The 144,179-nt window shown below is 37.1% G+C and overlaps 1 long non-coding RNA gene across 1 annotated transcript; it reads right to left on the bottom strand.

The window, feature by feature from the left end:
• Nucleotides 1-45,668: 45,668 nt before the first annotated feature.
• On the bottom strand, nt 45,669-143,430 carry LOC117311597 (uncharacterized). The gene is made up of 12 exons (XR_012330835.1): nt 143,197-143,430; nt 140,982-141,153; nt 138,866-138,956; nt 138,076-138,267; nt 135,986-137,804; nt 128,466-131,494; nt 122,604-122,667; nt 85,016-85,072; nt 83,260-83,325; nt 82,313-82,420; nt 53,930-54,011; nt 45,669-47,029 (listed from the first exon to the last, which is right to left on the bottom strand). It is a non-coding gene; the product is annotated as an uncharacterized lncRNA (long non-coding RNA).
• Nucleotides 143,431-144,179: the final 749 nt, after the last annotated feature.

Below are 144,179 nucleotides of genomic sequence, written 5' to 3'. Positions count from 1 at the left end.
CCTGGCTTGTCAGGGCTGGGGGCGGGGGCACTTCTAACTGGACGTTGTTTTCCATAGCTAATCAGAGAGGTCACATGCAAAATCCTTTCTAAGTGTCAAGCCCACAGTTTCACCCTGCAGTAGGCTGGGAAAAGAAAACTCCACCTCTTAAAAATGTCATTTTCATGAGAAAGGAAAAGCTGAAATGGTGAAGTCGGGTACACAGAGCTTTCTGCATAGGCAGTGACCCTGCTGTCAGGGAATCAGCTTCAGACCAGCCAAATCAGCCACAAAGACAAGAAGAGAAAATGGAATGCGGGGAGACAAAAGTGACCAGCATCTCGGCTCCCAGAGGGACCCTCCAAATAGCACAGCCATGGCAGCAGTGTAACCTTCCTGGCCTTCACGGGGTCCTGTGAATAAAGGAAGTGACAAGCACAACTAATCTGAGGCGGCAGTTGTTGAACATTCGCCCATGCAAAAGCCACCACCAAGTGTTTCCTTTCCCAAGGATCTTAGAAACAAGCTAGGGACCAATACAGGCTCCTTGTTTATTAGGGAGCCTCTAATCACACAATGTGTGTGTATATTCTCTCTCTCTCTCTCTCTCTCTCTCTCTCTCTCTCTCACACACACACACACACACACACACACACAATTATAAAAGAGCACTGTCTAAGCTCGGACGTTTTACGTTCCTCCTGTAGATGTTATTATATAAGACACACATGAGTAAAGTTAAAATGGCAGATTTGAGAGCGTGCTCAATCTTGTTTTATGATGAGACAATACTTCCTGGGAATAAAGCTTTCAGAACATGACAGTCGGACATGGTAATTAGAAATTAATGCTAAGGCAAGTGGAGAAATATTTAGCCATGTGTGTAGTGGAAGGTTGGAGAAGAGGTCACAAGTTCTGAAAAAAAGTCCTGCTCTCTTGGAACCCTGCACCCCCATTCTGTGCTTTGCTTTGCAAATAATTCTTTGACTAGTCAGCAGCATCTCAGGGTTTTTGCTGACTTTCCAGGCAAAAGGCAAATGTCTGCAGACACAACCCTCTCCCCCTGCCACGTCCTCAGCTCCTGCTTCACACATGGGTGAACGTCCACCGGTTATGTGACTCTCAATGACTGGCCTCCACGCCCTGGTCCAAGCAGAACCGCGCTGGGGTCAGGAGGGGCTGTTTGTACCAGGGACGATGACCCTTTGACCGGTCAACCTTTCTCTCGACTGTTCTCCGACGATGGTTTGGAGCAGCAGCAATACCAGCAGCAAAAGAGAAAGAGACTTCAGATGAGAAAAGAAATAACTGGAGTTGTCAGGGAGGGAGAGAGAGGAAAGGCTGCTTTTATTTGAAGTGTTCAGACATGCTGAAGTAATGATCCTGGCAACATGTCAGTGAAAACGCTTTCGTAAGCAAATCATTTAATTACAGCCTTCTCTGAGGTAGTTGATATTGCTTGACCCCTGACCTCTTGTCTTGCTGTACCTAAAACTCAGCCTGGGATTCTTCACACTTCCTTTTCTGGTCCCAGAATCTCTCCAACTTGTACCATTTAATATAGTGTGCTCCAGGTGTGCTATGGTGAATGAATAGTTATATTACTACCTGTCAGACACAATCACACTTTATTCATCATTCTCGGCTGGCTGCGTGAAGCCCAGCTTCCAGCAGGCTCCCTCTCTATTTCCTTGTTCAAACGTCTGCGGTGCTTTTGGCCCATCTGTCAAGGCTGTCATTTAGAGGGAAAACAGTATCAGCGCTTTAAATATATGGAGTTCTCTATTGAAACAGTGCTGTGATTGAACTGTCAGCATTCTCAGTATCACAGACAGTAATTCATGACTGGTCAGGGCTCCACTGAGGTTGCTATTACTATGGTGACCCTGAAGGGTCATGCGGAGGGTTTTTGCTTTACAGTTTGGTCTATAAATAGTGCAATTAACCTTTCAAGAATTACAAAATGCTCTTGAATTCTCTTTACATGTGCTTCATGCTTGCACAGTTTAGAGCAAAGGGAAGGAAAAGAAGGGGAAAAAACCTACAAAATTGCTGAAATGGGAGCCATGTGAGTAGAAATGTGTGTGTGTGTGTGTACATATATATATATATATTGTTTTGAGAGCAAGCATTTGAAATGCATGAATGTATTTTAAGCCACCGTTTGCTGTTTTGGAGCAGGATAACATATGCTGAGATTTCTGCTGAACTGAAAAGGTTTCTGAATCTGAAATAAAATATGATGGATGTGAATGAAAGGACTTCTGTTCGTCCTTATGGAAAGGAAGTGAAGGTTTTCAGTTCTTCAAATTGTTACCTTTCCAAAACAGAGTGTTTCTCAGTGTTTCCAGCCGCAGCTTCTAGGGCACCACACCTGCATTCTCCGCTAAACCCAGAGAAAACAGTCTCAGGAGCCAAATGCCATCTCTAATCTTATAACACAATCCCTAAAGAGAGAGAATTTGGAATGCTGATTAGGCAGGCTACTGATGACTCCCTCTCATTTGAAAGCCTCAAGTCACTGAATGAGGTTTTTCTCCTTTATCCTTCAGGAAATCAAGGCACTTTCTAAAGGAAACACAGAAGGTCAGCAGCAGAGCCTAAAATACAAACCCAAACTCCAAATCTCAGCTTTTTACAAATCCTAGACTGTCGGGCCACCCCCACCCGCTTCCTCCCTGGAAACCGTAATCTAAGTGATCCCTTTTCAGTATCTTTCTATAGACAATTACATTCTAAGTGATTCAGAGTAGTCACTTGGACTCATTCCTGAATACAGGGCCAGTTTTTGCTCCTTTAGATTTCTGCATCCCAGGGATGTCTCCTAACACAAGAGTACAGAATCCTGGTGCCGCATGGCTGCCTCTCAGATGAATGTTTGATATGTTTTCTCTTTGGCCGGATCATTTAATGACTGCATTATGCCAGTTATTCCCACAGCTCATACAGCACAAAGAGATTTTTTTTTTTTACCAAGTTGTTCAATGGACAAAGCCAAAGAGCCTTTTAAATTTGTGATACCAAGCTTATACAGCTAAATATAACCATTTCTGGTGGTTTCGGTCACCATAGTTTTTCTTCCTTTGAAGGTAATTTTACCCAGTTTCTTTCTTTAGGGGAAGGAAAGATGCTATTTGTGTGTGTGTGCAGGTCAGCAGAGGAAAGCCACAGACCTAGCAAATGGTCATTTATGACACATACTTTTGTTGACCATCCTCTAAAAGGAAAATAACACATCATTTTCTTAAACATCCGTATCACCAAAGAAGTAGGATTAAGGCAATAACTTCAACTAGCTTAAAGGCTTGCAGGAGGCAGGAAGAAGAGTAAAGAGGTATAAACCTTCCCATTAGAGTTATTTTCTGGGAATGCTTCTCACACCAATCCACAGCTATACAGAAGTAAAAGCCTTTGCTTATTGCAGCCACCGAGCAACGATAATTAAGAGGTAATCCCTTCCAGTTCGGGTGCACTTTCCTTTTTGGCGACAATCATAAAAGGTACAGAGCGGAGCCAAACAGCCCCACGTTGTCACTGTTATTATCTTTTGTGACTGCTTCCTTCTCTTCCCATCCTCAGTTGGACAGCAAAAAGCCTTTGCTTATTATAGAGGCAGAATAAGTGCTAGTCTCATCCCATTAACTGTCATATTACCAGGCTCCGTGCCATCCCATTTGAGTTTCACTGAGCATTCAGAACTGCTTAATTATGTACAGTAAAGACAGTCTGCTGAGACTGTCCTTCTTCATTAATATGGGAGGGGGAGGGGAGGTGAAGGGTCACCTCCAAGGCTTGCTTGTGCCTTGCGCAAAACTAACTTGGTGTGACAAAGGCTTTTGTGAGTTAAAAAAAAAATAAATTAAAGCCCATTTGGATAGAAAGATGCTGGCATCAAGGGATGAGGCTACTTTTGATTCTGCAGGCTAACAAGATATTACCCCCTCTGTGCTGGCGTTAAACTGTATAGTGCATTCCTTATAAATTATACCACCCCGTGTTAATTACAGTGTGCTGACAGAGCTTGTCATTACCAAGCCTGCTACAGGCTTTGTGCACTTGGATTTTAATAGCTGTTTGTTCTGAGGAATGTGGCAGAGCTGCCTAAGTGGCTGAGCTGGGTCATTGCTAACATCCCTTTCTTCAGCCCCTCACACTGGTTCTATTCTTACAACCTTAATCCCTCCTCTCCTCTCCTTTTCTCCGTCTCTCTCTCTCTCTCTCTCTGTCTGTCTGTCTGTCTCGGGCTCCCTCACTGATCCCCTCCCCCCATAAAACAGATGTATAGGTTACAGTCTAGAAATGCCAATGCATTCATTCAGACACAATAAACTGAGCTTTATATTGTGCTGCACTCATTGTCAGCCCTTCAAAGCCTCTAACTGAAATACTCTTTTCTCCTTTACCCAACCTCTGTATAAAAACACGACTGCTCTGATCTAATGGGATATTTTGAGGTTCCTCCCCAGTTTCTAATTTGGCATTCTCCTCTCAGGCAGGAATCTCTATCTGCTACTTTATTCGTGCCCAGGGCAAGAGCCTGTAAAGGAAGATGCTACAAAGGTGGAAACAAAGTCAGAACCCATCCTTCTCCTCTTCCTCTTCCTCCTCACCCAATAATTTTATATCTCAGATACTTATTTTCATAATCAACAAATACAAACAAAGAAATCACTCCTTCATCTTAAAACAAAATAGTACCACCACTTGGTGAGCCCCTACTATGTACCAGGGGCGAAGGCTAGACTCTAGAAAAACAAAGATGAATAAAATATAGGCCTGGCCTGCAGGGCCTTAGTAGGGGAGTGGTTATGTAAATAATTACCAGTGGGATGTTTAATAATAGAGGTAAAAACAGATCTTCTCTCAGCATCACTTGTCTGTGGGTACAGATGTGGTCACATTAACAGTAATAATTCAAATTTCTCTGCTTTGTACACTCACCAATTTCTGGAAGTCCCCAGACAGAGCCTCACATGTGCTCATTAACAATTCTAATACCGCTTTTACTTAGCCTGTTGTGTCAGGCGTCATGGCACAAATGGTCACAGCTTCTGCCCCATTCTGTCTTTTGAGTTGCCCCTCTTAAAGGGTTACCAAGGCAGTGCTGTTTGAGCCACATCTCTTACAGAGTTTCTAGTAAACCAGTCCACCCTGCTCCCTAGGAGTCAGAAAAAAGTCCATGAAGGGTTGGGCTGAGACAGACCTGAGTGAAAAATGCCATGCTGTCCTCAGATTTGTCCCCACTACTACCACAACTAAGCCTTTCTTACTGGGCCAAGTGCCCCGTGCCACACTCCTTCCTCCTGCAGGTTGAATTTTCACACAAAGTTCCTTTGTCTTCCTATTATGAGGCTTCTGCTGGACCCACTCCCACAGGGTGTAAGAAATTCCAGACATGTCTGTATCTCCCTCACACTCAAGCATTGACAGAGGTTTGAACAAGATGTCTTGATACACTCACCACACACACACGTACACAAACATCCCAACACATACCATGTAAGCAAACTGAATTGTAAAAGAGACTGATATCACTTTCTATAAAAATCAGTTTTATGGTAAATATAATTTACCAGATACAGTAAACCAATTAACTGGTATTGACTTAAGGAGATGAAACCCATCTTCCTTCCACTTACCAAGACAAAAAGAATAAGTGCAGGTAGACACAATGTAATGAAAATGACTTATAACGTGAAATCAACTCAACTTGAAGTTTATTTTCTCAAAATAAAGTGGAATTGCATCATATACTCTACCTTCTGCAGAGACTTTGGAACTCAACCCCCATGAGTTGAGATCCCTGTATCTTTTTTAATCCTCATCATTACAGGAAAAAGAAGTATTTATTAGGAGTATAGAAGACTACTATTAAGATAAAATTCCAGAAAGCAGAAATCCCTTAAAATCATGTACCCCTTCATCCCAGGAGGGACTTGAAAGCTGTTTTTGATGCCTGCTGTGAATGCCAAGTGGAATAGTTTGAATACCCAAATATCAGCATGAAAATTTCATATTTGTCCTTACTTCAGTCAGCTCATTCTATGCACACTCACACTTCAGCATGTACAAGTGTTACTGTAAAAACATAATTGTACCTACTGTTTTTATGAGCAACTTCAAAGCTTTCCAGGGCTAAGTTTATAATTCATGATTTCTGTTTTACTTGGTGACCTTAGAACATGATCCCAACAGAAGCCACGACTCCACCATAAACATTGCCTTTTGTGTGAGTGTGTGTGTGCATATATACACTCGTCTATATATTTTAGGACACAAATTTGTGATTGTACATTGTAAAACTTCACTGAGGGACAGAAGACCGTATAATACATATTAAAGAATGCTGTGCTAAACCATAAATTACACAGTTTGACTTCTTGGCTTCTTATGGCAAACTGACACACTTGGCTCTCATCAAATCACTTCCTTACAAGACTTATTTTACATCAGCAACACGAATTCCTTCTCAATCCCTTAGTTTCCAATGTTGTTTATATGGATAACGGTAAATATATACATTTACCATATGTGTGGGTATGTATAGACACATACATGTATCAATATATATACATGAGAAATAAAGAGAGAACTCTCTCCCAGGAGATAAAGAATCTTGTAGTCCCAATTTATACTCATACTCCCCCAAAATCACTAGATTTCAGATTTTGGAACCACTCCCTAATTAATAGGTATGTAAGTGACACTTCCTTCCATTAACTTTCCCTGTATTATTACTGACCTTACCAACCTCAAACAACTAAAGCAAATTAGACTCAAATGCCTTCCCACATTAGAAATTTTTTTTAAGATTAAGATTGGTTTTCAAAGATTCATTTTTTAAATTTATCTTTCCTTGAGGTATAGTTGATTTACAATGTTGTGTTAGTTTCAGGTGTTCAGCAAAGTGATTCAGTTATATATTTAATATATAATAAATATCTATTCTTTTTCACATTCTGTTCCATTACTGGTATTGCAAGATATTGACTATAATTCCCTGTGCTATACAGTAGGTCCTTGTTGTTTGTCTATTTTATATATAGTAGTGTGTATCTGTTAATCCCAAACACCTAATTTAACCCTCATTTTTGAAACACAGATACACACACACGTGCAACTCTCTAGCTTAGCCTTTGTTTGTGGTCCCAGCAGCCCCGTGTGTCCTTTGCCATCCTCACAACCCCTAGCACCAATGACAAACACTCTTGGGCCATTTAGGAGCGCTTGTTTGTATCCTGTTGGGCACAAGGACCTCTCAGCTAGCGCAGCACTTTCTTTCCTTCCTACAGCGCTGCAAAGCTGCTCTGGGAGCCGCAGAGCCCAGATTTCACGTAACTTTTTTCTCCCAGTCTCTTCCAGCAAGTTTACCACTCAACTTCCTTACAGGCTGAGAAATGCCCGGAGGCCCCTAAGCCAGACCCACCTGCAAGGACCCCTCCCTCTTGTACTGAGCTGCTGTTTCTTTCTGTCAGGGATTCTGCAACACACCTCGAGGGGAAGTTCTGACCTCAAGGTGTCAGCATTTATCACCACCGGGGCGGCTGCAAGCAGCCTCAGACAGACAGACAATTACCTTGGCGCTCAGGCCTGGCAGTTACGGGCTCTGTTGGAAGCAAAGCTGAAGCCGGGTTTTTCCTCCTCACGAAGACTCACTGAGGGTGTTTTACTTTTCAGTGAAAACTGGAGACTGGAATGAAGTGACTCGAGGGCATGACCTCAATCACACCACAGTAATGAGGTGTTTTTGGTGTGGTGTCAACTCCACCACAAGACAGAAGCCCACTCTCCAAAGAGGGAAAGTCCCAGGGGCTAGGGGCACTTGCCGAACCACTCCTCTCACCTTTCCCATTTCCAAGGATGAGTCAGCTGGGCCTTTGCTAACTGCTGCTCAGGAATCCCTGATAAGTTTATCTGCCTCCAAATGACCAACTCCATGACTGAAACATGACAGTGATTTCAATCATTGCTTTTGCTCCTCCCCGGAGAAAACTCTATATTCAAACTAAGTGTTTTTACATAGTCAACTTGTCTGACAAGCACAGCCAAATGTCATTCCCTCGAGCTTCAAACTGCTTTAGCTCAACTGAGAGTAATGAGTTTTCACAGGTCATGAAGACAGGAACAGTCACATACAACACACACAAGTAAATAAAGTATTCAAGAAAATACATGATTTTAAAGGTTAACTTTTCTTAAACAACGTTTTACCGTTTCAGTATTTACAAAAAATTCCCACTGTTAAAAGGGTAAATAAAGAAATCCTAACATTAAAAATAAGCAATTTGCAATATATTTTTTCATTGTAAATATGTGTCCAAATCTAAACCCATAATAATTGGGGTTTGTTCTAGAGTGCGGGTGTGAAGTTGAAGAGTCTCCAACTTTTATCTTGTGACCATGATTTTGAACTGGTTAGCAGGCACTAAAGATACTTTAATGCTGCTTCCTATCACTTCTTGGTCTGCAGTGATCATGTGCATGGGCACCGGCAGCCCCATGCTATGGAATGCACTCAGCCACCCCATGATGACTGGAAGCATCACGTGATTTGTGGCAAGTGCGCTGAATGCAGGCAAGTGTGGCCACTGAGATAACAGAAGAAAAAATTAACTCCCCCTTTTTAAATTGGGATATCATTGACATATAAGAGTATATTCATTTCAGGTCTACACTACCTTTTGATTCCTTTTAATAGAATAGAGCTAAAGAGGAACAACTAAAGAACTACATATTTGCTGGGAAGGCTGTTTGTGCCTTCTTGGCAACACCTTCCAAAAAGGCAAACTAGACATAGACCATCAGGTTTTTCACCCTATAAAGACTTGAGAGGAATAGCCTGGTTTTTCTCCCACCCATTGGCACTAGACCAGGCTTTTCTATCAAGGAGGCAGAAGTGGAGGGCAGGGATGTCTAGCTAGAAAATGTTCCCCCGGTCATTCTGATATTATAACTCCTTCCCTCCTGCAGTGAGGGTCTATGAGTAGATGGACCACAAGAAAGTACAATTTGAGATTGTTGGTAACAATGAGGTATCAAAGAATCATGGAATCCAGGCTGAGAAAGAAAGGAGACAATGAAATCATAAAGGGTGATAAACTCAGAGACAAGGGGAAGGTCAAGTTTGGGGAGATCTTGATAAACATGAAGGACAAACAATGGAAAAATAGGAAGAGATTTTTACTTACCTCTGTTCATTGGGTGTATCTTTCCTACACTTTGCTTTCCTAGCTTCACAATAATAAAACAGAGGACTGTACTTTGCTGTTATGATAATTTACAAGGGGAAGAAGAGGTAAGTGAGGGTCAGATCTAATTTTTCTAAGACAGTAGTCTCACGACAGCCCTTTTTTGTTATGCAATCCTGCCAAAACCCCTTTGGAAGACAGAGTAAGATTTACACTTGCTAGGTAAAATACAAGATGCCCAGGTAAATGTGAATTTCAAATAAAAAATGAGTAATTTTTAGAATAGGTATGCCCCATGCAATATTTAAGATTTAATTATATTAAAATTACATGTTGTTTTTATGAAGCTCATATTTAACTGGACATCCTTTACTTGTATTTATTAAATCTGGGGACCTGAGGAAAATAAATCCTGAATTCAGCAACTAGCACAAACCATTAATTGGTGAGGTTTCTCTTGTAATCCCTCCGATTCTAAATGAGAAGCTGTTTCACCAAGTAATTTATATGCTTCTATGTGGTCAGTCAAGTTTATGAGTGGCTAATCAAACTCTCCTTTCTTAAAAAGAACCCAAGTGTCAATAGTCATTTCCACTTTGATCTAGGTTGGACTGTGCCCTTAATCAAAAACTCCCTTCGATTTAACTACCAGGATGACAACCAACAAGGAGTTAACATGATCTGTGGCTCTTTGGCAGTGACACTGCTGCCAGCAAGTTTCTGAAAACTTCCATCACTTTTGTCATATTGCTGGAACATACTCTGCCTGGTTTCTCCATCGCCATGACTTACAGTTTTAAAAATTTATTCCTAATCTGCATGTATAATGAAACTCATTAGAAAGAAAAAATATAATTTCCTACCAACTGGCAATGAATGGAACATAGCGTTAGTTCAAAGTGTTATTTACCAAAGTTGGGGAATTTGGGTTCATTAAGGCATACGTAGAATAAAAAACCCTCACACAGATATTATGTGGGTTGATGTGGGTTTTAGCAGGGAAGTAATTAGTAAAATCTCAACCCATGAAATATAGGTTACCCCCAGCTCAATGACTACACCAGTGGTCCTCAACCCCTGACACAAATTAGAATTACCTGCTGAGTTTTAAACAGAATGTCAACGCCTGGACCATGGATTCATTAAACCCAGATTCTCTCAGGTATTTCTAGTGTTCAGACAGAGCTGAGAACCACAGCCCTATCCAATACAGAAATGCATACTGTTTTGTTTAACGTGAACTTAGTGAGGTTAGACATCCAAAAATGATGATAGCTACTGCTCACATTATTAGAGTTTCTGTTTCTAAATTTCTGTTTATTAAGAACAGACTGATCCAACGAGGAAAACTAAACAGGAGAACGTTAAATTTTAAAGACTATTTGGTTTTTTTTCCTTCGTAAGGTAATCTGTATTATCCTTCCCTCCTATTTTAAGGTTCGTAATTTTCAAGCTTCTAAATTTGGAGCTATTCCATACCTCATCTGTCAAGACTGCTCAAGCCTTACCATTCTCTAACACCTTACTTTTCCAAAGTAAACTATAATGATATCACATAATCTTGAAGAATTACCAAATCTGTGACTATTAGCCTAGGTGAAATATCAAAGTACTGTTGTGTTATTGTTTAATTCAGGCCTTCCGCCCCCATCCCAGACAAGGAAAATTTACCTTCTCTAAGGCAGCAGTTCTCAGAGTGTGCTTACTGGACCAGCATCTGGGAACACATCCTTGGTCTCACTCCACACCTACCATACAGGAAACTCTGAGGCCTAGAAAACTGTGTTTTAATAGGCCTTTCAGGTGTTTTGATGTACACTGAAGCTGTAGGATGTCCATTCACATGTTTGTACTAGCGACTCTGTTTTCCTTTGGCAGTTTTTCACTGTGTCTTCCTAACTTGTACTAGGAATGCCTGATTCAGCGCTGGAAGCCTTGGGGTTGTGGGAGGAAAGGGTCTACCCTCCAGACTTCTTCATCCCTGAATTGAGCTTTATGAGGAAGCGGCTTCTGGGAATAACGAGATCTTTGCACAGATCCTAGGAGCAGGTGATGGAAGGAGGAGCTGGAAAGAACAGAGCACAGCTGGTCCATAGATAGAAACCTGAGCTCCATCCTTTTAAAACAAGTGCTGGCCAAGCTAAGGGGGGGTATTTTTCTGGAGACTCTGTGAGGCCATTCAATTATCATTTCCTGGAAGGCAAGAGTGACTGTGTCTAGTACTCTTTACAAACACTAAAACAAACAAACAAAACCCCACCAAGTACAAAGAACCCCACTCTGTTCTTTGCACATGCTCCTTCCCCTTTTCTGCTTGCTGGACTCCTATTAACCTAGACACCTTCAACACTCCCTCCACTGTGAAGACTTCTCTGAAAATTCCTTCCCCGCATCCACACTCAGCCTCAATAAGATGAAGCATTCCTGCTCAAACTCACACTTACCACCTTTGTGGTACTTTTTAAAATTAAAAATGCCTGCGTCTACCACTAGGTTTCAAATTTCTCAAAAGCAAAGACAGTCTAATAACAGATACTCAGCAGATGTTGGCTGGATGAATGAATTACAAATAATTAGTCAGATACTTTTGGATGATGACTATAGATATCAACGTTATCAACAATCAGATGCTACAGTGTTACCACTGCTATTATTTTTTTTTCTAGGCTTTACACAGAAATCTATCAGGCACCAAAAGAAAATATATACGATTTTGAATAAATTTAGAATTTGTAATTACTACTTCATTGCAAGATTTCTAAATTACCTACGATGTCACCTTAGTAATATTTATATTGAAAGTTAGGCTTTAAAAAATAAAATATATAATCCCACAATTGAAAAATGGCTTTTGAGAAGCAAAGACTTCCAAGTGTTAGCATGTGCTTCCGGAAAGTTAAAAATGATTCTTCAAGAAAATATCTCTCTGGCTTCCCTGGTGGCGCAGTGGTTGAGAGTCCGCCTGCCGATGCAGGGGACACGGGTTCGTGCCCCGGTCCGGGAAGATCCCACACGCCGCGGAGCGGCTGGGCCCGTGAGCCATGGCCGCTGAGCCTGTGTGTCCGGAGCCTGTGCTCCACAACGGGAGAGGCCACAGCAGTGAGAGGCTCGCGTATCGCAAAAAAAAAAAAAAAAAAAAGAAAATATCTCTCTACCATATGTTCAGTCATATAATGTGAGACTTTTAATTTTCTTCCATAACAGAGTGAAGTTTCACAAGTCTAATATGCTCGGTACTGAACTGTGACTGTCTTGAAACATACTGAAGGATATTTATACTCTTTTTCATAGAGAATGACAGGAATGACCACTCTGAAAAAATATATAGAAAATAGGTTAAAAGGGAACAAAGCGGATTTCCATTAAAGACAGGGAAGAATTGATTCAGATCTCAAACTCTAATGGAGATTATAGATTATTCCTTTGAGACATTTCTAGCGTTCAAGTTTTTCCATTTGATTTTTTAAATAGACTCTCTTCTCTGGCGAAATTCTCCACCTTGTCATATATTTTTCTGAACGTATTAATCACAGTTATGAAATGTCTGTGCTTGATAATGTGCTGGGACTTCTCTGAGTCTATTTCTATCATTTGTTTTCTAGGTCTTGTTTTTTGGTGCATGTGGCAGTTTTTTTTTAAGACAGTAACATTATATATGAAAGATACATGAAATAAAAATGAAAAGTAATAGAAGCTCTGGAAAATACTATCTTCCTCCAGACTGAGCTCACCCTAACCTCTAGTGAGTGGGTAAGATGGAGAATTTTATTTTAATATAATCATGGACTGAGCTACCCCAGGCTGCATCACAGTCTTCACAAGGTTTTGGCCTCTGGTCTGCCTTCATTTCTAGCATTTGGTTCTTCGGGGATCTCAACGGATGATCTGGAGCGTTTACTAGGGTCCCTCCTCCTTGTCAGGTCATAACCTCCAGTTTCTTTTCTCCCTTGGCACACTGAGAATGCCAAAAATTCCATTCGTCTTAGACTTGCACCTTTGCAGCTTAAAAACTTAGCAAATACCTCAGTAGAAAAACTGCTGAGTGTAGGTCTTCCTTTCCTGCCCCTCATCCTCTCCAGGCTCTTGGCCCTGCACGTCTTGGCTGCCTAGGAGCTCTCTGATTCCTGAGTAGCTCTCTGATGCCTTCAACTAGATTTTCTGTGGTATCCATTCAGCCAAGACATCAATCAAAACAAAGAAATTGGGAATTATAAAGGACTGATAACGAGCATCAATATAGAGCCCTATATAGATGAGCATCAATATAGAATTCAATGAGCATTCAATATAGAGCTATGACTAAACAATTGTGGAAATTACGATTGCAGTCAAGAGGGTAAGCTTAGCAGTATAACTATAAAATAAAGCAAAATTTGGGAACAGGGGGAGAAAAAGCATAACAAAGTTGAGAAGGTGCTTATTTTCTCAACCTTCAAAATTAAAAAATCTATTACTAAATTTGAAACATGAAGTTTGAAAAAAATGACTTGAATTTCTGAATGTACATAATCTTGTACCTTAACCCTAGCAAGATCTTGGAGAATTCTTTGTCATTTGCTATGGAAAAAAAAAATGTTTGGAGCTTCATCAATTTGTTTGCTATCATTTTAGTTTTGCATTTTTCATTTAGATTCAAATAAAATTAATTGAATAATTTCATTTTTAAATAGATAAGATTGTAGTTTCACATAATTAGTGGGATCTATTATCTTTTTGCCTGTATCTATGCATCCAACGTTCAATTTTGTGTACTCACAGAGATTCATGGAATGATGATTACCTCATGATAAAAACTAATTTCAGTGGTAGATTTTAAGGTTTTTTTCCCCCTTTCTCCTTTATACTTTTCTATACTTCCTTTTCTTCTAAAGAACATGTATTGTTTTGATATTTGCTGAAATGGAAGACTGCCTTTCCCTGTCCTGAAGTATTAGTAACTTATGAACCATAAGCTCCCCCAAGGGACTCTTACACTTCCCCTTAAGCACAGGGATTTCTGTCTCATTTATTGTTCTAGCACCAACTGCTAGCAGAGGTGTGGCTCAAATACAGAAGGTACTCACTCAATAAATAATAGTTACAGTATATAAATTTAGTTCATATTCTTTATCTAAGTTGAAACTCAAGTCCTCTGGCAAATGACTGACTATTATCTTCAATTACTGAGGAAGAATCAGGGCTCAGAAATTAAGGGATTGTAAGAGCACACAGCCCGTTCATATCAGAATAGAAACACCAACCTAAGTTTTCTACTTGTGAATTTCTCTTTACTCCAAAAGCCTGTGCTTCATTCATTTCAGGACAGCTAACTCTCTACTTACTTCTCCTTTTTCACATACTCTGAAAAACACTTTTTCCAATCCTATTTCCTCTTAGCTTTGGCTAGTACAGTTACTTATTGGTAAGGAACACGCATTTGCTTGTCTGCCCTCAGTATTCCATCTCACTGTCTCTCAGTATGTTAAAGAAAGAAAATATATCAACTCAGGAAGTGGAAATCCAACTGAAGTCATTAAACCAGCAAATGGCATTATATGAAGGCACTTGACGCTACACTTAGAGATATAAAGACACTATAAATCACAGAGCTAAAAACAGACAACTGACTCAATGTCCCAAATGTGCCTCCATCTCCAAGTTCACTTAAATGTATTTACTTGGAATACCTGACTAAGAACAGCTTCTCTCATTGCTTGGAAGAGCATCTAAATGTATGAAACCCTAGAAACCATTAGAGAAAGAATCTGACTTTTCCATGTGAAATCATTCAAAAGTGCCTCTCCCTCTGTGTAACACAGTGGTTCTGCCACTCAGATTCATTTGCCATATTTTTTCCTACGCTGTACTACAGAGCCTTTATTCTGCACAAGAACTTATTGCTAAGCTCACTGCATCAGATGTCAAACTTCCCACTGTCCATCCATTTCTCTAGTCTTTGTACAGAGCACGGTCTCCCTTTTCCTGTGTTCGTCTCCCTTTTCCAGTGTGGGCTAGGATCAGCACACTCTCACATCCACCTCCAGCTCTCAAAACCCCACAAGGGAGGAAATCTAACGTTCTCTGTCCAACCAAGTCATCACCCCTTTCCTAGAGGTGGCACAAACTATGGAGGTAAATAGTACAGGTTTTAAAGAACAAATGTTGGAAGGAAATATGCCTAAAATAGTAACAGAGGTTACTCCTGGGTCATGAAATTAAGAAGTTGTATCTACATGACTCTGTATTTGCTGCTTCTTTTCCTACAATGAGCATCATTTCTTTCTTTTTTTAAAGAAGCTATTAAACATGGCACAAGATAATATATTGCACAATCATATGCTAATGTATTCAAAACTTGGATGAAATGGATGATTTTTAGGAAACTATATTTTACGAAACTGATTTACAAAGGGTTAGAAAGCCGAAAGTATTAACAAGGAAGAAATTGTGAGCTGGCTAAGAGTTATTTACCCCACTCCCTACTATCACCACGATCAACAATAAAAATCAGGTGCAAATGACTTTGGAGTTGATTTCTGTCAATATATCAAAAACAGAAAAACTGCCCATTCCATTTAAAATTTTTCAGACAATAAATCAGCATAACACAGATCTGAAAATGTTAGCAAACAAAAATAAAACAAATTAAACTTACTTGTATATAGTTGGCCAAAAATTTACTTAGGAAAAAATACTTAGCAAATAGGGCCAGCAAAATACTTTTTAGAAGCCAGCATAATCTAGTGAGGTTCACTGAAAATGCAAGGAGATTAAATATTTGAAATGTCTAATCATATTAATCACCAAATTAATAATCCAATGAAGCAAAACTATAGGGCAATATTTATGGAGGCTGAAGAGGTATTAGATATTAAGTATTTGTCAAATTTTAATTTTAAAAATTAATAAAAAGGGTATAATTAGGGTCCTAATTTAAGACATCATGATGCTTAAAATTTGTCTCTTAAATTCAAGTTGTTTTATTTACTGGAGTATAGTTGATCTATAATATTTTTTTAGTTTCAGGCGTACAGCACAGTGATTCAATATTTTTACAGATGATACTCCATTTAAAGTTATTACAAAAAAACGGCTATATTTCCCTGTGCTTTGTAATATATCCCTGTTACTTATCTATTTTATACATAGTAGTTTGTATCTCTTAATCCCATACACCTATCTTGTCCCTCCCCCTTCCCTCTCACCACTGGTAACCACTAGTTTGTTTTCTTTACCTGTGAGTTTTGTTTTGTTTTTTTAGATTCCACAGGTAAGTGATAACTGACATAAAAGTGATAAGTTGGTCTTTCTGTGTCTGACTTATTTCGCAAAGCATAATAATACTCCCTAGGTCCATCCACACTGTTGCAAATGGCAGGATTTTGTTCTTTTTAATGGCTGAATAATATTCCATTGTGTGTGTGTGTGTGTGTGTGTGTGTGTGTATATACACCATATACCACATCTTCTATATCCCTTCATCTGTTGACGGACACTTGGGTTGTCCGTCTTGCCTATTGTAAATATCTTGCCTATTGTAAATAATGCTACTAGGAATGTTGGGGTGCATGTATCTTTTTGAATTAGTGTTTTTGTTTTCTTCAGATATATACCCAGGAGTGGAACTGCTGGATCATATGGTAATCCTATTTTTAGCTTTTTGAGAACTCTCCATACTGTTTTCCACAGTATGCACCAATTTACATTCCCACAAACAATGTACAAGGGTTCCCGTTCCTCCACACCCTCACCAACACTTGTTATTAGTGAACTTTACGATGATAGCCATTCTGAGAGGTGTGAGGTGATATCTCATTGTGGTTTTGATTTGCATTTCTCTGATGCTTAGTGATGTTGAGCATCTTTTCATGTACCTGTTGGCCATCTGAATGTCTTCTTTGGAAAATGTCTATTCATGCCTTGTGCTCATTTTTTGAAAAGACTGTTTGTAGGTTTTTGGATATTGAGTTACATGACTCTTTATATATTTTGGATATTAACCCATTATCTTATATCATTTGCAAATATTTTCTCCCATTCAGTTCATTTTGTCAATGGTTTCTTTTGCTGTGCAAAACCTTTTAAGTTTAATTAGGTACCATTTGTTTATTTTTGCTTTTATTTCTTTTGCCTTAGGAGAAAGACCCAAAAAACTATTGCTACAAAAAGTGGTCTCTTTATGTACTCTTTTAGAAGTTTTGTGGTTTTAGGTCTTACATTTAGGTCTTTAATCCATTTTGACTTTTTGTTTATGGTATGAGGAAATATTCTAATCTCATTCTTTTACATGTAGCTGTCCAGTTTTTCCAGCACCACTTGTTGAAGAGACCGTCTTTTCTCCATTGTATATTCTTGCCTCCTTTGTCATAGGTTAATTGACCATAGGTGAGTGGGTTTATTTCTGGGACATGATGCTAAATTTTGAAATACCATTAAATTTTTGGTGATAATAAGAATGCTTTTAGATTACAATATTCTGGAAGTACTATCTTCTATAATTAGACAATATAAATAAGATATATGTAAGGTAGAGTAAAAAATATTGTTTGTACCTAGATGGCATATGTAGAAAACACAAAACGATCTGTTAGAAAACTAGAAAAGAATGAGAGTTCAAAGATTGGTTCAAGTTAAAATTTTTTAAAAACTCCTTATTTCATATAAATGATGGCAATTTAGAATATAAAACAGAATAAGGAATATCCACAATAGCAACAAAAACAATATATTTTTCTTAAAATAAACTTAAATGTGTAGAAGCTATATTTGCACAATTATTAAAAGTGATTGAGGAATATTAAAGGAAACTTGATTTAATGTAAGGCTATAAACTCTTGCTATTTAATAAAAAGTATATTGAAAAAAATGTGAATTCTCCCTAAATTAAGCCAAAATTTAATGCAATCCCAATCAAAATTCCAATAGAATGTTTCCAAACTTGGCAAAGTTACCTAGAGTAATACTTATGAGAGAATATCTACAAACAATTAAAGCAATGATAATGTTTTGGGAGAAGAGATAGAGGTGTCTCCATTACACATATTAAAACATAGTAAAGCTAACATAAATAAAAGAAGGTGTTGGACTTCATCCAGTTAAGACAGAGTGAAAGGTATCAGCCATGCTCGCACACTGTGAACAACTCTAGAACCAGACAAAATTCATGAGGTCACTGTTTCTAGGTACCCAACAACAGGCAACACAAAATTGTGACTATGGACCAAAGAAAAATAAGTGAGGTGAGCCCCTTGTTACCTTGCTTTTCTGTTTTGGATCCTTCTCTGGACCATGGAACAAGAAGTGGAACCCAAGCAAAGTAGTCTGAGATTCTGCAAAGTTAGAACATGTTTAAATTCTGGCCATGCCAGAAGAGGATGTTCTTCTTGACCACTTCAGGCATTCATAAGAGACCACAAAAGATCATACATTAGTAATAATGACCACCGTCTAGAGTAGGCATACCCATACAAGCAAATCAAAAAACAAACCCTGACAAGATCAAGAGGATATGCTAGGATTTCACTTCCTTCATGAACAAAATTCAACATTCCCCTTACATTGTATGATTATAATTTCCACCATATAATAAAAAAACAACTAGACATGAAGAAAAAGGAAAATAGGACCAAAAATCGAGAAATAACATAGTCAATAGAGGACTTTCAGTTTCCAGGCTAGCATGTAAGTAACTTACAAGTCTCTACTGCATCCTAACAAGTTAAAAACTGAACAAACTGAAAACACAACAACTCTTCTTAGATCCATCTTGGAAGTCAAGTCACGGGGCTGTCCCCAAAATTGGAGAGACAAACAGGTGGTTACAGAGAATCATAACTTACTAGAGAAACCTCCATGAGAACCAGTGCTGGGATAGGAAAAACTGAGCTGTAATTGATGAATTGCCAGAGGCTCAGTGTAAACACGTCTGAGGATTAAAAACTCTAGGGTGGGGACTCCCACACTTTTTTGAGTTTTACTTCCTGTAGACCTACCAGGTTTTTACAGTAAATATCGAAGAAAAATCCTCTTGGGGTTCTGGCATGGGGAGGGAGCAAGTAGCCATTTTGAAATAATAGGCCAGAGCATTCTGTAATTTTTAACCACCCCTGCCCTCCTCAAGATAAACTATCTTACCAGAGCCTAACCCACTTGGGTTTTATCAGAGCCTAACTAACCTGAGGGAAGGAAATACTCAACTCCAGCCAGCTCTTGCTTTTCACAGGAGGGAAGGGGAATACCAGATTTCAGTACCCTCGGTCATTTGCTCCCACTTAAGGCTGGGAAAAAACTGATAGGCACTTATGACGTTCACAGCCCAAGGCTACTGGCTCACTAAAAACTTGAGATATAATCTTAGGACATGTTCCTCTACCTCCACACCTTACCACCACATTACTAAAAGCCTTCAGTTTGCACATCATGGAACAGTATTCATAATCACTTAAAATATCAATGATAGAAAAACCAATTAATTGTATTGGTATCACAGTTGTATTGGGATTGTCAGAGTGGATCAAAAAATAAGACCCAATTACATGCTGTCTACAGGAAAGCCACGTAAAAGCACATATATAGATTAAAAGTAAAGGGATGGAATGAATACATATACATATATATATATATATATGTGGGAGAAAGTGGGATTAGCTATATTAATTTCAGACATAGCAGATTTCATAGTAAAGAAAGTTATCAGGGATAAAGAGGGCACTACATAATGATAAAATGGTCAATTCTCCAAGAAGATATAATGCTTAACGTGTATGTGTCTAGCAATTGAGTGTCAAAATACAAGAGGCAAAAACTGACAGACCTGCAAGGAGAAATAAATTAGTTCACTATGACAGTTGGGGACTTCAACACCACTCTATCAGAAATGGATATAGTAGGCAGAAAATCACTAAGGACATAGTTGAACTTAAGAGGATGATCAATCAACTGGATATAACTGACATCTGTACAGGTACTCCTTCCCAAATCAGCATAATACACCTTTTTCTCAAGCTCACATGGAATGTTCACCAAGAGAGACCACATTGTGGGCCATAAAACACATCGTAACAACTTTAAAAAACAGAAATTATACTATCTCTGTTCTCAGAGCACAATGGAATTAAACTATAAATCAATAATAGAAAGATAGCAGGAAAATCCCCAAATACTTGGAGATTAAACAACACACCTCTAAATAACAATGGGTTGAAGATGAAATCTCAAATTTGAAAACACTAAACATGAAAATAAAAATAAAATTTATCAAAATTTGTGGAATTCAGTGCAAGTAGTGCTTAGCGGAAATTTTATAGCATTGAGTGCATATATTCGAAAAGAAGAAAGATCTAAAATCAATAGTCTAAGCTCTCATCTTAGGCAACTAGCCAAAGAACAGCAAATTAAATTCAAAGTAAGCAGAAGAAATAAAATTTGTTTCTTTGAAAAGATCAATGAAATTGATAAGCCTTCACCTAGGTTAACCAAGAAGAAAGATGACACAAATTCTAATATCAGAAATGAAAGATGGGACATCACTACAGATCTCAATGACATAAAAAAGACAATAAAGGAATACTGTGAACAACTCTATGCCCACAAATTTGATAACCTAGATGAAATGGACTTATTCCTTGAAAGATATGACCTTCCCAAATGGACACAAGAATAAATAGATAATATGAATAGGCCTATATCTGTTCAAGATATTGAATAGATAATTAATAACCTTCCAAAAGGTTATTATTTCCACAAGAGAAAGTATGAGTCCTAGATGAATTCTACCAAATATTTAAGGAATAAATTATATCAATTCTCTACAATCTCTTTCAGAAGATTGGCAGAAAGAATACTTCCTAACTTATTCTATGAGGCCAAAATTATCCTAATACCAGACCAGACAAAGACATTTAAAAAAAAGAAAACTACAGACCAGTATTGCTCATGAACATACATGTAAAAATCCTCAAAAAAAAATTACCAAATTGAATCCAACAATGTGCAAAAAGAATTACATACCACAACCAAGTGAGTTTTATCCCATATATGCAAGCCTGGTTCAAAATCAACAGATGCAGAAAAAGCACTTCAAAAATCCAATACCTATTCATTATAAAAACCCTCAGCAAGCTAGGAATAGGAGAGGACTTCCTCAACTTGATCAAGAGCATCTACGAAAAACCTACAGCTAATATCATACTTTATGTTAAGAAACTAGAAGTTCCTACTTATATCAGGACCAAGGCAAGGATATCCATCTTATTACTTGACTTCAACATTGTACTAGAAGTCCTATCTAATGAAATAAGACAAGAGAAGGAAATAATAGGTATATATATATATATATATATATATATATATAAAGAAGAAAGAAATAAAACTGTTTCTATTTACAGATGACATAATCATAAATGCAGAAAATCTCAAATAATTGACCAAAAAACAAAACAACAACAAAAAACCCTTTTGGAGCTAATAAGCGATTATAGTAAAGTTTTGGGATAAAAAGTTAATATACAAAAGTCATTCATTTTCCTATACAAGCAATGAGCAAGTAAAATTAAAAATTAAAAATGCAATACTGTTTATATTAGCACCACCCAAAATGAAATCTTTAGGTATAAATCTAACAATATATGTACAAAATCTATATGAAGAAAACTATAAAACCCTAATGAGAGAAATCAAAGAACTGAATAAATGGAGAGATATTCCATTTTATGAAATTGAATATCATGGATTCCAAGGATAGGAAGATTCAAAATTGTCAAGATGTCAGTTCTTCATAACATGATCTATAGATTCAGTGCAATCTAAATCAAAATTCTATCAAGTCATTTTGTGGATATCAACAAATTATTTCCAATGTCTACATAGAGAGGCAAAAGAGCCGCAATATCCAACACTTACTATAAAGTTACAGTATTCAAGACAATGTAGTACTGGCAAAAGAAGAGACAAATAGACCAATGGAACAGAATAGAGAGCCCAGAAATAGACCCAAGGAGCAAAGGCACTATAATGGAGCAAAGATAGTCTTCTCAACAAATGATGCTGGACCAACTGGACATACAGATGCCAAAAAAAAAAAAATCAATGTAGACACAGACCTTACACATACCACAAAAATGAACTGAAAATGGATCAGAGACCTAAATGTAAAAAGCAAAAGTACAAAATTTCTAGAAGAAAACATGGGAGAAAATCTAGATGACCTTGGGTATGGCTATGACATTTTACATACAACACCAAAAACATGATCCATGAAAGAGACAGTTAATAAGCTTTGCAAAAGACAATGTCAAGGAAATTCCATGGTGGGCCAGTGGAGAGGACTCTGCACTCTCTGCAAGGGCCCGGGTTCAATTCCTGATCAGGGAACTAAAATCTGTGCAGCACAGCAAAAAAAAAAAAAAAAAAAAAAAAAAAACAATGTCAAGAGAATGAGAAAAGAAACCACATACTAGAGGAAAGTATTTGTAAAGGACACAACTGATACAGGGCTGTCATCCAAAATATACAAAAAAAATCCTCAAAACTCAACACTAAGAAAAAAAAGTTTTAAATTGACCAAAACCTTAACAGACATCTGAAGATATACAGATGGCCAATAAGCATATGAAATGATGTTCCACATCATATGCCATGAGGGAAATGGATATTAAAATGAGATATCACTTCCTGCCTATTAGAATGGCCAAAATCCAGAACACTGATACCACCAAATGCTGGCAAGTATGTGGAAAAACAGAACTTTCATTCATTGCCGGTATAAATGCAAAATGGTACAGATACTTTGGAAGGCAGTTTGGTGGTTTCTTACAAAGTTAAACATACTCTTACCACATGATCCAGCAACTGTGCTCCTTGATACTTATGCAAATGAGATAAAAACTTATGTCCATACCAAAGCCTGCCCATGAATGTTTATAGCAGCTTTATTTATAATTTCCTAAACTTGGAAGCAATCAAGATGCTCTTCAGTAGGTGAATGGATAAATAAACTGTGGTACACCCAGACAATGGAATATTATTCATCTCTAAAAAGAAATGAACTATCAAGCCATGAAAACACATGGAAGAATCTTAAATGAATATTACTAAGTAAAAAAGCCAATTTGAAAGGCTACATACAGCAGAATTCCAACTATGTGACATTCTGAAAAAGGCAAAACTGTGGGGACAGTAAAATGTTCAGTGGTTGCTGGGGGAAAGAGCACAGAGGGTTTTTAAGGCAGTGAAACTATTCTGCATAATACTATAATGGTGGATGCACGTCATTATACATTTATCCAAACCCAAAGAATGTATGACACCAGAAACTAACCCTGATGTAAACTATGAACTTTGGGTGATAGTGATGTGCCAATGTAGGTTTATCAGCTGCAACAAATGTCCTACTTTTATGTGAAATATTCATAGTTGGAGAGGCTGTTAATGTGTGGGGCATGGGTTTCATGGAAAATCTCTGTACTTTCTGCTCACTTTTTCTGTTTCTAAAACCTCTGTAAAAAATGAATTCTATATTAAAGGAGGGAAAAGTCAATAGAAACAGACGCCAAGAAGGCCTAGAGGTTGGAACTAGTAGAAAGGGGCTTAACAGCTATTATTGTCAAAGAGTTAAAAGTAAAAGATAGACATATTAAGTGAACAGATGGGAAATATTAGCAGAAAATGGAAACTATAAAAAAAGAAATAAATGGATGTGAAATTAACTAAATGGGTTTAACCGAAGATTAGAGACCACATATTGAAGAGTCAATAAACTTTGACTCTGAGAAAATTATGATTGGGAATATGCAAAGTGTGATGGAAAACATCAACCTTCAAATTTAAGAATCTCATCAAGCTACAAAAAGAATAAAAAACAAAATGAGACATAGGCACATCATATTTTTTTATCTTTTAAGATAAAGTATTAAAATCCAAAAAGATAAGACACATTACTTGCAATATAATACACAAATGAATGCTATTTGTCATCAAAACAGAGGTCAGAAGACAGTGTAGTAACACTGAAGTGCTGAAAAAAAGAAAATTTGTCAACTCAGAAATGTACATATAGCAAAAATAACCTTCAAAAATAAAGGTAAAACAAAGACAACTGTAAAATGAAAGCTGAGGGAGTTTCTCACCAGTAGACCTAAACTACAAGAAAAGTTAAAGGAACCTCTTCAGGCTGAAGAGAAATGATGCCAGGTTGATATTCAGATCCACAGGAAGGAATGAAGAGCACTGGAAATGGTAACTATATAGGAAAATATAAAAGATACTCTCTTTTTTCCTCTTTGAATTGTATTAAAGGCACCTGTTTGAAACAAATAATAATATTGTACTGTGAGAGGTCATAATAGATTTAGAATTAAAATATATGTCATCGTTTGCACAATGGATGGGTGTAAACACCATTATGCAACTGTAAGAGTCTTACTTTTTTAAGTAAAAGAGTATAATTGTAAGTAGATTATAATAATTATGCATATGTTAATCCTGAAAGCAACCAATAAAAACTTAGAAGTATGGCTAAAAAGTTAATAGAGGAAATGAAATAATACAACAGAAAAGGAGAGACAGAAGAATTTAAAAAAAGAAAATACAGATGTAACAAATAACCAAATAGCAAGATGACAGATTTAAAATCAAATATATCAAGATGTGGTACATATATACAATGGAATATTACTCAACCATAAAAAAGAAGGAAATAATGCCATCTGCAACAACATGGATGGACCTACAGATTATCATACCAAGTGAAGTAAGTCAAAGACAAATATCATATGGTATCACTTATGTGTGGAATCTAAAAAAAATGATACAAGTGAACTTATTTCCAAAACAGAAACAGACTCACACACTTCAAAAACAAGTTTATGGTTACCAAAGAGAAAAGGTGAGGTAGGGATAAATTAGGAATTTGAGATTAATATATACACACTACTATGTATAAAATAATCAACAAGGACCTACTATATAGCACAGGGAACTCTACTCATTATTCTGTAATAACCTATATGGGAAAAGAATCTGAAAAAGAATGGATATATGTATATGTATAACTGAATCACTTTTCTGTATACCTGAAACACAACACTGTAAATCAACTATAATATAAAATTAAAACTAAACTGAAAAAAATCAAACAATAATTACATTAAATGTAACTGAACTAAACATTCTATTTAAATACAGAGGTTATCAAAATGGATAAAAAGTCAACAAGACCCCCTATATCCTATTCATAAGAAATATTCTTTAAATATAAAGACAGTTATTAAATAAAATTATGAAAAACATATTCCATGCAAATAGGAAACATAAGAAAGCTAGTGTGACTAGATTTTAGCATTGATTAAGTAGACTTCAAAACAAAGAGTATTATTAGAGATAAAGAAGAGTATTTCACATATTAATATGTGAGTAATAATCAATATTTCACCGATATAGGAATATCAATATATCAAGAAAACATAATAAATCCAAACACATATGCACCTAATAACAGAGATTCAAACTACATGAAGCAAAGAATGAAAGAACTAAAAAGAAACACAAAAATTTCACAACTATAGCTGGAGATTTAAAACCACTCTATCAAGTAATGATGAGAAAAATAATCAGAAAGTGTGTAGAAGATATAAAAGATATGAACAACACTATCAGCTAATTTAACTTAATTGACATTGATATAACACGACACCCAACAACATCTTTTCAAGTGCACATGATAGATTCACTAGGTTAAACCACATGCTGGGCATAAAAAGTCCAATAAACATCATTTGAAATCTTGTAGCATATGATCAACAATGTGGAAGTATATTAGAAAATAACAGTAGCAATATGATTTCTAGAAAAGTCCCAAATATTTGGAAATTAAGATACATATTTCTAAATAACCAATGGGTCAATGAAGAAATCACAAGAAAAATTAGAATATATTTTGAAGTGAATAATGAAAATATTATATATCAATTTGTGGGATGCAGCTGAAATAGTGCTTTGAATAAAATTTATAGTTTTAAAAAGAGGAAAAATTTAAAATAATGACCTACCTTAAGAAAGAAAAAGAATAGCAAATTAAAGCTAATGTAAGCAGAAGAACAAAAATAAAGTGAAGAGCAGAAATCAATGAAATAAACAGAAAATTAACAAAGCCAAAATTGGTTCTTTGAAATGACTAATAAAATGATAGTCCTCTAGAAAGACTGATTAAAAAAAACAAAAACACGTAATACCAATGTTTAGATGATAAAGATACCTCATAAGATCCAGCATATATTAAAAGGAAAAAATTATAGTAAGTGCTAATTTATGCATTGGACTAGTTCCTTGTAAAAGCAACTTACCAAAACTAACCCAGAAGGAATTGAAAATATGAGTATTTCTATATCTATTAAATTTGTATCTTCCCACAAAGAAAATTCACTAAGATGGTTTCACTGGTGAGTTCTATCAAACATTTTAAATAAGAAATAATACCAATAATACACACAATCTTTCAAAAAATCACGGCAAGAATATGCCAGTACTAGTTTGATACCAAAATCAGAGGCATTTGATTTTGTAAGGAAAGGAAACTACAGACCAAACTACCTCATGAACAAAAGACAAAAATCCTTAATATTAGCAAATTCAATTCAGCACCATATAAAAAGGATAATAAACCATGAGCTAGTAAAGTTTATCCCAGGAATGCAATTTGCCGGGGTTTGTTTTTGTTTTTGTCTGTTTTTTGGGGGGAGGAATAAAGAGGTGATATTACCATAGTAAAAATCTGAAAGGTTAAATAAGCCCAGTGACAGACACAGTATGTGAAAATGGGCAGTCTTAGACTGTTGGTGGGAATATAAATTGGTAAATCTTTTCTAGGAAATAGTTTTGCAAAATATATCCAACAACAAAATAGTGATCAGTAATGAACCACTTACTATATGATGCATCAGACACTGGGCACTACATTACCTGCTCTGCATCCATGTCATTTCATTCTCACAACAAACTTAAAATACTGGTTTGTTATCCTCCCTATTTTAAAAATGACAAAACTGAGATGGAGAATTAAGGATTTTACTAAATAAATACAGATTAAGTGAAAGAATTGATATTCAAACCCAGGCAGAGTGATTCCAGAGCCTATGATCTTCATTAATTATATATTTATAACCTACCTCAACATTTGAATGCATGCAGTCTTCAACCCAGTGACAGAAATTCTAAAAAAAAAAAAAAAAGAGAGAGATGTTAAAACATAACTGAAAAAGGGATGAGGTATGCACAAAGATATTGATTTAAACATTATATATAATAGTGAAATTTTGAAAACAACTTATATGTCCATCAGCCTAGAATTGGTTACATAAATTTGGTTGATATATACATTGTAATATTACACAGCTTTTTTTTCTTTTTCTTTTTAATTTATTTATTTTTGGCTACGTTGGGTCTTCGTTGCTGAGTGTGGGCTTTCTCTAGTTGTGGCGAGCGGGGGCTACTCTTTGTTGCGGTGTGCAGTCTTCTCATTGCAGTGGCTTCTCTTGTTGCGGAGCATGGGCTTTAAGCCCCCGGGCTTCAGTAGTTGTGGCTCGCAGGCTCTAGAGCGCAGGCTCAGTAGTTGAGGTGCATGGGCTTAGTTGCTCCGCGGCCTGTGGGATCTTCTGGGACCACGGCTCGAACCCGTGTCCCCTGCATTGGCAGGCGGATTCTTAACCACTGCACCACCAGGGAAGCCCCTACACAGCTTTTTAAATGATGGTATAGATATTTACTGAAAAATATATCCATAACATATTATTTCTTAAAAAAACAAGTTAGAAAGTTTATTATGATCTCATTTATATGAAATTTCAGACCAATAGTATAAGGTGTATATATGCATGGTGAGATAATTGCAAACATAGTCACCAAAATTTCATTAGCATAAATATAGGAGATTAACTCTCTTTGACATTTTTGAATTGTTTTAAATTTTTACAACATATTTTTAATGAAAGCCTGTAAGCATGAAACTTGGAAAAGTTCATAGCACAGCTTGTGTTGCCAATTTTTAAAAATCTCTCTAACCTTCAGATTCTTCATTTATAAAATAGAGATAGTAACACGTAACACATACTCCTCTTTTGAGGAATAAATTACATATCTATATAAAGTGCTAATACAGTGTTTCGTAAATAGTAAACCAATTTGCCTGGAAAAGCTTTTCACACATCCTAGTCAAATTTCCAAATAAAACTTGAACAGCTAGCTACGTTTATAAAAACTTCCAGCATCCTAGAATCAGACACAAAGGTCAAGTAAAGGAGATACTGGCTCAGCTATTTCTTGCCCAGTAGGAGTAAGATCTCCACATGCAGATCAAAATATACAAAAGGAAGGGTACATTACACCTGCTCTGAAACAGTAGGGTGGGCTGCTGCCACTGAGGAACAACTCTGACAAGTATTTGGTTCACCTGTTCCCATAGGTCTATTATAGCTGAGCAATCAGCGTTCCTGTATACTGTAAGTCACCTAAAATACCCACATCACAAGTATGCAAAATAATGAAACTTCCAGAGTATGCAAATTTAGCAATTTTAACAAGCACCAGCAGATCCTATTCTTCAGTAACCTGATGCAGTGTGAGAAGACAACACAACCATAAAAGAGAGACATTCAGGCAGTGCCTAAATGGATTAGGAGCAGTGGCAGAGCTACACTGGTCTCTCTCTTTAGTCAAAAACTCTCATTAAAATAAATGAGCCTGCTCATTTGCGAAGGAAAAAGAAAAGGTTTGGGGCATCGAGCTGGAAGAGCAGTTCAAATCCTGCTCATCAAAAGGAACAGAAATCCTTATCCTCCAACATCCACAGTTGCAGATCAGATTCAACCCATCTCTCCTTAATGTTCTTATTAAATGTATTCTGTCCCTCTGTGTTCAAGCTCATCTTTTCCATTCTGAAACATGATTTTCCTTTTCATGTATGAAATAATTAAATTTGTCTACCTTTGACTAACGCCAAACTGAGCTGAAAGCAGAGAATAAAGATTTTGGTGATTGTGGTCAACGAGTACATTTAAAATTCTCATACGCTGAACGTTCCGGCTGTCTGTTGCTCTTCCTTTATTTCCAATTCCAAAGCTCCCGGTACTGCTTTTATGATCTGGTGCACTGCCGAGCACCACCTAAGATCTGCTTGCAATGTAAGAACATGTGGAGAAATTATGTGTTTTTGTCACACCCTATTAAATGGTATTCAAAACACAATGCCCCAGAAACTAAATTGATTGTAGGTTTTATAACCCTTTTCAGGGTAATGGAAACAATTCAGGACCATGAAAGAAAGCATAGCTAGTGCAGCTGTGGGAATCTCAGACTGCTCAGCTCAGCAGTCCTGTCTTGGCTTTGGTAGTTAAAGTTCAGTTGGATTCCATTCTTCTGGATCTTTGACAGATCATTCCGCATTAAAAGCTACAAAGTTTTCCACATTTCTGATAAAATAAGTATTTCTTTTGACTGATTCTGAATTGTGTTTGACTCTGGAAAATGTCCACAGGTATAAAGACAGTTGCAAACCACTATGATATTATTACATGTGTAACGTTTTTCTGCTCTTTTTATGTTCCCAGCTCCAGAGTTATGGTCAAAGCTCAAAAAACAAGAATTATCGAGTTAAAGGAAACACTACTTTTACATTCCTCTAGGTCTCACACCGGTGTGACTCTTTCAGCTGTGGATATAAGGAACTACTTAAGCTGCAAGCCCATGATTCAGAGGCAATGGAATCACAGGGCTGGTTTAATGTTTTAAAAACAAAAAGAAGCTTGTTCTCTCTCTGGGTGACCAGTAACCCCCAACTCCTGAGCAGCCTGGCAAGGCAATGCCTTGATCCCGTCACCTATCATAAATGATCACTCACTCAGTCATTACCTGCACTGTATGCTGCTCCATCAGAAAAACATCTGTGAACATTATTTGACAAATTGATTGCTAAATGAGCCATTAGCTGAAGGGGCTTTCAGATTGCCTCTAGGAAGCCAAGTGAGGCTGCAGAAGAAAAATGCTTACAGATGCAAAGCAGTAATTACAAAGGGAGAAAGAACCCTTGTTATCAGTGCTCCTGGGAGGGTGAGGGGACCAGTGTGGGAAAGGGGGTGGAGAGGTGGCCATAAACCACATCCTGCAAGAAAATCCACCTTGTCTAAAGGAAGCTGTTTATTAGAAGCAGTAGTAAAACTGCTTAATTCCTCCCAGTGCCTCAAGGGAGAAATCTAAGCCTTTGTGAACTGAAGGAGAGAGAAATGTAGCCAGTGGTGTGCTTGTCAAGAAGAGAGAGCTAGGAAAACAACGTTAGTCATTTTACCAGCCCTGCTTGCCAAGAGCTGACAGGTGTGCAGTTTCCTATTGTTCTGACAGGCAGCCAGATACCACAGTTTAGTATTCATCCTCTCCTCCCGTGTTCAGGAGAAAACAGCTGTCTCCCTGGCTCAGGATACAAGGAGTGGAGAGAGAGTCTGGAGAGACAGAGGGAGATGGCTTCTTCTCCATTAGCATAAGGGGCAAGGCTTTGTTTGATTCAACACTGAAAACACATGGTCTTCCTGAGAAATGCATTCCATATGAGTAGTTTCCTCACAGTGGCTCCAAAAATAGCCTATGCACAATATATTGAAACTTAAAAGTAAATAAACGCAGAAAGATGCCTCGGTTAAATTATGTCAGACCAATAAGAAGTCATCACACACAACAGCCCTTAAGGAAATGCCTTTTATAAATTCTGCGGGTTTCATATTGCTGACAGATGTTTGTGATTTAAAAAATATATAATAATCCTTGACAAAAGAAAGCAAGTTATTCTGATCCAAAATGATGTGTTTTCCTGTCTGGCATGGAATGGAGGCTATTTCAGTGCCAAATTCCCTCGAGAAGAGAAGGAAAAGCCCACAGGACTTAAGGAGTGCCAGATGCAGTAGCTGGGAGACTTTCAGACTGCAGTACTAAGTTTCCTTTCGGGGTGAGGTATTAAAGGCTCATGGTAACTGGATGATGCCGTGTCACTTGGTACACTCCCGTGACAGTCATAAGAACCAGACATCTGTGCTGAATCCAGGGCTCTCTGGATTGAAAAGTTGGTGAATACCAATAAAATCTATGCCGCTGATATTTACAAGGGAGAAAATGCGTCCATAACAACAATACATGAAACTTGAGAAATGCTGGCTCTCTCCCAAAGCCCAGGTATTTTTCTAATAAAATAAGCCATGAACTTCAAACAACTCTAAACTCATGACATTAGGATACAATCACAGACATAACCCCTTAGGCTTACACTGTAACACACTAACCCAATCCTGTAATAATAGCATAAGCCAGAGGGGTTGAATTACCCACCAAACCAAGCCAATTTCAAGTTAAGAGCAGAGGGTCTTCCATCCGACAGCCTACCTTAGGAGCAACAAAGTTTAATCCACTTACTTCCTTTACCAAACCGAGACATTACAATTCACATGCCTGATAAATGTATTCTTATGATTTCACCTACTTTTTTCCGTGTTCCGTGAGAGAGCGGAGGCTGGTCCTTCCACCGTTCACACAGAAAGGGCTCAACTGGCTCTTTCTAGCATTGTTTTCCAAGTCAATAAAGCACCAGGTGAGATGAGGAGAAAGGAGAAGGGATGAAGGATGAGGGGCAGCACAAGCAAATCTTTTCCTGTTGTTGAAATAACTTTCTAGGCCCAAGATGGAGCCGCTTCTGCCCGGGGTGCCGCGTCAGCAAACACTTCTCTGTGCTTGTAAACGCTTCCCGCGACCGGAAACGCAGTGTATGCCTTCAGCCAATCCCCAAACGCCAAGCCAACTCTGGGCGTTCTCACCTCAAACAAGGTTGACTACGTGGTCCCAGCCAATCAGATATTTTCTGTCTCTTCCTTATTTTATATTCCTTATCCTGTAAAAGTTTTCTCCTTTCCTCTCCATTTTGCAGGTCTCTGAAAAAAGATTGTCCACTTCATGAAGTGTTAAATAAAAATTTTTGTATCACCTAAATTGTCTTCCTTAATCTTTTTTTTTTTTTTTAACCACGGTAGAATGTTAAGTTATTCTATGTCTGCCTTGAATCTTCGGGGGCATTCTTTGTTTTCCTGATGTAAAGGGAAAGAAAATCTTTCTACATAATGTTTTCTCAGATGGAATTATTAGATTAGTTAAGAGAATGTAAATTATGAAAAGAAATAAATTGGGATAACTGCTAAATAAGCCATTGAATTTTATGTAATACTCTTTCAAATGGAAGCATTTACATGCTTTAAAACATTATCAGACATTTCTGCTCTGGGCCAACGTGGAATAACAGGGACCAGATACCCTCTGTTACAATTAAATACAAAATGGAGATTGGACTTGAAAATTCCCGGAGCAGACAAAACCATTTAATCCATGTAAGCAAAACTAAACCTATCTTATTGCATGAACATAAGTGAAACTTAGGTTATTTTTATAAATGTCTCTGACAATCATAAAATAAATTTAAGTCATCTTCCTAAAAATGATTCGAGGTAATCACTTTTAACTTATCCCCTGCTGTTTGGAAACCCTCGTCGTAATAACCAATCATTGGAAAGGGTAAACAGCTTCCTCATTTTCACTTTATAAACCATCCTGTTACTTCAAGCCCCTGAGCTTCATATCAGTCTTTGATTTGAAGGCTCCCAATTTACGAACTTTTCTTATATGGACAATACATTCTTACTAAATACTATTTATTGATTTGGTGGGTTTAATTTTGCTATTCCTGTATTTTTACAGTTTTTGGCATCAGAAGGAGGACCTGAAGGAAACTCCCAACGATTCTGAGGCCAGTCAGCAACCAGGTGTCAGTACCCAAAGAGCCCATTGACTCACTGCTTTCTCACAGACCCTGGAGTTGGAGGCTGTCTTAGATCTGAGCTCCACTGTCTTTGTGGGGTTTTTTTGGGGGGGGGGGCGTGAAGGGGGGTTGTATTGCATTTTTATTTATTTATTTATTTTAACATCTTTGTTGGAGTATAATTGCTTTACAATGGTGTGTTAATTTCTGCTGTATAACAAAATGAGTCAGCTATAGGTTATACATATATCCCCATTTCCCCTCCCTTTTGAGTCTCCCTCCCATCCTCCCTATCCCACCTCTCTAGGCAGTCACAAAACACCGAGCTGATCTCCCTCACAAAACACCAAGCTGATCTCCCTGTGCTATGCAGCTGCTTCCCACTAGGTATCTATTTTACATTTCATAATGTATATATGTCAGTGCCACTCTCTCACTTCATCCCAGCTTACCCTTCCCCCTCCCCGTATTCTCAAGTCCATTCTCTATGTCAGCGTCTTTATTGTATCTTGCCCTACATTCTTCAAAACCATTTTTTTATACACTCCATATATATGTGTTAGCATATGGTATTTGTTTTTCTCTTTCTGACTTATTTCACTCTGTATGACAGACTCTAGGTCCATCCACCTTCACTACAAATAACTCAATTTCATTTCTTTTTATGGCTAAGTAATAGTCCATTTTATACATGTGCCACATCTTCTTTATCCATTCATCTGTCGTTGGACACTTAGGTTGCTTCCCTGTCCTGGCTATTGTAAATAGAGCTACAATGATCATTGTGGTACATGTCTCTTTTTGAATTATGGTTTTCTCAAGGGTATATGCCAAGTAGTGGGAGAGCTGGGTTGTATGGTAGTTCTATTTTTAGTTTTTTAAGGAACCTCCATACTGTTCTCCATAGTGGCTGTATCAATTTACATTCCCACCAAGAGTGCAAGAGGGTTCCCTTTTCTCCACATCCTCTCCAGCATTTATTGTTTGTAGATTTTTTGATGATAGCCATTCTGACTGGTGTGAGGTGATATCTCATTGTAGTTTTTCTTTTTTCTTTTTTTTGCGGTACGTGGGCCTCTCACTGTTGTGGCCTCTCCCATTGTGGAGCACAGGCTACGGACGCGCAGGCTCAGTAGCCGTGGCGCACAGGCCCAGCCGCTCCGTGGCATGTGGGATCTTCCTGGACCGGGGCACGAACCCGTGTCCCCTGCATCGGCAGGTGGACTCTCAACCACTGCGCCACCAGGGAAGCCCTCTCATGGTAGTTTTGATTTGCATTTATCTAATGATTAGTGATATTAACCTTCCTTAAATGTATTTGTTGGCAATTGGTTTATCTTCTTTGGAGAAATGTCTATTTAGATCTTCTGCCCATTTTTGGATTGGGTTGTTTGTCTTCTTGATATTGAGCTGCATGAGCTGTTTGTATATCTTGAAGATTAATCCTTTGTCAGTTGCTTAGTTTGCAAATATTTTCTCCCATTCTGAGGGTTGTCTTTTCATCTTGTTTATGGTTTCCTTTGCTGTGCAAAAGCTTTTAAGTTTCATTAGGTCCCACTTGTTTATTTTTATTTTTATTTCCATTTCTCTAGGAGGTGGCTCAAAAAGGATCTTGCTGTGATTTATATCATAGAGTGTTCTGCCTATGTTTTCCTCTAAGAGATTCATAGTGTCTGGCCTTGCATTTAGGTCTTTAATCCATTTTGAGTTTATGTTTGTGTATGGTGTTAGGGAGTGTTCTAATTTCATTCTTTTACATGTAGCTGTCCAGTTTTCCCAGCAGCACTTACTGAAGAGGCTGTCTTTTCTCCATTGAATATTCTTGCCTCTTTTATGAAAGATAAAGTTACCATACGTGCGTGGGTTTATCTCTAGGCTTTCTATCCTGTTCCATTGATCTATATTTCTGTTTTTGTGCCAGTACCATACTGTCGTGATTATTGTAGCTTTGTAGTATAGTCTAAAGCCTAGGGCCTGATTCCTCCAGCTCTGTTTTTTTCCTCAAGCTTGCTTTGGCTATTGGGGGTCTTTTGTGTTTCCATACAAATTGTGAAATTTTATGTTCTAGTTCTGTGAAAAATGACATTGGTAGTTTGATAGGGATTGCATTGAATGTGTAGATTGCTTTGGGTAGTAGAGTCATTTTCACAATGTTGATTCTGCCAATCCAAGAATATGGTGTATCTCTCCATCTGTTTGTATCATCTTTAATTTCTTTCATCAGGGTCTTATAGTTTTCTGCATACAGGTCTTTTGTCTCCTTAGGTAGGTTTATTCCTAGGTATTTTATTCTTTTTGTTGCAATGGTAAATGGGAGTGTTTCCTTAATTTCTCTTTCAGAGTTTTCATCCTTAGCATATAGGAATGCAAGAGATTTCTGTGCATTAATTTGGTATCCTGCTACTTTACCAAATTCATTGATTACCTCTAGTAGTTTTCTGGTAGCATCTTTAGGATTCTCTGTGTATTATACCATGTCATCTGCAAACAGTGACAACTTTACTTCTTCTTTTCCAATCTGGATTCCTTTTATTTCTTTCTCTTCTCTGATTGCTGTGGCTAAAACTTCCAAAACTATGTTGAATAATAGTGGTAATAGTGGGCAACCTTGTCTTGTTCCTGATCTTAGTGGAAATGGTTTCAGTTTTTCACCTTTGACAATGATGTTGCCTGTGGGTTTGTCATACATGGCCTTTATTATGTTGAGGTGAGTTCCCTCTATGCCTACTTTCTGGAGAGTTTTTTTTAAATGGGTGTTGAATTTTGTCAAGAGCTTTTTCTGCATCTATTGAGATGATCATATGGTTTTCTTCCTTCAATTTGTTAATATGGTGTATCACATTGATTGATTTCTGTATATTGAAGAATCCTTGCATTCCTGGGATAAACCCCATTTGATCATGGTGTATCATCCTCTTAATGTGTTGCTGGATTATGTGTGCTAGTATTTTGTTGAGGATTTTTGCATCTATGTTCATCAGTGATATTGGCCTGTAATTTTCTTTTTTTATGACATCTTTGTCTGGTTTTGGCATCAGGGTGATGGTGGCTTCATAGAATGAGTTTGGGAGTGTTCCTCCCTCTGCTATATTTTGGACGAGTTTGAGAATGACAGGTGTTAGCTCTTCTCTAAATGTTTGATAGAATTCGCCTGTGAAGCCATCTGGTCCTGGGTTTTTGTTTGTTGGAAGATTTTTAATCACAGTCTCAATTTCAGTGCTTGTGATTGGTCTGTTTATACTTTCAATTTCTTTCTGGTTCAGTCTTGGAAGGTTGTGCTTTTCTAAGAATTTGTCCATTTCTTCCAGGGTTTCCTTTTTTTTTTTTTTTTTTTTTTGCGGTACACAGGCCTCTCCCTGTTGCGGCCTCTCCCGTTGCAGAGCACAGTCTCCAGATGCGCAGGCTCAGCGGCCATGGCTCATGGGCCCAGCCGCTCCACAGCATGTGGGATCTTCCCGGACCAGGGCACGAACTCGTGTCCCCTGCATCGGCAGGCAGACTCTCAACCACTGCGCCACCAGGGAAGCCCAGGGTTTCCATTTTATTGGCATACAGTTGCCTGTAGTAATCTCTCATGAACCTTTGTATTTCTGCAGTGTCAGTTGTTACTTCTCCTTTTTCATTTCTAATTCTGTTGATTTGAGTCTTCTCGCTTTTTTATTGATGAGTCTGGCTAATGGTTTATCAATCTTGTTTATCTTCTCAAAGAACCAGCTTTTAGTTTTATTGATCTTTGCTATTATTTCCTTCATTTCTTTTTCATTTATTTCTGATCTGATCTTTATGATTTCTTTCCTTCTGCTAACTCTGGCAGTTTTTTGTTCTTCTTTCTCTAATTGCTTTAGGTGTATGGTTAGGTTGTTTATTTGAGATTTTTCTTGTTTCTTCAGGTATGATTGTACTGCTATAAACTGCGCTCTTAGAACTGCTGTTGCTGCATCCCCATAGGTTTTGGGTCATCATGTTTTCATTGTCATTTGTTTCTATGTATTTTTTGATTTCCTCTTGGATGTCTTCAGTGATCTCTTGGTTATTTAGTAGTGTATTGTTTAGCCTCCATATGTTTGTATTTTTTACAGTTTTTTTTCCTGTAATTGATATCTAGTCTTATAGAATTGTGTTTGGAAAAGATACTTGATAAGGTTTCAACTTACTTAAATTTACCAAGGCTTGATTTGTGACCCAAGATATGACCTATTCTGGAGAATGTTCCATGAGCACTTGAGAAGAAAGTGTATTCTGTTGTTTTTGGATGGAATGTCCTATAATATCAATTAAGTCCATCTTGTTTAATGTGTCATTTAAAGCTTGTGTTTCCTTATTTATTTTCATTTTGGATGATCTGTCCATTGGTGAAAGTGGGGTGTTAAAGTCCCCTACTATGATTGTGCTACTGTTGACTTCCCCTTTTATGGCTGTTAGCATTTTCCTTATGTATTGAGGTGCTCCTATGTTGGGTGCATAAATACTTACAATTGTTATGTCTTCTTCTTGGATTGATCCCTTGATCATTATGTAGTGTCCTTCTTTGTCTCTTGTAATTGTCTTTCTTTTAAAGTCTATTTTATCTGATAGGAGAATTGCTACTGCGGCGTTCTTTTGATTTCCATTTGCGTGGAATATCTTTTTCCATCCTCTCACTTTCCATCTGAAGGTGTCCCTAAGTCTGAAGTGGGTCTCTTGTAGACAGCATATATATGGGTCTTGTTTCTGTATCCATTCAACCAGTCTGTGTCTTTTGGTTGGAGGATTTAATCCATTTACATTTAAGGTAATTATCGATATGTATGTTCCTATTACCATTGTCTTAATTGTTTTGGGTTTGTTTTTGTAGGTCTTTTCCTTCTCTTGTGTTTCCTGCCTAGAGAAGTTCCTTTAGCATTTGTTGTAACAGTGGTTTGGTGGTGCTGAATTCTGTTAGCTTTTGCTTGTCTGTAAAGTTTGTAATTTCTCCATCAAATATGAATGAGATCCTTGCTGGGTAGAGTAATCTTGGTTGTACGTTTTTCTCTTTCATCACTTTAAATATGTCCTGCCACTCCCTTCTGGCTTGCAGAGTTTCTGCCAAAAAATCAGCTGTTAACCTTATGGGGATTCCCTTGTATATTATTTGTTGCTTTTCCCTTGCTGCTTTTAATATTTTTCCTTTGTATTTAATTTTTGATAGTTTGATTAATATGTGTCTTGGTGTGTTTCTCTTTGGATTGGACTCCCTGTGCCTCCTGGACTTGATTGACTATTTCGTTTCCATATTAGACAAGCTTTCAACTACAACCTCTTCAAATATTTTCTCAGTCCCTTTCTTTTTCTCTTCTTCTTCTGGGACCCCTATAATTCGAATGTTGGTGCACTTAATGTTGTCCCAGAGGTCTCTGAGACTGTCTTCAATTCTTTTCATTCTTTTTTCTTTTTCTGCTCTGCGGCAGTTATTTACAGTATTTTACCTTCCGGGTCACTTATCCGATCTTCTGCTTCAGTTATTCTGCTATTGATTCCTTCTAGAGAATTTTTAATTTCATTTATTGTGTTGTTCATCATTGTTTGTTTGCTCTTTAGTTCTTCTAGGTCCTTGTTAAACGTTTCTTTTACTTTCTCCATTCTATTTCCAAGATTTTGGATCATCTTTACTATCATTACTCTGAATTCTTTTTCAGGTAGACAGCCTATTTCCTCTTCATTTGTTTCGTCTGGTGGGTTTTTACCTTGCTCCTTCATCTGCTGCATATTTCCCTGTCTTATTTTGCTTAACTTACTGTGTTTGTGATCTCCTCTTCACCGGCTGCAGGTTTGTAGTTCCCACTGCTTTTGGTGTCTGCCCCCAGTGGGTAAGGTTGGTTCAGTGGCTTGTGTAGTCTTCCTGGTGGAGGGTTCTGTTGCCTGTGTTCTGGTGGATTAGGTTGGATCTTGTCTTTTTGGTGGGTAGGACCACGTCCAGTGTTGTGTTTTCGTGTGTCTGTGACCTTATTATGATTTTAGGCAGCCTCTCTGCTAATGCGTGGGGTTTTGTTCCTGTCTTGCTAGTTGTTTGGCATGGGGTATCCAGCACTGTAGCTTCCTGGTTGTTGAGTGGAGCTGTGTCTTAGTGTTGAGACAGAGATCTCTGGAAGATCTCTCACTGACTGATATTACGAGGGGCTGGGGGCTCTCTGGTGGACCAGTGTCCTGAACTTGGCTCTCCCACCTCAGAGACTCAGTCCTGACACCTGGCTGGAGCACCAAGACACTGTCAGCCACATGGCTCAGAAGAAAAGGGTGAAAAGAAAAAAAATGAAAGCAAGAAAAAATAATAAAATAACGTTATTAAAATAAAAAAATATTATTAAAATAAAATAATTAAACAGTAACTTAAAAAAAAAGAGAGGGAGCAACCAACCAATAAAGAAATCAACCAATATAACAAGAACTAAAAACTATACTAAAAAAAGAAAGACAGACAGAACCTTAGGACAAATGATAAAAACAAACCTATACAGACAAAATCACACAAAGAAGCATACACATACACACTCACAAAAAGGAAAAAGAAAAAAAAAATATATATATATAAAGGAAGAGAGTATCCAAATCAATAAACAAATCTACCAGTGATAATAAGCTCTAAATACTAAACTAAGATAAACATAAAACTAGAAACAAATTAGACAGAGAAAGCAAACCCCTAGTCTACAGTTGCTCCCAAAGTCCACCACCTCAATTTTGGGATGATTCGTTGTCTATTCATATATTCCACAGATGCAGGGTACATCAAGGTGATTGTGGAGATTTAATCCGCTGCTCCTGAGGCTCACGGAGAAATTTCCCTTTCTCTTCTTTGTTCACACAGCTCTTGGGGTTCAGCTTTGGACTTGGCCCCATCTTTGCATGTAGGTCACCCTCTGGCATCTGTTCTTCACCCAGACAGGAGGGGGTTAAAGGAGAGGCTGATTCGGGGGCTCTGGTTCACTCATGCCAGTGGGGAGGAAGGGGTACAGAATGTGGGGCGAGCCTGAGGTGGCAGAGGCCAGCATGATGTTGCAATAGCCTGAGGCGTGCCGTGTGTTCTCCCAGGGAAGTTGTCCCTGGGTCCCGGGACCCTGGCAGTGGCGGGCTGCACAGACCCCCCAGGTGGGGAGGTGTGGACTGTGACCTGTGCTTGCACACAAGATTCTTGGTGGCTGCAGCAGGAGCGTTAGCGTTTCATGCCCGTCTCTGGTGTCTACGCTGATAGCCATAGCTCGCGACCGTCTCTGTAGCTCGTTTATGCAGTGCTCTGAATCCCCTCTCCTCGCACACCCCAAAACAATGGTCTATTGACTCCTAGGCAGTTCCAGGCTTTTTCCCAGACTCCCTCCCAGCTAGCTGTGGCACACTAGCCCCCTTCAGGCTGTGTTCACACAGCCAACCCCAGTCCTCCCCCTGGGATCCTACCTCTGAAGCTGAAGCCTCAACTCCCAGCCTCCACCCGCCATGGCAGGTGATCAGACAAGTCTCTCGGGCTGGTGAGTGCTGGTTGGCACAGATCCTCTGTGTGGGAATCTCTCCGCTTTGCCCTCTGCACACCTGTGGCTGCGCTCTCCTCTGTGGCTCTGAAGCTTCCCCCCCTCCCGCCCATCCCCCATCTCCACCAGTGAAGGGGCTTCCTAGTGTGCGAAAACCTTTTCTCCTTCACAGCTCCCTCCCAGAGGTGCAGGTCCCATCCCTATTCTTTTGTCTCTGTTTTTCCTTTTTTCTTTTGCCCTACCCAGGTACATGGGGAGTTTCTTGCCTTTTGGGAAGTCTGAGGTCTTCTGCCAGCATTCAGTAGGTGTTCTGTAGGAGTTGTTCCACATGTAGATGTATTTTTGATGTATTTGTGGGTAGGGAGTGATCTCCATATCTTACTCCTCCACCATCTTGAAGGTCCTCTCTGTCTCTGTGTTTTGAGCTCTCTGACTTTATTGTAAATTCCCACATTTTGTTTGGTGATACTTCTTGGTAAGTCATCCTATTCTGTTGAAAAGAGGAGAAAACATGTGATGTTGGGAACAGCTGTTGGAAAACTGGGCCCCTCATAGTTAAGACGTGTTAGGGAATTCTAAAGGCAAAATGGGTTCCACCTGGTCAAAAACTCTTTCTCCACCTCCCTCAAAAACTCCTGCTTCCTATAGGTATAGCCACTAAGGACCAAGATATTGTGTTTTCTTGGAAAATGGGTAAACTTTTGGATCATTTGGAATTGCAGCGGCCACTTTGGGGAAACTTTGACTTAGATAAACCTACCTTAAGGAGCACCCATGAAAAGAGAAGATCTTAAAATCCTCGGTCACAATGGAATGCCTTATTTGATTGGTATACAGATGCTTCCAAAAGAAAAATGACACCAAACATAGCTTATCTAAAAGAAGTGTGCCTGAGGTCTTGGACCCCACTGTATCAGTTAACCAGATGGTTTACACTAAAATGTGAAGACCTCTTTCTCTGGGCTTGAGGCCCTAGGCCATTCTATATCAGTTTGACCTGGGGGTGTGGGAGGGAGGAATGGGGGCAGGAGGACAAAGTAGCTAAGGTAAGTCACACAGGTGCTACATGCCTATGTGATTGACCCCCAGTAAAATACCTGGACACCAAGGCCTAGGTGAACTTCCCCATTTAGCAACACTTCACACATGTTGTCACACATCATTGCTGGGAGAATCAAGCATGTCCCTATGCAACGCCACTAGCAGCGGACACCTGGAAGCTTGTATCTTGTTTCTCCTGGACATCATCCATGTGCTTTTCCCCTTTGCTGATTTTGATCTGTATCTTTTCTCTGTAATACATCACAACTATGAGTATAACAGCCTTTCTGAGTCCTGTGAGTCCTAGTGAGTCATCGAGCATGAGGTTGGTCCTGAGACTCCAAACTTTTGGAGGTCCATAGCCCTCCAAAAGTTTGTTCTTTAATTGGTTACTCATTCTCTAGAAAATAATTTACTCAAAGAAACAACAATACAGAGTGGTTGAGTTTTCAGGAGAAAAAAAAAACATTTAAATCATCATGAAGTAGAAATTAATTTAGTATGCACTTATTTTTTGAACTGATCCACTTGCCTTTTACCACTTATGTTCTTACACTTCTTACACTTTGTTCCCTAAAAAAAAAATATGTTTTGGCTACACCAGGGATTAACAGTGCAATGTTGGCAAGCTGGTCTGGGGCCCTAAGCTCCTTTTTTTAATCTTCTTTACAACATGATTTCTTTGGGAAAATAAATCCTGTAACAGGGAGGGAGAAAGGAATACAACAGGTCAAAGAACACTTACCTCCACGCACCTCCTCCCATTACAAATCTAGTAACTATTAGCCACCCAGAATCCATCAAAAAATAACTCTCTCACTTTTGGAGGAGGACTCTGATGCCACCCATTAAGGCTGCTGACCACCACATATTAGCCTGCCCGACATCAAAGATGATCAGCCAGCAAGAAATAGAACTGTTTCTCCACATCCTTCTTCTTCATGCCTCCAAAACATACTCCTTGCTTCCCAGTTCCAGGTGGGCCTAGGTCAGTCATTTCTATGTGTAGGTCAGATATGTGAAACTCAGATTTACTTTGAAATGCATGTCAAGCTAAACTTAATTTCAAAATATATATACAATGCACAGCAAAGGAAACCATAAACAAGACAAAAAGACAATCCTCAGAGTGGGAGAAAATATTTGCAAATGAGGCAACGGACAAAGGATTAATCTTCAAAATATACAAGCAGCTCATACAGCTCAATATCAAAAAAACAAACAACCTAATCAAATAATGGGCAGAAGACCTAAACAGACATTTCTCCAAAGAAGACATACAGATGGCCAACAAACACATGAAAGGATGCTCAACACCACTGATTATTAGAGAAATGCAAATCAAAACTACAATGAGGTATCACCTCACACTGGTCAGAATGGCCATCATCAAAAAATCTACAAGCAATAAATGCTGGAGAGGGTGTGGAGAAAAGGGAACCCTCTTGCACTGTTGGTGGGAATGTAAATTGATACAGCCACTATGGAAAACAGTATGGAGGTTCCTTAAAAAACTAAAAATAAAATTACCATATGACCCAACAATCTCACTACTGGGCATATACCCAGAGAAAACCATATTCAAAAAAACACATGCACCCCAGTGTTCATAGCAGCACTATTTACAATAGCCAGGACATGGAAGCAACCTACATGTCCATCAACAGAGGAATGGATAAAGAAGATGTAGTACATATATACAATGGACTATTAATCAGCCATAAAAAAGGAACGAAATTGGGTCATTTGTAGAGACATGGATGGACCTAGTGAATGTAATAGCCAGTGAAGGAAGTCAGAAAGAGAAAAGCAAATATCGTACAATAACACATATATGTGGAATCTAGAAAAATGGTATAGATGATCTTATTTGCAAAGCAGAAATAGAGACACAGACATAGAGAACAAATGTATGGATACGAAGAGGGAAAGGGGAGGGGGAGGGAGGAATTGGGAGACTGGGACTGACACATATACATTATTGATACTATGTATAAAACAGACAACTGATGGGAACATACTGTATAGCACAGGGAACTCTATCTAATGCACTGTGGTAACCTAAATGGGAGGGAAGTCCAAAAGGGAGGGGATATCTGTATGTGTATGGCTGATTTATTTTGTTGTGCAGTGGAGGCTAACACAACATTACAAAGCAACCATACTCCAATAAAAATTAATAAAAAAATTTTAAATATATATATATAATGGAATATTATTCATCCATAAAAAAGAATGAAATGCCATTTGCAGCAACATAGATAGACCTAGAGATTATCATATGAAGTGAAGTAAGTCAAACAGAGAAAGATAAATATCATATGTGGAATCATATCACTCATATGTGGAATCTGATTTTTAAAAATGATACAAATGTACTTATTTATAAAACAGATTCACAGACTTCAAAATAAAACTTATGGTTACCAAAGGGGAAACACGGCGGGGAGAGATAAATTAGGAGCTTGGGATTAACATACACACACTACTATATATAAAATACTAAATATAAAGTAACCAACAAGGACCTACTGCATAGCACAGGGAATTCTCCTCAATATTCTGTAATAACCTATATGGGAAAAGAATCTGAAAAACAATGAATATATGTATATGTATAATTGAATCACTTTGCTGTACACCTGAAACTAACACAACATTGTAAATCAACTATACTCCAATAAAATTTAAATATTTATATAGTACATGTACATTCCCTCTGAGGGTTTTTCTTGCAATTAATTCACAATGCTGAAGAAAAATGAAGTCCACGTCGAGCTTTTGAGGCATGCCAAGTTCTGAAGTTTCCCTTTCATTCTCCTCCAGCATTATCACTCAGGATCCGTAAGAGTTCATACCCTAGTCAATTAAAGATATTTTTCATACTATCTCCCCATGAAATGCTTATTACTCCATTATCCTCTAATGGAAGCAGAGATTGGATTGATGTGCTTTGGAGATGGAGGAAGGGACCTTAAGCCAAGGAACAGAGGCAGCTACTAGGAGCTGAAAAAGGCAAGGAAACCTATTCTCCTCTCAGAGCCTCCAGAAGGAACCAGCCCTGCTGACACTTTTGACATTAGCCCAGTGAAACTGATTTCAGACTTCCAACTTCCAGAACTTCAAGAGAACAAATTTATCGTGTTGTAAGCAACTAAGTTTGTGGTAATTTGTTTCAGCAACTGTAGAAAATGTACCATATTTATGGACCAAAATGTTCTTCTCTGTGGGAAGAAGCACAAAATTCTGTTGGGGGTAGGGGGCAGGGCTCCTCTGCAAGCACGTAGATTAACTTCATTCAAAAGCTATTTTACACACAGCCTTCCTTTCTGAGTGCTTAAATTAGAGCTAAACTATCACAGGAAGGAAAAAAATAGCATTTGGTGAATTTTTAAAATTATAACTTATCTTAAAGATATTTGCCATGGCTAGAGACAGTCTTTGTGGGGCAATTGGCCTTTAAACAGAGAAAATAATGATCCAAGTTTCAGATTCCTGCATTAAGGTTTATTACATGCGATGTCTGGGTTATATTAAACTCCTGGAAATCAGGGTTTATAATGGAATGGCTGACATACCCTTAACTTTAATAGCCTTTCCAAGTACTGCAATAGTGAGCATTACTTTTTAATGTCATAAAATGATGGTTAAAACACTACAGAATTTTCTCAAGACAGATAAGCAGGTGTTCAAGAGAGCAGAACTATTTAAACTTCATTGATTTATGGTCTTTCTTATATTGAAGGCCAAAAGTTTTATTGAATTCCCACAGTAGATACTCTGAACTTAATTTTCTAAAATAGTAGGAGTATTTCAGCGTTCCCCATATATATTAACTTCTTCATTTTAACACTTGTGCTTCTGTATTTTTAAAGTTACTAGGCATAATGAAATAGAAGCTATAGCCAAAAGTGTCAGTTATTCTACGTTTTCTTTTTATTGGTTGACTTTTCAAAGTACATTGTGTGTAGTAAAACCCAATGCATGGCTACTAAATCATATAATCTAGGAACACAAGCCCCCAACTAATCATTTAAGCTGCACAATATTTCTGTCACCCTTTAGCACTGTGAATATGACATAACTTCTTATTTAGTGTGAAAGAATGTCAAGGCATTTATCATCACTCCTTCCCTCCCAGTTGCTCTTTCAACCCACCCCTAACCCGATATCTCCAATCTTTATGCTGCCTGCCAAAAGTAAAGTGGCTATCAGAAACGCCCCAATAAACTATCAAACATTTAATATGATCTGTTAGCATTTTCTGCTGGTTTACATAAAAATCAATACTTTTATAACTCTAGGACACAACCCTAACGATTTAGTGAAACTGATGTTTACTGTTGAATAAAATAGAAAGACCATTAGCTCTCAAAACCAAATAACATTAGAGAAAGCTAGAAGCAAAATAACTACTATTATTTAGATATGTGGATACCAAAGCATCTGAAACCCCAACTTGTTTTAGTACTGACTATAATAGCAATAAATCCCTCTTGGGAGAGGAATAGTTGGAGGGTGAGTCAGGCAGTGTATGAATAAACTCACAGCTTATAATGCATTAACTCCTTTGCTTTCCTCTCTATGTTCCCAGGCTCTGACAACAAAATGAGTCAAAGCTAGGAAATAAAACAGTGTTAGAACCATGTCAAGAAGAAAATGGCAACACATTATCAAAAAATGTAAAACATAGCCAGTAACAGTTCAGGGAAGCTTAGAATCCACCTGGTTTAATCAACATATCTATGTAACTTCTACTCATGTGAACAATTTTGTTATAATCCAAGAACATACCAAAAACATGTCCCTCTAAAAATAGATATGGGGGAGAGATAAATGAGGAGTTTGGCATTAGCATATACACACTACTGTATATAAAATAGATAACCAAAAAGAACCTACTGTATAGCACAGGGAACTATACTCAATATTTTGAATTAACCTATAAGGGAAAAGAATCTGAAAAAGAATAGATACATATATGTGTATAACTGAATCACTTTGCTATACACCTGAAACTAACACATTGTAAATCAACTATACTTCAATTAATTTCTTTAATTAAAAAAATAAAAATAGATATCAATATGAGGTTCTTCTAAAATGATGGGTCCAATGCCAGAGCATACGCTGATATTCTTTCAACAAAATCATTTTTATTATTTAGTCAAAATCAGTCTGCTTGGGCTTCCCTGGTGGCGCAGTGGTTGAGAGTCCGCCTGCCGATGCAGGGGACACGGGTTCGTGCCCCGGTCCAGGAAGATCCCACGTGCCGCGCAGCGGCTGGGCCCGTGAGCCATGGCCGCTGAGCCTGCGCATCCGGAGCCTGTGCTCCGCAACGGGAGAGGCCACAACAGTGAGAGGCCCGCGTACTGCAAAACAAACAAACAAACAAAAAACCAGTCTGCTTCACTGAAATTTCTCATGGCTCCTTCAATTCCAAATACCAAGCAATTGGATTGAAAGGGAAGCCTTCATTTTTGAATAAATAAGAGATGCACAGAACAGTTTAAGTTTCTTCTTGGTCGAATCTGTAAAACATAAAGATACGCAGTTATTTTCGTTGTTTATAAGATTGTGTCTTTGTTTTGTTTAAAAACATCATTCAAACAGGAGTATAATCAAATGGAACTTTCCTCCCATAAAAATGGTCAGGTATTTGAACAAATTCCCCTGCGCTATTTCTCATCTGCTTTGTCAAGCAGAAGGTATGGAGCAGTGAGAAGACTAAAGGTCAGAGAAGCTGGAATTCTAAGCCTCTTCCGTTATTGGAAAACTCTGCCAGAGGGCCAGTATCACTTTGCCACATAACAACATTCACTGTGCCCTAACTTGAGTTGTAACAACTTCTCCCACTTCAATACCCCTTTCTTCTACAGGTAATTCCTATATTCAAATTTCCTAAAATAATCCTCCAGGTTCCAAATTGTTTTTGGACACTTTGTGACAATAGGAAGTTTTCTAGTTTAGAGAACTTTCAACATGCCTTTCCTCTGAAATGAAATTTCAGACTTTGATCGTATAAGGTCTCTTATTTCTTTAAGTTTAATGTGGCGTTATTAGGGATGGGAGAAGGGTTAACTTACCATTTTATTTTGAAAATATATATGAGAAAATAATGAATAGCTACATCTGGAATTTTTTTTAATTTGAGGAAGTCAGGTAATTATGTAATAATTCTAAAATTAAATAGTGAAATTATATGCATGTGCTTTTAAATATTCTAATTATAATGTTGTCCCAGCTGATCTGTATTAATTAAAGTAAATTTTAATAGTAAGTACACAACAAGGATGACTTTCTTCTTTGGTGTCCTTACCTAATATTTCCAAGATCGATAGATGGATGGATAGAAAGAAATATATGTATAGATACAAAAATATTATTAACTATGGCTGTCATTTGAATCAATTGTCTGAGAAAGACTATGGTATTCCTCTAAGAGAGACAACTACTTTTTTTTAGGAAACTACCTTAACAGACTATTAGCATCTGAAATATGGGTCCGCTAGGCAGATGGAAGAAGTTTAGAAAAGAAAGACTTAAGTTACTCTGTGTGATGTAGTAGAGCATTTGGAGGTATCCACCAGTGCTTTAGGAAAGGAATTGGGGCCCTGAAAGGGAAACTGGAAGAAGTGTCAAGAAAGAGGGAACCCAACAACATGGCAGAGCCAGATTACACAGCGGGGCATGGTCTTGCAGGAACTGTAGATACATTTCCAAGAATAATGTTACAATTAATAGATGTTTCCTATCTACGTGGTATGGACTCTCTACTCTCCCCAAACTTTAGCTAAAATCTATTTTAAGTAGGGACACTGGCAAAGTGAGCTGAGACCCAAGTGATGAATCGAGGAGAGTGGGAAAGGCAACGGAGTAAAGCAACTGACGACCAGATGGACGACAATCCCCCACTTCCCACGTGGACAACAGGAAGTTGACTCCTGCAGGGAGTGCATGAAGAGGAGGAAGAGGCTACATCCTGCCATCCAGAGCTGAGGTCCATTAAGTCAGCAGAAATGTAAGTGATGTTAGGGGAGAAGAAGGTCCCAACAAGAACCTACACTATGCCTCTCCCTGGAGTTGAGAAGTCTCTGGGTGTGTCTGGAAAACTGGGAATACAGGCATAAAGGAGTCAATCTGAGGATCTAGCATGCCTTTGACTTCTTGTCCGCATATAAACACATCTATACCAGCTTAACACACACACACACACACACACACACACACACACACAGATACACATACACAATAAACACTCTATCGGGACTTTAATCACCATCTTGTTTCATTTCTTCTCACCAGAAGATGTTCTAATATACATTAGAAGAATTGTCTACAAAAGCTATCTCCACCTCCTCACCTTACATCCTCTTTTTAATCCATACCAATCTGCTTCCATTATCATTGCTTTCACAAAATTGATTTCAATAAGTTCACAAAATGACCATCTTTTAAATTCTACAGTTAGTGAATACCATTTAGTAATTGTCTATTTTCAAATAAAGACAATTACTAAATGGTATTCACTACAGTTAGTGAATACCATTTAGTACTTTTCTATTTCAAACAGAGACTCTAACAATTAATTTGAAAATGAAAGAGTTAATGATCAGTGGTTCCAATTTAACAAGTAAAGACAATTTCTTATGTCACAGTGGGTTTCTTCTTGTAAAAACTAACTGGCACTTTTTCATCCTTATCTTACTTGCACTCTCTGCTTCATTTGGCGCTCATGATCCCTCTACCCTATTTTGAAACTCTGTCTTCAACTTCCTCTTGTAACTTTGGGCTTTTCTTTTCAATTTCATAAGCTCCACTTCCACTGTACAGCTCTTGAATAATGGTATCACAGTAAGAGAGAGCAAAATGCATTCTGAGTCCTGCAAGAGGCTCGGTACGACTAGATTACAGAAGGTGGGGTAGGGTATAGTGAAAGATCAACTGGATAGGTGATGAGGGGTCAGATCATAAAGGGTTTTACAAGCCAGGGTAAGATGCTCAAGTTTTACCCTCAGATCAATAGACAGTCATTGAAATGGGTGATGATAAGTTTGGAATGATAAATGAGATTTTTCATCTTAGAAGGTCACTCTGGAGAAAGAATTGAGTATGTAAAGACTGGAAGGAGGAAGACCAGGTAAAGAGATGCTGTGATCATTCAAATGGGTAATTATAGTGGTCGGGACGTACACGTCTTATGGAAAATGGAGATAAAAGAAGTGGACAGATTCAAGAGATATTCAGGAAGCTGAATTGACAGAACTGGATGGCTGATTGAATGAAGAGAAAAGAGTTGAGAATGACACCCAGGTTTTTGGCTTGGAACACCAAGTGGATGGTCAGGCCACGCACTGATATAACGTATATGGGAGGAAGAAGAGGAGGTGACTGGAAGAGGTGGGCTGATGATTAATTAAGTCTGGGCAGGTTAAATTTAAGGTCTCTCCACCCAAGTGGAAATGTCCAGTACACAACTGATATATGCATCAGAATCTCAGCAGAGAGATTTGGACTGAAATATAATTTTGGAGATCATGAGAGTATAGAAAACAACTGGAGACATGAGTTTGATCATTGAGCCCCTACTCTCCTGTATTCACCTCTTTCACATCAAACTGTAAGAACATAACCACGGACTGATCAAACAGTTGGGTTGAGAGCTCTAACGCTTGATGAGAAATTAATTAAAGGGGCCCAACTGGAGGTTCAAAAGCTAAATCTAGGTTTTTTGATGTCTTCTACCTGGATCTGTAAACATTAGAAGAGAGAAGGGCCAGGATGAACAAACAGAACAAGTGACCTCAGAAGAACCAAAGACAATTCACAGTACAAAAGAGAATTGTTTAAAAACTCTCATTGGGAACAGCAGGGATTTGAGAGAACATTATATCCATTACAAATGAAATAAAATAAAAGCAGAAGCTGCTATGATAGGAAATATCAGAGAACAAGAAAATATTCCTCAAAATCAAAAATATTAGCTTCAAAATAAAAAATTGACAGAAATTATAGAAGAAAAATTTAAGTAAATGTCCCAGGGTGTAGAATAAAAAGGCAAAAATGGGGTATGAGAAAAAGCATTTAGAAGACACAGAATCAATTCAGGAGGTCCAACATCCAGTTAATTTACTCAAAGTGCATTTAGATGCTCAAAGCAGCTTCTTTATTTCTTATAGATAGGTAATCCCATGATCCTCATGCACCCCCACCTGGTCAGTTGCAGAACCTATATATTAGTCCAAAACAGTAAATTCAGCCCATTGAAATAATTTTAAAGCTCCTTTAGTAAAACTTCACCCTTTTGATTTCCTCTCCTTTCCTCTGCTTCTCCACGATGGCAGGCAGTTAGGGAAAAGAAAAGTGTGTCATCTGTACTTCAAGGCAATGTGATGGAGGGCAAAATAGAGTCCTTGGATCCACCAGCATTCTCCTCTTGTACATCTCAACTACTGAGTACCAGGGTTGGTAGATCACCTCTTTCTGTCTCCAGGTGTTCTAGAATCTGCTCCCATTGTCTGTGCCTGGTATCTTTTGGCTGGATAAGGGCCAGCCCTGCTGGTGCTCCTGACTAGTGTGGCCTTACCCCAGTTGTTAAATGGCATGAGGAGCTCTCTGATCCTCTTCTTTGTGCCCCACTTGGATCCTGGCCAACATAGCTTCTGAACACCATGGCTTCTGCTGCTGGGGCACCTCACCACTTGCCACAATAGGCCAGAGCCTACTGCCTTTCAGCTCAACCAGCTTCTGTATCTCTTCTGGGAACTCAGGAGTGCTTGGAAAATAAACTGTGACTTCTTCCTCCTAACCAGGCTGGGCCACTGAATTTATCTTGGTGTCACCATTACCCAAATTGGTTCATGAGGCTTACAAACACCTTCTTCTACTGCCCCAGTCAAGGAACAAGCATTCCCCTTAACCTATTCAGCATGAGCTCCGCACTGTAGTGAAAAGCCCAGAGAGTACAGATCAAGTCACATCTGCCACTTTGGTCTCCTGTATCCAGCAACCACCCCACAGGAAGAAGAGAAGCAGGTTTGGAACATTTGATCTCTCTGCTGTGGTCCTCCTTTGCACTACTTTAGGTATATAATTTTCTATGGTCTTATCCACTAAGCCTGCCTTTTGATGTGTTAGAGAGGTAAGTAAAGGAATTTGGGAAATTTTTGTCTCTCTCAGAGATCGCTAGATTCCAAGTCTATCACTTTGCTTTGAACTCAAGCATCCCTTGTAAGTATCAGAAGCTGAATATAGACTCTTTGCATTGCTACTGTAAAAATTCTAACCCTACTCCTTAAAGCAAAGTGATGCTTCAAGTTAACCGGAGAAAAGTCCATGTACACAGAACAGCAAAAGAAGAGGGAATATTAATATTTTTTAATATACTCTCCTGCATTAACCTACTCTCTTGAGACTCTAACTCTCCTGCATTAACCTACTCTCTTAAGAATCTAACATACTTTATTGAGCTTTAATGGCTACCTCTGGGAGCATGGCTGTGGGAGTAGGAAGGAATGGGGAACTAGACAGTTGGAATTTTTCCTGTGTCTCATAATATGCATTATTTTAGTATTTTAATTAAGACTTTTGTACCATAGGGAATTAGGAAAATACTTTTGCCCGTACTTTGGGAAGGAATACCTCTTTGCCCAACAGTGTCACCTCGCTCATACCAGAAAGATGGTGATAGAAGTAGAGACTGGCAAACAACCTCTGTGTTTAGTGGAATGTCAATCGCAGGGGGCAATGCAATAGCATGACTAGCAGGCCAAAGCTAAGCCCCATGGAGCCTCTGCTTGAGCACATATAATGTAATATCCTAGCCTCACAAATAGCTATGGGACAAATCTCAGATAAGTGTTTCTAACATTCAAGCTGATCCGAGTTGGGGCTTCTGTAGTTTGACTTACACTTACACTCTTCCTCCTAGACAGCTCTTGAAGCCCCCTACTTCTCCTTTCCTCTGCCCTTATCATTATCCAAGACTTTATCACTTCTCACCTTAATCAATGGGCTTTTGCCATTTCATACCTTGTCCTCAGCTCTATACCTGCTACCCTCGATAAATGTTTATTAAAGTGAATGAATAAATGGATGAATGCCTGATTTTGAGTCACTGAAATCTAGCTGGCATCCTCCATGCTCGCTACCCTCCTAGTTATTTAATAAAGAAAAATAATTTTTGTTATAAAGCATTTCTTCAGTACTTGAAATGTTTCCCTTTGTAAAAGGGAAATTTCTACTTAATTGATAAGATGTATATTTTAAATCATGATAGTATATTTTGAGCCATACATGTGACATTAAAATATTTACTTAAGTACATGATGTTTCTGCACACTTTTCCTAATCATTAATTTCCCCAAATAATTCATTTGACCAATTAATATACAATTTTAATAAAGCAAAAAATATATTGATCTGATTTTTTAAATGTTGTGATAAATAAAACAGCTGCTCCTGAAGAACTGTAGGTAGTATATATAGGCTGCTATCTTGTTTTGAAGTAAAATTATCCTTAAGTCCTTGTTAAATAGTAATGCATTACAAGAACAGAAAGGAAATACTTTATAATAGAACTAGAAATAACTCAGTAGACTTTTGAATAAAAATTTACTTTGAAGGTGGCTTCGAAATTATTAAACTACATCCTGCTCCTCTCCACAGGCACATACGTCACATAGAAAATCTCTCTCTCTCTCTCACTCTCACTCTTGCTCTCTCTGTAACTTTTTGAGGTTCATAATTTGAAAACTGAAATTTCTCTGTGACCTTGAAAAAGAATTCTTGCCTAACCAAGGAGAAGGGTGGATTTGGGGAGTTGAGATTATTAATAATATTACAGGATGAAACATACAGAGATGCTTTCAGAGGTTAATCAGGCTGCAAAGTTAGTCACTAGACTTGCTGGCGAATTATCAAATCACTGAAGTCCTGATTCCAGTACAGAAATATGACCTTATTCAATCATTATTCACAGAAAAGGGAGGGGCAGATGCTCTAAACTGCACTGGTGGGAAGTTTTCCTCTACTCTATTTATTCTCAAAACAATACTTGGCCAACTGATCTTTTTAAATCTGCTAGTGTGATAGTTCTTATTTTTACAGGCCACTCTAATCATCTTTTTTGCCAGCCTGGGGATTAATCCCAAACAATTATCCCAAACAATCAGGATAGTTGGCAATAACTTCAGGGTAATTTAGATGCCTTGAAATCTCTGACTTGTAAAACCATCAGTTCATCCAACTCTGACATCATTAAGTAAGACTATTCTTTTTATCAGTGAAATCACTTGGTTCTTTCCAAGCTCTGCCCTCCCAAGTTCTGCATAAAGTATTATTTAAAATGTATAAATTATTACCATGGGATATTACGAACAAATAATTAGAAGAACAAGCAGACTCTTATGCTCTGCCATGCCATGACTTACCCATTTTTGAATTAAGTATCGAGTCTTGTCACCTTCTTGGATTAGCTTTATATGAAGTAGCCTCTTCTTCAGAGAGGAAAATCTATTTTAGACAATGACATTTGCTCATCAATATGTGGCTTAAAAAAAAAAAAATGAAAGAAAGCACCTGAGCCTTCAAATATAATAAGCTGAAACCTAAAATGGAATCACCTAAAAGTAGGAATACTAATTCGTATTAAAATCCACTATGTTTAAAATTTGAGCTGAATCAGGTACATTGTTGTAATTTCCTGAGCGTTTGTCTTGAAAACTAATTAGAAAATCTGGAGACAGTACTTGGTATTCCTAACATGTCCCAGAAGCCTTTGTGTTCATTCTTTCGATTCCAACGTCCCATTTGGAAGCAATCCAGAATCTAACAATAAAACAAGCTTGACTCACCAAGATTCATTTTCTCAATGTATATCAGTCAGGGAGACTATGGGAACAATTACTTGGTGTATGAGTGAGAGACAAAAAGTAAGAAAAGGTCTTCTATTACAATGACATATAAAACAGCTCTCCATCAAGAGTACATTTAGCTCTTTATAAAACAAACATGTTGTTTCTTTGCTTTTGTACACAGTTATGTCTTTAAACACGCAAGAGAAACCACACAGAATGAGGAACTGGATATCAATCATGTCAACATTATGCTCTGCTTATTCCTAAACCATAGGCTGGAATTGAGCTAACCTAAACTTCACTGAATGTTAATATAACAGCTGGCAACATACTTTCTTAAAAAAGGACTCCAAGAGTAATGAAAATGAAAATATAGCCCATGACATTGATCTAAGTTTTGACAGACGTTTTTGGTCAGCATAACATATGAGCTCAGAAATGAAGTTCCAGCCATGTATGTTTCAGAAAAGACTTCCTCTATGAATAAAGTTGTTATAGGAAATGACTAGCAGCATCATACCCTAAGCATCTTGGCCAATAATAAATTGAACATTAATGGAAACTGACTATTCCTTACATGTCCCCATAAGCTAACAGACTAAACATCCAAGGCATCTGGAATTACTTGCCCTGTTATGGGTTGTCATACAGTTTATCATCTCAGGGCCTATTTGGGGCTCTTAAAAGCCCCAGTAATTCTGCTGCAGAACTAAAATTCCATTTTGAGTAGCCGCAGGATTTGTTGATCAACAGGACAGGTGGAAAGAGAAGGGGCTTGATGAGAAGGACTTATCACCCTCTAATAATATGCACACAAGAGAAGGACGGGATGGATGCATTATTTTTAAATTGTGTCTGGCCAGCATGTCAGGACTGATTGAAGAATCCAGCAACAGTGAAAAGAGTCATGTCTGCCTTCAGACATGAAAAGCCAGTTATGCACTCTTATTTCTTGTCAACGGCCTAGATCGGTCTCTCATTTTTAGGACAAATAATAAGAAAAATCGTAAAGAAAATGTCAATTCCACCCCGCCATAAATTTAGCCAAAAAAATTTTGTAACTAATAGCCTTCCTCCCCTTTCTGTAGAAAGGCAATATGGTGTGAAAATGTTTTCTCCTAAGTGATGGAATGTACAGTCATGCACCAGCAACTCAACTGGGTGCTGAATATCAACGTGCCTGTTCTGGAAGAAACTGCTCTGGGGTTAGAGGGAGCACACTGTTGGAAAGAGAGTCACTTCAGTGCAGGAGGGGAGGCCGTGCATCTATTTCAGAAGATGGAGGTTTATCTTCCAGTGGAGGGCTTTGATACTATTCATATGCTAACAATATCACCATTTCCTCACAGCACTCAATACACAGGGAATAAAAGACGTCATTTGCTGACATGGGGCGCAACGCTTTCTGTCCAGCATACTGATCAAAAATCTGCATTCAGCTTCCAAGGCTCAGCCACCACATAACCTTTAAATTGTTCTTTGAACACTTTAAATTTCTGGTCAAAATAATTTCCCATTTTAGAGAATAAAATGATGAAACAAAGAACTCTAACTGTATTTTCCCTCCGCTCCTAACACGTAGTTTTAGTGCCCCGAGGGCTCCTTTCATCTGGTCTAAGTGCTGGCATATGATGTGATTGTTAACAGAGCCGGCCACCAGATGAAGTGAATTATCTCAACTGCCAAAGCTCCCACTTTCTTTCCAATTTAAACATCAATTTAACACAGAAACTGAAGGGTATTATGAAAGCTTTAATATGAACCATTTCAGACATGAGGAAAAAAATACTGGAAGGTTTTTTCAAACTATCAAACAAATATGTAATTTTTTGAACCTGAAGATGAGTCAGGAAAGCGAGTGGAACAGCAGAACACACAGGATACTCACTTTAACCGACAGCAAGAGAGAAGGACCTCTTTGTCTTAAATAAACATGCTTTTCAGAACAGGGAGGATTTTATTAAAGAAAATGAAATTGTGAGGTCATGAACTAAACACAGCGATCAACAGCAAAGAGAAGACTTCTGCTTTAAAACATTTCAAAATGCATATCATCAACCTGGACGATCTGGGATGTTTTTAGTGGTCTCCTCTGGATTATTAGGGTCCTTTTCATTATACAACTTGCCTTTCTCATGGAAATTTTTTCTCCATTTGGATCACTAGCTGGTAACAGAATGTGCTAGCATATGTCCCAAATACCTCTTTGAAAATGAGACCACTTCGTAGCTAACTCATAACAATAAAACTTGATGCTTTCTCACACAACATAGAGCTCTTCCTAGTATATGCCACAAAAATTAAAACATATACATTTATGTCAAAAGAATACGAATTATTATTTATCTTTAATCTTTTAAGCCTTCATAATGAAAATGGTATTAATATGCAAAATGTGTAAATAACTGTGTTCACAATTAGAAAAATTTGCCCTTGTGAAAATATGAGATTTGAAGAACTGAAATAAGATTTGAAGAGTCATATTTAAATAAGATTTAATAATATACAAGTTAAATACATATGATTTTGCTAGCCAAAAACATTCTTAAAAGCTAAGAACATTATTACAGATTTTCCGCTGAAAAATACTACTCCTTAGAGTCAATTAACTACATAAGTAAATAAATAAATGAAGTTAGCCTTTTTACTATACAGAACTCTTCTAATCATCATTTCCATCTTAAAAGTATAATTTGGGAAGGTGCAAGACTAGGAAATATGTGTGCATTGATTGTACCATATAAGGATCGCATGGCTGTTCGCATATGGAATGCACACAGAACATTATTGACAAATTCAGAACAACCATATGCAATGCTCAATGGCACTTCCAAATATAAAATACAAATACAGTATGTAATACACTGAGAGCATGTTGCGTACCAAATGATCAAGCAATTTACTGAAGATTAGCCTTTAAGAAACAAGTAACACTACAAATACCATATGTACCTGTTAATGATTTATTTTTTACATTGGTGATATTCATCAGATTGATCTTAAGTTAAAAACAAGTTTTCAGGGCTTCCCTGGTGGCGCAGTGGTTGAGAATCTGCCTGCCAATGCAGGGGACATGGGTTCGAGCTCTGGTCTGGGAAGATCCCACATGCCGTGGAGCAACTAGGCCCGTGAGCCACAACTACTGAGCCTGCGCGTCTGGAGCCTGTGCTCCGCAAAAAGAGAGGCTGCGATAGTAAGAGGCCAGCGCACCGTGACGAAGAGTGGCCCCCACTTGCCACAACTAGAGAAAGCCCTCGCACAGAAATGAAGACCCAACACAGCCAAAAATAAATAAAGAAATAAATAAAGTTTAAAAAAATAAACAAGTTTTCACAGAATATTCCGGCCGAGCACTCTTTGTGGTAAATTAAAGGAGAATTATAGAACCAGTTTGCCAAAAGGGACCTTAGAGATCACGTAATCTTATTTTTAAATGGAAAACTTGAAACCTCAAAACGTTAAGTTGCTCACCCAAGATTACAAAGTCCATTAATGGCAGAGTTCCAGGTCTCCTGGCTCTCAGGCCTGGCCCCAAATGAAAGCTACCCTAATTTGTTCATATTTACTCAAAACACATATATATTTGTAAATCTTCATAGGCTCATCTGGTTGCCCAGCACATCATCTGCAGGAACACCCAACTCTGGGGTCTGACAGGGCAACACTGTTCTATTCCCAGAGTGATTTCATTGACGATGACTCATACTTCCCTTGGGTTCACTGGGGAACAGAAGGAGATGCTGACCTCAGTAGAAAAACAGACATAGCTCCATGAAAGTCATAACAGAGCCTCAAACTGTTTAATTCTGAAATAAGCTCTGCAGAGAACGCCTTCAAGGGGATGTTTTACTCTTCCTCCAGACTGCTTTAGGAAGCACACCAAACGTGTGTCAAACTTCCTCCCCCACTGCCATCAGCCAGAACTGGAAGGCAGAGAAAAAGCCTGAAAATTAAAGCAGAATATGTGGCTCCCAACTGCACACTTCAGCATTACATAGCTTTCCACCCCACCTCCCTCTACAGCCTATCTCCTTCAGGCACCACAGAGAATAGCCTCCCCCAGACCTCACCACCCATGAAAAGTGTTCAACCAAATCACTCAAGTGAACTTCCAGAAGTATACCTAGATATAAAATACCAGCTGTAAGGAGATGTGGCCAATCATTCAGCATCCACTATTTTCCCCAACAGAACCTTGGGAAATGTCTGAACACCAAAATATCAAACATCCAGACAGATTCTTAGTAAATTAAAACAGTGCAAACAAACAAACAAAAAACAGTGCAATAACTGTTTCTTCCTGAACATCATCTTTTTCACTTCCAGGCAAACGCAGCTCCAGCCTAGACCATTCCCTCAAAACCAGGATTATAACAGGAATTCAGTGAGTTCCAGTGCAACACACTTGAACAATCATGCCAGAAATCCTCCAGTTTATATATGGGGGGAGGGGGGAGTTAACTTTTAAGACATTACCAAAACAGACCATTTTTATGTCAATCACGGAAGTACTTGGTCTTTTATGGGTTGCAGAAATTGGGGATCCCTTATAAGACTTAAGAGGACTTGTTAAGTTTTAAAATCTTTCCCCAACCATCACATTTAATAATTCAATATCCAACATTGTTCATAAGGTTCTGAGCACTGTCATTACCCAGACATATGATAGAACTCTCCTCCCAAATTAATCATGCTACTTCCTTCCCAGGCTCAATAAACCCTCACTCTTGCATCGATTCAATTATAGTAGAAATTACTGTGTGTTATTTTAACTTTCCATAAAACTTATTTTTAAATAGAGTAAATGCAGTACGTGGAAATACCTTTATGAACCAAACTATTTACTATCCATGTTGTCTTTTATTGTCAGTTTCCTTAAAAAAAAACAACAATAAACCTGGAGGTGTAGAGATTATATGACTAAAATATGTATCCACCGTACTCACTAATACAGTGCAATAGCTACACAAAACAAATTTAACATTACTCATCAGTACTGAGAGATCAGCTTACACAACACTGGCACTGCCAAAAGGCACTGCAGTCTAGGTCCAAAGGTTTCACTGACTACTGATAGCTGTTACATCTATTTTTGACATTGTATATGGTTAGTCACAGTCTGGATTCTTTAGAATCAAAGTCCATAGGTAACAGTGCAATTAAAGGTCTGCATTTAGCCACTCTGAGTAGAGCAGGTCAAGCAGTGTAGATGACATCACCCCTGATGGAGTTACTTCTTGGAGTCAGACACCTGGGAAATGGGAAAGAACCATGCTTTCATTAAAATGCAGTTACAAATATCTTCACAGTGCATTCCCCAGATTAGTTTTGATGCCCCTTCCGATTAATGATACTAAGGATTTCCTTGAAGAAGTATTGACCAATGATTACTGCCTCGGCATGGAGAATTGGAAGTTTAGAAAACTCCTCTGAAATAAGATCCAAGAAGAGAGCTGTTGTAGATGAACATTGATTCCCACCCATCATGTTTATCATCAATCTCTACTATGGTTTGATTGATATCATATTGCCTCGAGATAATTCATTCTGCATATCATTATAATAATCAAACCTTTATTTCTGTAGACTATCATGGGATATAGAGAAGAGAATTGTTTTTAATTCAACAAATTTCTTAGCAAAAGAGAAAAATACTAGTTAACCCGGGTGGGCTGTATATAATTTTCTAGCTCCTTGCTACTTGAAGTGTGTGTCCAGGAATCAGCACTGTGGCCATCACTGAGAATATGCTAGAAATGCAGAACCTCAGATGTCACTGGACCTCTTAGAGCAGAATCCACATTTTAACAAGATCCTAAGGGGATTTACATGGACATTAAATTCTGAGAAGCACTAATATAGTTATGTTTATGATATTAGAACCATAGAGAAGAATCAAACCCAATGTATTCCCTATAGGTCTTTCCTGTAGCCCACGGAAAATGTCAACTTGCATTTGATATATATTGTATAAAGTCTCAGGGCTAAACAAGTAAAGCCAATGAATCTCCTTGACCCCACTTGGGAAACATGATTTCTCAAATCTTTCAATCATCAAATATTTTGGAACAAAAAAATAGAAGGATGGGAGTCAACAGATCCAAACACTAGGTCTTTCTTGCCTGTGTTTGTGTGTCCTTGGGTAAATGAGTTTACATCTCTGTATTCATTCTATGCTCAACACTGTGGTGGGTTCTTGGGAGTCAACACTGGACAAAACAGACATGGTCTCTTTACTTCAGTTTCCTATGGATAAGTGGAAGAGCATTTTAGTCAAAAAGTAACACAGACATATAAAATTTCAAGCTAATTTTAAAGAACAGTGAGAGTGAGCAGTTTGTTCAGCGTAGGGCCGGACATGTGGATATGCTGGGAATAGAAGGCGACATGAGAAGAGCTATATGCTTTGTTTTAGAGTTTGGACTGAAGTAAAGGGGAGCCATCGCTAGGGTTGGGAATGGGAATGACATGAGCAATGAATTTCAGAACTACTTCCCTGCCGTCTATTGGAAGGATGGATTTAAGAGAGAAGGGGCTGAACACAGGGGCTCCTGTTAGGAGAATACTGAGGTCATCCAGTGAAGAGATGATAAGAACCTGAAATGGTAGAAGAGAGCACAGACAGAACTGGTATGACTTCAAAACTAAGGGAAGCGTGAGTGTGCCTGGGGGTGGGGTGGGGGGGGGGAGAAATAGACAGAACTGTGACCAACTCCAAAGTGTCTAGTAGGACAGTTGTAAAAAGTGATGAGGCTGTTAACTGAGAGAGACAACATAGTGGGAGGAGTGAGTTTGGAACGGAAAGGAAAGAGATCATGAGTTTTACTTTGAGTTTGTTGGGCTTGAGAGGTCTGAGGATATCTAAGTGGTGACACCAACTGACAGGAAGGAATGAGAATCTGTTCTTTGGACAAGATGACAGATTAAGGGCAAACTAGTAAACCCCTAGTATCAAAATGGAATGTGCTGACATTTTGAAGTCTCTCATCCAAGGAGAGACTTCTGATGATAACGTATGTGCGCAGACACTTCAGAAAGAACATTTAGAGGTGCAATCAGCATGGACTATTTTAATTCTAAAAAAAAAAACTATGGATCATTAAAACAGGGGAGACAGAGGAGACAAAATCGGAAGTATAGGGACAATTGCAGCGGCAGCAAGTAACTCCTCAACAAACCGTAATAGAACAAAAAAATGTTTCATGGATATAAAGAGGGGTTTATAGAGAGGTTTTCATATATCTATAATCAGTTTGATAGAGATCTGTGTTTTTGTAATTTCTAGACTTAAGTGGTAATAATTGCAATGTGTCTCACCCTTACATGTTTTTATAAGTGATAAAACATGTTCAGAATGCCTCAAACTCTTATTCCCCAATAAAGTGCCCTGTTCGTTAGCTCTCACTATATTGATGGACATATGTCCCTATGAACATTAAACACACATGGACCTCAGTGCATATCAGTTACCAAAGGAGAAATGGGAGAGAACTGCAAAGTGAAGTGAGATAGGAATCCCTTCCATCTCTGGTCCAGACATGAACTTCTCCCTCACTGTGTAGCTATGATAGGAGAGCAGAATATTAGAATCATTGACCTATTGGATTTGGAGATTCAAAGGTAAACCCACTTTAGATAAATCTGATGTTCTTTCTAGCTGCTAATTGCCTGTTTAGTCACAATCTTATGGTGAATAATTAAAAGTATGGCAGAGGACTAGAGCTGATAAAGCATTAAATGTACATTTTTATTTAAAACTAGCACTATAATCAGTAATCAAGAGTGTGTTTGCCTTCATAAATCAACTATGTAAATATGCTTGCCTCTGGTTGAAGCAGCACTGGACTCCCCGCTCCTCAGAGAGTGTAATGCACTCTCCTTAGACATCAAATCCCGACTTCAAAGACTTGTTAGAAATAAATGGCTGAAGTGGACTTTGAGAACTATGCCATGATTTTATCTCTTGCTTACCATCATTCAGGGCCTGCTTGGATTCCCAAGTAAGAAATGGATATGTTGTCACTCACCACAGAAGCACTGAGTATATTTCTGGTGGGTAATCAAAAGAAAGGACAGTACAGTGCCTCTCTCCTCTCTCTATCTCTCTCTCTCCCCTTACCCCCAGTCTCTCTCTCTCTCTCTCTCACACACACACACACACACACACACACACACACACACACACACACAAAATAAAGAGGGGAACCACATGAAATTCTGAGGGTACAACGGGAAATTCTGAGGGTACAACGTAAGGCAGAGTTAGCTGCTTTCACCTTTTCTTCCTGAGAAGGAGCAGAGACAGGAGAGATAAGAGAAGAAAAGCAGGTTGAGAAGGTAACAAACGGTGCCGTGAAAGCGTGTGAGAAAAGGAGGAATGCAGCAATACTGGCAACCTGAACTGTAATTAATTCAGAAGCAAGGTCAACATGGATTAATGTAGAAGAAGAAAGGAACTGGAACCCGTTTAGATAAACACTGACTAAATGTGAAACAAATGCCAAAGTCAGCAATGAAACTGGTGGAAATCAATTCAACAGAGTATTTTTCAGAGTCTGACATCAAGCTAAGCAAAGGAGCCTCCCTCCTCACTCCGTCTGCCTTTGTCTTCCAGCAAACCTTGCAGGCTGGTCTGCTTCCAGCAGAGCCCTGAGAGAGAGGGTGGGGTGAGAATCAACAGTGGAAGGACGGCGGGCATGCAGAGCTGGCCTGGGGTCCTGTCCAGCTCCTAACGAACTGCCACACCATAGGGAACTAGCTCAGCCTTCAGCCTCACTTCCTCACTTGTAAAATGGACACGATTACGGTACGTTCGTTGTAGGTTTATTGTGATATTTTCACAAGATAATGTAAATAATATTCAGCCCATTTTAACTACTCAAACATCAATAGATATTATTGTCAAATATTGTTAATTATTATTAAAGCCACAGAAGGCAGAATCAGAATAATAATAGTTTACGTTTACAGAATTCATCCTGGCAGAGTACTCTATGCTGTACAGACCAACGCTTTTGATCCCTAGAATGACCTATCACAGGTGAGAACTCTGAGGCATGGAGTGGGTAAGTAACGGTTCCAAGAATTTGAACATCAAGCATAATCTTTGCTCTAAAAACTATGCTATATTACCACAGTGTCCTTGGAACTAATCTGTTCAACTTTTGCATTTTACAGATGACAAAACTGAGGCTTACAAAGGTGATGTCACCCATTTTATACTATACAGCCAGTCAGGCAATCAGCCCATTATAGGAATCTGAGAGCCTGTTTCAATGGGCAACACTCTCCAACCCCAAATGAATAATCTAGAGCCTTCCCTGAAGGTTGAAATGCTTACCATATTTCATCCAGTCACTTTTCTCTACAGAAAATGCAATGAATCACGTTATTTATTCATATCAGATTCCTGGTGGGGAAGGCATCTTTGTAACAAAACTTGATAAATTTGCAACTGGTGGTATTTGTTTGTACGATGAATGTAAAAGAATAGGGAAGAGAAGAACAGAACCAACTTTTATTAAGTAATCACTATGCTTGGCACTCCACACACTATGAAAGTTGACAAGCAACATCTGATCCACACAGATATAGGATGGGCCCTATGGCCAGAATAATAATAGTTAGTAAGAATAAGATTCTTATTTTAGAAGCTATAAATAAAACATAAGCAATTGTACTGTTTAGCAACATTCAATTGGCAAGAGAGAGCTAAGATGAACCTTGATGTTGAAGTAGAACTCTGACTACCACAGCCTTTGGAATTCACTCAGAATTTGTTGGTATTAATTGATCCGGTAGTGATGAAGAGCAAGCTTCCTTGGTACATGGCAAGTTTCTTCAGACTGAGCATCCTACCTCAAGCTATAGGAACCCTACCTCAGACTGGCATGCCTCACCCAGGAGGTTCTCAACTTCAGCAGGAGAATTTGCCTCAGGTCACAATGTAGGCAAAAGGACAGAAAGAGGAAACAGCTCCATATAAAGAGTTATCTGTCCTAAAACTACCCTTGGACAAACAATTCCAAATAAAGGACTGTCCTCTTCTTTAAGCCTCTCCTTCCCCCACATCAGTATAAATCAAGACCCCAGAAGAGTAGTGGTGAACGCTTTAAAATGAAAATAAGGATTCCGCAAGACAGCGGCACCAAAATCCAACTTCAGAACTTCAAGTGATAACGTCCTAAAATGAAGACTCCATGCTCTCTGAACAAATCTTTTGTGGTGTCTTCACACTCAATAACCCAATCTCACCATTCATCTTCATCTGGGTCTTAAAAGTGTCACAATGTTGCAATACCATTTCTCTCTTTTTTTTTTCACTTAACAATAAAAATGAAGTATACTTGATTTACAATGTTGCATTAGTTTCTGGTGTATAGCAAAGTGATTCATATATATATTATTTTTCATATTCTTTTCCATTATAAGATATTGAATATAGTTCCCTGTGCTATAGGTCCTTGTTGTTTATCTATTTTATGTATAGCAGTTTGTGTCTGCTAATCCCAAAATGCTAATTTATCCCTGCCCCTCCCCTTTCCCCTTTGGTAATCATAAGTTTGTTTTCTATGTCTGTAAGTCTGTTTCTGTTTTGTAAATAAGTTAATTTGTATCATACTTTAGATTCCACATGTAAGTAATGTTGCTCTGTCTTGTCCATTCACCTCAAGTGGACACTTCCCCTCCACTAAGCTATCCATTAAAGCTTCTAGATTCCAGGTTCTAGGTAACAGCAGGGGTATGGTGGAAGCAAGGTTATAGGAATATGATTCACCAATGCTCTAGGTCTTTACCAATACAGAGGTAACCAGTAGGGACCTCAGCAAGGAGGCCCAGCCAGGGTAAAAACAACAGGACAGCCTGATGGTGTGCTGTCTTCTGCACTATTGGACCCTGTGTCTCCTACCATGACTGTTTGTAGTGTTTCCAAGTGCTGACTCTGCTGAAACTGAAGACCTCAGCGGGACAAGTGTTATGGAGAGTGATTGATTGAAATTCAGAGCACTTTGCAGAATGATTTGTTTGACATTCCCAGTAGGAAACTCTTGTTTGTTGAACTTATTATTCATTCATGTATTCATGAAAAAAATACAATAAATGCATAATCTCTGCATAGTGCCTCAATGATCACATTGAAATGAGCCCAGAGCTTTGCAGTGCTAAGCAAGGTCCTTAGTTTGCAACAGAACAGTTTTACATGGCAATATCATTAACTGTGTCTAGAGTTTACATTATGCTTATAAATCAGCCAGGGAAATTTAACCTGCATTGTAATTTAAGGTTATACAGAGAATCAGACATTAAAAATGCATATGCATAACAATAACTCCTTGTGTGACTTTTTCTTTTTTGGTTTTCCTCCTACTGAGTGATTTAACAATTACCATGTTGAGATGTAACTGAGTCTGTTCAGTTAGTGTTTGTGTTTTGACTTTTTGACAACTAGAATATAAGCCAGGGGAAATGCAGAAATTATTTCCAACATCCCTGGGTAACTTGGGAAAATAGCTCTTTAAATAAGCTATTAGAGTAGGGGAAAACATGTTACATTATTTGGAAAACAACTGCTGTTAAATGCTGTGTTTTAAAACAGCAGCTATTACTAGGCTTAAAACAGGGAGGTCAGTGTTATAATGGCACAGCCTCGGACTGGACCTTAATGTTTACATTTACAGCTGCTACACAGTGATAGTCTCTGGCCTTCCTAGAGCAAGGGCAGGGAATACAAGAAAGGACCATCATAGCATGGTGCCCTCCCTTCAAAATTGAATGTTACTGTTGATTATCAAAAAACAAAAGGAATTCAAGAGCTATATCATTATTCTCTTGCCCCAGAGTTTTCCCTCAAAAAGATGTCCTTTATTCTCAGATACCCCTAAGTAAAGCATATTATCTCCCAGCATATTAAAAAATTTTTATTTACCTGACCTTTCTCCCACTCATATGGTAAGAATCTCCTGTAAACAACAGGACTCACTCTAATTTCAGGGTTGAAAGAAGCCGAGAAAGCTATCACCTGAAAGTGCTTTCTGAAGCCTAGGGTAGCCAGACTCCTGAGGTCATTGGTGACCCTGATCATGGTCCAATATTTTATCCATGTCTCTAGAACATCTGTAGAACTTCTACACTTAAATATGTCACACTGACTATGCATCCTGAGCTGGTTCTATCCAGCCCCTCACAACATCCATTAGGCACCTCTACCCAATTTCATTATCACTATTAATTATACCACTTTCCAGTTCTCAAAGTCTTACCATTTTGCAGTATTCTCCTTTTTAAAATTTCTCTTCCCCCCCACTAAAACCACACACATATATTCACACATATATGCACCATATGCTCCTCAATAATCATTTTGGGTTTGTTATTCCATTTTGAAAACAACACAGCAGACAATGTCTCACTGGACGTTCTGCAGCAACACTCCAAGAAGACATCTCTGTCTTCAATATCTGCACATGTCAATATACACAAAGCTGATAAAAAAAATTTTTCTTCAGAGTCTAGTTATTCTATACGCTCTGAAGCTTATAAACATTGCATTGTTTCTCATCATATACTGTTTCAACTCAGAAGTTTCTTGCCTAATCTTTAGGATATTTCTCAAAATTCTTCACCTCACCCCTTTCTATCTCATTATCCCACAGAACTTCCTATTCTTGCCAGCATGTTTTTGCATGTGTTGTCCCTCTCTGCATATAATGCCACCTTCTCCCCTCAGCCCTCTCATTTTCCTAACTTTCACTAAAAATACTCACCTACTTTGAAAATTTCAAAATGTATTATATAAAGACAAAATAGGCAAAAATTCGGCAAATGTAACAAAAAAGGTTAAATTTTAAAACATTAGAAATGAGAAAGGATCATAAATGAGAAGTGGGGAAATTTTCCAAATGAGAGGGAATTATAGATATAAATACATAATGAGTATGCTTTAAAATATAGATGAAATGGAAAATATTTAGCAAAATAAAACTTAAAAAGCTAGAAAATCCAAATATCATAATAATAAAATATTTAAAAAGTAGTTCAATATGAAAAAGAATATATATATAACAGAATCACTTTGCTGTATACCAGAAACTAACAAAACATTGTAAATTAACTGTACTTCAAATTAAAAAAAAATTTTTTTAAGGCAATCCAAAATATCAAACCCCCTCTCTCTACCTCCTAAACAAAACATCTGGTACAGATATTTTCTTGGGAACTTAAGATACAATTATAAAATCAATGTTTTTAAAACTACTCAAGAGCCTGGAAAAAAAAATTATACACCCTAAATACATTTGCAAATTACCAGAACTGATACTAAAGTCAAAGTAAAAAAGGAGTAAAGGAGGATTCAAGATGGTGGTGTGGGAAGATGCGGAGTTAGCATCTCCCTACAACTAGGGCGCCTCACGGCCACTGCTGGGGGACTCTGACCCCCAAGGAGACAGGAGGAACCCCAGAGTGAACCACTTGCAGGCTCTTGATTCGCAAGCCCAGGGTCGGATGGAAGCTCCTGCAGTGGGAGCTCCAAGTCCGAGCCACTGGACTAACAGAGAACCTCAGACCCCTGGGAATATTCATCGGAGGGAGGACTCACAGAGTTTCTCATCTCAGCACCAAGACCCAGCTCTACTCAATAGCCTATAAACTCCAGTGTTGGAAGCCTCAGGACAAACAACCAGTAAAACAGGAACACAATTCCACTCATAACAACAAAGGAAATGAGATGTCAAAAAAATATGTCACAGATGAAGGAGCAAGGTAAAAACCTACAAAACCAAATAAATGAAGAGGAAATAGGCAATCTTCCTGAAACAGAATTCAGAGAAATGATAGTAAAGATGATCTAGAATCTCAGAAATAGAATGGAAGCACAGATTGAGAAAACACAAAAAAGGTTTAACAAAGATCTAGAAGAAATAAAGAACAAACAGAGATGAACAACACAATAACTGAAATGAAAAATAGAAGGAATCAATAACGGAATAAATGAGGCAGAAGAACGAATAAATAAGCAGGAAGACAAAATGGTGGAAATAACTGCCAAGGAGCAGAATAAAGAAAAAAGAATGAAAAGAATTGAAGACAATCTCAGAGGCCTCTGGGACAACACTAAATGCACCAACATTTGAACTATAGGGGTCCCAAAAGAAGAAGGGAAAAAGAAAGGGTCTGAGAAAATATTTCATGAGATTATAGTGGAAAACTTCACTAACATAGGAAAGGAAATAGTCACCCAAGTCCACGAAGCACACAGAGTCCCATACAGGATAAACAGTAGGAAAAACACACAAAGACACATATTAATCAAAGTAACAAAAACTAAATTCAAAGAAAAAATATTAAAGCAGCAAGGGAAAAACAAAAAATAACATACAAAGGACTCCCCATAAGGTTAAGAGCTGATTTCTCAGTGGAAACTCAGCAGACCAGAAGGGAGTGGCAATATATACTTAAAGTGATGAAAGAGAAAAACCTACAACCAAGATTACTCTACCCAGCAAGGATCTCATTCAGATTTGATGGAGAGGTCAAAAGATTTTCAGGCAAGCAAAAGCTAAGAGAATTCAGCACCACCAAATGAGCTTTATAACAAATGCTAAAGAAACTTCTCTAAGTGGGAAACACAAGAGAAGAAAAAGACCCACAAAGACAAACCCAAAGAAATTAACAAAATGGTAATAGAGACATACATATTGATAAGAACGTTGAATATAAATGGATTAAATGCCCCTACCAAAAGACACAGACTGGCTGAATGGATAAAAAACAAGACCAATATATATGCTGTTTACAGGAGACCCACTTCAGACCTAGGGACACATACAGACTGAAAGTGAAGGGATGGAAAAAGATATTCCACGCAAATGGAAATCAAAAGAAAGCTGTAGTAGCAATACACATATCAGATAAAATAAACTTTAAAATAAAGACTGTTACAAGAAATAAGGAGGGACACTGCATAATGATCAAAGAATCAATCCAAGAAGAAGATAAAACAATTATAAATGTTTATGCACCAAACAGAGGAGGACCTCAATACATAAGGCTAACACCCCACTTACACCAATGGACAAATCATCCAAACAGAAAATAAATAAGGAAACACAGCTTTAAATGACACCATAGGCCAGATAGAACTAATTGATATTTATAGAACATTCCATCTGAAAGTGGCAGAATACACTTTCTTCTCAAGTGCACATGGAAAATTCTCCAGGATAGATCACATCTCAGGTCACAAATCAAGCATCAGAAAATTTAAAAAAATTGAAATTGTATCAAGCATCTTTTCTGACCACAGCACTATGAGATTGGAAAATAATTACAGAAAAAAAACTGTAAAAAACACAAATACATGGAGGCTAAACAGTGTGCTACTAAATAACCAAGAGATCACTGAAGAAATCAAAGAACAAATAAAAAAATACATAGAAACAAATGACAATGAAAACACAACAACCCCAAACCTATGGAACTCACAAAAGCAGTTCTAAGAGGGAAGTTTACAGCAATTAAATCTCACCTCAAGAAACAAGAAAAATGTCAAATAAACAATCTAACCCTACACTTAAAAGAACTAGAGAAGAAAAAACAAAGAAAACCCAAAGTCAGTAGAAGGAAAGAAATCACAAAGATCAGTGCAGAAATAAATGATATAGAAACAAAGAAAACAATAGCAAAGATCAATAAAACTAAAAGCTGGTTTTTTGAGAAGATAAACCAAATTGATTAACCCTTAGCCATACTCATCAAGAAAAAAAGGGAGAGGACGCAAATCAATAAAATTAGAAATGAAAAAGGAGAAATCACAACTGACACTACAGAAATACAAAGGATTATAAGAGACTACTACAAACAACTATATGCCAATAAAATGGACAACCACGAAGAAACGGACAAATTCTTGGAAAGGTACAATTTTCCAAGACTGAACCAGGAAGAATTAGAACATATAAACAGACCTATCACAAGAAGTGAAATTGAAACCATTATTAAAAATCTTCCAAAAAACAAAAGTCCAGGACCAGATGGCTTCACAGGCAAATTCTATCAAACATTTAGAGAAGAGCTAACACCAATCCTTCTCAAACTCTTCCAAAAAATTGCAGAGGGAGAAACATTCCCAAATTCATTCTACAAAGCCACCATCACCCTGATACCAAAATCAGAAAAAGATATAACAAAAAAAGAAAATTACAGACCAATATCACTGATGAACATAGATGCAAAAATCCTGAACAAAATACTAGCAAACAGAATCCAACAGCATATTAAAAGGATCATACACCATGATTAAGTGGAATTTATCCCAGGGATGCAAGGATTCTTTAATATACGCAAATCAATCAATGTGATACACCATATTAACAAACTGAAGATAAAAACCATATGATCATCTCAATAGATGCAGAAAAAGCCTTTGACAAAACTCAACACCCATTTATGATAAAAACTCTCCAGAAATTGGGCATAGAGGGAACCTACCTCAACATAATAAAGGCCATATATGACAAATCCACAGCAAGCATCATACTCAATGGTGAAAGACTGAAAGCATTTCCACCAGGATCAGGAACAAGACAAGGATGTCCACTCTCGCCACTCTTATTCAAATAGTTTTGGAAGTCCTAGCCACAGAAATCAGAGAAGAAAAAGAAAGAAAAGGAATACGAATTGGAAAGGAAGAAGTAAAGCTGTCACTATTTGCCGATGACATGATACTATACATAGAAAATCCTAAAGATGCCACCAGAAAACTACTAGAACTAATCAATGAATTTGGTAAGGTTGCAGGATACAAATTAATGCACAGAAATATCTGGCATTCCTATACACCACCAATAAAAACTCCGAAAGAGAAATTAAGGAAACACTCCCATTTACCATTGCAAAAAAAGGAATAAAATACCTAGGAATAAACCTGCCTACAGAGGAAAAAAACTTGTACCCAGAAAAGTATAAAACACTGATGAAAGAAATCAAAGATGACATAAACAGATGGAGAAATATACCATGTTCTTGGATTGGAAGAATCAATATTATGAAAATGACTATACTACCCAAAGCAATCTAGAGATTCAATGCAATGCCTATCAAACTACCAATGGCCCAATGGCATTCTTTACAGAATTAGAACAAAAAAGCTTACAATTTGTATGGAAGCACAAAAGGCCACAAATAGCCAAAGCAATCTTGTGAAAGAAAAATGGAGCTGGAGGAATCAGGTTCCCTGACTTCAAAATATACTACAAAGCTACAGTAATCAAGATAGTATGGTACTGGCACAAAAACAGAAATATAGATCAATGGTACAGGATAGAATGCCCAGAGATAAACCCATGCACATATGGGCACCTAATTTATGATGAAGGAGGAAAGAACATACAATGGAGAAAAGACAGCCTCTTCAATAAGTGGTGCTGGGAAAACTGGACAGCTACATGTAAAAGAAAAATGAAATTAGAACACTACCTAACACCATACATAAAAATAAACTCAAAATGGATTAAAGAGTTAAATGTAAGACCAGACACTATAAAACTCTTAGAGAAAAACATAGGAAAAACACTCTTTGACATAAACCACAGCAATATCTTTTTTGACCCACCTCCTAGAGTAACAGAAATAAAAGTAAAACTAAACAAATGGACTTAATTAAACTTAAAAGCTTTTGCACAGCAAAGGAAACCATAAACAAGATGAAAAGAAAACCCTCATAACGGGAGAAAATATTTGCAAACAAAGCAACTGACAAAGGATTAATCTCCAAAATATACAAACAGCTCACAGAGTTCAATATCAAACAGACAATCCTGTTAAAAATGGGCGTCTTCCCTGGTGGTGCAGTGGTTGAGAGTCTGCCTGCCGATGCAGGGGACGCGGGCTCATGCCCTGGTCTGGGAATATCCCACATGCCGCGGAGCGGCTGGGCCCGTGAGCCATGGCCGCTGAGCCTATGCATCCGGAGCCTGTGCTCCGCAACGGGAGAGGCCACAACAATGAGAGGCCCGCGTACCACAAAACAACAACAACAACAAAAAAAAAATGGGCAGAAGACCTAAATAGACATTTCACCAAAGAAGACATACAGATGGCCAAGAGGCACATGCAAACATGCTCAACATCACTAATTATTACAGAAATGCAAATCAAAACTACAATGAGGTATCACCTCACGGTGGTCAGAATGGCCATTATCAAAAAAGATAGAAACAATAAATGCTCGAAAGGGTGTGGTGAAAAGGGAACCCTCGTGCACTGTTGGTGGGAATGTAAATTGATACAACCACTATGGAAAACAGTATGGAGGTTCCTTAAAAAACTAAAAATAGAATTACCATATGATCCAGCAATCCCACTACTGGGCATATACCCTGAGAAAACCATAATTCAAAAGAGACATGCACCACAATATTCATTGCAGCACTATTTAGAATACCCAGGACATGGAACCAATCTAAATGTCCATCGACAGATGAATGGATAAAGAAGATGTGGCACATATATACAATGGAATATTACTCAGCCATAAAAAGAAGTGAAATTGAGTTATTTCATGAGGTGATGGACCTAGAGTCTGTCATAAACGAGTGAAGTAAGTCAGAAAGAGAAAAACAAATACCGTATGCTAACGCATATATATGGAATCTAAAAAAAAAAAAAGGTACTGATGAATGTAGTTGCAGGGCAGGAATAAAGAGGCAGACACAGAGAATGGACTTGATGACATGGGGTGGGAGGGTGAAGCTGGGGCAAAGTGAGAGAGTGGCATTGACATATATACACTACCAAATTTAAAATAGTTAGCTGGTGGGAAGCAGTAGCATAGCACAGGGAGATCGGCTTGGTGCTTTGCAATGACCTAGAGGGGTGGGATAAGGAGGATGGGAGAGAGGCTCAAGAGGGAATGGATAGGGGACATATGTATGCATATGGCTGATTCACTTTGTTGTGCAACTGAAACTAACATGGTATTGTGAAGCAATTATACTCCAATAAAGGTCTATTAAAAAAAAAGACAAGATGTTGATAAAGGTAAATAAAGAAAGGATTAAAACATTATAAGCCAACCTCACTTGAGTACAAATACAAAATTCCTAATTAAAATATTAGTAAAAATTATCCAAAAATATATTAAATGAGTAATATAAAATAGGATTTTAAATATCAATGTATGATGAAATGGGAGATTGGGACTGACGTATATACACTAATATGTATAAAATGAATAGCTAATAAGAACCTGCTGTATAAAAAAATAAATAAAATAAAATTCAAAAAAATAATAGCAATGTAACTATGAGTAATGAAATTCAATACATCAACAGAATTAAAAACTACGAAGAGAATTTCCACTTCTGCAATGAAGGAATAAATGGTACCAGACCTGTTCTCACCACCATAAATAAATAGAAAACTGGGTATATTACAAGAAGCAACTGTTTTCAGACATTGGGTACCAGGCAGCATGTGATCCCTGAAGAGAGGGAAACAACTGAAGCAAGCCCTATGGTCATACTGTCTTTCTCCCTGAAGGCATTTTTTTTGAATCATAGTTCAGAGAGTGGGAATCCAAGCAAATCACACTTAATGAGTAATTGGAACCTCTACAAAGCCAGGTGGCAAAGTACTGTAGGTGAATTCTAATCTAAACAGTCCCCAAGTTCACACAGAGCTGAGAGATATACACGTTCTGAAAAGTCATAGTAAAGAGACCTCATTGAGAGCACAGGATATTGAAGAAAGATCTCAGAAGGGTTGTGCTTGAATAGCAGAGCCAAATCAGCTAAATAAAGTCTACTGCAGGCCCATAATAACAAAGCATAAAATAAGCCTGGAAAAGATCAGGATGAAAACAAAATTCCATACTTTTTAAAGGAAAACAAGAAAACCAACAACCTCAACAAAATGTCTAATATCCAATTAAAAAATTACTGTACATATGAAGAAGAAATATGTGACAAATAACCAGGGGAAAAGATGTTCAATAAAAATAGGACCAAAATGGCAGACATTACAGAATTATCAGACAAGGACTTTAAAACAGCTAGAGTAAATATGTTCAAGGATTTAAAGGAATATAAGAATACATGAAGAGAAAATAGAAACTATAAAATAAAATGACTGAAGCTAGTACAAGTAAAAAGGATGATACCTGAAATAAAAATTTTAGAAAACAGAAAAACAAAATAGAGAAAAATGAATGAAACGAAGAGCTGTTTCTTTGAGAAAATCAATACAATTAATAAACCTTTAGCTAGGCTGATCAGGAAAAAAAAAAGAGAGAAAGCAAAAACTATCTATAGCAGGAAGAGAGAGGGGACATACCTACCAACATTAAAAAGGTAACAAAGGGGCTTCCCTGGTGGCACAGTGGTTGAGAGTCTGCCTGCCGATGCAGGGGACACGGGTTCGTGCCCTGGTCCGGGAAGATCCCACATGCCGCGGAGCAGCTGGGCCCATGAGCCATGGCCACTGAGCCTGTGCATCCAGAGCCTGTGCTCCGCAACGGGAGAGGCCACAACAGTGAGAGGTCTGCGTACCGCAAAAATAAAATAAAATAAATAAATAAAAAGGTAATAAAGGAATATTATAAAGAACTTTATGTCACTAAATTTGACAATCTACATAAAATGTACAAATTCATTGAAAACAAAAACTATGAAAGCTCACTTAAAAAAGAATAGATAAGTCAAATAGTCCTATATGTATTTTTTTAAATCAATTTGTAGTTAAGAATGTCTTACAAAGAAAATCCCAGGCTTAGGTGGCTTCACTGATGCAGTCTACCAAACTTTTAATGAAGAAATAATATCAATTTTTTGCAAACTCTTAGAAAAATAAGAGGAGGTAACACTTCCCAACTCATTGTGTGAGTCCAGCAATACTTTATTACTAAAACCAGACAACAATATTAAAGGAAAGGACAGTTACTGAGCAATAACCCTCAGGAACATAGAAACAAGTATTCTTCTTTTTTTTTTTTTTTTGGTGGTACGCGGGCCTCTCACTGTTGTGGCCTCTCCCGTTGCGGACCACAGGCTCCGGACGCGCAGGCTCAGCGGCCATGGCTCACGGGCCTAGCCGCTCCATGGCATGTGGGATCTTCCCGGACCAGGGCACGAACCCGTGTCCCCTGCATCGGCAGGTGGACTCTCAACCACTGCACCACCAGGGAAGCCCGAAACAATTATTCTTAACAAAAACTTTGTAAGTTGAATTCAACAGTATATAAAAATAATAAGAAATCATAACCAAATGAGATTTATCATGGGAATGTAGAGTTGGTTTAACTAAATAAAATTAATCAATGTGGCTCACCATATTAACAAATCAAAACAAAAATTATGTGATAATCTAAATGCATGAAACGCATTTGACAAAATTCAAAATTCATTCAGGATAAAAACCCTCCAAAAATTAGGAATAGATGGGAACTTTTTCAACCTGATAAAGAGTATCTACTGAAAACCTAGAGTGAACATCACACATAGTGGTGAAACATTGAACTATTTGCCCCTAAAAAGAAAGGTATCCATATTTTATTAGAAGTCTCAACAAGATAATAAGGCCAGAAAAAAGGAATAATATGCATGGATAGGAAAGGAAACAAGTAAAATTATCTTTCTTTGCAAATAACATGTTATCTATATAGAAAATTCTAAGTAATCTCCCAATAATCGCATGAATGAAATACAGAATAATCATGCTAAGTGATAGCACCCTGAAGGAAGTAGAATGGAGTGTAAGAGATAAACAGGATGAGAGTGAGGAAGAAGGGCAGTGCTACTGCCTGAGTAACCAAGAAGACAGTCTCTGAGAAAGTGAAACCTGAAGTGAGATCTAAAGGATGAAGCTGGCAAAACTGTTCTAGGATGGAACAGCAAGCACAATGCCCTGAAGCAATATGAAAACCAAAGACACAGCAGAACAAAGATTTTCAACGGAAGATTAAAAATTGCTGTGATTAGCATATTATATGGTTTCTACCTAGTTAACCCAAGACAAACAACTTTAAAAAAATGATTAGAAGTTCTAAAAGGATTTAGGAAGATGCCCAGGGACATGACCATTGCACAGCTTAATAGTACAGTGGTTCAAGAGCACAGACCGTGGAGAAAGTCTTGGCCTTGGTTTAAACTGGTTCCACTTCTTCCTGGATCTATTATAGCTGTGGTATAGTTATTTACCTTCTCTATGCCTCAGTATCTTCATCTATAAAATGGGATTAATAATGGCACCCACCTCAGAGTTGGTTTGAGGATTAAATGTTTTAATATGTGTTAAGTACTATGCCTGGCATATGGTGAAGTCTATCTGAGTGTTAGCTATTTTCTTCTGAGTGTTGGCCCAAGGAATCAACAATTCAAAGATATTATGAAGAAAGCTACACTTTACAATGCCAACAAATACTGTATCATGATTTAACCCTAAATGCTAGAAATATGCAAAGAAAATTATAAAATATATAAGGAAAGCTAACAATTTATGGAAGTTCATGAAGTAAAAACTGATTAAATTGGTAACTATATTTTAATTTCAAGTCTCAGCCCTACAAAACTGTTAGTTTTCATCCAAATTTCTACAGCTCAGTGCAAGCCCAATCATAATCCCACAAGGATATTTTATAGCACTTGATACATTGATCCTAAAGTTCATCAAGAGGAAGAATGAAAAGAAACTTGCCCTACCAGATACTGTAATTATGACAATATTGCAGTAATTAAAACAGCATGAAATTGGCTCAGGAATGGAAAAATAAAATAATAAAACTAAATAGAGTATAGAAACAGAGCTAGTATTAATGGTACATAATAAAGGTAACATTTAAAATGTCAGAAAAACTCAATAGAGTTTGAGCTATCCACTTGAAAAAGAATTACATTAAATTTCTATCTCACATTATTCACAAAAATAAATTACAAATAGATCACTTAACAATGAATTATATACATACATATGAAAATAATATAATGAATTCACATATATCATATATTGAATCATATATAAATATTATCTAAATATATATTATTTATAAAATATGTGATATTTTATATATTATAATTATAATGAATATATTATTTATAAGTAATTTAATATATGAAAATACAAAATGTTTTAATATTCTTGTGGTAGTAAAAGTTTTTGTAAGCAACACATAAAACCTAGAAAATTTAAAGGAAAGCGACAGCTTTGACTACTTAATTTTTAAAAATTTATCTAATAAGGGTGTGAGCAAATGGGCATTTCCATGGACCCTGAGTGAAGACATAAATTGGTACTGTTTAAAGATTAGTCTGGGGGACTTCCCTGGTGGTCCAGTGGTAAAGAAGCCACCTTCCAATGCAGGGGACCCGAGTTCGATCCCTGGTCAGGGAATTAAGATCCCACATGCCACAGGGCAAATAAGCCCACGCACCACAACTGCTGAGCTTGCACACCACAACTAGAGAGCCCACATGCCGCAACTACAGAGCCCACGCTCTCTGGAGCCCGCATGCTGCAACAAAAGATCCCAAGTGCCACAATGAAAGATCCCACGTACCGCAACTAAGACCAAACTCAGCCAAAAAAAAAAATATATAACATAAAATAAAATTTAAAAAATACATTTAAAAAAAAGATTAGTTTGGTAGTGTCTACAAACGTTTTGAAATGTGTATGCACTTGACCCAACTATTATACTTCCAGGAATCAATAATATAGAAATATTGATAGTTTAACATGCACACAATAAGGAGGAATTATTAAATTGAGGTCAATTATACCCAAGGACCTGCAGTATGAAAATTTTAGGTTCAAATCCTACTTCCAACTCTTGTTAGCTGTAGGACTCTGAGCAAGATGCAAAATCTCTGAACCTCGATTTTCTCATCTACAAAATAGAAATAATAATAGGACCTAGTTTACAAGTTCATTGGAAAGAAAGGATCAAATAATTCACGTGAAGGGCTTAACACATGGCATGGCACCACATAAGCTTTCAATTAAAAAACTTTTCTTCATTCTCTGCTGTATTTCCCAGAACTTCAGACAGTGCCCACCATATCATAGGAGCTTCATAAAATACTTGTTGAATGAATTTCACATTATGATTTCTCCAGCAGGCCTCATTTCCTCTGGGAAATGTCTGTGATGGACCCTGTCATCTCTGTGATGTGTCTCTCAGGCCCCCCTTCAAGAATGAAGGACTTATTACTCCAGCATTGGGAGTGCCGCCAGCAGCCAGCACTCCACTGTCAACCCCCTTGGAAACTGCCTTAAATGAAGAGAGCCACCTGGTCCAAGAACACACCCCCGTCCCAGAGCAGTCCACATCAAGTGACTTGTTGACATGGGGACTTAAAAGCCCAGACCCCGCAACCGAACTTAGTGGAGCTTTGAGGAGTCATCCCATCTTCAGAATTCCCCAAAGGATAACCTGAGGTTTCCACTGAGACAGCATTGCAACCTCTCTGCCAAACCCAGCTTCTTTTCCTTCCTTCTCGGTGTTCATCCCAAGAACATGCCTTAATAAATCCCCTAAATGCTAATCTTTGAAATGGCTTCTAAAGCAACCCAATCTGTGACAGTCTCTGAAACCTAAATATAAATTAGCACAAAATCCTCTCTTGTTACTCTATTGTTTTTTATCACAATTTGTAAATAACAGTAATAATAATAATTTTGTGATTATCACTATCTCCATAACTAGACTGTAAGCTAAGCACAGTCTTAGTTATGTCTGCTTTTGCTTAAAATGTTCATATTTTGGGCTTCCCTGGTGGCGCAGTGGTTGAGAGTCTGCCTGCCGATGCAGGGGACACGGGTTTGTGCCCCGGTCCGGGAAGATGCCACATGCCACGGAGCGGCTAGGCCCGTGAGCCATGGCCACTGAGCCTGCATATCCAGAGCCTGTGCTCCGCAACGGGAGAGGCCACAACAGTGAGAGGCCCGCATACCACAAAAAAAAAAAAAAATTTTCATATTTTATTCATCATGGAATTTTTATTTTTTAAAAATTATATTAAAATATTATTTATCCTGATTACTGAGCTTTTTGGTATTGTCTTAAATTTTGTGCCTAAAGTAAGTGGCTCACTCACCTCATCCTGGTTCCAAATCTGGCAGGAACTATATATTTTAATGATTGTTTATTTTGTGTTTTGTGTTCATTTTTGCCATACCTAAGGCAATATCTGACATGTAGTAATCATAATAAATATTGGGTAAATAAATGAATGAATTATCTATAAGGATTTTCATTGCAGTTCTGTTTGTGACAGAAAAAAATGTATCAGTAAATGAAAGTTTAAATTATGATACATCCATGCTATGTAAAAATTTTCAAAAGGATAAGACACACATATGTATATGCTAACATGAGAAGATCTCTAATACATACTGACAAGTTAAAAGCAAGATTCAAAATAATGTATATGGTATATCATAGATAGATAAAGAGATATCTGAAGAGATAAATAGGGCATTACATGGTAAATGCTAACAGAAGTTATCTTTAGATAAGTTAGTGGAATTGTGTGTTGGAGGAAGGCTATGAAGGATAGATAAAATAGAAATAATAATAGATAGATAAAGAGATATCTGAAGATGATAGATAAAGAGATATCTGAAGAGATAAATAGGGCATTACATGGTAAATGCTAACAGAAGTTATCTTTAGATAAGTTAGTGGAATTGTGTGTTGGAGGAAGGCTATGAAGGAAAATTTATATCCAGTACTGTATGTAATTCTGAATTATCTGAACTTTCAGAGCACTTGCAATCATGTATTAGCTTTTTAAGCTTTTTAAAAAAATTTTCAAAAAGGTTTACCACCTCTAGGAAGCCTTCCTTAATGGAATGCTATTGAATACCACTTTACTGTGAGCCTCCTTAGCCTGGCACACTGGGTCTCCACTTGTTTGCAGGGTGAACCATAAAGTTCCAGTAACTCACATCTACTTATATTCTACCTCATCCACCAGATTGAAAACTCCTTTAAGGATGAGCTGATACTTCTGTTTCTGATGCCTTTCCAATAATACAGCTCAATAGTATTCTATCCAGAGTTGTATCTGACTACCTCAAAAATATGAGGCCATGTGGGTCTTACTCATTGTATTTGTATATGGCATACAAAGCTATTACTATGGGATTTCCTTTTATATACATTCAAGAAACTAGAATGAATACACAGGTGAACCAAAGTTATAAAAAAGTTAACAAGCCATACTTAGACATTCTGAAGGTTACCTTCCCACAGAAGTTTCTATGCACAAATATTATTATACTTATGCTAAAACTAATACACTATCATAGGATACCAACTTAATGCCAAGTTTTAAGAGAAATGCTTCTGACACAACGTTCAATCAAATAGGTTGTCAAACAATCTCTATTACTTATAAAATGTTCCGAAAAATACTGAGTCAGATTAAAGAGACAACAATAACCAATGACAGATTTTTAGTAAGGTGTCTTATACAAAGATTTAATCTTTCTTCTTCTAATTCCTGACTCTGGAGATCACTTGACATGTTCCTTGGGATCCTGGAATTCCCACAGGGAGTGGGTAAGTTGACGCCAATAGGCATGACTGTGAATATTTGGAGAAGACAAAATTACCAAATGACCTGCAAAGAACCAAGTCCATGGAGGTTTACCATTACCTTTCTCTTCGTAAATTTCCTGCAGCTTCTACCTATATTGGATTACATTACAACATATTCAAAGTTGACTTAAGTTTGTGTACAGCCTGAAATGAATAGAGTAGGTCCTGACATGAGTTTAAATCTCTGAATGCAGAGAGATTCAATATGTTAGAGTCTTACTATAATATTACCTGCTGACACTGCACTGAATTTAGAGATTAGTTGCATTTAAAATTTCACTGTTCTCATGCTTGCATTCAGATTTAGAGCCTAGTTTTCTTATCTACAGATTTCAAAACTATTTGGATTCTAAAATTTGGATTGGAGGAGGGGGAGGAAGATGAGCATATTTAGAAAAAGTAAATGGATGTGAAGGAGATTTGGGAATCTGACATCTGAGAGTTATAAATTTTAAAAGCTCTTCTTAACTTCCAGCTAAAACTAATCAGCTTTATTTAGTGTTCCTATTAAAAATAAATGTGATGTAACTGCAAACATGTTAAGATTAACAGATACCTAGGAGACAAAAGACACAGTCACAGTTTTCTGGTTTACAACAAAATAAGGATGCTTCAAAGTCTTCTTTTAAAAAACAAAAGTGATCCCTTGGCATTTACCATTTATTCATTATCCATCTGTCACTACTTCACTTACTATTTCTCAAATAACCATAATTTCTTGGTGCATTTTACATTCTTTTCCTGAAGGTCATTGACAGTACAGATGATAAGTCAATACACGCATTAAAAGCGTAAAGAGACCAGATAGCATCTAACGTACTATTTAATCACCCAGGCCCAATTCTACTTGGGACCCTTCAGACCTAATGTCAGCTCAGAGAAATGCTGATTCATTTTAATAAGATGCAGTGCATAATCAGGCTGGAAAGACAGAGGAATCATACCAAAAATGCGTGTCATATTAATTAACAAACTGAAGAAACTCATATCATCAAACACAAAGGCTGAAAGGACATGCTTTGGATGAATTCTGTTTTATAGGAGAATATTAAATTATTTAAGGCTAGAGTCCTAGTTTAAGATTGAGGATCGTTTCAAGTGTCTTTTTCCCTAGAAAATTTAAACTAACAACTGAGATATTGAAGCTCTCCACACATGGGGAAGATAATGAAGCCAATAAACAGATTTATAAATAATACAGCCTAGAAAATATTTGTGAAAACTTCTTCCTCCCTCCTTTCCTACGGAACCCTCAGCTTAAATCCAGAGGAGTAAGGAGTGACATTCATCACATCACCAGAAATGATTTCTAAATGCAAAATAGTGTGTTTCTTGAACAGCAGTTCTCCCCCTCCACTTACGGAATTTGTTCTGGAAGCATGATGGCATCAGAAAAACATAATTCTTTTCTTTTCATCTTCCTACTCTTCAGCCAATGATTTACCTTTGTTGAGCCTCAATTTCCTCATCTGTAAAATGGGGACAATAACACTTTGCTTAGGACATTTGAGGATCAAATGAGATGTCTACACAGTAAAGCACATAACACATTGACCCTGTACACGAGGTTGCTCAGAAGGCCTACTTCTTCCTATTGTTTTCTTTTTGTATGATTGTGTCTTTCCACAATGTGCATACTTTCTTCAAAACGAGGGTACCAGCAGTGTCTGCCATACTGGGAAAGTTTCACAGGTACTAAGCAGCATCTCAGATTACTACATTAATGAATTATAACTCTGAATTACCAAAGAGATGAACAAAATCATTCACTTAGTGAGGACTCAAGTCTTTGGGACCAAATTAATATTTATGTCTTTTAAGTAACTAATTGGGTAAATTGTCTGGGAATGTTGAAAGAAAAGAAATTGCTATTAAACAAATATAATTTTGATCAAATGAGCTAAGCTTTTATGATTTTTACTTTATGATTTATACAGAAATATACATGTCAGTGAATTAGTGCTAGGCTCCTTAACATTCTATTTTGGAAAGTTTTTTTCAAGTGTTCCTTCTTCACAAAACTCTGATTTAAGCTTGGTGCTTAGAATGAAATATCAGAATGACAGTTCAAATAGTGAAACTCTTCATATATTAGGAAGATAATAAATACCACCAACAAATGTATAAATAATACAACCCAGAAAACATTTCTGTATATTTCTTCCTCTTCCCATTCACACCGAACCATTAACTTACTTCCCTGAAGCATTTGAAAGAGTGACCAGAATAGTAAAAATGAAAGTGTAGCACAGTAAGCAAAAAAGAGACAGCTGATTCCTCTGGAAGAAAAAAAGGTGTCAACACTTACCAAAATATGTATCCCAATGTGTGCTCACAAAAGCAAACTTTTACAGGGTTCTTGGCTTTATAAATACTAAAGAAAGGAGGGAAAGCGCATATTAACCACAGTCCCCTCATTAAAAGCAGTTTGGCATAGAAAAGATGAGTTGCTGCTAAAATAGCAGATAAGACCTTTTTGGCTCAACACCCAAAGTCTATCTGACATGAGGGGCGACAGTATGCCACTTAAAATGATGTGCTTCCTGCCTAGGAAATGATATGGATGGCAGTACCTGACTGAGTGTAACAGTAGTATAATGGCAGCCTCTGAAGGCTGCTTTATTTGGTAATTGTTTGGGAATAGGTCTCTATACTAGCTACATAATTTCTCACAGGGATGCTATATCATCTGAGGGTTTCAAGTTGTATTCACCTGGAAAAGGTAATCTACAATGAAGGGAAAAAGTATACAACAGCATGACTATGATGTCTCTACAAGGTGAAAATGCCTGCAGTAAAGAACAGCACACTGATTTAAGAGCTGCTGTCAACACGTGCTTCCCGTAGGCCCCAAGGACTAATACACTCTTGCAAGGAAGCAAATTTGGATCTTAGAGACAGACAAAGCTCCTAGAACTGATTATTCAGTTAAGTCCCTAGGAACTCTTAACACATTTCATATTTTTTCAGTTTGAAAGAATGGTACTACTTATCTAGAAACCTCCTTTTCTCCCAGAAATATTATCCATCAACAAAAATATGACATAAGGAAAAAAAGAATTAGATGTCTTCATATTTACTGTTTCCTTTACAGCATCCTATACACAAATATATGTCTAATATCCAGCAGCCTGTCAGAAAAATTATTACTCAGCCAAACTATTCGTGCTCATCCCAGTGAATGACTCAGTAAAATGTTGCTGAGTCAGGGTCTCAAATTCTACCAATTCTGATGACCAGCTTCACAACACAGTTCATCCCTGGACATTTTGCTTTTAGAAAACTGATCAAAGAAAAATGCACTAAGAGAGATGGACATAAAAATTCAAGTTGTTAAGGTGGGTTTTATCTCTGGTCACAAGTTCTGATATATTGGTAAATTTACAGTTTTCACCATGTCATCTGATATTATCACTAGTAATTTAACATTTGTTTTAATGTTATAAATTGTCCTGTTACTCTTAGCCAATGACTCAGACCAGGCCAGAGCTAGAAAGAGCCTTAAATAAATTGTCACTCTTTTTTTCTTTTTTTTGCGGTACGCAGGCCTCTCACTGTTGTGGCCTCTCCTATTGCGGAGCACAGGCTCTGGACGCGCAGACTCAGCGGCCATGGCTCACGGGCCCAGCCGCTCCGCAGCATGTGGGATCCTCCCGGACTGGGGCACGAACCCACGTCCCCTGAATCGGCAGGCGGACTCTCAACCACTGCACCACCAGGGAAGCCCAATAAACTGTCACTCTTTAAAACTGACATACATACCTAAATCTACCAATTTCTATAAAAATTCAAAATTCTGAAGCAGATAAACAAAAATGAAAAATTACACACACAAAGTGAGGTAAACCAGACAAAGGCAAATATCATATGATATCACTTATATGTGGAGTCTGAAAAAAGGATACAAATGAAATTATTTACAAAACAGAAATAAACCCACAGATATAGAAAACAAACTTATGGTTACCAAAGGGGAAAAGCTGGGGGGGGAGTGATAAATTAGGAATTTGGGATTAACAGAAACATACTACTATATATAAAATAGATAAAGAACAAGGACTTACTGTATAGCACAGGGAACTAACTTCATTTTCTTGTAATAACCTACAATGGAAAAGAATCTGAAAAAGAATATATATATATATAAAAAACTGAATCACTTTGCTGTACACCTGAAACTAAAATAACATTGTAAATCAACTATATCCCAATTTTAAAAAAACATTAAAAAAAAACCCTACACATACAAATTGAAGTGAAAGGAAGTTGATGAATCATAGAACACTAGTCTGGATCATGAGAAAGTTGGTGTAGCCCAGCTGATTCAGTAGACCGAGGCAAGCTTGTATTCTATTTCATTTCACCCCACACCCTCTGCTCACTTGAAGCTCCAGACATTGTCCTAGGCCCACAGCTACAAGAGTGAATAACACAAACTCCTTATTCTCAAAGACCTCTCCATTTATTACAGAGGAGATAAAACACAAACCTTTACATAATTCATAATAAGGGTACTAAGAAAGAAGCATCTGAGTAGATAGGGATGGAGAGAGGAAAGAAACCTCTTCCTCCAGATGACCCTGGAATGGTATGAAGATTTAAAGAAGTCTCAAGCACAGAGGAACTTGCACTTCTCATGTCATGTGATAAGTGAAGGTTCTGGCCTCAGAAAATTGATAAGGGGATCAAATGATGTCATTTATTACAACAGATAGATAAATCGTTCATTGTTGACTTAAAACTTGTGAACACTTTAACACTATAACATGATCAGATTGCCTGGGAACAGGATAATCCACCCCAATCTGTCCTCTTCCTACTAGGTGGCCCCTCAAACAGGTGCATCACCATGTGTGGTCACCTTGTAATAAGGTGCCTCCTTTTATGCCACAGTGTACATGGAGGATGTACGTCTATGTGAACTCAGGGAAATGGAGGGTTCTATTGGCCAACCCAAAATGCCACTGAGATTATGATGCTGCAGGCATTAGACTCCTTATGAGATGCTGATTTCTCAGACATCACAGCAGTGATCTCACAGGGTAGAGAGGTTCAATGAAAGCAACTCCTTCCAGCCGAAGTTATTGTCTAAGTTATTTATGCCAAAACTTTCTTTTTGACTCTCCTCGATGAATGGCATTATCTGAACCCATCATTGCTTTCTGTTCCTCCCTATGATTTTACACCAGTCAAAGAAGCCCTTATCAAATCATAAGCAGTAGAGTGTAGCTCAAGAAAACCTTCAGTTCTAGACCTGAATGAAATCCCAAAGGACAATGTCTGTGACCTATAGGATTGTGACTGCTGCCATGAAGCACACTCATCACCCTACACTTCCCTCCCCACCTGCCAATCACTCCCTTCCAAGACAACCCCTGTAGTATTATGATCAATTACATTCCTTAAAAAATGAAACAGGAGGTGGGAGTAAAAGTCACCTGACATACTCAATCAATCAAATTTCATCCTTTCTTTCTCCCCTCCCATTCACACTTGAATGTTATCACATAATACCTATATTTAATGGTGTATGTAATAGTTCCTCTGGTATCTATTACTAAAGTGGAACAATTTTTTCTTTTGACTACAAAAGATTCATGAGGTTATTGTTTTCAAATGAGGTATTATAAGTATCTGAGACCCTTCAGAGACATGGGCTGGCCTGCCTCTCAGAAAGAAGAGAGGAAAACACTAAAACACCCTTAAATCCCCTAATTAAAGTCCCTTTGTTGAGAAATCATGCTTGCTTATGTTCTACACCTGAAATGCCATTTGAATATTCATTTATTTACCAATAAATTTAAATAGCTACTATGTGCCAGGCACTGTCCTAGATGTTTAGGATACATCAGTGAACAAAAATGACCAAGATCTTTGCCATCATAGATCTTACATTCTAGCAGAGTGATACTGGGTTTAGGATAAAAGTGGCATTACAAAGAGAAGAATGGATAAACCTGTCGGTGACCATTTTGCATCCATTTGGAATAAAATAAAATTAGATCTCTAGCTCACACTGGACATGAAAATCAATAACAGGTAGAAATTTTTAGAATAAAATACAAAAAAACATCGGTAGGAACTTAAAGCAGAAAAGAATTTCCTAAACAGGACACAAAGTAAAATCCATGTTGTTATATTTGGCTATATAATAAGTAAAAGCTTCTGGAAACAACAAAAATGAAGCCACAGTTTGGGAGAAGACACACAACCAGGAAAGAATTTGTACCCAGGATTCACAGAGCATTCCAACAAATTGATGGGAAACAAAGATTGAAAGCCTAGTTTTAAAAATGGGTGAAGAATATGAGCAGTGATTCATAGAAGGGAAAATCTGGATAGCCAACAAACTAACGAAAGGTGTTAAACCCCTAAAGTTACAAGGAAAAGGCAAATTAAAATATCAATGAGATACAATTTTATGCCCATTATAGCAGCAAATATTTTAAAGTCAAACAATACCAGGTGTTGATGAAGTAGTATAGCACTAGGACTTCTCATTCACTGCTGAGGAGAGAGGAGTTTGGTACTCATGCATTATAGAGCAACTTGGTAATACCTAGGAAACTTAGCTTGCATGCTTGCACAAGGAGACCTGCATGAGAATGTTCCTCATACTACTATGTGCAAGAGCAGTTCAGAAACAAATTCAATGGCCCATTACAGGGGACTAGATAGATGGCAGCATATTCAACAATGGAAAACTGCAGCTATTAAACTGAATGCACTGGGGCCACATATAATTAACATAGAGAGTCTTCAGAAAGAATGTTGAAAGAAATCAATGAGTTGCAGAAGGAAACACAGTATAATAATACATAGTTTCAAAATCCACAAGTATTTCTTCAACGTTTATGGAGGTTTAGATTTGTACAGAAAGTATTTTAAAAACCATCAACATGAAAGACATTAAATTCATGATGGTAGTTATTTCTGGAGCAGGGGCAGGGGAATAGAGTTAGGGAGGTAGATACTGTACCCTCAACTCTAACTAATTTTTTTTAATATCTCCAGTGAAAATGGCAAAAATCTTATGATTTAATGTGATTGATAGACATGTAAGTGTTCACAACATTAACCTCTACAATTATCTACAAATGTAAACTATTTCATAATAACTGTTGATTTTTAAATAAGAGAAAAAAAATAAAATTAGATGAAATTTGTTCCTTTGTACCTAATTAAGGCAAAAAGGATTTGAGACCATGGGCTCACATTATCTTCTCTGAAAAAAAAAAATTTAAAGAATGGGGCCACGCTCTTGCCATTTTCCGCTTCCCCCCACCCCCCAAAGTGACATATTCACCTGGCTGTCCCTGCAGTGGTTGGTTGCTGGTTGCCAATTGTATGCAAAATCCCTTTGCCATTGCTCCCATAAGTCACACCCTAGGATTGTTTGAAGCTGTGGAGAAGCCAACCTTCAGGAAGAGTCTGGAAGCAGGACAGGAAATACACAGCCTTGCAATCAACAGGGAATAAACTGACAAAATTCATTGATCAATTTCCACCTTTTAGTATCTTTTTAAATTCCCACCTTTTTGCAATTAAAAAAAAAAAGAATCAAAGTGTGATTTTGTCCAGAGAGAATAGACATCACTAATTTTGGCAGGCCATAGAATAGAAACACAAAGTAATAATATTAAATTATTATTTCCCCAACTTCTTCCTCTCAGGAATGTTTTTAAACCCTATCTTAAAGGTTTTTTTAAAACAATGGTTTAATTTATTCACTTGTAATTTCCATAGCTAATAAATTCATCTGTCATCTTGTTTTAGGCACTTCACACTGCTTCCTTTGTGAAATGACCCCATCCTCACAGAGGCAAAGAATTTAGCACAATTTTATTTCCCACATTATACTGATCTTAGCCAATATAACCTAAGGGTTTAAACATAAATTATTTTATTACACTTTTACATTATAGATCATATATTTCAAAGATGATTTTTAATGCTTAAGGGTTATCTATACAGCTCTATATGTTTAAATTGTATTAATGGATAATATAGCCTTTTTATAGTCAGACTTCCTCACTTTTTTACTTCTTATTTTTGAATTTTGATCAGTAAGAGCTGTGCTTTCCAAACTTTAATGTTCATATCATATCAATCACCTAGGGATCTTGTTAAAATGCAGGTTCTAACTTCTGTAGGTCTGGGGAGGGGCTTGAGACTCTGCATTACTAACAAGCTCCCAGGTGATGCTGATGCACTACCTTTGATTAGCCAAGAGCCCAAGAAAATATTTCCATGTTGTATGAGTAGTACTTTTTCTGTGTCATAGCATATTTGAGAATGTTTTTCTATTGTCTATACATGTGAATAACATCTTCACTAAGAAGAGAATACTTGAAACACAGACATTTCTCACAAATCTCTTTGCTAGATGCTCTACTATCTTCCAGCACTTCACATTTCAGGGAATATTGAGGTTCACCTTATTTGAGCCTCTTGAAATACAGCAACTGTTTTTTTCATGCCAGGAAGCTTGCAAGAGATTTTCAATATCACATAAGTTCAAGCTTTTGCCAAGAAAAAAATCTAGATGTATTTATATTTAATTTGGTTTTAAAAAATTGGAAATTAAGAAGTTTTCCAAGCTTGTGAAAAAAAATTTTCTTCATCCCTGATTATGACATTTGCCCTATATTCTTATATTTATTTATCAAGAATTTTTATTTGCCTTAGATTGGATCATCTCCTTTATTCTCAATACCTATTTATTTTATCAGTTATAGTTGGAGATTTTAATACCCCACTTTCAATAACTGGTAGAACTAGATAGAAAAATAGTAAGGATACAATGACTTGAACACTATCAACCAACTTGATGTAACTGACATTTATACAATGGAATACTTTACAACAATGAAAATGAAAGAACTGTGGCTAAACTTGTCCATATCAATGAATCTTAGAAACAAGTTTGAGGGAGAGGAAGGCATTTTATAAAATAATACCTTCACTATAATACTATTTCTGTAAAAACAAGCAAAAGTTAAATAATATGTTGTTTGAGGGATATGTGTATATATATACATATATCTATACATATATATCTATATACATATAGATAGGTATAGATACAGATAGCTCATGAGAAACAAACAAAAGAGGAATACAACAAAATTCAGTTTACTTCTATTTCTTGGGGAAATGAATACACATACATTTAAAGTTCTTGAATGTTCTACTTCTTAAAATAGATAATAGATCTATTGTTTTTATTTCATTATTATCATAATCGTAATCAAATATTTAAAATTCCAATCACAGAACCAGCTTCTACTGAGGCTCAGAAACAGGTGGAGGGAATGATGGAGTGAGGACCTCTATAAATATGCTCCTACATAAATGTAGTAAAAACCTAGCAAAATTTATGTGAATTAATTCAAGAATTAAAAAATAATAATAATAAATTCAGAACTCTAAAATTTAACCAAAGGTTTTCAACAATCTTGGGAATCTTCATTAAAGAAATAATGCAGAATCTCAGTAAGAACTTTCGGCATTTTCACTTGTCCTACTCCCAACCCCCTTCCCCAGCTCCATGGGAGCCTTGAAGACCAGCAGTCTTTCAACCACCAAGAGCCAACAATAGCCTTACAAAAACAAGAGAAGGAACACTAGGTTTGAAGAGCCTCAAAAAGCTACAGCCCCAGAGCATTGACACTATTTGACCTATTGCACAGCAAGTTGAAAAAGTGCCAAGTTGCAGTATTTTTTTATTATTTGACCTAATTAGCAGTTCATTCCAAAGAAAAAGGTCTATCCTGATAGTGTCTGTCAAAAACAATCAGTGACGACTGTTGCCATCACAGCTTCCTGAGGCTCTGATACCACTTTGGGCAACCAAGAGCCTGGCCAAAATTTTACAAAGAAGGTCTTGGGAATGAGATGTCCAGAGGGCAGGCACAAAAAAGTTCTGATATATTTCTGAGGATTTAGAGGAACCAAGTCATGTGCAGGACTATGCACAAGCCCAGGAAAGACCTCTTCATGCACCTATCTCTTGCCTCTGTCTGACCTTGAGGCCTCTGTAAGCAGAAAATGAAGGCTAGGGTGAGAGTTGTAAGTTGAATAAGGCTGATGGTGTGGTCCAACACACATAAAACACCTCAGCAAAGGGTGGAAGACTTATTGCTCTAAGCCATTTAAGGAAATATCTAACCAATCATTACCTGATTACTAAGTTAACCAAGCAAACACTTCAGCCCTTGCATAAAACAGGGAGTACATACTTTACAGAATTAGTCTAAGAAAGTCACTGAACAAACATATAAGCAACAACAACAAAAAAATACAAACAGCAAGGACCAGAGAGCAGACAGCAGAAGCAAGAAGAACTACAATCCTGCAGCCTGTGGGACAAAAAATAAATTCACAGAAAGATAGACAAGATGCAAAGGCAGAGGGCTATGTACCAGATGAAGGAACAAGATAAAATCCCAGAAAAACAACTAAATGAAGTGGAGATAGGCAACCTTCCAGAAAAAGAATTCAGAATAATGATAGTGAACATGATCCAGGACCTCGGAAAAAGAATGGAGGCAAAGATTGAGAAGATGCAAGAAATGTTTAACAAAGACCTAGAAGAATCAAAGAACAAACAAACAGATGAACAATACAATAACTGAAATGAAAACTACACTAGAAGGAATCAATAGCAGAATAACTGAGGCAGAAGAATGGATAAGTAACCTGGAAGACAGAATGGTGGAATTCACTGCTGAGGAACACAATAAAGAAAAAAGAATGAAAAGAAATGAAGACAGCCTAAGAGACCTCTGAGACAACATTAAACATAACAACATTCACATTATAGGAGTCCCAGAAGGAGAAGAGAGAAAGAAAGGACCCAAGAAAATATTTGAAGAGATTATAGTTGAAAACTTCCCTAACATGGGAAAGGAAATAGCCACCCAAGTGCAGAATCCCATACAGGATAAACACAAGGAGAAACAGGCTGAGACACATTGTAATCAAACTGGCAAAAATTAAAGACAAAGAAAAATTATTGAAAACAGCAAGGGAAAAACAACAAATAACATACAAGGGATGTATCAAGGGATATCCTTATCCATAAGGATAACAGCTGATTTCTCAGCAGAAACTGTACAAGCCAGAAGGGAGTGGAAGGACATATTTAAAGTGATGAAAGGGAAGAACCTACAACCAAGATTACTCTACCCGGCAAGGATCTCATTCAGATTCGATGGTGAAATCAAAAGCTTTACAGACAAGCAAAAGCTAAGAGAATTCAGCACCACCAAACCACCTCTACAACAAATGTTAAAGGAACTTCTCTAAGTGGGAAACACAAGAGAAGAAAAGGACCTACAAAAACAAACCCAAAACAAATAATAAAATGGTAATAGGAACATACATATTGATAATTACCTTAAACGTGAATGGATTAAATGCTCCAACCAAAAGACACAGGTTTGCTGAATGGATACAAAAACAAGATCCATATATATGCTGTCTACAAGAGACCCACTTCAGACCTAGGGACACATACAGACTGAAAGTGAGGGGATGGAAAAAGGCATTCCATGCAAATGGAAATCAAAAGAAAGCTGGAGTAGCAATACTCATCAGATAAAATAGACTTTAAATAAAGAATGTTACAAGAGACCAAGAAGGACACTACATAATGATCAAGGAATCAATCTAAGAAGAAGATATAACAATTATAAATATATATGCTCCCAACATATGAGCACCTCAATACATAAGGTAACTGTTAAGAGCCGTAAAAGAGGAAATCGACAGTAACACCATAATAGTGGCGGACTTTAACACCTCACTTACACCAATGGACAGATCATCCAAACAGAAAATTACTAAGGAAACACAGCTTTAAATGACACAATAGACCAGATAGATTTAATTGGTATTTATAGGACGTTCCATCTAAAAACAGTAGACTACACTTTCTTCTCAAGTGCACATGGAACATTCTCCAGGATAGATCACATTTTGGGTCACAAATCAAGCCTCAGTAAATTTAAGAAAATTGAAATCATATCAAGCATCTTTTCTGACCACAACACTATGAGATTAGAAATCAATTACAGGGAAAAAAACATAAAAAACACAATTACATGGAGGCTAAACAATATGTTCCTAAATAACCAAGAGATCACTGAAGAAACCAAAAAGGAAATCAAAAAATACCTAGAGACAAATTACAATGAAAACATGATGATCCAATACCAATGGGATGCAGTAAAAGAAGTTCTAAGAGGGAAATTTACAGCAATACAAGCCTATCTCAAGAAACAAGAAAAATCTCAAATAAACAATCTAACCTCAAACCTAAAGGAACTAGAGAAAGAAGAACAAACAAAACCCAGAGTTAGTAGAAAGAAAGAAATCATAAAGATCAGAGTGGAAATAAATGAAATAGAAACAAAGAAAACAATAGCAAAGATCAATAAAACTAAAGGCTGGTTCCTTGAGAAGATAAAAAAACTTGATAAACCTTAACCAGACTCATCAAGAAAAAGAGGGAGAAGACTGAAATCAATAAAATTAGAAATGAAAAAGGAAAAGTTACAACAGACACTGCAGAAATACAAAGCATCATAAGAGACTACTATAAGCAATTCTATGCCAATAAAATGGACAACCTGGAAGAAATGGACAAATTCATAGAAAGGTATAACCTTCTAAGACTGAACCAGGAAGAAATAGAAAATACGAACAGACCAATCGCAAGTAATTAAATTGAAACTGTGATTAAAAATCTTCCAACAAACAAAAGTCCAGGACCAGATGGCTTCCAGGTGAATTCTATCAAACATTTAGAGAAGAGCTAACACCCATCCTTCTCAAACTCTTCCAAAAATTGCAGAGGAAGGAACATTCCCAAACTCATTCTACAGGGCCACCATCACCCTGATACCTAAACCAGACAAAGATACTACAAAAAAAGAAAATTACAGACTAATATCACTGATGAATATAGATGCAAAAATCCTCAACAAGATACTAGCAAACAGAATCCAACAACATATTAAAAGGATCATACACCATGATCAAGTGAGATTTATCCCAGGGATGCAAGGATTCTTCAATATACACAAATCAATCAATGTGATACACCATATTAACAAACTGAAGAATAAAAACCATATGACCATCTCAATAGATGCAGAAAAAGCTTTTGGCAAAATTCAACACCCATTTATGATAAAAAACTCTCCAGATAGTGGGCATAGAGGGAACCTACCTCAACATAATACAGGCCATATACAACAAACTCACAGCAAACATCATTCTCAATGGTGAAAAACAGAAAGCATTTCCTCTAAGATCAGGAACAAGACAAGGATGTCCACTCTCACCGCTATTATTCAACATAGTTTTGGAAGTCCTAGCCACATTAATCCGAGAAGAAAAAGAAATAAAAGGAATCCAAATCAGAAAAGAAGAAGTAAAACTGTCACTGTTTGCAGATGACATGATACTATATATAGAGAATCCTAAAGATGCCACCAAAAAACTACTAGAGCTAATCAATGAATTTGGTAAAGTTGCAGGATACAAAATTAATGCACAGAAATCTCTTGCATTCCTGTACACTAACGATGAAAAACTGAAAGAGAATTTAAGGAAACACTCCCATTTACCATTGCAACAAAAAGAATAAAATACGTAGGAATAAACCTACCTAGGGAGACAAAAGACCTGTATGTAGAAAACTATAAGACACGGAAGAACGAAATTAAAGATGATACAAACAGATGGAAAGATATACCATGTTCTTGGATTGGATGAATCAATATTGTGAAAATGACTATACTACCCAAAGCAATCTACAAATTGAATGTAATCCCTATCAAATTACCAATGGCATTTTTTAGAGAACTAGAACAAAAAAATCTTAAAATTTTTTTGGAGACATAAAAGACCCCAAATAGCCAAGGCAGTTTTAAGGAAAAAAACAGAGCTGGAGGAATCAGACTCCCTGACTTCAGACTATACTACAAAGCTACAGTAATCAAGACAATATGGTACTGGCACAAAAACAGAGATATAGATTAATGGAACAGGATAGAAATCCCAGAGATAAACCCACACACCTATGGTCAACTAATCTATGACAAAGGAAGCAAGGATATACAGTGGATAAAAGGCAGTCTCTTCAGTAAGTGGTGCTGGGAAAACTGGACAACTACATGTAAAAGAATGAAATTAGAACACTTCCTAATACCATACACAAAAATAAACTCAAAAAGGATTAGAGACCTAAATGTAAGACCGGACACTATAAAACTCTTAGAGGAAAACTTAGGAAGAATACTCTTTGACATAGATCACAGCAAGACCTTTTTTGATCCACCTCCTAGAGTAATGGAAATAAAACCAAAAATAAACAAATGAGACCTTCTGAAACTTAAAAGCTTTTGCAAAGCAAAGGAAACTACAAACAAGATGAAAAGACAACCCTCCGAATGGGAGAAAATATTTACAAACAAATCAATGGAGAAAGGATTAATCTCCAAAATATATAAACAGCTCATGCAGCTCAATATTACAAAAACAAACAACCCAATCCAAAAATGCGCAGAAGACCTAAATAGACATTTCTCCAAAGAAGACATACAGATGGCCAACAAACACATGAAAAGCTGCTCAGCATCACTAATTATTAGAGAAATGCAAATCAATACTACAATGAGGTATCACCTCACACCAGTTAGAATGTACATCATCAGAAAATCTACAAACAACAAATACTGGAGAGGGTGTGGAGAAAAGGAACCCTCTTGCACTATTGGTGGGAATGTAAATTGATATAGTCACTGTGGAGAACAGTATGGAGGTTACTTAAAAAACTAAAAATAAAGTTACCATATGACCCAGCAATCCCACTACTGGACATATACCCAGAGAAAACCATAATTCAAAAAGACACATGCACCCCAATGTTCATTGCAGCACTATTTACAACAGCCAGGTCATGGAAGCAACCTAAATTGCCATCGACAGATGAATGGATAAAGAAGATGTGGTACATAATACAATGGAATATTAATCAGCCAGAAAAGAACAAAATTGGGTCATTTGTAGAGACGTGGATGAATCTAGAGACTGTCATACAGAGTGAAGTCAGAAAGAGAAAAACAAGTATCGTACCCTAACGCATATATGTGGAACCTAGAAAAATGGTACAGATGAACTGGTTTGCAGGGCAGAAATTGAGACACAGATGTAGAGAACAAACGTATGGACACCGAGGGGGGAAACCAGCATCAGGTGGTGGTGGTGCTATGATGAATTGGGAGATTGGGATTGACATATATACAGTAATATGTATAAAATGGGTAACTATTAAGAACCTACTGTATAAAAAAATAAATAAAATAAAATTCAAAAAACCCCCAAACAAACAGCAAGAAAAACCCTTGGGGTGGCAGTGGGTGGGAATGGGGATCTGATTTCCAGAGTTACCACATTATGTTATCTAAAATATCCAGTTTTTAACAACAAGGACAACAACAAAAATAGTAAGGCTTGCAGAGAAGCAGAAAAGTATGGCCTGTACACAAGAAAAATAGCGGTCATCAGAAATTTATCTGAAGGGCACCAAATGTTGCACTTATTTTATGAAACCTTTTATTATTAATTATTATTATAAGTAGGTCAAAAAATTTTAATCCCTGTATAAAGAATGATCAAGAAAATAAGAATACAAACCAAAGACTAGGAGAAAATATTTACAAAAGATATATCTGATAAGGGAAATATATATCTGATAAAGGAATATATCCAAAATATACAAAGAACATTTAAAACTCAACAATGAGAAAATGAACATTCCAATTGCGATCAACAGCTGATTTCTACCAGAAATCAGGGAGACCTCAAGACAGTGGATTGACATAAATAACATGCTAATAAAAAGATTTTAACCAAGAATTCTATATCCCGAAAAACTATCCTTCAAAAATGAAGGAGAAATAAGACATTCCCAAATAAACAAAAACTGAAAGAATTCATCACTAACAGACCTGCCCTATAAGGAATACTAAAGGGATTCATTCAAGTTAAATAAAAAAACACAGGAGAGTACTTGAATCCACAAGAAGAAATTAAAAAACCCTGATAAAGATAATTATATAGATAAATAGAAGAAGTACAACTGTATTTTTTGGTAACACTTTGCCTATCTGATTTATAAGAAAACCTCATAAAGTAATAATTATGAAACCATGTTGAAGTACTTACAATATGCTGAAGATGTAATTTGTTCACCAGTAATCACACAAAGGAGTAGGGAGAGAGTGAAATTATGCTACAGCAAAGTTTTGTGTTCTACTAAAATTAAGTTGGTACTAAGGTAAACTAGATTGTTTTCAGTTAGGTTATTAATTTTAATCCTAGGACAACCACTTAAAAATGCAAAAGATATATTAAAAGAAACAGCAAGGTCAGAAATTGTAGAAGGGATTTAAAAAATAGTCTCTATATGCAACACACTTTAGACTTAAAGACACAAAAAGTTGAAAGTAAAGTGGTGGGAAATAATGCCATGCAAACAGAAACCAAGAGAGAACTAGAGTGGCTATACTAATATCAGACAAAATATAGTTTAAGACAAAATTGTTAACAAAGAACAACATTTATACTGATAAAATGGTCAATCCATCATTAAAATGTAACAATAATAAATACACATGCACCTTACAAAAGAAACTCAAACTATATGAAGCAAAACTGACAGAAATGAAAGGACAGACAGTTCAAGAATAATAGTTGAAGACTTCATACCCCACTTTCAATAATAGAAAGAACAACTGATCAGAATATCAACAAGGCTATTAAATAGTTGAAAAACACTATAAGCCAATTAGACCTAACAGACATCTCTAGAACACTTCACCCAACAACAGCAGAATACACATTCTTCTCAAGTACCTGTGGAACATTCTCTAAGATAGATAATGTGCTAGGTCATAAAACAAGTTTAAATAAATTTTAAAGGATTGAAATTATACAAAGTAGATTCCCTGATCAAAATGGAATTAAATATAAATCAACAGCAGAACAAAATTGGGAGAATTCACAAATATATTGAAACAACATACTCCTAAATAACAAATGTATTAAAGAAGAAATCACAATAGAAATTAGAAAATGTTTTGAGATGAGTTAAAACAAAACTATAATGTACAAAAACTTACAGGATATAGGCAAAACAGTTCTTAGAGGTAAATTTATAACTGTAAATTCCTATATTGAAGAAAAATAACTACGTTAATATTTATGAAACATTAATCCTTGGGTTGCTCTTAGTTTTTACTTTCTCCTTGGGTTTCCCAACACCCATTCCTCAAGGTAACCAGGCCATTCTGAATTCATCACCTTATCCCTATGAAATCATTTCATTATCACAACAACCCTAAGCTAGAAGTACTATTATTAGTTCCAATTAATGAGTTACGGAACTAAATCACAGGGAAGTTAGGTAATTTGCCCAAGGTCACAGAACTTATAACTAAGAGATGGGGAATGAAACTTCAAAGTCTGGCATCCAGAGATAGGCTGAGGTCAGAGAAAGGACTCAATTCTTGGCTACTGAGTTTCAAAATGAATATTTAAACTTCATGGTATATACCAGGACTTGGGAAATATCAGCCCATGGTCTGTTTTTGTATGACCTATGAGTTGAGAATGATTCTTAAATTTTTAAATGTTATAAAAATTTGTAGAAGAATATTTCATAACACATGAAAACTATATGAAACTATTTTCAGTTCTTTGCATTTTGTCAGAATAGAAGCTGAATATACTCACTTGTCATACCATACAGCAGTTCCATGGCTTAGCAAGATAAAATTTTATTGCTGTTTTTTGAGCTCAAGGCAAAGATAGAAATTTTTCTGAATGAGACGAATTGCCTTCAACTATGATTATCCAACACTGAATGGCTTTTGAAATTAGTTTTGCTGAAGACTCAATAATGTTTCTAGACTTTAAAGCTTTCCTTCAGATTTCTAGCTCTGGCAGTGACAATGCAGATGGTACTGGACTAAACCTCCTGCTTAACATTGTTATGAAAGCTGGACAACATACTTTACAAATGGTTGAAGGCATATAGAGAAGCCAATGCAAGCAGTATATAAGAGGCTTTGTGTTTCTTCAGAAAAGGGAAACAGAGGAAATGAACTTTACAATCACCTTGGCTTTTTTTCCCTAAGAGTATTTCCCAATTTACAGAGCTCAGGAATGAAGCAAACCCAAACAAAAACAGTGGTCCTGCTGGTCTGGCAAGGCAGAGGTCCAAGTCTGGGCAGCCAAAGAGGCTAAAATGTAAGGGGCAAAGTCTCAGAGAGCAAGGAACCACAGTTCTTCTAAAGATTTGCCAACAAATTCCTTTTTGGTAGTCAGCTGACAGTAAGGCTCTATGTGCACAGGATTGTAGTACACACACAAAAACAAACCCACAAACAAAGACAGCAGCTAGGAGGCTAGAAAGCTAAGCATAGAAGTGAGCAGCCTCCTGGTGCTAGGGAGACAGGGGTTGGAGTTGAAGGTCCTAGCCAAGTGAGAAGGGCTCGAATTTCTGCATATTTGGAGAGCTGCACTCAAGGTCTAAGGACTAACCTTAGGATTAAGGGAAACAACTTGAGCCCTAACAAACAGCCATTTCTAAGATCAAAATGATTTGCTATACTCATCTCTCTGCCAAGAATATTAACCCTCTGTGGTCCATTTTTTAGCCCATGGTCTATTAACAATTGTGTGCAGGTAAATGTTTCACAGCTGGCTCTCCAAGTCCTGATTTATAGCATTTGCTTGTTTACATTGTGAACTTACTCCAACCATGGCCAATTTCAAGCTACCAGTGTGATATCACTGAACATAGATCTGTAAAGAGATGTGCTCGATTGACTCTCACCAGCTGGTGTAAGCCAGCCCCAGCACACTCCAGGAATCATGAAGCCCAAACCCTACCCTTTACACCTTCAAACTCAATAGAAAGGAAAGAATGACTTTAAAAACTCCAATACATGTCATAATTTAGCATTTGTTTTAGTATTTGAAAATGTTGAATTTATTTGAATAATTACCTGTTTTAAGAGATTTTCTTTTCTATTAAGGTAAGACTTATAAGACAATATTATTCCTGAACATAATTTCTCTTTTGGGCTACAGCATGAGTCTCTCTCATTCAAAGACAAACAAAAGAAGTGGCTTGGACACCAATGAATAATTTTCCCATTGATATGCCTTAAACAGATGTTGATTAAACATTGTTCGATTCAACAAATATTTATGGAGTGTGTACTCTATTTAAGGCACTCTGCAATGTAATGAAGGGTTTCTCCTGCCTTCAATTATTCTTAACAAAACAAATATTCAACAGCCTAAAAGAAAACTTATTGTAAGGGAGTATTTCTCAAGATTGAAGTGGGGTGGGGAGGGAAACACCCAAAGCAAAGAGCAGGAATATAACAGCACACATGATGAGATTGAAAGATTAGAAAATGAAAATACTATGATTCCAAGTCTCCATTACGTGTCCTTTTAGTGGTGTGGGAACTCAGTTGAAGTCATCCCCCCCCAATAACCCATGATGGAAAGGCACAAATTTCCATTCTGAGTTCATAAATTTGGGGTCTTATCACCTTTTTTGTGGCTCTCCTTCTCTGTCAAGAGTGAGCCAAGTTCTTCTGGGCTGTTCCCATATGTCTAAATCACCTGTTTTCTAGCACTTAGGAAAAGCATTCTTTTTCTTCCTAAAACCCTGGTCTGTTAATGAATTTACTCCACAACATAGTATCTCTTTGAGGAGGAAAAAACATATTTGATTCTCTAGAGGTGATGGTTTGACTTTCCTTTGAATCTTGATATATAAAAACATACATTCTAATATTGCATTATCTAGCCTACTGAAATGCAGTATTATGCTTGCCTTGGCTTATTTGATCCCACTTGTGCCCCCTTCTGCTTAGCTTTGTTAAGCTTAGTTTATCTGACCTAGTCATGTGGGAAGGTATATTAGTTTCCTACTGTTGCTGTAACAAACTACCACAAATTTAGTGACTTAAACAATACAAGTTTATTATCTTGCAGTTCTGGACATCAGAAGTCTGATTTGGTCTCACTGGGCTAAGATTGAGGTGTCAGCATAGCTGAATTCTTTCTGAATGCTCTAAGGGAGGATAGTTGCTTATTTTTCCAGCTTCTAGAGGGTGTCTGCATTATTTGGGTTCTCCATGTTCAAAGCCATCAAAGACCAGTCAAGTCTTTCTCACCTCATCTCTCTCTAACAATGATTCCCTTGGCTCCCTCTCTCACATATAAGGACCCCTGTGATTACACTGGCCCCATCAGGATAAACCAAGATAATCTCCCCATCTCAGAGTCATTTTGTCAGCAGTCTTAATTCTATCTGCACCTTAATCCCCCCTTGTTATGTGACATAACATATTCCCAAATATAAGGGATTAAGACATGTACATTTTGGGAGGGCCATTATTCTGCCTACTGCAGAAGAGGAGGGAGTAACAGAGAAAGGTCAAAGAGTATGCATAACATTTTTACAAGTCCACTTGTTCTCAAAAAAAGCACTGGCACATTGTAATTCTAAAACTAAAATACATAAGTTGTAATGATCAATCCCTCTGTCCCGAGTATGTGTGGTTGAAGCCCAAAATTGAAGCATGAAAGCCACTCATTTCACAGTTTAAAAACTGAGGCCCAAAGAGGTGATATAATTCACCTACATTTTCACAGTAGGCAAACCAAAGACAGACTTAGAAACCAGGTCACTTGACTCCCAATTCACGACACTTTTCCTACACAAGGCTACATGCCAGTGACTGAAGGTCCTTGATAACTTTCTTATTGTCAGCATTAGGGAGAAGTTAATTGTAGAACTCATCACTCTAGGAAATGAAAATGAACCCAATCTCTCTGGTGATGAAAACCCATCATACTACCATCTGAATGCTAGTGTAAGTGTGGATACAATTTATTGCTGCAAGGAGACCAAGTGGACCATAACTTAGCTCCCAATGTTCCTCTGGCAGACAATGGTGATTGGCTGACTCCACAGTTATTTCAAATCTTCTCACAAGAGGGAGATTAAAACATATAAATACTCATTTTTTTCCCTAGCATCCAATGAGAAACAAGAACTCTGCCAAAGAGACAAAAGGTTTTCTGAGAAAGATTTTGCCTTCATGATAAGTGGACAGTAAGACCTAGGTTGTATCTTCCTTTTTATTCCTACCTGGGGAACAAGAACTTTTTTGTTTGCTGCTCTATTTCAATAAGAACAGTGCCTGTTTTCACAGAACTAGAACAAATAATCTAAAATTTATATGGAACCATAAAAGACCCAGAATTGCCAAAGCAATCCTGAGGAAAAAGAACAAAGCAGGAGACACAACCCTCCCTGACTTCAGACTATATTACAAAGCTACAGTAATCAAAACAGCATGGTATTGGCAAAAAAAAAAAAACCAGACATATAAATCAATGGGACAGAATAGAAAGCCCAGAAATAAACCCACACACCTACAGTCAATTAATCTTCAGCAAAGGAGGCAAGAATATAATATGGGAGAAAGACAGTCTCTTCAGCAAGTGGTGCTGGGAAAAGTGGACAGCCACATGTAAATCAATGAAGTTAGAACACTCCCTTACACCATATACAAAAATAAACTCAAAATGGCTTAAAGACTTAAATATAAGACAAGACACCATAAAACTCCTAGAAGAGAGCAGAGGCAAAACATTCTCTAACATAAGTTGTACCAATGTCTTCTTAGGTCAATCTCCCAATAAACAAAAATAATAACAAAATAAATAAAAACAAATAAAAACAAAAATAAAAACAAAAATAAACAAATGGGACATCAAACTTACAAGCTTTTGCACAGCAAAGGAAACCTTAAACAAAATGAGAAGACAACTTACAGAAGGGAAAAAATATTTGCAAATGATGCGACTGACAAGGGCTTAATTTCCAAAATATACAAACAGCTCATACAACACAACAAAAGAAAAACAAACAACCCAATTGAAAAATGGGCAGAAGACCTAAATAGACATTTTTTCAAAGAAGACATATATATGGCCAGTAGGCACATGAAAAGATGCTCAAAATCACTAATTATTAGAGAAATGCAAATCAAAACTACCATGAGTTACCACCTCACACTGGTCAGAATGGCTATAATTAAAAAGTCTACAAATAACAAATGCTGGAGGGGGTGTGGAGAAAAGGGAACCCTCCTATACTGTTGGTGGGAATGTAAGTTGGTTCAGGCACTATGGAAAACAGTATGGAGTTTCCTCAGAAAACTAAAAATAGAGTTACCATAAGATCCAGCAATCCCACTCCTGGGCATATATCTGGACAAAATTATAATTCAAAAAGATACATGCACCCCTATGTTCATAGCAGCACTATTCACAATAACCAAGACATGGAAACAACCTAAATGTCCATCAACAGATGAATGAAAAAAGCAGATGTGGTACCTATATACAATGGAATATTACTCAGCCATACAAAAGAACGAAATAATGCCATTTGCAGCAATGTGGATGGACTTGGAGATTGTCATACTGAGTGAAGTAAGTCAGACACAAATACCATATGATATCACCTATATGTGGAATCTAAAATATGACACAAATGAACCTATCTACAAAACAGAAACAGACTCACAGACATAGAGAACAAACTGGTGGTTGCCAGAGGGTGGGGGTGGGGGGCTGGTGAGGAATGGACTGTTGAGTTTGGGGTTAGTAGATGCAAACTATTACACATAGAATGGATGGACAACAAGGTCCTATTCTATAGCACAGGGAGCTATATTCAATGTCCTGGGATAAACCATAATGGAAAAGAATACAAAAAGAATATATATATATATATAATATATATATATGTATATGTATGTATACATGTATGTATAACTGAGTCACTCTGCTGTAGAGAAAAAATTAACATGATGTTGTAAATCAACTATATTTCAATAAAAAATAAAGTAAAAATAAATAAATAAAAAATTAAAAAACAAAAAAAGGACAGTACCTGCAATATACATAAATATTTATTGAATAAATAAATATTGTTGAATGATGCCAGGAGTTACAACAGCCACTTCAAACTTAAAGGTAAAATCAGGAGAATTCCAGAGACATCATCCTTGATATCATTGTGTCACTGAATTAATACCAACAGCTTCCTCCCTCCAGACTCATTATGTGACAAAATTTAACTCTAGTTGGTATTTACTATGTGTCAGGTTTTCTTTTATTTGCAGCCAAAAGCATTACTTACCTATAGAGTTGCTTTGTACACTACGACTTTGTAAATCAGACATACAAAAAGCCCCCTCTCATATGGGAAAAATTTATAGGGTGGTGGTAATATTTAATACCTTGATAGGAGTGGTAATGTTCAGTATCTTGGTAGAGGTTCAAGCAAGCATTCTTCAAAACTCAGTAAATGTACACATTTGTTTGTGCATTTAATTATATCTAAATTTTAACTAAAAGAATAAAAGAACAAATATTTAACTCTAGTTAATGATTGATATGCATGCTTTTCTTAAGGAAGAATACTGATATCTGAAGTTTACTTTGAAATGCAAAATATAAGATATGGATTGCAGAAGGATTGATAGATACATGATAAAGCAAGTATAGTAGAATTTTTGAGGTGGGGAGGGTGACACATGGCAGTCATCCTCAAATATTTTCCAACTTTTCTGTAAATTTTCTGTAAAATAGAAAATGTTTATAGTAGTCCCATCTTATAAATATATATGCCAGACCTGGAGGAAATGATGGCTTTGAAATTTTTATTTATGTTAGAAAGAGTAGCTCTGTAGGAGAAATGGCTGGAAGACATCTCCTTAAAGTGTGTAGCAATCATAGTACTAATCCACATATAATGAAATTCTCAGTAGCACTTTCTTTTGAACTTGGCAAAATTAATAGTAAATTTCCTTGAAAGAATGAACAGACAGTAACAGTGAAGAATTAAGAAAAAATGAGTAATAAGGAGGAATTTATTCAATTGCATAGTAAAACAAAATAGGAGGGTAATAAGAAAGCATTTTCCCTGATTGAAATGTAATAACTCCATTTCTGGAATTATAGTATATATGACACATTTTTTAAAACCTCCTGGAAATACTGGATTAAATATAACTAACGTTCTTTTGCAGGGATAGTTGAGATGTGAAAAAAGTAAGGGAAGTCTCCAGAGGTCAAAACCCCAGACATGAACTAAGAATCATTTGCCAACCACCCCCCGTCTGACATAGCAGAACATACTTGACTACGATAAAGTGTGAGAAAAGAGATGGCAAAAAGAGGACTTATAAAAACAAATAATTTCATTATGTAAGTACTATACCAAACCTTTGAAAAACAAGGACAGCTTTATGGGCAAGTGTACAGATGATTATCTAAATAAGTAATCTCCAAAATATTTGACATTATAGTTTGATCAGGAAAAAAACAACTGTTGATCATGACATCTGTATTTGTCAGGGTTCTCCAAGGAAACAGAACAAACAGGATATATACAGATATATAGAAAGAGATTTATTATGAGGGATTGGCTTATGCAACTATGGAGGCTGAGAAATGATACAACCTGCCATCTACAAGCTGGAGGCCCAGGAAAGCCAGGAGTGTAACTCCAGCCCAAACCCTAAGGCCTGAGAACTGGGGGGCCAATGGTCTCCCAGTCCTGGTCCAAGTCTGAAGTCCCAAGAACGAGGAGCACCAATGTCCAGTGGCAGGATAGCATGGATGTTCCAGCTCCAGCAGAGAGCAAATTGATCCTTTTTCTGCCTCTGTATTCTATTCAGGCCCTCAGAGGCTTGAAGATGCCCACCCACACTGGTGACAGCATCTTCTTTACTCAATCTAACAACACAAATGTTAACCTCTTCTGGAAACATCCTCAAAGACACACCCCCAAATAATATTTTGCCAGTTATCTGGGCATCCCTTAGCCCAGTCTAGTTGACACATACATCCATCAAAAATCCCTATGTTTATTTGTATATTATATACATGTAATAAGTGCTAGCATATTATGTGTATTATAAAACCATACACAGAAATGTGAATTTAAAGTATGAGTTTGAGTGTGTGTGTGTGCATGTGTATGTATGTTCTAATATGGATTATCTTGAGTACCTCCTGTAATGCTCACCCACCTCCCTCACTTTGGAAACAAATGGTCTACATGAGTCTATATCATATAAAGTGAGGACGAGGTGGTTAGAAAGTTCCACATCCTTCCTCTACCTCCTGGCTGATGACTGAATGTTTACTCATTTCTTTAGTTTTAGCCTTTAGCATAAATAGCTTCTAGTTCCCTTCCTGAGAACACATTTAATTACAGAAAGTGGAGAGAGCATGAAGGCAGCAGCTAACTCAGGGGGAAACAGATCAATATAGAAGGCAGAGGGGAGGGCCAGAAGTCACAGAGGCTCAGATAGCAAACATCCCTCTAAGTGACATGAAGCCATTTACTCAGAAAGAATTCACTGCACATACTTAATAAAACTGGAATATTCTTCAGTTCTTACAAATTTTGTATTTAAATGAAATGTTTAACAAACAGCCCACTTTCTTATTCCAGACAGATAAGCAACAAGCCACACTGTCTTCCACCCCATCAATCTGCATGGCAGGATCTGTGCAGCTGGCTGGAGTGACCAGCCATCTCCCACCCTCACCACTCACATTCTCCTCACACTGCACCCCTAGTCAAAGAGTGCAGGCCCCAGATGAAGGAAGAGGTTCTTTGGTAAAGAACTTCTGAGTATTATGCTTCTTTCATTCTAGTTGAATTGAAGACCTGGAAGTTTTTTAATTCTGCAATTTTCCATGCTTCTAACCCTAATTATTAGAAGCATCCTTTTTAAAAAAAAAAAATCTTTGGATCATTTCAAATCTATACTCTTGCAATTGTTCTAGTTATTTTCCACACATTTTCTCTTGAAGGTATAGCTACTTTAGTGTTGAGTAAATGTCTTAAATAAAACTGAAAGTAAAACCTAATAATTTTTCTTAGCTTTTACAGAAAATGAAATTCTAGCTAACTGAATGAGGAAAGAAACTGGGGTGGTTTGGGTTTTTATCTTGTTTGTGAATATATAGAAAACTTCCATTCCTCTTTTCATCTGTGATCCTAAAGCTGTCTTCTTGCCCCACTGGCACAGGTCTGGGCTGGAGTTGGAGAGAGTGACAAACTCAAAGCTTCCATTCCAATGAATCCACACATCTGTAGATCAAATAGGCCCATGAGTTAGTTTCCAATCTCTTCCTTTTTCTTCCTTAAGAAGAAAAAGCTGCTCAGGAAGCTAAGTTTTGCAGATACAGGAGAATATAAAGCTTTGTACATCAAAAGGTTTTAAATTTTATTTACTTATTTGGTTGACAAACTTTCCAAAATGGATTTCATGTTCTTAATCAAAAGATAGCAATCAAAATTGGACATCTTCTTGGTAAATTCAGGACAATCATGATGAATATCAATTTACATACTCACCCCAGACACATGTTCTTTTTGAGTTCATATTTACTTTCTATCTTGTTCTTGTCCCTTTCCTCCCCTACAGCTCTCACACTGAAGGCTTCTCTTGTTATGAAACTCCTTGTAGCCAATGTATCTGCCTGAAGGAGCTCTTCTATCAACCAGAAATCTGCACCTTCCTAATTGACCAGAGCTTAGAAAACAGAAGCCATCTTATTCTAAGTGGTAGTGTAGAGGTCTCACAGGAGAAGCTGAAAGATGTTCATATGAAAAGTGCAAGGTACAATGGAATACTACTCAGCCATAAAAAAGAAAGAAATTTTGCCATTTGCAGGAAAAGGGATGGAAGTGGAGGGCATTATGCTAAGTGAAATAAGTTAGACAGAGAAAGACAAATACCACATGATAACACTTATATGTGGAATCTAAAAAATACAAGAATTTAGTGAATATAACAAAAAAGAAGCAGATTCACAGATGTAGAGAACAAACTAGTGGTTACCAGTGGCGAGAGGGAAGGGGGAAGAACAATATACAGGTAGGGGATTAAGACCTATAAATTACGGGGTATAAAATAAGTTACTAGGATGTATTATATGACACAGGGAATACAGCCAATATTCAAAATAAGTGTAGATGAAGTATAACCTTTAAGAAATGCAGGAGAGACCTTCAAGATGGTGGAGGAGTAAGACATGGAGGTCACCTTCCTCCCCACAAATACGTCAGAAATACATCTACATGTAGAACAACTCCTACAGAACACCTACTGAACGCTGGCAGAAGACCTCAGACTTCTCAAAAGGCAAGAACCTCCACACATAACTGGCCGTGTGGATGACAGGGTATTTATTGGTGCTCCAGCTGGGTGTAGGCCTGTGCCTCTGAGGTGGGAGAGCTGAGTTCAAGACATTGGTCCACCAGGGACTTCCTGGCTCTATGTAATATCAAACGGCAAAAGCTCTCCCAGAGATCTCCATCTCAACACTAAGACCCAGCTCCACTCAACGACCAGCAAACTATACTGCTGGACACCCTATGGCAAACAACTAGCAGGACAGGAAAACAACCACACCCATAGCAGAGAGGCTGCCTAAAATCATAATAAGGTCAAAGACACCCCAAACCACACCACTGGAAGTGGTTCTGCCCACCAGAAAGACACGATGCAGCCTAATCCACCAGAACACAGGCACCAATCCCCTCCACCAGGAAGCCTACACAACCCACTGAACCAACCTTAGCCACTGGGGGCAGACACCAAAAACAAGGGGAACTACAAACCTGCAGCCTGCGAAAAGGAGATCCCAAACACAGTAAGTTAAGCAAAATGAGAAGACAGAGAAACACGCAGCAGATGAAGGAGCAAGGTAAAAACCCACCAGACCAAACAAATGAAGAAAAAATAGGCAGTCTACCTGAAAAAGAATTGAGAGTAATGATAGTAAAGATGATCCAAAATCCTGGAAATAGAATGGAGAAAATACAAGAAACGTTTGACAAGGACCCAGAAGAACTAAAGAGCAAATATACAATGATGAAAAATGCAATATGAAATTAAAAATTCTCTAGAAGGAATCAATAGCAGAAATACTGAGGCAGAAGAATGGATAAGTGACCTGGAAGATAAAATACTGAAAATAAGTACCAGAGAGCAGAATAAAGAAAGAAGATGAAAAGATAAGGACAATCTCAGAGACCTCTGGGACAACATTAAATGCACCAACATTCACATTACAGGGGTCCCAGAAGAAGAAGAGAAAAAGAAAGGGACTGAGAAAATATTTGAAGAGATTATAGTTGAAAACTTCCCATACAGGGAAAGAGTCCCATACAGGATAAATCAAAGGAGAAACATGCCAAGATACACATTAATAAAACTATCAAAAATTAAATTCAAAGAAAAAATATTAAAAGCAGCAAGGGAAAAGCAACAAATAACATACAAGGGAATCCCCATAAGGTTAACAGCTGATCTTTCAGAAGAAACTCTGCAAGCCAGAATGGAAAGGCAGGACATATTTAAAGTTATGAAAGGGAAAAACTACAACCAAGATTACTCTACCCAGCCAGGATATCATTCAGATTCAAAGGAGAAATTAAAATCTTTACAGACAAGCAAAAGTTAAGAGAATTCAGCACCACCAAACCAGCTTTACAACAAATATTAAAGGAACTTCTCTAGGCAGGAAACACAAGAGAAGGAAACGACCTACAATAACAAACCCAAAACAATTAAGAAAATGGTAATAGAAACATACATATCCATAAGTACCTTAAATGTAAATGGATTAAATACTCCAACTAAAAGACATAGACTGGCTGAATGGATAGAAAAACAAGACCCGTATATATGCTGCCTATAAGAGACCTACTTCAGACCTACCAACACATACAGAATGAAAGTGAGGGGATGGAAAAAGATATCCAATGCAAATGGAAATCAAAAGAAAGCTGGAGTAGCAATTCTCATATCAGACGAAACAGACTTTAAAATAAAGACTATTGCAAGAGACAAAGAAGGACACTACATAATGATCAAGGGATCAATGTAAGAAGAAGATATAACAATTATAAATATTGATGCACCCAACATAGGAGCACTTCAATACATAAGGCAAATGCTAACAGCCATAAAAGGGGAAATTGACAGTAACACAATAATAGTAGGGGACATTAACACCCTACTTTCACCAATGGGCAGATCATCTAATTTGAAAATAAATAAGGAAACACAAGCTTTAAATGACACATTAAACAGGATGGACTTAATTGATATTTATAGGACATTCCTTTCCAAAAACAAAAGAATACACTTTCTTCTCAAATGCTCAAGGAAGATTTTCAGGAATAGATCACATCTTGGGTTACAAATCAAGCCTTGGTAAACTTAAGAAAATTGAAATATCAAGTATCTTTTCCAACCACAACACTATAAGACTAGATATCACTTATAGGGAAAAAAACTGTAAAAAATACAAACACATGGAGGTTAAACAATATGCTACTAAATAACCAAGAGATCACTGAAGAAATGAAAGAGGAAATCAGAAAATACCTGGAAACAAATGACAATGATAATACGACAACCCAAGACCTATGGGATGCAGCAAAAGAAGTTCTAAGAGGGAAGTTTATAGCAATACAATCCTACTTCAAGAAACATCTCAAATAAACAACCTAAACTTAAACCTAAAACAATTAGAGAAGGAAGAACAAAAAAAACCCAAAGTTAGCAGAAGGAAAGAAATCATAAAGATCAGATCAGAAATAAATGAAAAAGAAATGAAGGAAACAATAGCAAAGATCAATAAAACTAAAAGCTTGTTCTTTGAGAAGATAAACAAATTTGATAAACCATTAGCCAGACTGATCAAGGAAAAAAGGAAATAGACTCAAATAAATAGAATTAGAAATGAAAAAGGAGAAGTAACAACTGACACTGTAGAAATACAAAGGATCATGAGAGATTACTACAAGCAACTATATGCCAATAAAATGGACAACCTGGAAGAAATGGACAAATTCTTAAAAAAGCACAACCTTCCAGACTGAACTAGGAAGACACAGAAAATATAAACAGACCAATCACAAGCACTGAAATTGAGACGGTGATTAAAAATCTTCCAACAAACAAAAGCCCAGGACCAGATGGCTTCCCAGGCAAATTCTATCAAATATTTAGAGAAGAGTTAACACCTATCCTTCTCAAACTCTTCCAAAATATAGCAGAGGGAGGAGCACTCCCAAACTCATTCTACAAGGCCACCATCACCCTGATACCAAAACCAGACAAGGAAGTGACAAAAAAAGAAAACTACAGGCCAATATCACTGATGAATATAGATGCAAAAATCCTCAACAAAATACTAGGAAACAGAATCCAACAGCACATTAAAAGGATCATACATCATGATGAAGTGGGGTTTATCCCAGGAATGCAAGGATTCTTCAAATTACACAAATCAATCAATGTGATGAACCATATTAACAAATTGAAGGAGAAAAACCATATGATCATCTCAATAGATGCTGAAAAAGCTTTTGCCAAAATTCAACACCCACTTATGATAAAATCCCTTCAGAAAGTAGGCATAGAGGGAACTTACCTCAATATAATAAAGGCCATATATGACAAACCCACAGGCAACATTGTTCTCAATGGTGAAAAAGTGAAACCATTTCCACTAAGATCAGGGGCAAGAAAAGGTTGCCCACTCTTACCACTATTATTCCACATAGTTTTGAAAGTTTTAGCCACAGCAATCAGAGAAGAAAGAGAAATAAAAGTAATCCAAATAGGAAAAGAGGAGGTAAAACTGTCACTGTTTGCAGATGACATGATATTATACACAGAGAATCCTAAAGATGCTACCAGAAAACTACTAGAGCTAATCAATGAATGTGGTAAAGTAGTAGGATACAAAATTAATGCACAGAAATCTCTTGCATTCCTGTACACTAACGACAAAAAATCTGAAAGAGAAAGTAAGGAAACACTCCCATTTACCACTGCAACAAAAAGATTAAAATACCTAGGAATAAACCTACCTAAGGAGACAAAACTCCTCTATGCAGAAAACTATAAGACACTGATGAAAGATATTAAAGATGATATAAGCAGATGGAGAGATATACCATGTTCTTGGGTTGAAAGAATCAACATTGTGAAAATGACTATATTATCCAAAGCAATCTACAGATTCAGTGCAATCCCTGTCAAACTACCAATGGCATTTTTCACAGAAATAGAACATAAAATTTCACAATTTGTATGGAAACACAGAAGATCTTGAATAGCCAAAGCAAGCTTGAAAAAAAAAAACAGAGCTGGAGGAATCAGGCTCCTGGACTTCAGACTATACTACAAACCTACAATAATCAAGACAATATGGTACTGGCACTAAAACAGAAATATAGATCAATGGAACAGGATAGAAAGCCCAGAGATAAACCCACACACATATGGTCACCTTATCTTTGATAACAGAGGCAAGAATATTCAATGGAAAAAAGACAGCCTCTTCAATAAGTGGTGCTGGGAAAACTGGACAGCTACATGTAAAAGAATGAAATTAGAACACTCCTTAACACCGTACACAAAAATAAACTCAAAATGGATTAAAGACCTAAATGTAAGGCCAGACACTATTAAACTCTTAGAGGAAGACATAGGCAGAACACTCTATAACATAAATCACAGCAAGATCCTTTTTGACCCACCTCCTGGAGAAATGGAAATAAAAACAAAAATAAACAAATGGGACCTAATGAAACTTCAAAGCTTTTGCACAGCAAAGGAAACCATAAGCAAGACCAAAAGACAACCCTCAGAATGGGAGAAAATATTTGCAAATGAAGCAACTGACAAAGGATTAATCTCCAAAAAATACAAGGAACTCATGCAGCTCAATATCAAAAAAAACAAAAACCCAATCCACAAATGGGCAGAAGACCTAAATAGACATTTCTCCAAAGATGATATACAGATTGCCAACACACACATGAAAGAATCCTCAACATCACTAATCAATAGAGAAATGCAAATCAAAACTACAATGAGGTATCACGTCACACCAGTCAGAATGGCCATCACCAAAAAATCTACAAACAATCAATGCTGGAGAGGGTGTGGAAAAAAGGGAACCCTCTTGCACTGTTGGTGGGAATGTAAATTGATACAGCCACTATGGAGAACAGTATGGAGGTTCCTTAAAAAACTAAAAATAGGACTACCATCCGACCAAGCAATCCCACTACTGAGCATATACCCTGAGAAAACCATAATTCAGAAAGAGTCATGTACGACAATGTTCATTGCAGCTCTATTTACAATAGCTAGGACATGGAAGCAACCTTAGTGTCCATAGACAGATGAATGGATAAAGCAGATGTGGCACATATATAAAATGGAATATTACTCAGCCATAAAAATTAATGAAATTGAGTTATTTGCAGTGAGGTGGATGGACCTAGGGTCTGTCATACAGAGTGAAGTCAGAAAGAGAAAAACAAATACCGTATGCTAACACATATATATGGAATCAAAAAAAAAAAAAGGTTCTGAAGAACCTAGGGGCAGGACAGGAATAAAGATGCAGACGTAGAGAATGGACTTGAGGACATGGGGAGGGGAAGGGTAAGCTGGGACAAAGTGAGAGAGTGGCATGGACATATATACACTACCAAATGTAAAATAGATAGCTAGTGGGAAGCAGCCTCATAGCACAGGGAGATCAGCTCAGTGCTTTGTGACCACCTAGAGGGGTGGGATAGGGAGGGTGGGAGGGAGATGCAAGAAGGAGGAGATATGGGGATATATGTATAGCTGATTCACTTTGTTATAAAGCAGTAACTAACACACCATTTTAAAGCAATTATACTCCAATAAAGATGTTAAAAAAGAAAAGAATTGTGAATCACTACATTGTACACCTATATATAATAAAGGAAAAAGTGCAAGGTGTTATTACTTAATTTGGTTATTTATCAAATACTTGGTTTATATCTGGCTTTCAGGTGTAATGCCAATACGTGAGTGCTGGGTAGGTAAAATACCACTTAAGGACTAATCCTCAAATATTTGTGTAACAGCCCAGAGTATATCAGTATAACAGCCTTGGTAGAAAAACCAAGGCTCCAAGCAGAAATGTTTTATCCAGATGACATTAAGTCCATTAAGGTACTGAAAACTAAATTTCATTGTATGCTAAACAAATCTGTTTTGATTTGGAGGTTAATAGATACTCTAAATTCTGATTACATATTACTTAGTCTGCTAGTCTAACCCAGTCTCTCATTTCACTCTATACCTTGGAATTTTATTCCATTAAGAGTTCCTCAGACATGAGTACAATGCCAGAAAACCAGGATGAGTGCAGGTCAACCTTAAAATGGAGATTTAAGCAAAAGGGACAAAAAGCAATGCATACAACTAGCCAGAAATAATCATGTATCCTTGAAGCTGAGTCTTTACTTTCTAAGGTTAAAGCAATTTTTCCTTTGCCTGAGTGGCCAAGATCATAACTCTACTTCTTCACTTGTTTTTACTTTGCCAGATTTGGCCTCAGATTGTATGGTATTGATGTCAAACACAGTAAAGAGACCTAACATGAAATTCAAGCATCAGAAAAGCAGCATCACAAGTAACAAGCAAAAAGGAGCAAACAAAACGAAACAAAACCAAAACACCCTTGTTATCCATTCCCAGGATTTCTAGGATGTGAATTAGTAAGGAATTAAACCAGAGAATCCCCTCTATATGGTAGAACTTTTTTCTCTAGGTGATTTCCACACATCAAAATAACCCACACGACAAATCAAGAGGATAGAACCAGATTGCTAAATCCTGTAACAGGCAAGAAAGCATCAGGCATCATCTAAGTCATTAAGTTGTGCAAGCTCTTAGGCCTGATAAATCTGAAGTTTGACAAATGTATTTTGTTATTTTCATCTCTTTAGTATTGCATTATGTTTCTAAAAAAAACGTCTTGTATTTATCAATTTTGGAGCCCTAACTTCTGGAGTAGATAAAGCACCTCTTTGTTGTAGGAAAGCAGACTCTGAAGGGTATCCATTTACATAGAGGGGGGGCCTCAACCATAGGATGGAAGAACTGCCCATTGAAAAACATGTATTGTATTTCTAAAAAGGTGTTCCCACATTTTTTTAGAAGAAATGTACTTGCAACTCTTTTCTGCATAGTCTTTGGTTCTTCTTTCACTGAACAGCACCATTACCCAACTCCTCTTCCCACATTGCAATGATGAATACACTAAATGTAAGAAAATCATATGGGAACAGACATGAGCGGGATCAAATAGGTCCAAGAAAGCACAATGGTTGCATTTCAGGAGGTTGGATAATTCAATATGAGAATATTTGCCTCTGCACACCAAGATGCAAAGAGCAGCCAAGCCACTTCATTCAGCGAACCAAATAAGGTCTTTCCTCCTCAAAGAGAGTCTATGCTGTGGGGTAAATGCATTACAAGATCAGGCTTTCAGGGGAAAAAAGATGCTTTTCTTAAATGCTAGAAAACAAGCTGGTTTATTCATATGTGAATAGCCTGAAAGAACCTGGCTGACTCTTCCCTGACAGAAGAGAGCTGTATATAACAATATTGTATTAACTTTGTATCGTGACCTGGTAACTAGACACAAACTGGAGTGCAAACCCCTTGTTCCTCAGGGAGAAGGTCTTTTTATTATTATTATTCTGAGATCCATACCAATTGTCAGTCATCATGCTGGGGGTGAGGTTTTTTCTGGTAATAGCCTGTCCCTGCCCCTTCTATCCATTTCAATGCGACCCTTTTATCTTTTATTGTAGAGCAGGTATTCAGCTAGTATTCAGGTTCCTTTCAGAGGGAACTGTTTCATATGTAGCTGTATATCTGTTATGTTTATGGGAAGAGGTGAGTTCAGGGTTTTCCCATGCCATTACCTCACTTTAGTACCTAGGTGTAAATTTTGACCCTACTGTAATAGCTAGAATTTATTGAATGCTTGCCATGTACCCAAAACTGCCCTAATTAACAGCACTATAATTCAAAAAGATACATGTACCCCAATGTTCATAGCAGCGCTATTCACAACAGCCAAGACATGGAAACAACCTAAATGTCCATCAACAGATGAATGGATAAAGAAGATGTACATATATACAATGGAATACTACTCAGCCATAAAAAAGAATGAAATAATGCCATTTGCAGCAACATGCATACAACCAGAGATTATCAAAGTGAAGTAAGGCAGAAAGAGAAAGACAAATATCATATGATATCACTTATATGTGGAATCTAAAATATGACACAAATGAACCTACCTATAAAAGAGAAACAGAATCACAGACATAGAGAACAGACTGGTGGTTGCCAAGGGTGATGGGGTTGGGGGAAGGATGGAGTGGGAGGTTGGGTTTAGCAAATGTAAGCTTTTATATAGAGAATGGATAAACAACAAGGTCCTACCATATAGCACAGAGAACATATTCAATATCTATGATAAACCATAATGGAAAAAATATTAAAAAAAAGAATTATATATATGTATAACTGAATCACTTTGCTGTACAGCAGGAATTAACACAACATTGCAAATCAACTATATCTCAATTTTTAAAAACCTGCCCTAATTAAGCAAAATAAACATTATTTCATTTAATCTTGGTGTAGTCTAATTATCTTCACTTTACAGGTAAGGGAACTGAATCTCACAAATATGACAAAGCCATATCTAGAGCCAAGTAGCATTTCACAAATTATCACCAATAAATAATCAGTTACTTCAAGTGTTTTCTTCCTTCCTCACCCATTTGGCAGTCAGATACCACATAGAGAGATACTAAGGGTTGCTCTTTGCACTATGGGTGGGAAGGAAAGAGGAAAATTCATCTCACCAAAGCTGAGATTTTCTTCCCATAACTAGAGTTTGCTTTCCTTGGCTTTTTCTTAACAAAATTTCCAACTTTGTGGCAAGAGACACTGAATAGCAAAAAAAAAAAGGAAGGAAGAAAAAGAAAAAATCTGTGTGCAAACCTGGACTAGATGGTAGGTTCTATGAGACATTTCTCATGTCTCCTTCCCAGACTAATTCACTATGTGCCTGATTCACATAAAAAGGAGTGGCTATCAGATATTAGTTGAAGATTCTTCAACTCTTAGTTCTGAAGCAAGAATTATGAAATCAATATACACATTACTTTAAAAATTCTAATGCAATGCGATTTTGGTATACCATAAAACTTAATATAAAAGAACTTCATTTTCCTGCCATCTCTTGGGACTAGGCCTAGATTCATTGATTTTCAATGTTCTCCATTAGAATCCACTCCATCATTTCTACTCCTTCACAGTTCTGAAAAACTTTTGCTCATAGCACCTGAATCAGACCACACAGGATTATAGAAGATACCCTATGCTGGACAAACCCTGCCCCACCCCGTCATGGAAATTTCATTCTCTGGTTCTTTGACAACAAGCCATCCCTGAAGCTGAGGAGGCAGGTCTGGGTGCCAGCCATCAGCTGTGAGTTGGAGAGCTAGAGTTGGCCCAAGCTCAACTGGTAGCCCAGAAACCAAGGTCCCCCCAGCCAAGCAGTGCCTAATTTCAGGCTGATTGCTTTGCTGAGAGTTTCCAGGGCACAGACAGTACCACTGAACAAATTCTGGATGGTTGTCTCCATAACTTGTGTAGCCATTGTCAGACTGGTGAGCTGGGAACTTTTTCCCAGACAGCCAAAAGCAGGTTTCACTCCAGCTTCTTCTACATTTCTTTCTTCTTCTTTTTTAAAAATGTATTTATTTTTTTTATTTTTGGTTGCATTGGGTCTTTGTTGCTGCGCATGGGCTTTCTCTAGTTGTGACGACCGTGCACCGGCTTCTCATTGCGGTGGCTTCTCTTGCTGTGGAGCAGGGGCTCTAGGTGCACGGACTTCAGTATTTGTGGCACATGGGCTCAGTAGTTGTGGTTCGCGGGCTCTAGAGCACAGGCTCAGTAGTTGTGGTGCATGGGCTTAGTTGCTCCGCGGCATGTGGGATCTTCCCAGACCAGGGCTCGAACCCGTGTCCCCCACATTGGCAGGCGGATTCTTAACCACTGTGCCACCAGGGAAGCCCCTACATTTATTTCTGCATTCAAAAAAACCCACAGGAATTCCTTGGCATGTCTTCTCTGCTTTTGTATACTCCCAATATACAGCCTGAAATACAGTAATGTACTCACTAAATGCTTATTGAATGAATGAATGATAGAAATAATCAGAAAAGCAAGGATAACTATGTAAAAATAGGTTAAATTTTAAAACAGCTATTCTTCAACCTGACGTTATTGTCTAGATGCCAAGGGATGATTCCCACTATGTCTCAAACTTTAAGAACTTAAGAATCACCTGGGGATCTTGTTATAATACAAGTTTTGATTCACTAGGTATGTGATTGAGCCTGAGTTTCCACATGTCTGAAAATCTCCCAGGTAATTCTGTTGGCTTAGACCACATTTTGAGTAGCAGTTTCCTAATCAGCATCAACTAATTGGTCTTACCATCATTAGAATCTCAGTGAACTTCATGGGTCAGGCAAACTTATCCATGGTTAATAAAATAACATATATGTCTTGGCACACAATAAGCAATCAATTAAAAATAATCAAATCATAATTTCATCAGAAAGAAAATTTACTTAGTAAATTTTAGGTAATTTACCTAAATTTACCTAGTAATTAAAGAAAAGAGTTACATGAAAAATCTTCTCATTCCCATATCTCAGAATGAATTTCAGAACTTTCTACCAAGTGAATATAGTGTGCTCAGCTTTGAACCATGGCTTAAATTAACCAGTCAAATCTTCAGTTATAAAATGTCTTCAGATCAAGGTATAATTTTTCCAGATTTCTTCATGAACTTCATTCTCATGAGAAATGGAAAAATAGTGAAAACCTGATCAGTATTACAGAGGAGTTTTAAAATTTTAACAATGTTGTTGGTTTAAAAAAGGAGTAAGAAAGTAGAGAGCAAAATGGAACTTAAATTGAGTAAAATTACAGATGAAGTTGTGCGTTTTTAGAAACTAAAGCCTTTGAGACAGAATGAAAAAGACAACATATCCCCATCAATAATTTAAGTGTGATTTTGGAAGAAGGTAATCATTTGTTTACAGTGAGGACTTATATTGGTATACAGTGGCTTCTACAAATTAAATAATTACTGGAAAGTCTCTACGTAAAATTTATTTCTTAACAAGCAATATTTAAAATAGTGGGTATGCTTAACTAGGAGCTAGCATGCAAGCTAGAATCTTCATAGGACTTAGAAAGTAAACATATAATTTAGAATGCAGAGAACTGAGTTGATTGCACTCCAAGTTCATGACACAGTCATCGACTGTCCATGCAAGGCTTTATTGATTTATTTTTCTTCTTATCCTCAATCTCCACTCCCAATCCACTCCTCCACCTGTAGGAAATTACTCTAATATGTTTAGCACCTTTCCTGAACATGCGGGTGTATTTGAAAAGAGGTACTGTTTTGTTGTGTGTTTATGTTTTAAATTTGCCAGGTAAATCATGTTACAGATCTCTTGTTATCTTACTTTTTTCTCTCAACACTATGTTTGAAAGACTTCTCCACATAACTCTCTCTTTAATTTGTTACCTCTGTGAATATCCACATTTCACCCATCTGCTCCCCTAGAGATAGATACCTATGTTGTCTACAATGTCCTGCTCTACAAATGATGTGTAATCAAGCATTCTTACACATGCCTCCTTAGAAACCACAAGTTCCCCTGGAGTGGACTGGATGGGTCCTGGGACCTATGCATATGAAATTAAACTAAGTATCTCCAAACTGTTTTCCAGATTAGCTGTTGGAGTCTATAGATTCTGCTTTACCCATTGATCTGTTAGTTTCCTCTTTTTTTTAATAAGGGTTTCTTAAATATTCTAGTTATTATCCCTTGTCAGTTTTTGAGTTCTCAGGTAACTTCTCTCAGCCTATTCCCTGTCAGTTGACTTTACTGATGGTTCCCTTCATTGAATAGAAATTCATAATTTTTTATGTAGTCAAATTCATCATTTTTTATCTTATGCCTTGTACTTTTGGGGTCTTATTTAATAATTTTTCTGCAACTCAGAAACACAGAGATATTTTTCTGATGTATTTTTATTCACTTTGTAGTTTTATCTTTCATTCTTAAGCCTGTGATTAATCTAAACTGTGTTTTTGAGAACTAACTTTATTTTTCCCTATATAGTGGCTTGTTTTTCCACTGTCATCTAATGAAGAAACCATCCTTTTCTATTAAGTCCATTTCTACATATATCAGTTTCCCATGTAAACATGTACTTGTTTTTGAGAACTCGATTCTGTTCCATTGATCTATTTATGTTTCTGCACCATATTGTCTCATTTCTATGGCTTTGTAGTAGTCTTCTGTTTCAGGATTTACTTACATTTTTCTGAAATAACTACTTCATGACGTTTTTTTACTTGCTGGATTAAACTTACATTTGGGTAAGAATTTTGGCATCTATAATTCTAAGAGTCACATAAAATTATTCTTTCTTGAACTATTTGTAGCAGGTATGATTCCCCTATTTTTTCCTGGCTAAAAGGACATAGATACTGTAGCACACACAGATCTCTGATTTCAAGGAAGAATAGGTCTCTTTCTGACCTAGAAGATTAATCATGATTGATTTAATCCAGATATAGGAATTTTGCTCTCCTCTACCAGTGATTTCTCTCTGTATCTGTGTGTGACACACGTCTGGCCAAAGAAACATCATAGGTAGGACACATGCTTGGGAGCTCCCCATATATAAATAGCCTCACTTAGGGAAAGGCTTGCCCAATCCTCTTCCTTTCCTTGCAAATCTTGAGATTGTGAGGCTCTAAGTTATAGCATGAGGTAACAACCATGAAGATAAAAAGGCAATACTAAGGATGGAAGAGAAGTTAGAAAAAAGCTAGGTTCCTGCTGGCATCACTAAGCAAGTGAATTAATTCTATCAAATTTAAGCACTATAATTTCTGTTGCATGAGAAAAATAAATCACTATTTGTTTAAGCATGGCCAAGATTTTTTGTGTCTTGATGCTATATTTATCCTGTATTATATATTCTCTGTCTGATACTAGGTTTTCCCAGAAGCAAACTGTAAGATAAGGATTCAAGATGTAAAAATACTATATAAAATATTAGCAAAGTACAAAGATATTTGAAAAGGACAATATATCAAGATCAAATTTGGTTTATTCTAGTAATACAAGGCTGATTTAAGATCTGAAAATCAATGTAATTCACTACATCCAAAGATTAAATTAGAAAAATCATATGATCATCTCAGTAGATACAGGAAAATGATTTTATTAAATTAAGCATCTATTCATGATAAAAATTACTACTATAGTAGAAATACATGGGACCAACTTATTGCAGAAAAAGGTATCTGTGAATCCTACTGAAAAAATCATACTGAATGGTAGAATAATGAAAGCTGTAACTCCAAGAATAAGGACAAGATATGAACGTCTGCTGTTACCAATTCTAATCACCACTGTCCTAACTATTGCAATAAGGCAAGGCAAGAAAAACATAAGAAAAAGATTGGAAGAAAAAAACAAAACTGTCATTTTTCCAGATAGTATAATAAGTATTTAAAAAATCCAAAAAATTCTACAGATTAACTATTAGAATTAATACATGAATTCAAAACAATCACAATATTTAAAATCTATTTTGTGTCTAAATACTAGTAACTAACAAATAGAATTTAAATTTAAAAAATTTAAATTTGGGCTTCCCTGGTGGCACAGTGGTTGGGAGTCCGCCTGCCAATGCAGGGGACACGGGTTCGTGCCCCGGTCCGGGAGGATCCCACATGCCACAGAGCGACTGGGCCCGTGAGCCATGGCCGTTGAGCCTGCGCGTCCAGAGCCTGTGCTCCGCAACGGGAGAGGCCACCAACAGTGAGAGGCCCACATACTGCAAAAAAAAAAAAAAAAAAAAATTTAAATTTAAAGAACATTTATAATAAGATTTTAAAAACACCTAATAGCTTAGAATAAATCTAATGAAAATTATGTAAAAACTCTATAAAATATTACTAAGAGAAATTAAATAAGAACTAAATAGTGAGATGTAGTATGTTCACATACTGTGAGTTACAATTGTAAAGATGTTAGTTTTCATGGTTCATCTTATAGATCCAATGAAATTCCAAACAAAATTCCAGCAGGGTTGTGTGTGTGTGTGTGTATGCATGAAAACTGGTTAACTTAAAAGCTATATGGAAATTTAAAAGGTCAATAACTCTGACCTCTTAAAAAAAACAAATTGGAAAACTTCCACTACTGGATATAAAGCTACTTTAATTAAGACAGTGATGCATTGGTACAAAAACAGACAAAGCCAAGATAACGATAGAGAATAGAGAGCAAGGTGGCAGAACAGGAAGCCCCATACCCTCTTTCCCCCCATGACATACTGACACAACAATACAGGAACCAATTCCCTTTGTGAGAAACTTAGAAACCAATTAAGAGACTCCTGTACCCCAGACGAGCACTAAATCAGTCACATCAAAGTGGGTAGGAAAACTCACAGCACTCACCATAATTCCTCCCCCTACTCAACGTGGCACAATCAGGAGAAAATTCCCAGATCTTAGCTTCTCCCTAGTGAGAGAAAGAAAAGATTGAAACATATGTCTAACATTTAGACTTTGGGTGGCAGCGGGGAAGGGGTGGCTGCCTGAAGGACTGGTCTCTGTCTTGCCTTAATCTAACTGACACGAAAGAGCACCAGATTGGAAGCCACTGAGAACAAGGCAACATTTTGGAACACTCACTTACCATAGACCCTTCCCCAGCTCAGTGGATCAAGTAGGAGAAAAACCCCAATTCTCTACTTCTCCCTGGGGAGGAAAAGAGTTGGAACATATATACAGCATTCCACCTTTTCTGTGGGCTGCCTGAGGACGGGTATCTGTCTTCTGTCTCAGAGCACTGATGGGACGTGATATACTCTAGATGCCCGGGGGTTGCTGAACAACAGAAAAGAGCTTGGCAGGTCGCTGCTGCCCCAGAGGACCTGTGGAACAGCATACAGAGGGAGGCTGATATAGCTCCACACCTCTCCCTCAGGGGAAGGACAGGAGTGGAACATGTGTCCAAAATTCTGACTAAGTGCTGAAAGAAAACTGTCAACCAAGAATACTACATCCAGCAAAACTGTGCTTCAAAAATGGAGGAGAAACAAAGCTGAGAGAATTCATCATCACCAGACTTGCCTTACAAGAAATGCAATTTCATTTTCATTTAGTCATCCAAGGAAAATTTGTACCTATGTGCACAAAAAAAAAAAAAAAAAAAAAAAAAATCACAGAAAAAAAGAATTTTCATGGCAACATTATTCATAAAATTTGGGGAAAAAAATGAAATGTCTATAAAGAATAGAATGGATAAATTACAGTTTATATGATAGGATATTACATAGCAACAAAACTGAACAAATTATTGCTACATGCACCATCATGGATGAACCTCATTAATGTAATGTTGATTTACAATAGCCAGACACAAAAGAATGATTTCTGTATGATTCCATTTTTATAAAATTTGAAAACAGGCAAAACTAATCTATGGTACTTAAACTCAGTGGTTATCTTTGGAAGAGTGACAGGGAGTAGTGACAGGAAGGGGCACAAAGGGAGTTTCTGGGGTCGGGTCATATCCTAGTTCTTAATCTGAGTGGTAGTTATGTGGGTGGGTACATTTTGTGATAAGTCATTAAGATATAAATTTATGATTTGTGAATTTTCCTATGTCAAGAAAAAGGCACATACTAAAAGGTATCCCTGCCACTACTGACTCTTATCCACTGGGCACCCATATCTACAATCCAAGCCAGGGTAACCACATTTTTCTTTTTATTTGACCCACTCTGTGTTTTGTTGTTTATATTTTTTAATTAAGCTTTTTGTTTTGATGTAATTTTGGATTAACATTGCAACTGTAAGAAATAATACAGCAATATCCCATGTACTTTTTACCCAGTTTTCCCCATTGGTAACGCTTTGTAACACTATAACAATATCACAACCAGGGTATTGACATTGATACAGTCAAGGTACAGAACATTTCCCTCACAAGGATCTCTTATGCTGACTTGTATAAACATATCTACTTCCCTCCTGTCCCAACGCCTGGCAACCACTAATCTGTTCTTCATTTTCATATTTTTTTCATTTTAAGAATGTTATAAGTGGAATCATACAGTATGCAACCTATTGGGATTGGCTTTTTCAGCTCAGCATAATTCTCTGGAGATGCATCCAGGTTGTAGTGTATTAGTAGTTTTTCCTTTTTACTGTAGAGTAGTATTCCTTGGTATTGATATTCCACAGTTTGTTTAGCCATTCACCTGTTATTTCTAGTTTGGGGCTAGTATGAATAAAACTACTATAAACATTTGTGTACAGGTTTTTATGTGAACATAAGTCTTCATTTATGTGGTTTAAGTCTCCAGGAGTGTAATTTTATGTCATATGGTAGTTGCATGTTTAGTTTTTTAAAGAAACTGACAAACTATTTTCCAGACTGGCTGTACCATCTTTCATTCCTGTCAGCAATGTATGATTGATCCAGTTTCTCTGTATTCTCTCCAGGATTTGGTGTTGTCACTATTTTTTATTTTATCCATTCTGATAGGTGTATAGTGATATTATCATGGTGGTGTTAGTTTGAATTCCCCTGCTGTCTACTGATGTTGAACATCTTTTCAAGTGTTTAATTTGCCATCTGTATATCTTCAGTGAAATGTCTATGCCTTTTGCCCATGTGCTAATTGGATGGTTTGCTATTTACTGCTGAATTTTCAGAGTTCTTTATATATCCTAGATACTAGTCTTTTGTTTAATGTGTGGCTTGCTACTCCTTTGTCAGAAACATGTGTTTCTTCCCATTCTGGAGCTTGTCTTTTTATCTTCTTAAAGGGTCTTTCACAGAGCAATTTTAAAAATTTTAATAAAGTCCAATTTAGCAATTTTCCCTTTTGTATGTTGTTCTTTGATGTCAAATCTAGGAACATTTGCCAAGTCCTAGATCCTGACATTTTTCTCTTCTGTTTTCTTCTAAAAGTTTATAGTCTTATGTTTTACATTTAAGCCTGTGATTCGTTTTAACTTTTGTATAAAGTGTGAGGCTTAGGTTTAAGGTACATTTTTTTTAACATATGGATGTCCAATTGTTCCAGCACCATTTGTTTAACATTCTATCTTAACTCTATTCAATTGCTTTTTCACATCTGTCAAAAATCAGGCATGTTTGTGTGTATTTCTGGGTTCTCTATTCTGTTCCAATGTCTATATGTCTATCCCACCACCATTACCACATAGTTATGATTATTTTAGCTATAATAGCTCTTGAAGTTGGAAAGACGGATTCCCTCCCACTTTATTCATCTTTTTCAAAATAGTTCTAGCTACTCTAGTTCCTTTTTCTTTCCATGTAAATTTTAGAATAATCTTGTCTGTATCCATAAAAAATATTGCTTGGATATGTATTAAGCCTGTTCATCAATTTGGGAGAATTGACAAGTTGAGTCTTCCAATATATAATCAGATATTTCTATTTACATATTTAATTTCTTTCATCAGTATTGTATACTTTTCAGCATACAAGTCCTGTACAAGTTTTGCTAGATCTACACTGAAGTATTTCATTTTTTGAGAGATTGTAAATGATATTTTAATTTTAGTGTCTATGTGTTCATTACTAGTATATATACATACAATTGATTTTTATATGTTTATCTTGTATCCTGCAACATTGTTGAACTTAGTTATTAGGTATTCTCATGTTATATTTGTTTAATCTCATTCTTTTTCTCATTTTCTTGACATTTAAGTCCTTAAGAATCTAAAATATGCTACTTTTATAGTATAAATTTCACATGAATTATATCTGAACTTCTTGAGGGTCAAATTTTACTGGCCACTGATTCTCACACATGGTTGATTATTTCCATGTGTGTTTTATATTTTGGAGGTTATGCTCTCTTTAGTGACACATTATTAGCAGGAACTCAACATAACCTGGTTTATGCTGTTTGTGTGATTTTACATTTTCTTCTCAAGCACTCAAGGGATAGTATTATCTTAGGACTGAGTTTTACGTCAACTAAAAATATATAGATGGATTAGGGCATAGCCACAATTAAAAGTTATTTGAGAAGAATTTTTTCTACTCTGAAAAAAGAATTTTTTTCCTTCTATGCTGATGAGATTAAAAAAGACTGGGAAAATGCCAGAATTTTTCTGGTCGATTTTGCACACAGTGTATCGTTCTTTGAGGGTTTAATTTAAGCATCTCTGAGTTCAAATTTCCTACCTTTTATAGCCTGTTTTGTTTGACCACCAAGACCAAGTCCCTTGGTTAGTGAAACCAGTATCCAATCTCTAAGACAACCACAATATCAACTCATCTTTATTTCTTTGGTGTTCAACATTCCTACCCCCCCCATTTTGGATCACTACTGATTTCCTTTACTTTCTTAGAGTTCAGTTATACATTTAAGGTGATTCGTTATACTTTTTCCAACATTTCAGGATATTTTGTAGTATGAAGGTTTTAATTCTATTTAGATAGACATAATGTCAGTTAAATTATTTTCATTAATATTTTACTTAGAATTTATCACCTAGGCTTATATGTGAAATGGGTTTATAATTTTATTTCTTATACTTTTTATTTGGCTTTGTAACCAAGGTTATAGCAGCTTCTAAATGAGTTGGGTGTCTTTAATATTTTTCTAATTTCTAGAACAATCTGTATAATATAGAGAGATTCTATTACTCAAATTTTTGGTAAAATTCTCCTATAAAATATTCTGGGTCAGGCTTCCCTGGTGGCGCAGTGGTTGAGAGTCTGCCTGCCAATGCAGGGGACACGGGTTCGAGCCCTCGTGTGGGAAGATCCCACATGCCGCGGAGCGACTAGGCCCGTGAGCCACAACTACTGAGCCTGCGCGTCTGGAGCTTGTGCTCCGCAACAAGAGAGGCCGCGACAGTGAGAGGCCCGCGCACCGTGATGAAGAGTGGCCCCCACTTGCCGCAACTAGAGAAAGCCCATGCGCAGAAAAGACCCAGCACAGCCAAAAATAAATAAATAAATGAAATTAAAAAAAAAAAAAATTCTGGGTCTGACACTTTACTGGCAAGAGGTCTTTGATTGCCATTGCTGGGGGTTTTTTTAGTGATTATTGGTCCACTCATGTTCTCCCTTTTCCTCATATGAATTTTGGCATTTTCAGAATTCACTCATTTCATCTATGCTTTCAACTGTATGCATATACTGCTTCATAATATTTTTATTATTTTAAATCCTTTGCTACCAGTAATGATAGGAAGTTTTTTCCGTATTTTTGTCTTCTCTCTTCTTGTCTAGTCTAGATCAGTCTTGGTAGAGGTTTGTCTGTCATAAAGCTTTCAAACCAGCTCTTGATTTTGTTCTGTACTGAAGAACTTTAGACACAAAATAATAAAATTAATGTCTTGCAGGTATTTTGGCTATAAAGATGTTTTCTACAGCTATAAATTCAAAATATCATAAAGCAAATCAAGAATTTATTTACATCTAGATACTGCTCAAAATCAATGTTTTTTTCCTATTAATTATGACCAGTATTTTCACTTGTCTAGCCCTCTTGCACTTATCACCTGAATCTTATCATCCGTATCACCCATTGTAATGATGAACAAATCACTAGAACACTCAAAGCACCTGAGTTGCTCAGGCAACAGCTTTACTCCAGCAGTTACCACATCATGACAAATTGCATCTTCCATAATATAAATCCTGCTTCCTAAGAAAACAAAAGTCATCTCCACTTACATTGATAAAAATGCATGCTGTGGGAGAAGGCCCTGCAATTACTTTTTTTAAAAAGGTAGAAAGCAAAGTGAACTCTTTCTGAATTTTTCCATAGGGGAACTGAAACTAAGAACCACAGGATTTTAAAATTAAACGTGAAGTCAAACCGTTTATCATCCTCATTTTGCAGGTGAAGAACTCTTGGCCTGGGGAACTGACATATACTAGATGACATGTGAAAACCAGAACTCCGTCAGATCAATGACTACAACCTGATAATGAAATGAATTTTTTTCCCTTACTGCAATATGCTAGAAAAGGAGCAAAATTCCCAGGAACTACAAACTTGATCGTGATGAAGGGAGGATGGAGAATGGGAAGTGCAAGAGGGGAAACAGAACTTAGGGAAGAGTCCTACAAAGCAACTTTAATGAGGACAGATGAATTTGAGAACACTAATTAAGTTACCATTTGCTAATAAATGAGAATTGACTTTTTTATTCATGTCACTTCTGTAAACCAAAGCCAAAGGTCCCATTTGTGTTTTGTTACTCAAATTGGTATTAGTGTTCTCACTGTACAAACAATGACTGAATATTTACCTGTAAGTTATCTTTGCAGTTATGAAGGATGGGGCACAAGAAAGAAGGCAAATAGAAAGCAGACATCAGTGTTTCTTTTAGTAGAAAATGCTAAGTTGTGCCAGTATTTCCTGTCACATTTGCAATCTAGGAGGAAGAGGAAAACACATATTGCAATTTAATTTAAACTCAGAGCCTAGTCATCAATGACCTTTAAACTCTGAAACCGGTGTTACTGCCCACATGGTACATGCAATTATGAAATTTGACTTCCTATATGTTGTAAGCAATGAAACTTCTTTCTTTAATGAAACTGTTTTGACACTGACAAATATATTTGTAATACAAATATATTTGTAATAACTTCTGTATAAATTAAAAATCAATGCCAATTTCAACTCTCTGGGTTATTTTTTACTGAACATACAAAAATTTCACAGGGGCCAAACATTTGCAAACAGCAAGACAACAAATAAAAAACAAATTTGACACAGAACTCAATTGTTCTAAACCCAGAAATGGTATTTGGCTACAGGGCTTACCAAGCCCTTTAAGCAAACTTGCAAGATCTAAGTTTGCTTCATAGTTCAGGGAGATTCCTACAAGGTTATGGCAGGTAGAAGCCCCTCAATCACTTCAGCCATTTCTCCACTCTTACCCTCAGACTAAACCAGCACAGTGTGCTTCCTTCTCTTTTCTGAAACCCTTTTGTTCTGCTTTAACTGAGACACAGCTGAGCATAATGGAGCCGCCCTCACTGTAGTCAAGCTGGGTACCTGAATTCAGAGACCTCACACTGTTTGAGATGGGTTACCCCTCAAACACTGACCCAAGTTCCTATGGCCAGGCTTTGACTGAACTACGCTAACTAGAAAACTCAGCATGCAAGTTTGAACACACATTCATGCATGCAAGTACACACACACACACACACACACACATACAACACGTAATTGGTGAGAGGGCTGCAGTTGAGATTGTTCTGACTTCCGGTTGGTATTTCTGGGCAGGCAGTTCACAGCACCTTCTATCACCAATGAGGGAGACAGCACTGTGCTGGGGCACTCAGCAGTTCAGGGCACTGGCAAAGTGAAAACAAGGCTCTCCTGAAAGACAACCAGCCCCTTTCTAGTGCAGCCACTTAAGCGCTTCCTTCCTTTCTAAACCGCTGGCTAGAACTGAACAGCACTTTACATACAGCAAAGGCTGCAGATTGGGAAAGCTGTCAGGGTAATTATTTTCTTTTTCTTTTCTGCATTGATTTCATCTGAGACTGAACATCACAGCAATTATGCCTGTCAGATCTAGACCATAACTTCCTATACAATTTTGAAAGTGTCCCTGTTGACATCAGGCCATCTGGAGTTGGATCTTCTTTATGAATTTCCATATGTATGCAATCAGACCTGGTGGGTCTGACTAGAGTGATATTACTTAAATGTTCTTTTTCCAGGGGTCCAAACCAGGTAGCACGTCTCATAATGATAAATATAAAAATGAGGATTATGTGCTTATGTTAAAAAGAAAAGGAATATAAGTGAATTGTGTAGCAATAGAAATTGTGTCCGGCTTGGTTGTGAAAACCTGTACAAGACTAATGTGTGACCCAATTCCTATAATTTTTTGTATTTATTTGCAATATACATATATATATATATATACATATATGACTAAAACACTCAAATAATGGCATGGTAAGATATTATCTGTTTTTATTTACTTTTCACGTACCTATATTTTATAAGCTTTCTACAGTAATCTTGCATTACTTTTATTATAGAATCTTTTTTAAAATTTAAACTAGCATTAGTTACAAGAAGAATGTATAAGGTACGTAAGTCTCGTTTTATAGACTCAGAATACCTAAGCATATATAAACAGAAGGAAATGTACAATTGTATGTAAGTAAACATACATAGAGCTCAGGAAAATAGAGTTGAGCTTGTGAAAATAGCAAAGCTGGAATCGCCTCCCCAGAATATTTATATACACCCACAAAGATATTTATATAAACTTGCCTTCAGTCCAAGACTTCCCATGTTACTTTCTTGCCATTTAGGCAGCCCTGATGGTCCAGCAGAGCCTCTTTACAACCCTATACTGAGTACCTTAACCTTACTCTGACATATAAATTCAAATGTCAGGGAATTATAATATGGGGAATCTTCTCTGGTTAAAGCTCAAAAAACAAAAGCCCACCAAACTTTTCCACATGCCATGATTTTTTTAAAGAGAAATAAGGGACCAGGGAAAACAGGGATGGTTAAAAAAAACAAAAACCAAAAATACTATTCCTTTCTTTCAAGCCAAAAGCACTAAATCATTAACTGCCTTGTAAATCTCTACCAATTTGTGTTCTATGTAAATCTCAAACAGGAGTTCTCTTAGTGAACCCTCTCCTAGAAAGTACCTGCCGGGATGTTTATACAATCATTACTGGTAGGTTTTTCTCTGCAGGAAAAAGTCACGGCTGCAGTTCCAATCTTTAGGGGGTACAAAAACATATTTCAGGAGGCAGTAAGCCTTTTCATTATAAAAAAAAAAAAAAAGACTTTAGTTCCAACCATAATTATATTCTCACAAAGAAATTGAGAAATGGGATTTTCTTTTTTGGTAGATCAATGGCTTTATCCAAGCAACAGCTCATGAATAAATCTCTTTTTAAAGATCTAAGATGTGACACAAGCTCATTATTAGAAAATATCCAAATAACTAAGTATATAGATATAAGGGGGAAAAATTGTGGTACAGTATTCTGAACCAGAGCTGCATTCTCAATGATGTATCTTTTTTAAAAAAAATTATTGGGAAAGTATACTTTTGGTTAGATTAAAGTGTATCTTCTCTGAGATCACTTTCCCTACATATTTCAACTGTAACAAAATAATGCAACACTAATCTGTAAGACTTTTTTCAGTAATAGATGTTTTTCCTCAGTAAATCAATGCAAAGGCTAATTGGGGTGGAAGGTGACTATCTCTCTTGGTTATAAATACATTTGCATTGCTATCAATCTTTTCCACTACCAATGTTAAACGAGGCTGAACAACCTAGAGAGAAAAAAAAAAAAAAGTTCAATGTTAACACATAGTAAATGCTGCCATCAAGTGGCTCAATAGAGAGTTGCTCTAACAAAAAATAAAGCTGTCAACTAAATTACTAACACAAGGTTTAAAACCTGGAATCAATCTTACTTAGAGTTTGACAAGCATTTTTATCATAAAGAGGGGTTTTAAAACTACTACCGTGGGCCAGATGTGCCCATGGTATATTTCTGTACGGCCCTCAAGATAAAACTGCGGCCCACAAAGTCTGAAAAAAAATTACAATGCTCTGCAAGCGAATATTCTTTAGTTCTGGGTAGCTTGTTACTAACTCATATATCCTTACCCCAAAGCCTATCTATGATGATTTATATGTTAGTGTCATTGAACTTGAACTATTTAATGTTAAAAGTCATTGAACTCTCTTTTCTCACATTTAAAAAAAATATATTTTAGCTAATAATCTTAGGACCTTAATACATGCAAACTTTATTTTAATAATTTCCACTGTTCATTGCTTAGAACTAACTTTGAAGTAGATAGGGTACGTCTGAGAGATGAGAAATGGCTTCCCTAGAACACAGCATGATACTTTCACATATTGGGCAGTGGGAGGTACAGGTTTTTAACTTATCAAAGATTGGCCCCCATATCTGTATGAATAATTACAGTGTTAACTTATTTCCATTTTGCATGGCAAGGAAGAAAAGTATGATGCAAAGATGAGAACTTTTTAAACATACAATTTTTTTAATCAACAGATTTTAATGATGCACATGAGAAACTGATTTTTTCTTTTATTTCCATAATGGCAGATGTGAAAGCACTGAGCTCAAGTTAGGATGTTTATTCTCAAAGACATTCTAAGTGATGCAGGTAATTAAATAGTTTATCATTGCTCAAATAACAAACACATTTTAAATATACATTTCATAATCAATAGAATTTTGCAAATGGGAGCTGGTTCTGAGGTTTTCAATGTTCTAATACAAAACCTATGGTGTTAAGTATTTCCCAAAGCGTGGTCAAGAGACTACCCGCAACAGAATCATATAAAATACTTATTAAAAAATCAGATTCTTAGATCTTGGACCTATTGAGTCAGAATTTCAAGGGAGAAAGAGAGACAGGATTTGAATGTTTAACATCTCATAGGTAACTTCTATGACCTTAAAGTTTAAGAACCTCTTCATTTTAGTAAATGAGAGACAAAAGTAAACTCATCTCCTCAAGATCACAAAACTAGGATTAGAATCAGAAATAGAAGACTGTCTTCCTGCCCTCCAGTCTAAAATTCATTATCCTTTACTACATAAACTGGCAAAAGCTTTCCCATTTCAGGTCTCAAAATCCTTTCACTATGATTGGGAGCTATTAACTACATACAGGAGAGTCACTTCTTAAGTTACAGCCTATGGTCTTTAATAAGTAAAAAATAAAAGGTGCTATATTATTATAAAGAAGGTATATTATTAGTAATTACCATTAAAACTAATAATAGCTGACTTCCTATAAAGGCAACAGTGTAAAACTGTCTCTGTTCCTTCCTTTACCATTAAACCAAATGAAAACATGGTCAAGAAACATAAATCAAAAAATGAACCACAACGTTTTAGATTGTTTGCTCAAAGAGCTAAATTCCTTCTATAACTGGATGACAATTACAATGTGACTTTGCCACCTCTTGAAACTGCACTGGTCTTCTGACTTGCTTCGATTAATGGAATGCAGCAGAAGTGTTGCTTTGAGAATTTCTAGTCTCTGCCATGAGAGGTTTTGAAGCTTCCTACCCTCTTGGAACCCTGAAATCACCATGCCATGAAGGTAGCCAGAATGAAAACATGTGGAGAGAGAGGCCCAGACATCCCAGCTGTCTCAGCCATTGCAGATGAGCCACCAGCTGACTGAAGTTAGGTAAATGAACCCAGATAAGATTGGCAGAACTGCCCAGTCACCAACAGAATCGGGAGAAGTAATACATTGCAGTTGACTGAAGTCACTAAGTTTTGAAGTGCTGTGTTACATAGTAATAGATAACTAATACAATAAGAAACAACCATAACCACAAACCATAACATATGAAGAAACAACCACAATGCTAAAGCACAATGGCTGCCAGGTACAGTGAAAATAATACAAAGACAGAGGAGGGCTCCACAAGAGACAGAAGCCACTACAGGCCCTGAGCACAGTGAAGCATTCACCACAGTAGGTGGGATATACCAAGACAAAACAGAATCTCTCTTCACTTGAATGGCCAACTGGGTTTCATGCAGGAGCTGGGAAACCTCAGTAAATCTTACTTTGTACCACAGAGTGGCAGATATTGCCAAGCTGAATATGAAAGCATACAGACGTGTTGTCTTCCCAAAAGAGTTGCTGTGGGTGAAACATGGTGGTAGAGAAATTATCAGTGGAAATAGCCCTGCAGACAAGCAGGAATGAAAGGAAGAAAGGAAGTGGGGAGGAGGGAAAAAAGGGAGGGAGGGAGTGGGGAAAGGGAGAGAGAAAGGAAAGGGGAGGGGAGGGGAGGGGAAGGGAGAGGAGAGGGAAAGAAAGAGAGAAAGAGAGAAAGAGAGAAAGAGAGAAAGAAAGAAAGAAAGAAAGAAAGAAAGGAAGAAAGGAAGGAAGGAAGGAAGGAAGGAAGGAAGGAAGGAAGGAAGGAAGAAAGGAAAAAGAAAGAAAGAAAGAAAAAGAAAGGAAGGAAGGAAGGAAGGAAGGAAGAAAGAAAGAAAGAAAGAAAGAAAGAAAGAAAGAAAGAAAGAAAGAAAGAACCTGTGGCTTCACTAGGTGCCAGAAAGACTTCTAGGTAACACAGAATTGGTTTACTATATACCTCAGGGAGAATACTCATGGGAATGTGTTCAAAAGCCATGGTCTAAAATTCAAACTTTCTGCTGCATTCTACCTAACTCTCCTATATATTATCCATCATTGAATAGCCGATTCAGGTGTGTATTATAGATGAAAAATAGAAAAAAATCAGCTGGGACATATGTAAAAATAGTACTAAAAGTCTAAGGAAAAGTATATAGCAAGCAGAAGGCAGATAAAAAATTCATAAGACTATAACACAAATCAGGCCAAAAATTATGAAAAATATAGTATTCCTCAAATTAAAAATCATTTTAAAAATCACAACCCCTCTGAAACAAGAATCCAGATAAGACATAGTAGGACTCAAGGAAAAACATCAGAAAATAAATGTAATGAAAAATGCTGCATTCAAAAAATAGAAGAGAAAATGAAACTATTACCTTACTGAAGGTCACATTAAAGGTATCAGAAGGAAAAAACAAGCCATTTCTAAAAACACAAAAATATAGAAGAACAAAGACTTAAGTATTTGAAAGAACATTACTGATATAGAGCCAAAGGAGATCCAATGTGTGTATAGTTGACATTTCTAAAGAATATAAAAAATATCCAAAGATATAATAAAAGAACATTTCTTTGAAATAAGGGAAAAATCAAGCATATAGGTAAAATGAGTACATTGTATACCAGGAAAAGTTGCTATAGAATGATCAGCACATAACCTGAGAAACTTTCTGGAGTTTAATGATAGAGCATTCTGTGGGGGGCAAGAAAGAATCTATTCTCCTATAAGAAAGAAAAAAATCTGGCTGACCTCAGATTTAAAAATTACTGCAGAAGGCAATAGAGCAATATCTACCACATCTTTGGGAAAGGGAAATATAAACCAAGAATGTTAAATCTAAACCAGTTATTATTTCAAGTATAAAAGTAATTGACAGATCATACGAAACATGCAAGAAATCAGGAACACCACCTCCTTTGAGCTCTTCTTTAAAACAACTATTATAGTATGATATCCTATAAACTTAGAGGTAAGTGGAGAAATCATTGTAAAGACACTACTCAGCTGTGAGAGTTATAAGTAGAACAGAATGTAAATGTTATAGACCATAGTACTTTAGAAATAATAATATAATCTGCCTCTGGTGATAGAAGAGAAGAGAAGGGGAAGTAGGTTAAAGAGAAAGCATACTGATATCTGTATCTCCTAGAAGAGGAGTCAAATAGATAGTGAATCTTAAAGGGATAACTCATTAAATCATGACTTAATTATATAAACACTTGGAAAAATATGAATATCTCAGATCATATAGTAAATAAAAATGATTAAAAACTAAAAGTATATCATAAAGAGAGACAGGTTTAAAATAAAAATGGTTGTCAAAAAACTAAATACAAATGAGCAAAAAAATCCCCTATAGTTCTATATCTAAAACCTTCAGATTATATTAAAAAGAAAAAAACCATCTGCTATATAAAAGGGTGATTCCGAAAGGCCTGAAGAAAAAGAAAAGGCAAAGATAAACCAATAAACAAACAGACCTGAAACTGCTGGTCAAGGAGAAGCAGCATAGGTTCATAGGTTTCAGGACTTCCCTGACCTCAGGAAAGAGTTAAGCAGCTTTTGTTTTTAAATCCTAAGGAAAGTGGCCAAAAGGTATCATAATGAATACTTACTTACAGTACCTACAAGTGCCAGGCTTCTCACACACTCTCTCATGTAATCCTCACGACATCCCAGAAACTTGTTGGATTCAACAAGTTTCCTTGTAAAGACAGGGGATTTTACTCTTCCCTTATCCATGACGAGGACAATGAAGCCCATTCCTGCCTGCAAGAGGTATACCATTTAAAATGGGAAACCAAAATTCCACAAATGATTATAATAAATCATAGCCCCATTTCAAGACACCTCATTTATCTCATTCAACATTTATTCAACAGCATTAACAATTTTTTAAAGCCTTCTAGGTATTTGTATTAGTAAGTCATTTTAAACTGAGAATTTAGATGGGTCTATTCTAAATTTTTTAAACATTGCTTCTTTCAATAGCTGTGTTTTAGGGTTGCTTTACAAAAACAATACTTCCCTCTTTTCATGTCGTGGTTTTTTAAAAAATATCTTTCGTTTCACTGGCACAAGGGCTAAAAGAGGGGAGAGAAAAATGAAGTTTATCTGAAAGATGATGTTAACCCATTGAGTTCGATAGTCTTCTCTTCATGTATGCATAACTCTCACAATATGCGTCAAATGCTTCTTCTCAATGAATCAAAGTGTTTTGACAGCCCCAGAAAGCTGTGTCATCATCCTCTAGGAAATGATACCCCATTTTATTCCAAGCAGCTTAGAAGAACTGTAACACTCATGGAAACGATTAGCTGTTCCTGACACTAAGAGAATCACAGGACAATCAGAGACAGCGATCTCATTCTCCACCAACAGAGGAGGTGAGAAATAGAGATGACAATCTAGGTCATAACTTAGAGCCAAAACAGGAAGGCACTAAGATATGAGCAAGGAAATTTTCACAGGGAGGTGGCAGGTTTAAAAGACACCGTGACTATCACACGGCTGGACATACCAGTGAAGAAAGGAATCCCTGGCAGAGAATACCAAATACCAATATGCGCCATGCGTGCCCAAAGAGAGGAGTACATAATCTCAGTTGATTTAAATCAATGAGTAAATAAATATTAAAGTTTACAGATACCTGATTGTGAGCTCTTAAAATTATTTCTAGTTAAGCTATAACATTTGAAAGTGGATTCACTTTAACCTTGTCACTAAAATGGATCAACCAGGTTTGAGATCAGTGCTTGAGCCAATGAAACAAGGGTAAATCACCAAGAATGCTGCTTTCTTAGGTTCTTCTAATAAGATTATTACCTAGTAATCACACGACTTTCCTGAGGTGATCAATCATATCTAAACAAACTTTTAAAATGCACATCTTGGGTGTTATCATGTATGAGGTTAGCTGGAAACATGGTGGCCCTTGTCTCTGGAACAACTGACATAAGCGGTGTACTTAAGGAGGAAGGTGGCTGCAGAGAGAGTAAGGCAGAGACAGGAAAGAACAAAAAGCTCAACACTGGATTAACACTTTACTTTTCCTTATAGTCTAGATGTGCATGGGGCCAACAATTCACTTTTTTTTTTTTTCAGCTGTGGTGGGTCTTAGTTGCGGCATGCAGGATCTTTATTGAGGCATGCGGGATCTTTCATTGCAGCGTGCAGGCTCTTTGTGGTGGTGAGCGGGTTTTTCTCTAGTTGCGGCGTGCGGGTTTTCTCTTCTCTAGTTGTGGCACGCAGGCTCCAGGGCACGTGGGCTCTGTAGTTGTGGCGCGTGGGTTCCAGAGCATTTGGGCTCTGTAGTTTGCAGCATGCAGGCTCTCTAGTTGAGGCGTGTGAGCTCAGTAGTTGTGGCATGCAGACTTAGTTGCCCCACGGCATGTGGGATCTTAGTTCCCTGACCAGGGATCGAACCCTCATCCCCTGCAATGCAAGGCAGATTCTTTACCACTAGACGACCAGGGAGGTCCCACCAACCATTCACTCTTAAACCATTAACTCTCTTAGCAGAATCACCTGTTTGAGAAATTACCTACACCTTAATTTCATGCAGCTCATCACACAAAAATGAGAAGGCTAGCTGGATTCCACGTTCATAGGTTTCAGGACTTCCCTGACCTCAGGAAAGAGTTAAGAAGCTTTTGTTTTTAAATCCTAAGGAAAGTGGCCAAAAGGGATCATAATGAATACTTACTTACAGTACCTACAAGTGCCAGGCTTCTCACACACTCTCTCATGTAATCCTCACGACAACCCAGAAAGATAGGTGGTCCTATCATTTCTCAATATTTTACAGAAGAAGAAACAGGCCCAGAGATGAAATAACTTCTGCACTCCCATCAAACCACACCTCTTTCAAGAAGTTTTTCCTGAATTCCTGCCCGTCCTGTAATCAGATGGAGTGGTATCAGCTGGGCTCTCTCTCAACTTCAGCATTTCCTTAGCACTCTGAACCGTAACTAGCGTACATGCTTGATCACCATGCCCACCCTCTCGAAACAGTGTTGAAGGCAGTAACTATGCTTCACTGACATCTCTAGAAGAGCAGCTGGTATATAGTTGGGGTTCAATTAATGTCTGATAAATTTAAAGATTAAGTAAGTAAGTATGAAATTCTCCAAGGGCTGAGGCGACTTTGATGGCTCATCCATCAGTTCAGGTGTGATATTAGGGATCTTCTGGTCCTCCTACAAGTTCTTACGGCTCTGCCAGTCTTCTCACTAGGGAATGAGCCTAGGCAGTATACCTCAAATCCAGGAATCAGGCAGAGATTAATATAGATACATATATCTCTGATTCTTACCTCCAGTAGTTTTTAGCTAATATTGTTAAATTAGTTGTTTTTACCTAATGTTGCTGAGTTCAAAATTACATAAATTTGTCTTCCTAAAGACAAATTTATCCCATAAAATCTTGCATGTTTATCTAAGGGAAAACACACCATTTCTAGATAAAGTACTTATACTATTTTTTTGAAAACCTACCGTGTTGGTAATGTTCCTAGTCATTAATTTCAGATTGGAGGAAGAGAGAATTCAGCCATTTTTCATAGTCCTGCAAAAATCATCCACAGCTCTGCTGAATCAAGCACAGGATAAAGCTACAAGATTCACTCAACTGAAACACATCACCTCAGCCACCATATGTTACTATTAAAACAAAAGAGGAATAGGGTTTTCAACCCAATAGTTTACCTAAAAAGTCTCTCTTAGGCAAGTTTGACCTTTACAATACGAATTTCATTTTGTTGTAAGCTCTAACATTTCTATTACTGCTTAACATGCACTCTTCATAGAGATCTGCCCTAACAATTTCTAACTGTATTTATTCATGCTGAGCATTCTGCTTAACTACTCGCCTAAAATGCAGTACGGTTACCAGAGAAATAATACTTCCTGTTATTTCAGGACGGTGAAGGTCAGACCAGTTTCATGCAAAGGGAAATGAAATGTTTTGTGTCTTTAGGCTGTGTAGTATAATTTCAGTGCTTTTCTTGCTCTTTATGGTAGAGCCTTCGACTGTTCCTCATTTTACTGTGATCACCATTGTTATCCCCTGCCCTCTCTCTCATGCTTTTTTAAATGAGCAAGGTTATTTCTAACGTTCTACCACCTATAGGAATTGTGTATCATGCACAGCATTGAAAATTTAACTTAAAAGCAGCCTTTGTTACCAGAAAGCAAGAAGAATTATATTCTTGCTTATATTATATTATATTCTTACATATGCTTATATTATATTCTTTAATCAAGTAATTAATCCTCTGGATAAAGTAATGTATTTCATTGTCTACAGTATTTTGAGGAGTCAGATGATCTCACAGAGATTGCCTGTTGTGGGGTTCTATTAAACTTGCCCACAGTGGTAACATAAGCCCATCCCTGGTTCAAGTGGCTGCTTTCCAATTGAGCCTTACAGCATAGTGGCTACACGCTTGGACTCTGGAGTTAGAAAGACCTGGATGTGAAACTTAGTTCTACCAGTAACCTGCTGTGTGAACCTAGGTAGGTTGCCTAACTTCCTTTGTTTTGCATTCAACAAATTGGATGCCCACTGTTCTATTATTACTACTCCTTGCTTACAGAACTACAGCAAAATGAGCTTAAGTACAATGACAGAATTTGCAAGCATTTTCTTCATTGAAAATGCAGTATGCACTGAAATCACGCCAGGACCCTCACAATATGGCTGAGAGTGGGAGGGGAAGTTCTACAGAACCAGGCAGTGTGTCAAAGTGTGGGCCCACATAGGGTCAGCAAAGTAAAACGCAAAAAGAATAGAGCAAGCGTAGATGAGGTTGGGACACGTGTCAATGTCAGGGGAGTTCAACCTTGTGGGTGAGGCACAGCTAAAAGTAAAATCCTGGCTATACACAAAGACAGGCATTTAAGTGGCCTTATAATCATCCACTGATTTTCAACTACCACTGCAACAGTTCACTGTTATGTTAGAGGTGAGCAGGCAGGAAGGAGGTGGGGTTGTAGTCACCTCCTTGAGAATCTCACATAAATCACAGCTTACAATTTTCCTATATATCAATTCATTACTGATGGACTATGTCTGTCATACATGAGAATGTTCTCCAATACGTGTTTTGTAAGTGTAGTGGGTTGAATGACCGCTCCCCAAATATATATCCACCCAGAACCTGTGAATATGACTTTATTGGAAAAAAAAAGGGGGGGGGTCTTTGCAGATGTAATTAAGGATCTCAAGATGAGATCATCCTGATTAACCAGATGGGCTCTAAATCCAATGACAGAGTCTTTGTTTCAGACAGAAAAGGAGAAGACAAAGGCATAGAGTAGAAGGCCATGTGAATACAGAGGAACAGCAACAGGGCCCCAGATGAGTAGCCAGATTTGAAGCCTAACTCCAGTCTCAGAAGGGAATCAAAGCATTCATTCATTCAGCAGTTATTTTATGGAGGGCCAGAATTTGATGGGTATAGTCCAATCATAAAATATAAGCTGGGTAGTAGGAAGGTGTTTCTGCAATTTGTCAGCCACCTGAACACCTTGGGCTTACCCTTGATCTGTGGACAGCACTGCTAATTCCAGGTCTTACCAACCAATGAATCTGGGACTGTTAACATCTTACCTTGTTCAGAACTGTCTCAGGAACCAAGGAAGTAGAGAGTCATTAGGAGAATGCCAGTGGCTGTCACTGTGAAAGTCAGTGCCTGGAGCAACAAGGCAACACTTCTTCCCTCGTCAATTTCTTCACCCTTTACGCAGCTGCCACTCGTGCTTCTCTGGCACTTTCCCATGCCCTTCAAAACATGATAAAAATAAATTTAGACTCCAGTGTTTCTGACTTAAAGTGTCATCATGTCATTAACTCAGTGTCTTCATTCTAGAAGGTGACTGACAGTGAGAGAGCAATGCTTAGTCCAGAGGAATGGCTTTCTCATATGACCATTTCAAGATGTCTAGTTAATATGGCAAAGCCTAGGCTCCCTTCTTTGAAACAGACAAAACTACAATATGAAGAAAAATGGGAAATATGACATAGAAATAGAAATATGAAATATAAATGTGTATGTGTATGCAGCCACAATGAGGAACCATACTTTAAGAAGTTTGTCAGAGAATGTCTGCATGTGTATAACTGAGTCACTTTGCTGTACAGCAGACATTGGCACAGCATTGTAAATCAACTCTACTTCAATTAAAAACTATGTATTTAAAAAAAAGAAGTTTGCCAAGCATGGTGAGTATTAGACCTCATTAAGAGAGAAAGCTGAGAGTGGATTATGCATATCTCCAGATTACTAGAGGGCACCAGATAAGGAGTGAAATCAACAACTCCTTACTTGCAAAGGTAAGATCTGGGTGCATGGCAGAGCACTTGAGAGTCCCTTTAGCTATCTGACAACCAACTGTGGCAATGAAGTCAAGAAAGGGAAAACTGACATACTGAAAGAAAAATTCACCTGTTGGGTGAGAGGTGAGAAGAGAGATGGAGGACAGTAACCAGTTCTTGGCAAGGTAAGAGCTAAACACTAAATCAGTACACAAGAAATCCTGAAACACAGGAATTTTCAACATGACCCAATAAGAACTTCTACTAGATAACAGCAGAATCTAACCCACAGATGAGGTTTTCCCTTAATTTATAAAGCCTACAAAGACAATTAATTAATCCAGTTCACTGTTGAAGTTCCTCTGCTATACTATATCTTCAAAAAAAAAAAAGCTGGTCCACTAAAAAATGGCTTTCCTAGCCTATTCTACTCATCACTGACTATGTTTTCATGTTGTCTATTTTATCCTTTGCAGCATCTAATGCTGTCTTCATTTCTGTTACGATTCTGTTTTTCTCTCCCATTTCTTTTTGAGCTCTACAGTTCACTATTCATTTCTTTCTGCTGTCTCATCCTTTGTCCTTTGTGCTTTTTCATCTCTTCTCAGTGCTCTTATTTCAAAGGATCATACCTTCTATTATTTTGACAAATGACTCAGCTTTCCCTCCCCCTTTTTGTGTGGTACGCGGGCCTCTCTCACTGCTGTGGCCTCTCCCGTTGCGGAGCACAGGCTCCGGACGCACAGGCTCAGCGGCCATGGCTCACGGGCCCAGCCGCTCCACGGCATGTGGGATCTTCCTGGACCAGGGCACAAACCCATGTCCCCTGCGCTGGCAGGCGGACCCTCTACTGCGCCACCAGGGAAGCCCCCTCCCCCTTTTTTAAAAGCCTTAATTCTAAGATGAGTAATAACTATAAATGAACCATCATGAAATATGTAAAAAGATACACCAAAGGAAAAAACCCACCAAAATATATAAAGAAATACTTGAAGAAAAAAATTAAGACAGCCAAAAATTACCCCAAGAAAACTATACCACAAAACATATAAAGAAAGCAGATGAAGGTCATAAGGAACTTTTACATAAAACTAATGAAATAAACAGAAAAATAAAATCATGATTTAAATGAATGAAACATTAGAAGCATCCAAAAAGGGGCACTGATACTACTGAAAGCAAGGCCATGAATATGCAGGACAACATTGATAAAACTGAGCAAAATAAAATGAAAAAGAGAAAATACTTCACAAATAGTAGACAGAAAATGAAAGAATATGACAGACAAATGAGTTCCAAAATAGGCATAACTGACATTGCTGAAAAAGGAAACAAAACAAATGAGACAGAAGTTTGCTAAAAGATATAATAGAAGAAAACTTTCCTGAAATAAAAGATTGAAAGGTAAATTTTCCCCTCCAAAATTGATATAAAACAATCAACCCCAAAATTTCAAAGATGGACTTAAAAGATATTATGAGCACCCAAGCCAAAAAATCAATCAAGTCACCTATTGGTGTGTGGTGCATAAGAACCTGAGTTCACGTTCCATGAGAACTTTCATTGCCAGGTAACAGTAAAGTAGGTCTAGAGGATCCAGGCAGTAAAAGGGTGATCTAGAAATTTCATTCCCAGCCAGATATTCTTCAAAAGTAAAGGAAAATAACATCTCAAACATGAGGGAACTCAAGAATAATTGCAAAAATAATAAAGGATTAATGGAGTAAATTGATTCTACTTGAATAAAAAAGCCATGGAAATTATTTAAGAGTAGAATTTGGTGAAAGAATAGAATATAAATGCTGTAAATAATAAATATGTTGAAAAACAATCTAATTAATAAATATTGAGAGGAAGAACAAAGGAAAGAATATGGTATAAAGAATATAAGCACACTGATTTTTCAAATTTTGCAAGGCAGATTATCACTAGATATTGTTTAGAGCTGATAAATCAAGCAATGGAGATAATCTTATTTTAGAATATAAATGGAAACACTTAAAGATATACAAATAATAGTATAACCATGTAAACTAAAATAATATGCATGCCCTTTTATTACATAAGGAGACACTTAATGATTTTAAATCTCCATAAATCAATCCAAACTGTTTGAGGATTTCTTTTTAAACTTAAAAAAAATTAATTTTAAGGATTAGATCAAAAAGCAAACATACAAATGTAGGTGACCAGCCTATTCTGATATTTATATTAATATATTTTTATATTAAAGCTATGGTAATTAAAAAGATGAATAGATTAGTTGACTGACAGAATAGAGAATAAAGTCTAAATATATATATGCATATGGAATATATATATATATATATGGAATTCCATATATATGGAATTTAGTATATGATAAAAACTATATATGTTGGAGTAGTAGAGAGAGATTTATTGATCAGCAAAGAATGTTGGGGAAAACTAGCAGCCATCTGGAAATGGATCAAGCTAGATCCCTACACCTTACTCCTATCAAAATAAATTCCA

Source organism: Tursiops truncatus, chromosome 3 (genome assembly GCF_011762595.2).
Source record: "Tursiops truncatus isolate mTurTru1 chromosome 3, mTurTru1.mat.Y, whole genome shotgun sequence".
NCBI classification, from domain to species: domain Eukaryota; kingdom Metazoa; phylum Chordata; class Mammalia; order Artiodactyla; family Delphinidae; genus Tursiops; species Tursiops truncatus.
Note: the sequence above shows the minus strand (reverse complement) of the source record. Positions and strands in the feature narration are given on the sequence as shown.